At 41.1% G+C, this 128076-nt stretch overlaps 3 protein-coding genes across 3 annotated transcripts; all 3 read left to right on the forward strand.

The window, feature by feature from the left end:
- Nucleotides 1–3538: 3538 nt before the first annotated feature.
- LOC119736748 (receptor-type tyrosine-protein phosphatase kappa-like) lies at nt 3539–39309 on the forward strand. Its single transcript, XM_038210759.1, has 34 exons — nt 3539–3647; nt 13961–14074; nt 16844–16863; nt 21870–21942; nt 22450–22683; nt 23302–23625; nt 23850–24110; nt 24207–24341; nt 24454–24609; nt 25048–25143; nt 25389–25430; nt 25720–26028; nt 27203–27493; nt 27584–27871; nt 28017–28234; nt 28500–28569; nt 28827–28932; nt 29256–29335; nt 29797–30029; nt 30372–30459; nt 30784–30860; nt 31148–31184; nt 31411–31508; nt 31797–31916; nt 32241–32392; nt 33031–33166; nt 33445–33594; nt 33922–34021; nt 34325–34401; nt 34758–34892; nt 35560–35688; nt 37152–37300; nt 38017–38152; nt 39208–39309. Exons 1-34 carry the CDS (start codon nt 3539–3541, stop codon nt 39307–39309), a joined length of 4845 nt encoding a protein of 1614 aa, XP_038066687.1.
- Nucleotides 39310–46287: 6978 nt separating this feature from the next.
- On the forward strand, nt 46288–78626 carry LOC119736749 (receptor-type tyrosine-protein phosphatase T-like). Its single transcript, XM_038210760.1, has 33 exons — nt 46288–46369; nt 52945–53058; nt 55803–55822; nt 60787–60859; nt 61367–61605; nt 62226–62541; nt 62766–63026; nt 63123–63257; nt 63370–63525; nt 63963–64058; nt 64304–64345; nt 64635–64940; nt 66114–66404; nt 66495–66782; nt 66921–67138; nt 67406–67475; nt 67733–67838; nt 68697–68934; nt 69278–69365; nt 69745–69821; nt 70108–70144; nt 70440–70537; nt 72022–72141; nt 72464–72615; nt 73004–73139; nt 73400–73549; nt 73880–73979; nt 74283–74359; nt 74662–74796; nt 75438–75566; nt 76096–76244; nt 77339–77474; nt 78525–78626. Exons 1-33 carry the CDS (start codon nt 46288–46290, stop codon nt 78624–78626), a joined length of 4737 nt encoding a protein of 1578 aa, XP_038066688.1.
- A 7919-nt stretch (nt 78627–86545) lies between these two features.
- Nucleotides 86546–117573, forward strand: LOC119736750 (tyrosine-protein phosphatase 99A-like). Its single transcript, XM_038210762.1, has 33 exons — nt 86546–86627; nt 93192–93305; nt 96038–96057; nt 100995–101067; nt 101575–101813; nt 102434–102749; nt 102974–103234; nt 103331–103465; nt 103578–103733; nt 104171–104266; nt 104512–104553; nt 104843–105148; nt 106320–106610; nt 106701–106988; nt 107127–107344; nt 107611–107680; nt 107938–108043; nt 108903–109140; nt 109442–109529; nt 109863–109939; nt 110240–110276; nt 110571–110668; nt 110957–111076; nt 111401–111552; nt 111950–112085; nt 112344–112493; nt 112821–112920; nt 113225–113301; nt 113604–113738; nt 114376–114504; nt 115039–115187; nt 115904–116039; nt 117089–117573. Exons 1-33 carry the CDS (start codon nt 86546–86548, stop codon nt 117188–117190), a joined length of 4737 nt encoding a protein of 1578 aa, XP_038066690.1. The 3' UTR covers nt 117191–117573.
- The last annotated feature ends 10503 nt before the right edge of the window (nt 117574–128076 follow it).

The following is a 128076-nucleotide window of genomic DNA, read 5'->3' on the forward strand; positions in this document are numbered from 1 at the left end:
TTATAAAGGGTGGGGCATTGGTGCATTGGCGAATATGAAGTAGGCTATAAACCTTTTGCGTAGCAGCCATCTTAAAGGGCAATACCTTTGTTTTGTTGGGATACGTTTGAGTGAATTGTATGTCATTGTGTACTCATTGTTGCTGAATTAAAATTAAAAAATAGCATCTAAAATGTCCGCTATGTATCAGGTCTATTGGTTACAAACGAACAAGATATATGTCATCAGGGTTGTATTAGTGATAATTTTAATACCTAAAACATATACCACAGTATTTTACTACCCACAGCTACTTTAAAACTAAACATAATTTACGCGAGACAGGTTTTTTTTCTGCATTTTAGTTATCTAGTCTGATATGCCGATATTAACATGTGTATTCCAGAATACTATACATGTAATGTTATTTCAGAATAAACAAAATCCTTTTTTGAAAAAAATTAAAGGGAAAATTAGTATGGCATGCATGAAAACTGACACCGATGTAGTCTCGCTTTTAGCAATACAAATTAGGCAATAATTCCCCAACCCACCAACTTTGAACAAAGTCGGCTATTCATCAGAATTTGTTTTAACAGCTTTCATTTCGAATGAAACTGTTCTTTTGGGCATGGAATATACATTATTGATTCAATTCATAATTAGTGCTACAAGCAGGTGAATGATCTTCACTAATTATGAGATAATTCCTCCGCAGACTTGAAGAACTGTAGTTGCCTTTTTCAGCCTGGCTGTGTGACAGAATTGGAACTTAGGCTAAAGTTAGTCGGTCTCTGGTCAGACCGAAGTTCCGGAATTGATGCGGCGACGCGGTTTTTTGTTTTTTGTTTTGTTTTGTTTTTGGTGGCTTTTTTTTTCAAGCTTGAATTGAACAGACAAGGGGTACTATTTTGCTTTTTTGGTGTCCTCATTATACATTGGTGTCCTCCATAATTTGCCTTGGTGCCCTTTATCATTTGCCTTGGTGCAATTTCCCCATTCCTTGGTGCTCCTTGGTACAAAAATTTGAGGAGGTGCGGCAATAGAGGGCGCTGTTGTAGCTTCCGTGTTAATTTGAAGGAGAAAAAAAGGTTGACGTGCATGATTAAAATCGACGCGCGCGCTGACCAGAGACCAAGTATTTTGGGGGGGGGGCCTTACTTAAAGATAATACCCCGTCCTCTTAAAAAAAGTTGATATAATTTCTCTCCTAACAAATTTTCAATTGGTATTTTTTTATTACTCTCTAATATAGTATATCTCTGAAATATGGATTTCATTTTTTTTCCACAAGTAACCCGCACGGCGAGAGCCGAAATATTCTCTCGCAACCAATAACTCGAATTTTGTGAAGAAATTATTTTTTTGTTCAGCGACTCATTCAAAAAAGCAAGTAACTTTTATATTGCAATTGAAAATAAATTATATTTTTTCGAAGTGAAATTAAACTTGAAAATAGCACAGGGAATGCTTAACTAATACTTACTGCTTGTCTGAGATAATTTCCAGAACTGTTTGCAGTCAACTGTTTTTAACGAACTAGTGCTACTTGGGGTTTTTGTACACAACAGACACGTGTGTTAAGGCAGAGGGCAGCGGTTTCGTATCGCCTGAAAAGGCGTGAGTAAACCAGTTGAGCATTTATTGTTCCTAAAATATAACAAGAATGAGCACTCTCTGAGACACATTCAACGGATAAGGTGTATTGGGACAGGCCTGCTTCAAAGAGCACTGTAAACAAAATCACGACCCATGTAGTGGTAAGATATGATTGAATTAATAATGAAGAACTTTCAATAAAATGCTGGCAAAATTAAGGGAATTTGTTGTTCAGACTTTTTTGTCGTTGACTTTTTTGCATTTTTTATTAATATATTTTACTGTGATATTTCTGTTTAGCACTGAATCGAATGCATAACACAATGTCATGATGCTGAATGCCCGATCCCTTGTACTCTGAATAGTCTTTATAAAGCTATAACTATCGATGTACTCCATCCAACCATCGTAGATGTGACTGTTACTTTATCATAGCGCCCTCTATAAGTTTGATAGCGTCATGCATTATCAACACAGGCACACAAAGTACACGTGACAAGTAAAATGCCGTTTTGAAGCTGATAATTTTCCAAATCTCCGTCGAGATCCCCCTCCCCCTCCCTCACAAAATGACAAAACGAAAGCAAAGGGATGAATTATGAATTTGCTGCAATATTTTCTATTTGTTTTGGCAAGGTCCAATTTTTTTAATTAAAAAATGTCTTGAGGACTGTAAAAATTACACTAATTCTCAGGATTTTCCTCACGAAAACTATGTCCTTTTAGCATCCCCCAATCGCCAATATAGGAGAAATAAACATCTGCCACCTCCCCCTCCCCAGTCCAGTCTAACCCTGCCACCAAAACAAAAAGAATAAAGCAACTTTACTTAGTCAATCCAATAGCTATCTCCCTGTACATTGTATTATCAATCAAGACTTCAATTTAGCAAATTTCTTTCCACTTTATTATTGCTCAAATCAATGTAAACATCCGTCACAGTCATGTTGAAATTATTTCAAATTACAAGCCTCCTATAGGTTTTGCTTCTATGCAATGTATGAAGAGACTTGGAATGGATCTTGACATCGGATGTTTAAATGGTGTTCTACTGCATGTATTTCTACAGAGTTCCGAAACAGCTTTTGTTTTTGTTCAGGTTTTTTATTTCTTCTTTTCCCCCTTCTATCCCAAGTCCTATAGACGTAATGAACATGTTGTATGCACTACAGGACTTGTTGGCATAAAACATTGCTATATCCCTTTTGAGACTTCACAGGTTGCACACTATCTCACTGTTACGCGCAGCGCCCCCATGCGACGATTTTCACAATTTATATAATATTGATGCTGGCCCTTTTCTCTCCGCGTATTTGCGCCATGTTCGTAGGAAAGGAACCGCAAGTCATTAGATATGATCGGCTCACACTGAAATACCGCCCTCCTCAAAGTCTTATCTTCTATCTTTGTTTTCTTTTGAAATCCATCGTATACTGGCTCAGTATTGACCACTGTGAGTAAAGCCATTAAAACGCCGCGGACTGCCTTCACGGGGCCCCCACTAGTTCCATAGGAAAGTGCACATGTGACGTCATCAGTACAGAGGCTTATTACTGGTCCGGAACCTCATGTGGACCAATTGAATTGGTGACTTGGGTTAGGGTCAACCATTCCATGTCCACATAGAGTGCGTTCGATTACTTCCCCGAGCTTACTCGCGCCTGGCTCCTCGCGTGATGACAGACATGCGCAGTGGCGCTAAATAAACGAACGGTTTCGGGTAAAGTTTCGTGCAAGACCTGGAAACATGGGCGTCGCCAGGATTTGTTCTAGAGGGGGGGAAACATATTTTCCTGCATTTCTCAACATATTCTCGATTTATCAGTTTTAGAGGGGGGCAGGGACATTTTGCCCCTTTTTTTCTTCTTTTTGTTTTCTTTTTGTTTTTCGTTTTACTTTTTCGGGGGGGGGGGGGCTGCGCCACCGTTGCCCCCCTTCGCCAACACCCATGGCCGGAAAAATGAATTTTGACATAACACAGGCTGCATCCGAATCAGTAAACTGTCTAGAGCACGTCCACGCCCAGAGAAAATACGCGGGGACGTACGCGCTGACAGTGATTCGTAGAGGTAGCTCCGTGCATAGAGCTACATGGGTTTTGTAGCTCTGGGCTCCGTTGAAGGGTGGGTTATCCGTGGAAGGGTATCCAATTCGTTAGTAAGGCCCAAAAAAAAGTTTGCGGTTTCTTGTAAGCGCGCGTCGCCGTAGCCATGCGCGTCGGCAAAATGAAATTTTCAATAAAAGATGATGTCTCAAAACCGCCAAACTCACTGGTTTGACTGGAATCCTGCTGCTGCAGGGGGTTATGATCGAGAATAAGCTGTATGTGGCCTCTCTGGACTCCCATTTGAACTGAGTTTAGTCGGGCACCATTTGCAGTCATCAGCCGACATTTGAAGCATAAAAAAAACAGGTAAAAAAAAAAAAACGCGTCGCCGCACCACTTTTTGGGCAAGCTCCATACCAGAAACCGGAGACTTTTTTGGCCTAAAAGCGTCATACACGCACGCACACCACTGATAACTAGCGCCCATTGGATAAACGCTCGAGGTGCGTTAGCTTCCGGTTCCGTTCGTGCTATGCTACGCATGATTGAATTGAAATGACGTCACACTAACATGCAGGGGTGGATCAAAGTTTGGATCAAGGGGGGGGGGTAGCTGCCAAATGGGGGTTTGGCAAGCATTTGCTGTGTTTTATTACCGGATTGTCCTATTTTTGGGCGGCCCAAGAGGGGAGTTTAGACGCCCTTCCTAACCAGAGTAGATCCGCCACAGGCATTTAAACCGCAACCGCGGTGACCCTGCAAGGGCATGTATTAAAGGATCCTCATCCTCGCTCTTTATTCGTGTTTCGCTCGTACCCGTCCCATATTGAATCTAGAAACAAACTCCCGCAGGCGCAGTTCTAGAGCCATTTTTTTTGGGGGGGGGGAGGCTTGCAGGGTGGATCCAGAAATTGTTTTAGGGAGGCGTGCTGAAATGTAGACCAGTTATTTTTTCCGGACACTTAGGCCTCCGAAAATCATTACGGGGCGGGGAGGGGGCGGTCCTGCCATATTTTCAATGGCGAGCGCTGATAAAAACCTTCAATCGGGCACACAATATTAACTAAAAGTGTACAAATGCACCCTTCTCACGACTATTTATTGAGGGGGAGACCGTTCGCATGTACGTCACATTCATACATATTGCTAGCGCATTTTTTATGGAATTTTTGGGGTTTTTTTGGGGGGGGGCTAGACAAATTAGGCTAAAGCCCCCGCCCCCCCCCCCCCCCCCCCCCGCAGAACCGCCACTGAACTCTCGTACACAATAGCATCCATTCATCACAGTGTTATTTCCTCGTTTTGATATTGTGCATTTGAAGAGATGCGTGTAATTATAGTTATCGTGTTAATCATACATACACATTGTGTAAACTAAAAACAAGACCAAGAACAACAGGAAGATAACTTAAGCTTGAACAACCCGACGAAATAGAAACTTTAGAGTAAAGTAAACTTTCGGTTTGTTTTGCATTTACATAGGGAGTTGAAGCATTAATAATACTGCAATGCGGAAACGTTGATTTCAAAGCCGCTTATGCAGAAGCCTTATCGCGGGACAATGTTCAAGACCACTTTTATACGAATTTAGTTAGCTATGTGCGGTTTCCCTGAATCGTTAATACATTTCAGATTTTATGTCTTTCCACTATATATAAGATCCACCCATGAAGACCAAATTAAAACAATAACAAATTTATAACAAAATCATGAGCAACATGAAAATAAAGGCCTGCCCGCAATGCATGTACACTGTTTAAAGGACTCATTACATTCCATATGGTTTTACAATCTGATAATAATAGTATGCAACATAGAACACCGCACCTGTACTATATCCCTGATTCTATATTCAAGATTTTGTGAATGTTTTGTGACTCAAGTGCAACAGCCGTCGCAAGGCCCCCGCAAAATAGAAACAATTACTGTTCCTATTCAAAAGTCTCCTTACCTTAAAAGCATTGGTTCATTCCTGTGTTATATATAGCTTCGTTTAATGGCAAAGACCCACCCCAGTCCCATCCCCATCCTGGCATCCTAGATCCGACGACGATTTCATGTGCATGTATTAAGTATAGAACATTCGGGATAAGCATCGATCTTCAAGGCAAGGTTCTTTGTCGTACTTTCTAAAATTAATTTCGGTTGGTGCCATGTATGTACATTTTTAACCAAAAGTAAGCAGCGACCTTTATTACATGTACGTCATCAGTCATGTCATGTCTGTCTTTACACTGTTATTTCGGTTGTGTACTATATGAACCTAGCAACCAGTTGTGTAAAAAGAAAATGAACAACTTGTGTAATATTTTACGCAAGTTGTATAAACAACTGTTTACGCATCTGGTTGCAAGGTTCATATAGTACACAACCGTTTGATTTTTACACAACCGAAATAACAGTGTACCCCGCAGAGTCGTGACCTTTGACGTGAACCTCTAAGTCGCGCGGGGTACTACCGAAGTGGTTAATTAAATGTAGACGGTTTCATGCCCAATCAACTATCACACAAATATCTAGAATTGCATTTTGAAGCAGGTGCAAGGGACTTTACGAACTACGTACTGCAGAAAACGGGTCCGTTTTTTGTGAACCGAGGCCTAGGTTCCTATTCTGTCGGTTACACTGAAAGAAAGGAACCCTTTGTTATAATAGAGCCTCGTGTCAAATACAAACGTATAATCATTTAGGCCAAAAAAAAGTCTCCGGTTTCTGGTATGGAGAGCTTGCCCAAAAAGTGGTGCGGCGACACGGCTTCTTCTTTTTTTTTACCTGTTTTTTTTTTGCTTCAAATGTCGGCTGATGACTGCAAAAGGTGCCCGACTAAACTTAGTGCAAATATATGGGAGTCTAGAGAGGCCACATAAAGCTTATTCTCGATCATAACCCCATCTAAAAACACGTTAAAACTGTGCAGCAGCAGGATTTCAGTCAAACCAGTGAGTTTGGCGGTTTTGAGACATCATGGCTACGGCGACGCGCGCGCATACCAGAAACCGGAGACTTTTTGGGGGGGCCTTAAGTTAGTAACTTAAGAATTATTTCAACCAGGAAATAACTAAGTGGAGCTACATATTAATTCTACACGAACAACTATGGTGGCCCTGAAGGGACATCGCATATCGCAAACGTGTGCGCATACGTATGCGATGTCGCGAAATTTATCGCGAATGTGTGCGCACACGTATGCGATGTCGCAAAATTTATCGCGAATATGTGCGCACACGTATGCGATGTCGCGAAATTTATCGCGAATATATGCGCACACGTATGCGATGTCGTGAAATTAATCGCGAATATGTGCGCACACGTATGCGATGTCGCAAAATTTATTGCGAATATGTGCGCACACGTATGCGATGTCGCGAAATTTATCGCGAATATGTGCGCACACGTATGCGATGTCGCGAAATTTATCGCGAATATGTGCGCACACGTATGCGATGTCGTGAAACAATTCGCGAATATGTGCGCACACGTATGCGAATGTGATTGCAATGTCGTGAATTTTATTGCATACCTTGTCGCATACCTTTCAGTAAAATTCCTAATGAACTGGGGAGTTGTAGCAGCTAGTCTGGAATCTAGACGTTCTGTTAGATATAAATAGGGTCTGACTAATAAACCTTCGCGCGCACGCTGTTCCTCGTGCAATCGTTACTACTAGTACTGTCGAGCGCAAACTTGCTACTTGCGCAACTTTGAAATTTGCGCGCGCAAGTTTGAAATTTCAAAGTTGCGGAAGTAGCAAGTTTGCACTCGACAGTACTAGTACTAGTAGTAACGATTGCACGAGGAACAGCGTGCGCGCGAAGGTTTATTAGTCAGACCCTATTTATATCTAACAGAACGTCTAGATTCCAGACTAGCTGCTACAACTCCCCAGTTCATTAGGAATTTTACTGAAAGGTATGCGACAAGGTATGCAATAAAATTCACGACATTGCAAACAAATTTGCATACGTGTGCGCACATATTCGCGAATTGTTTCACGACATCGCATACGTGTGCGCACATATTCGCGATAAATTTCGCGACATCGCATACGTGTGCGCACATATTCGCGATAAATTTTGCGACATTGCATACGTGTGCGCACACATTCGCGATAAATTTCGCGACATCGCATACGTATGCGCACACGTTTGCGATATGCGATGTCCCTTTAGGGCCACCATAAACAACCGCTTTGTTGTAAGGGTACATGATAACTGTACAACACGGTACAAAGGTTCCGTAAATAAACTATACTGCCGTATACGCAGTTACATTGTTTCTTGCACAAGATAGTGAACACGGGTGACACATAAGGATCGTCGAATTTTCTGGTTTCCTTCTGAAGCACTGATCACAACAATTGTCCATGAGAAAAGGAAACATTCACTTGTAGATGAGGACATGGCGTCATTGTGCCTTTGCCGCCTAAGAGACGTCGTGCTGCCGGCCTTGTTCTTGTGTGCTGTCTTACTCCCCAATAAAGGTAGGATTTTGAGTGAATTTAGTCTTATCTCTCACAATGGCTAACCGGATATAACATTTTAATATTTCATTATTATCATTAAACCCTAAGAGAACTGTACAACTGCTCAGAATTCTCGCTTGGCCCTAAATTGCGAATGTATTTGTGGGTTTTCGGGAGCGGTTGTAGCTTCTTCAGTTTTTCCGTATAATCATGAATTTGTGAATTATTCAAGTGTTGCGCTCCACTTTTAATGCACCAATTAGTTTGTGATTTATGATGCAACCTATGTAACATTCAAAAATATGCTGGAAATTTTGATATTGAAGTTTATATTTTTGTACTTCACATTAGCCCTGCTGAACAGTTTTTAAGGCCAAGTTATACATTTTTTTAAAGAACCATAAAATCGAACATTGTAACTTGATAGAGATTTTTGCCGCGTCTAGTGTGGAAACTCTATATTTATGAACCATTCTCTTAAAATCTCATTGTTAACCATTTGGGTTGCCATTATCCAGTGGCGTAGGGCCTATCCAGACGGGGGGCAGGGGGCACCTTTCCCCCGGCGGATTTTTTTGAAAGATATTTTTTGAGTAACTATTTCCATAAAAGATTATAGAGTTCTTATAATGAACAAAACAAAAACAAGCTCCATTAGAATGTGCTGTGAAAATGGGCATATATTTGCCAGTATGCATAATAATGGTCAGATTCGAAGAGTGTCGCCTTTTGGAAGACGGGTACCAGCCCCCCCCCCCCCCTCTCTTGCTTTTTGATTTTGGAGGCCAAGTGTCTGGGGGAAAAAAACACATGTCTACATTTCGATGCGGAATGGCGAGTGCGGTCCCCCCCCCCACCCCACACACACACCCACACACATCAAAAGCTGGATACACACTATTGATTCATTATCATGTTTTACAAAATATTTCGATTTGCCGTCATCTATCAAAGCGCGGTCGCTGTTAGTTCAGTACATTGTATTATACAAATAATGAATGTTTGTGATTGCAATGGTAAGAATAATTTCGTGAGGTGAAGATGATATGTTCCATTCCATGAGGCGAGGCCGAGTGGAATGGAACATTTTATCTGTTACAATTTATCTGTTCCATTGCACGAACGTGAAACATTCTTTATTTGTTTTATATAACACCTGAATAAATCCTTGTCATCTGATTGGTTGACTTTTAATAGCCAATTTATTCGGGTAAAAAACTGTTGAAAAGTTCGACAAGTTTATCATATTTAATTTATGCAAACTGTTCCACAGGTTGAGAACAATCATATTCAATTTATCTCGATTTGAAACAGCGCCACCACCACACCAGCGGCAGTGACACTGTGCAATGGAAGTTCTATTCAGCGTGCAATAGACTTCCATTGCACTGTGCGCTGTGCGCCAAATAATTGCGGGACAAATAATTCAATGACATGTGATCAACGATCCACCAATCAGATGACTGGGATTAATGCAGGTGTTGTATAAAATATAAACACATACATTTGACTTTTAAAAAATCACGAACTTGCACCTTGCCGATTACTGCTTAGATCAGCTTTATAGAGTGTACAAGCTGGTTTACCAGATCATAGATCGGGTAGGGCGTAGTGTTGGGGATGAAAATGTGGGGAGTTAAATGTAAATGGGGGATATAGTTGGTGAGACATGCAGTTAAAGAATAGCAATTTCTGTGGTGTGATCTGAGGCAATTTCTGATCACTAAAACCAATTTGAGCGAAAGATCATCTGTGAAAGTTTTGAGTTTTGAGTAATTGAATCAGCTACATGTATTCTGAGCATTAGAATCATTATTGTAGGCTACAATATTTTTATTCGGGGAAGAAAAAGTGTGGGGGGGACCAAACAATGTCCCCCCTCAAAGTGTGTGTGTGTGGGGGGGTCCCCTGTCCCCCGTCGATTTACGCACATGATAATTATGTACCATGGCAACTGTCTGTAAATGTTGCCGTTCGTCTGTTAAATTGGCTTTTTGTGAGGCAGTCGCATTTGGAAAACGTAGTGAAAAGGTTACTGTAGTACACAGGCGAAGGCTGGTTGTACAGTTTGACAATAAATCATAATGCAATAAAAAGTGAAGGTGTCATTTAAAATGAAAATGTTGAGTGTTACCAAAAAATTACAAACGGTCTGAATCATGGAGGAAGGTCATAATTAAGTTTCAGTATTGGACTCTTCAACAAACGTAAACTTGAACTTCTTACAATTTGCGAGACCGTCTGCGATTCAACTTTTATTCAAGTTGGTTCAACCATCTATATATAAGAGCAAGTTTTACTCGGCCTCCGAGAAATGTTTGCTTCTGAAAGGATCCGAGACCGCGGCGATCCTTCGTTGACCTAAAACAGACCCCCGAAATTATAACACGACACTGAATTATACCATGGAGGAATTCTTATTCCTCCATGATTATACGTGGCGGGCAGCGAACTCACAACGCTCAGCCTTGGTGGTGGAAGCATGGAGCTGTAAACACATTATGGAAGCAACAGCACTCTACACGTCACATGCTTGCGCTTCAAATAGCGAGCACCGTAGACCCAACCTCGTTTCCAGGGTGTGGAGCAGGCTGCAGTACGCGTTGCCATCGACAGTTTTGCATAGCCCGGAAATACTACGCAGTGTAGACTTTCGATTGGTCAGACCGCGCAAGGCATACTTAATGTGTAGTCCTTCTGAGTATTCGTTGCACTCGGCGCAGGGGCGGCAAGCGAAGCATATGAAAGAATAGGAGCACTTGGTGGCCACGCACCATGGAGAAAAAATATTTTACCAAGGTCACCCCATCCACAATTTGGTGAACGCTTTTGCAGAATGGCCGAGTAGAACACGTAAACGCAACCCCTACGTTGACCTCGCTGACCTCGCACAGTCTAGACACGCAGAAAAAGCCAGAACAGGGGGCGGCCAGGCAGTCAACGTGAAAGCGCACACGACGGCAAATTCCTGCGCAAAACGCAGTCACGAAAAATCGACTAAACGGATCGCCGGTCCGTACGGGAAAATCAGGACGACCCGAAGCGTCCGACCCGGCGGAAGACACCCTCCGCATTTTTCCACGGACGTGGAGCGATTTTGGCGCCGCGGGAGCCCGCGGGAGCCCGCGGGAGCCCGCGGTCTCGGATCCTTTCATGAGCAAACATCGTCTCGGAGGCCGAGTTAAACTCTCTCTTATATATATAGATAAACATGTATACATGTAGGGAAAACAAAAAATACAAATAATAGCTCCTATTGTGTTTAATAACAACTTATATACTCTTAAAGAATGATTATTTATCAACACAATGCTGTTTTCTCTATTTCATTCGGACACCTACATTTAGAGATATGGACAGGGGATGATATGTCAATGTGGTCCAATTTGCAGTAAAGTGGATGAAAGGAGATTAACATGACAGCAATCTCTCTGTTGGCCAACTTACCTATTGTTCTTTGCCAATCAATAGTTAATTGGAACCTATGATTCATTGATTATGCAACTCGTTTACATAATCATTGGAGAATAAGTTTAGGCTGTTCCAAATCAATACTCAATCATTCTTGAAGCGTAAATAAAGTTATTATTAAAGAAAATAGGAGCTAGTATTTTTTTAAAAATTCTCTAAATGTATATTTAAAAAAATCATACACACTGTAGTTGCAAGTTTGTCTGTTTGCTAGCGTGTTCTCAGAGTGTGGTAAACCCGTTATCACGCGTGCTTATGACACATGATAAGACTTGTTAGACCGGCTGTGTAAGAACCTAGTACATCAACTTCGTCCCCAGGGTGTCAAGCAGAACGCGCCAGCTACTACCTGCTCTCTCACCCTGGTATTGGATCATTTGCATGTGCAAGATTTTTGAACACGTATGTAAATGAGAATAGTCTGGTGCCTGCCTGTGCGTTGCATTTTTGTTTGTTTTTGTATGCGGCGTCTGGGGTATAAACAGAATCAATTCGTTACAGCGCGAGCATGGCGTGAGTTACGAAAACACGATTTTTGAAATCAAACTGTTACGATCTTAACGAGACAACATGCAGTATCACATTTCATATTAATATGAACAAGTTGAAAAAGAAATGCATATTTTCGAGAAGGCGTGGACGAATAATCGCGAAAATACGTACTGCACGTTGTGAATAACAACACCAAGTGCACCATATAAATCCATTTGTAGCCAATTGCGGTATCGAATCAAGATACATGCAAGAAGAAAGTTTGCTATCCAGTGCTTACTATTGGGAACGAGGCTGGAAACAAAGAAGCACTGGGGACGAGGTTGCCTATTACATGTATGTGACTGTAACGGGCCAAGCAGGGCGGGGCGTGGGGTCAAGCAGGGCGGGGCGTGGGGTCAAGCAGGGCGGGGCGTGGGGCCACGAACGACCAAAAGAATAACAACCAGCAAGCACTCGGCAGACTTCAGGGGTGCCTCCCGGATTTACTTTTGTTTTAATACACAATAAATCAAATAACTATTTACACACATTTATAAAGAGCAAACTATCAAAAGCAACTAAATTATAGGTTTGAATGACACTTACAAGTTCTAAGACCCAATACGCGCACCAGTACCTGCAATGTACACCCGACCAGAAAGGCATCAAAGGAATTCAACAAAATGTATGAAGCGCAAATCCTGAGCTGCACGCGGCGAACGGATACCTGTCTTTGTTACATGACTATACAAAATGAAAGACTGTGATTCAGATTATAGGTTTTTTTATGTCACACATGAAATTGAAAGTGCAAAACATATTTCCGTAGGCTTTGCGCATAACTCTTTACATGCGGGTCACGAAATGTATCATTGATAACTGGAAATTATCAATGATTTGCCTGGAAAGTTTACTTTACAGTTGAAATAAAATTGGTAGACAACGACTGTTACCACTTGTTCTTTTGTTTATGCTAAGTGGGGGAAACTGAAGTTACCACACAGCCATGGGCGTCGCAAGGGGGAGGCAAGGGGGCACTCCCCCCCCCCCCCGAAAACAAAACCAAAAAAAGAGGGGAAAAAAGGAACAAGAGGTGCGGAGCCATATTGATGTTAATTTGATGGGGGGTGGGGGTAGCGCAAATGCTCCCCTGCTCACGCTCGGAAAAATTATGAATAAAGAATATAACGAAAAAGTTAAGGATTTTTTTTGGAAAAAAAAATTTGCCCCCCGGAAAAAATCCGGTGACTCCCATGCACACAGCCCTATAATTCAAGATTAATTGAAAATTTCATGGAACTAAAATAGCTATTTTGATACATATTATTGTACCCAAGGGCCCCAAGTAAGTGTTAACATTAGCAAATAGGGTTTCCACGTTGTAAACGTTGAAAAGGTTTCCTTTTGTAGTCTCCCCACAAGGCGGACTCGAGACAAAATGATTTGACAATAATCTTCACATTCCTGGGAAAAACAATTAGAGCGATTTGTACGAAAGTAGCAGATACTTGTTTGAAATGCACCTGTCATCATTCTAAAGCGAATCTTAAACAAAGCAATACAATTTGTTTTTGATATATTTCGTGTATACAGCCGTCTTGATGCTGTCCCAAGAATGAGAATGAGGCTTTACGAAATCGCCTTCGTGTGGGTATACCAAGCGCGATATGAGACAAAGGGGTACCCCCCCCCAAAAAAAAAAATCTCCCTATACCCTATGTAAACCCTAGACAATTGTTACCTAACACACCACCTATATATATCTCAAAAGAATTCCTGAGATTCTGGTAACACAATAACCAACACAAAGGAGAAGAGTCCCTCCGTCTCATATCGCGCTACATATGTGTGTGGCAGAATTTCAAATGCATTCTTATATGAACTGAAAGTATGGACACTGTTTACTTTAATCATATCCTTTAACACAGGTCTGGCCCTCAATCTGCGGGACAAGCCGACTAATCAGAGTACAACTACTGATTCAGCTGATTCGCTTCCGGAGAATGCAGTAGATGGCAATTTATACACCATTTCATACACAAGTAAACGTTATTTCTTTTAAAAATGGGAATCATGCATTGTTATATACTGGTAATAATGGGCGCCGATCAGGTATTCAGGTGGGGACGGGGGTGTTGACATCCCCACATATACACACGCACCCAGCTCGTTTCTACTATACACATGAGGACCTGCCCCTTTCCTTCTTTTGTTCCCTTTTGTTTGTACTGCAACTTTTTCTCAACAGCTCCCAAGGTTACTACACGTTAAGGTTAGCACACGAAAATCTCCCGAGGACCTGGGTCCTCGAGCCCATTGAAATCGCTCACATCCCATTGTCCCATGTCCTCAGTCTGAATGGATAACCAACCTACCCATATATGTTTACGTTACATACCTGGTGTGGACATTTCTCTGTTTCGTGTAGTTAAGAAAAACCTGTGGGAAAAAAATCATTTTACGCACACTGTGAAAAATCTTTCAACTCATTTTTTTTTACTATGATACCCTTGAGTGTTCCTCTTCATTTTGCGACTAATAACCCAAAATGCCTCTAAACCTGTTTTCCAGAGAGGGGGAAACACTGTGTGGACGTGGGCAAGTCCACACAACGTCGCTGCTACCTGGATTATGTGGACCTCTTTTGTTCGGAAGTCCACACAGTGAATGTAATGCTTGTTAACTTTATGCAGAAGTGATCTACGCCCATGCTGGCAGTGTGACATACAAGGTTGCCTTTCCACCATATATTTTTCATTACTTCTCAGTTCTTAGGATAGAAGCTCAAGTTTTAGATGCGGGATTTTAATATAAAAACTTCAAAATGTGTCAGATAGAATTTTCCATTCCACGAGTCGAAGTGAAATGGAATCCCCCAAATCAAAGGTGATTTGTGAGTCCACGAGGGGACGATACTTACCTGTTAAACCTTACATTTGCATATTTCTCTAGCCTAAGGCTCCCAATCGCTAGCGTTTTATGCCACAGTAAATAGCGCCATCAGCGCCCAGGCCCTCTGTACCCGCATCAGTCTGGTACCCTCGCCTCTTTATCTCTATCGCGAGCACTTAGTAATCCCTGCCAGCTGAGCCCCAAGTGGGGAAAGGAGGGTGGGAGGTAAGTATCAGGTAAGTATCGTCCCCTCATGGACTCACAAATCACCTTTGATTTTGGGGAGTCCACTTCTGGGACTCTCTTACCTGTTAAACCTTACATTTGCATAGATTAGCACCGTCTATAGGAGGAGGGCTAGGGCGAGGCTGCCATAGGTACTACTGTTCTAAGCACTACCAGGATTAGATTGGTATGTCCCCTCGTGTCCTCACAAAAATTGATAGGTAGATATTACCAAAGTATGTGGAAAAGAACTCACCTACTACAGGTATATGGAGTTCCAGTCGACTAGGTGTTGGAGGCAGTCAACCTGTCCTGACGGTTGGTATGAGATGCCATGACAGCCGAGCTACTCGTCCCGTTTGACCTTCTGAGACTAGAACGTCCTTCAGGTAGCACGAGGCGAAGGTTGATGGCGTTTTCCAAGCAGCTGCCTGTAGAATGTTTGGTAGTGGAACGCCTTTCAAAAATGCCCATGATGTCGTTAATGCTCTTGTGTCATGAGCATTGGCAGTGTTCTCTGAATGTGTAGGCCAATCTGGTACAGAAGGGTCAATTGTCCTAACTATCCATCGGGAGATCGTGTCCCGTGATGCCCCTGAATAAGGCTGAGTTGTCGTAATGAACAGCAGGGTGGTCTCACCCCTGAGAGGCTTAGTTCGGGAGCAATACCACTTGAGGGCCCGAACCGGACACCAGCGTTTGTCATCTCGGATTGAGGTTTCATCTCCGGAATAAAAATATCAGATGGTTGGAAAGTTGATGACTGATTCTTTGTCAGGAACATTTTATGAGGAATCAGTCGAACTCCATGTGGTTCCCATCGTACATGACCCTGTTCTATGGTAAGGGCATGCAACTCACTGCGTCTCCTGGCTGTAGCTGCTGCTATCAGGAAAACTGTTTTTAACGTCAAGTTTAGCAGAGAGGCGTTAGCAAGGTGCTCATTTAATTATGACGGCTTCGTCAATGCCGACAGAACTGACCCCAAGTCCCAAGAAGGTATCGTTGTCGCGGAGGGCGACTGACAAACATACCCCGGTGCAGATGTTTTAAGAGGATGCTGTTTGAAACTGGTGATCCGTCAGAAAAACCTGTATGAACTGCCGCTATTGCGGAACGGTAGCCTCGAACTGTGGAAACAGAGAGGCCTTGCGTAAACCGTTCCATGAGGAAATCACTGATTTGTCCTACAGATGCTGTGGATGGATCAACAGACTTATCTCTGCACCATGTATAATAATGTCGTAGTGGGCTGTTATATGACTGTCGTGTTGAGGCCCTACGACTTTGGGCAGCAATGGTGGAAGCATTTGCCGAAAGTCCTGCTGCTCGGATAGACTGCTCGACAATAGCCAACACGTCACGTGAAGTGTCTCTGGCTCTGGCGGTAGGATTTTAGAGCGGGGTTGAGCCAGAAGATCTACTCTCCGAGGCAGTATTATTGGTGTGTGAATCAGAAGATTGACTATCTTCTGAAACCAAGGCTGACGGGGCCAGAATAGGGCGATGAGGATTATTTTGCAATGTTCCGACTCTATCTTCCTCAGGACCTTCGGAAGGAGAGAGATTGGTGGAAATGCGTATCCGAACATGTTTGTCCAGCTTATGGAAAGGGCGTCCATTGCCCACGCATGGGGATCGGGACTTTGTGCGCAGTATACCGGCAGATGGTTGTTGGAGGCCGACGCAAACAGATCTGTGTGCGGGCGATCGAGCCTTTGGAAAGAATGTTCTGGACTAAAGTTGGATGTAGTGTCAATTCTGTCGGGATTATTTTCCCTCTGGAGAGAGAATCTGCAATGAAGTTCAGCTTGCCAGCAATGTGAAGTGCCGTCAACGTTATGTCGTTCGTGATGCACCACATTAGGAGATCCCAAGTGTGTAGACAAAGCTGAGGGGACCGTGTGCCTCCTTGACGGTTTATGTAGGAGACAACGGTGGAGTTGTCGGACTTTACTAGCACTGCGTGCCCTTTTATCTTGCGCTGGAAGTGCATCAGTGCTTTTCTGACAGCCAGTAGCTCGAGGACGTTGATATGGAGGATCCTCTTGTCTGGGTTCCAATTCCACGCAACTGATTCTGTGCCGATGCCGAGATGCCCCCCCCCCAGCCGTGGTCGGAAGCATCCGTCATTCAGGTCATTTTCGGTTTGGTTGTTCAAAAGAAAGACAGACCTATGTTGAGGTTGGATGGATTCAGCCACCAACGTAGATGTGGTTGAATATCTTGAACGACTGGTACGAGATGAGTTATTGAATGCAGTTTTGGCCGATAGTGGGCAAGGAGATGGAGCTGAATGGGTCGCAGCCTTAGTCAGCACCACGGAACTATGTCCACCATACTGGCCATGAGCCCCAGAAGACGTAACCATGCTATGGCCGGGGCTATTTTGGCAGGCAGGAAAAGTGTTACTCACTCTATTAGGTTGTGAATTCTTTCCTGTGTAGGCACAGCAACGCCCTGCAGGAGATCCAACTCGGCACCTAAATAGACTGGCCGTTCCAGATGAGACTTTTTCTGATTTATCAGAAAGCCCAACCGGACTGCTAGATCTTGCGTTAGACTGATTGCCCTTAGAGTCTCGTCTCTGGTTGAGCCCACGACGAGCCAATCGTCGAGGTAAACAAAAATCTGAATGTTCCTTTTCCGCAGAATTGATGCAACAGTTTTTGCTATTCTTGTAAACACCTTTGGGGCTGTTGAAAGACCAAACGGAAGGCAACTGAACTCGTAAGTTTTCCCGTCGTACCGAAACCGCAGGAAATGAACATGGTCCTTTGAAATTGGAACGTGTAGGTATGCATCCTGTAACTAGTGAGGATGCCCAAGCTGATACCTTTAGAGCATCGAGGACTGTACGCAGCGTCTCTATCCTGAATCTTTTGGGCCGTATATACTTGTTTAAGGGTTTCAGATTCAGTGTGGGACGCCACTCGCCGGGGTTCTTCTTTGGTGTTAGGAAGAATGACGAGTGGAATCCGTGCCTGGTATCTCCCCGTTGAACCAGGTGAATTGCCTGTTATGGAGTAGGGTCTGAATTTCGTTTTCTAGTGCAAGGCGTTTTTGCTTGTCTGTTGGAATAGGAGTTGGATGTGGAGTAAAGCCCGATGGGGTGTGCTTGTAAATTCTAATGCATACCCCTGCCTTACGGTGTCCTGTACCCACTTGTCTTGACAGAAAACGGCTCAAATCCTTGCGAAATGTCTGAGACGGCCTCCTACTGGCCCGGTGTAGTAGGCCGTAGTAGTTGAATAGTCATTTACGCAAGGATCCCCGGCGGTAGCCTCCATAACTTGATTTAGGCTAGGGAGTGTATGAGGGTCGAAAGGTGCGCTCTCGCGACCCGGTGGTGGATGAACTGGATGGATTTAATTTATCCGGATCCTGTGGACTAGGTTTGGATGTGAAGGCACGGCCACGCCCACGAAAGGGCTTCAAAGGCTTACGGGGAAACCGCTGGCTACCAGTACTAGCAGGTTGTTTATTCCCCCTAACAGATGTGGTGCTTGCGCTTGTAGGCTTTCGCAGATTTATTTTGTCTGTAGCCTCCAAACGTTTGGCCTCGGCCCCCATGGCCTCTTGAAACTCCCCATTGAACAAATCTGTTCCCAAAAGGGGAAGTGATTCAAGGCGTGCCCTTGCTCCCTCGGATGGGAGAAAAATGGCATCCAGAACATTGGCACTACGAGCTGTAGTAGCACACATGGACACTCGGACAAACTGGTCGATGCAAATATGGAGACAATCGTCCAAGCAACGAAATGCTGGTTCTGTTGTCTCAGGAGATACCGGAGAGTCTGCTTCACAAGAATAGACAAGAAACTCAGACAAAAGCTGCAGAATACAAGACACTCGCAACCCTGCTCGGGATGCTGTGTCAACTTTTGCAAGAGTGTCCTCCATTTTATTTCTTTCACGGCTGACAAATGGAGATTTACGTGACGTACGGCCAGTAGAATCAGCCGCGATTTTATCTTTGACCTTATCTGACATAGCCGGGACTGAAAGAAATTCCTCAAAATCAGACCGCGGTACCCGAAACGGCCGTGTATCCTTCGTCGCTTACCGCCGCTAATGTCTTGATCCGATTGGCACAAGATCGATCAATCGGAAAGACCGGGAAATCCTGAGTCCGGGAGTCAGCCGGGCCCGTACGTTTTTTGTAGGATCGGCGGCCACTTTCATCTGGCGTCGGTTCGTCGGCCGATGATATGTTGAGCACTCTGACCATGTCTTTCATCAATACCCGTAATCTTTGGTCAGAAGCGGAAAGAGGTAACGAAATGGCAGACTCGTCGTTGGACGAGACGACCGTGGGAATTTTAGGCATTTCGCCCTCCCCCCCGGCACTCGGGCTCAGCGGATTGATCTTTGTGACCCTCAGCTGAAGCCGATTGTTTGTCTACGGCTGCACGGGGACGTGGACGGTTGTCAGAATCCGAAGATAAATTATCGGAGGGAAAAACTGACATCTGATCACCTGACTCATGATCCTTTGAAAGGCTAACAGTAATAGGTTCGTTGACCGAAGTTTGCCCAGTCGGTTTAGGAACAAACGATGTTATCGTGGCCGATAACTGCTGCAACCCTGTAACAACATATGTTTTATGCTGTTAGATCGAGAGCTCCGGCGACGCGAGCGTCGGGAGCCCGAAGAATAGCTCGAGACGGACTCCACCGAAGAGGAACTGGAGCTATAATAACGGCGCCGGGGTTTCTTGTGATGGCGATGCTTACCCTTCGAAACAGTATTTCTCCGGCTCCGGTGAGTCCCGGGCGACCTGGTTTCCATCCTGGTCGGATCTGTATCCCGGAAATTATCCGGATCATCTCGGTCCAGCGTGATATTTCCGGCACTGGGGGCTAAGTGCGCGGAGGACGTCTGCTCGTCCCCGATTCGGCCCACTTTCTTACCGCACGCTTTGCCGGAAGTCGGGACTAGGGGTCCGGAAGGAGCCACCATGTTATCCCTCTCCGGGGCACCGGTGCTAGAGGCCCGGAAGGCATAGCTCCGGACCCGGCGGCGTGGTCCGATTTTTTGCTTTTTTTCACCGGGAGTAGGGGCTAGAGGCACGGCAGGTGTAGCCCTATTCCCTGCGCCCGGTGTACCGGAGGCTAGAGGCCCGGAAAGCGTGTTTCCGGTACATGGGTGGCTTGGTCGGCTGCTGTCTGAAGTACGCATGGGGACTGGAGGCCCGGAAGGCGCACCCCCAGCGTGTTTGGTATTCTTATCGTGGGCCAGAGGCCCGGAAAGCGTGTCCCCGGTAAACGACTTAGGTGTTTCCGATTTTTTTTTCTTGGTCGATCGTTTGCGTTGTGATGACCCGGGAGAATTACTCACTGCCGAGTCCACCGATGGCGACCGTGAATTAAGCCAAGCCGAAACTGCGTCCCATTCGTCTTCTCCCAGAGTATGGCATACCTCGCATGTATGTTCTGGGGTGCATGAACGGCAACGTGGGCATAAATCATGAGCGTCCACACGTGCCCGGAGTTTAATGCAGCGACAAGCGCCGCACATAACAAAATTAGGTGGAGTAATGACGTGCTTAGCCTCGCGTGACTCTGCCATGATTCTACAACGAACCGATGGAACTGGTGATTTTCCAGTAACGAAAACAGCAAAAATATATCCAAGGAGTGGTATTTTTCTTCACAAAAAAATGAAAAGACGACACACACTTTGGGTACAACTAATTTTAATGTTACTTTAATCGATACTTAGCAATATACGGAAGGAAAAGGCAAATTCTTCGGGAGCTTGAGAAAACTACGTCTCACTCGTGTGAGCGCTAGAGAAAAAGAGGACGAGGGTACCAGACTGATGAGGGTACAGAGGGCCTGGGCGCTGAAAGCGCTATTTACTGTGGTATAAAACGCTAGCGATTGGGAGCCTTGGGCGAGAAATATGCAAATGTAAGGCTTAACAGGTAAGAGAGTCCCAGAAGTGGACTTGAATGGTACATTACACCATCAGTCACTGAATAAAATTACTATTTCCACTGCATGAATATAAAACATTCATTATTTGTTTTATAAAAAAAAACCTGAATGAATCCAAAAGGGTGACGTCAAAAGTGTGACCGTGCAATGGAACTTCTATTTACCGTGGAATGGATCTTCTATTTTTGCCGTGCGGCCGGGCCGTGGGTTGGGACAAATACTTCAATGACACGTGATCAACGACACACCAATGACGGGGATTAATTCAGGTGTTGCATAACAGATATTATTTAGGCTATTTCGGAAAGGGGTTATTGTAATTTGTATCAATTGCAATAGAAAATTGCACAAAATAATCATTTATTGTCCTTTATTCCAGCAGAGATGTTGTATTATATAAGCTTCTGAATTTGGTTCTTTCCGTCATTCATCCCTTTTGCTGAGGGCCACATTGTCCGAACACATCAAAACGAATAACCGAAAAATGTCTCACTAAAAACGCCCCGCATAATGAATTTACAGGGGTTACACAATATCTCACATTCGATTAATTTCATAATTACGGATGATTTTGACGTAATGAATTGATGTCCACTGTGATTGTGCAAGCCAACAAATATGGATGTCGTGTACATTTCGAATTTGACGATTGTCTGGGTTTTGCCGTATGGTCATCCACAGTCCCCCACTCGCCGACACAGATTCACGCCATTGGGACGAGGTAATTATGTACTGTGCACGGATATATTATTTGTTATAGATGATGCCCCGAATCAGTGGTGGAGAGTAGATCTTGAAGCTATCTACTGCTTGAAGAAAATTACAATAATCAACAGAGTCGATGGCTATGGTAAGTTTTCTATACATGTCTTCCAAGCCACGCTCGTCGATTGGAAAACAAAATTCTCCATTTTGGCGTTCGCCTTCAGCATTATCCATCCAATTTTTATCGCAGTGTATATACGAACAATCCATTTCCTTTCCAGATATGGGGCTATTTCGATGTGCAGTTCAGTCAGAATTTATGTTAAACATAAAAGTGATGCGTTTTGTCATTAATTCAATTTAACCAAACTAACTCAGGTGTGCATTTACATCCGAGGGTAAATGTTTTTAGTCGGAAATCGGTTGTGCACAATACGAGATTCGAAATAAATTTTTCGAGAAATACATTTTAAAACGTCTAAAAACACAAAACTGTTGATTAAAGCTTTTTACCAACAAAAAATAAATATTAAAACAAATCTAACTTTATAGAGTCCATTATTGGGGTTCTTGAATAACCAGGAACGTGCAAAGCCCGTGGGTCCAAATAATTCCCATTACTTTACGGCGTTACAAAATTAATTACTTGCAGGTAAAAGATTGGCAGGTGCTGTAGTGCGGGCTGGTTTGGATCCATCAGATTTCTCACAGAACACACAGATAGGAGATGCAGTCAGAAGAACTCAGGCAACTAACGGAGCAACGATTGATTTCATCGCGGATCCCATCGTCTCCGCTAGATACGTCAGTGTGCAAAAAACGAATGGTATTCTGAGCCTGGCCGAAGTCATGGTGGTGGAAATCCAAGACACTTCTACTGTTGAAGGTAAGACGAATGCAAATGTTTGCAAGCAAAGACAGAATAATAATTTGTTTTGACGATTCGTCTTATAGTTACGAGGAAAATGACATCGTGGTTCACGATATATTTAATATCTTCAACATTTTGCATAATGAAAATTTGCCGGGGAAATAAAAATATATAACTTTCAACAACAGATTCCAAACTTCAAATATGATGAAATATTTAGCATTTTTAGCTACTATGAATCTTTAACGGATTACCAAGAGTATCAAATTCCCAAGAGTGTTGCATTTTGGAATATTTTATTGATGGAATATATATTTTTCGTTACATTCCTGTATTGGATTTGAATAATTCATTATAGCATTTTGATGAGAACGTTGAAACGGCTTAAAATAATTGTAAAATACATTTAAGTGCCACAACCTCAAATGTAGTATATTAAACTAAAGAGGACATTTTATTTGAGTGGTGCGCTTACTATGTGAAACATTGCAAGCAATATCCCTTGATATGTTTTGTTTTCCGAGAAAAATCCTTTAAAGATTTTTGATGAGAATTTTATTTGTCCCACTCGAGCAGACCTAGGCAGCAACGGCAGTATATTTAAACATTTTTTGTATCAATTTAACTCCCCAGATATCGGTGTAGATTTTACTCTGGTTGCTAACCCCGCTCGTATTGGCCAGACTGGAGACGACGCTGCAGTCATCCAAGCTTACAAGGGTCCTAACTATGCCTCCGCTGGGATAATCTTCGGCAGACAACTGACCACAGGAGGTAGCAATGTCGAACTACCAGCAGGATCGATGGTTGTGGATGATCCACAGACGATATGTGCAGTTACACTGTCCAGTACGTTACCTGAATCAGCGGGGATTGACCGAACGGGTGTGTTCTACGCTCAAGCTGTCCAAAATGAAAATGTGACCAGGATACAGACAATCATATTAAACAAAGATGGTAAGCTGATATGACGGCAAGGAAACGTTGCAGTCGGATATCAAGCACTGCCTATTATTTCAAATATACATCCATCTATTGTCTTTGCTCTTCTTCGCTCACTGGTTTTATTTAGTTGTATTTACAGATTATGGAGCTGGGGAAGTTTTCCTCACAAAAGATTGTAACAGGTGAGTTTTCATGGTCATTACTCATTATTGCGATGTTTTGTGATTTCATTGCAGACGGCACAGTCCATACACGACCTACACAGCGAACACAGATTGCTAATATCGGAGAGTCGGTGGCACTACAGATGGAGAATGTGAATTCATCTGCTAACAGCAACTACAGATGGAAGCATAATGGCGATGACACAGCACGGAACAGCGAGCTAAGTGTGAATATCAGTAACGCTGCTGTAGATGATGGAGGAATATACAGCTGCTTCGTCTCTGGCCAAGAAAGTCAACAACAACATGGATTCATGAGACTTATTGTGAGAGGTATTTCTTTAGCATTTCTGCCTATAACTGCCTCAAAGTATAAGATTTTGTTTTCTAAATATCATTATTGCGATCATTCTACACATGTATATACAGGTTGTGCCGCAGGAATGTGGGGCCAGGATTCATGTCAGAACACATGTCGTCGATGCTACAATGGAGGTATCTGTGATGACAAGACGGGAACGTGTATCTGCGCTCCAGGATTCAGCGGAGAATATTGCCAGCAAGGTAACAATAAACATATGATATTGATATTAAGTTTTCTTCTTGTGTAACAAATATTTTGTTTCCGTTTAACCTTTTAATTTTAATTCTGGTGATGTCGTTCTCTGACATTCAGTTCACGGGCGTCACATCTTTGGCCAGAATGCTAGTCATACCTGTTCTGATAGCGCTGATCCACACAACGACGCTTGCCGGGGTCGTTTGTTTTGTCTTCCTGATCCTTACGGATGCTCCTGTGCTGCTGGGTATATGGGACTAGACTGTATGCAAGGTATTATGGAATTATCAAAAACTTGTCCACTATTTCGTGTTGGGTACTCGTTGATATTTATATTCAGTCCAAGAATCTGCAGATTGCCAACAAACTAACTACTTTTTTTCTAATTTGGCTTTTTCTTCAGTTGATATTGATAATATCAGAGATGTTCTTTCCAATTAGTCTCTGTTGAGCCTTGCTGTTTCTTGACGAGTATTGTTTTCTATAGGTCTATTGTTGTTCACTATTTTTTTTAATTTAAGACCAAGGGTTTCCAAATTGCCAACAAATGACATGAAACTCCTATTATTGCATGAAATGACCATTTTGCTGTGAGCGGATACTTTCCATATCAGAAATGTTCTTGTCCAACGGTCTTGACATAGGGCAAGCACTATCTCATGTCCCAAGTTGCCACCTTGATTCACTCGAGTTTTTTTTTATCAAAATTAGAATGTACTGAAGGGAAGTATGGAGCCGACTGTAAGCAGACATGTCACTGTCCATCTGGCGATTCCTGCGAAAAGGATACGGGAGAATGTACTGGAAGTAAGAGAACACAGACTTGTATCGCAACAAGCTTGTTGAAGGATTATATTTTACTATGACAATCAGAAGCGACAGTTGAAGTATTCGAATTATTTGTTTTTCAAAGTAAACTTAAGTTGTAAGGACACACTTGGGTAATAGGGAGAAGCCCAAAGAATGTTTACACATTTAAACAAGTGTATAGATACGTTATACCATGGAAAAACTAATATACTAAAATGTACAGTGTATGTCTTTCATTCCAGATTGCATACCACTCTATTTCGGAAGTAACTGCCAGTGTTCTAGTAAGATGATTACATTTCTTTCATTTACACAAAGTATGATTATGACCCGTTATCTAAACTTAATCAAAACAGACATTATGACATTGCACCCTCTCGAGGAAGGAGATGAGCTTACAGATAAAACAGGGGGAAAAGAGGGAATGAGGCCACAGACTACACTGGATGAACATGTACAATGCTATTTTTTCAGTAACACTGCTTCAACTGTTGTACATTGTATTATCATTATAACTTTGTCGGATCATTTTATCTGGTCACTGTCATTGCTGCACCCGTCTTTCCATTGTAGCTGACAATGGCGTTCTAGGACTAAAAGTGATGCCAATCGATCGATATCAACTACAAGTTTCCTGGCAACCAGATCCATGTGTCTCTGGCTACATACTGGAGTATGCATTGACAAACAGGGGCCAATGTGAAGAGATTGAATCTCCACAGCGGTCCAGGTCACTTCCAGGTCCAATCGATGGTCCAACTACCAGTCGTGTCATCACTGGTTTGATATCTAATTCAACCTATATGGTTTACATTCGCCCTCTGTACAATGGTACGCAAGGACTTGAAGCGTCGACATCAGGAACCACGCTTAAACAAGAGAGTGAGTAGAAAGAGCCACTTTTCTGAAATCAATAACTAAGTGTTACCAGTGTTGGCGTACTCGTACAACTCGAGTACCAATAAGTACTTGGCCCGTACTCGATCATAAGTACTCGAAAAAACAAGAACTCGGCACGAACTCGTAATTTTGTACTCGGACTCGTCCCTTATCTCGACAAATTGTACTCGGTGAACTCGATCACAGTCGCGCAGTACTCGAAAGAAAATTCGGATTTTTTCGATACTAATTTTTCGATTCTAAACTTTGACCAAAATTTCACAGAGTGTATATGAAAATGATGAAAGTATTAATTCTTTATCGACTCTAAATCGAGCATATGTGAATGGGTATTGGCAGCGCTCGCAGTATCGCTGGTGCACATTTTTTACTGTCCTATTCCTACTGAATACTACAAGAATACCAGCGAAATAAATCGCAACCTTCTTTCCATGGGCTGCATGTGCGTTCATCACATTCTAACTAACAAGGTGCGGAAAGATCGTATCCGTGGGGAGGAGGTTGTGCACACCACTCTTTGTTGGAAACGCGAGACATTTTCGAGTTCGATCCAGACGTAGACATGTTTTTTTGTCAGAAATTATATCTTGGGGGTTTAGAGATCACAAGGAATATTTCGCTAACGGACAGAAGCAGCACAGCGCAGTAAGCAAGTCATGTGGGCTGCAGATTTCGGAGAAGTCTGGAACAACTTCCAACTTCAATAAGCACCTTTGACTCTTGTCCTAACCTTCAGAATGAGGAAAATCGTCAATAAATCAAGAATTCCAAGCAAAAACAACACTTTTTAATATGTGTACGTGTTAATTTCTTGGAATACTGGGTAATTACTTTACATATCACATGTAAGTAACGGTGCTAATTTCCATAATGCTTTAGTTTAAAAATGTACTCGGGATGTACTCGATATCTTTGTACTCGAACTCGGACTCTGAAAAACTCGAACTCTGATTTTTGGCCCAGGACTCAACTAAAAGTGCTCGGACTCGACCCGTACTCGGCACTGTGTGTACTCGGAAAACTTGGTACTCGCCTACAACACTGAGTGTTACCAGTTTGATAGTTATCAGCTGTGGGCATTCAATGATGATAATTAGTACAACTTGCGAATAAACGCTCCATGGGTTATATTTGTGTGTGTGTGTGTGTGTGTCAGATCCTTCCGTTTCCCCTGTGATGGTGACTTCTTACGATTCTGCCAGTGTCACACTCAGCTGGCGTGAGGTGTACTGTGCCAACTACTCCGTGCAATATGCGCTGGAAAACAAAGAGGGTTGCCAATCCATCAACCCGCCTACCTTCATCCAGCACTGTCTTTGTTCTGGAACTACTTCGACAAAGATACCTGGTCTGTTCGCCAACTCGATGTACGAGATACAAATTTTCGCCAAAGTGAATGAAAGCTCCGGAGAAACAGTTACAACAAGTGTTCATACCAGCACCAAAGGTAACACCTTTTTCCAGTTATAAACCTACAATTTTGCGCATACGGATCAGCTCAATTCAATCTGATCCATCTTAAACTATTTTCCTTTAGCGCCATCTGCACCACCACAGCAAGTTACCGTCACTTCAACATCAAAAAATAGCCTGACTTTCTCCTGGAGTCAGCCAGCGTGTGGAAGCCGAGGTGGCATAATCACAGGCTACACGTACAAGCTGAGTGGACCAGGGTCACGACTCATCTTCAATGTATTCACAGCCGAACAAGTTGAGATAAATGGTTTAATCCCCTTCACTAACTACAGTTTTCAAGTTGCTGCAAACACCAGTGCTGGGGCAGGGCCATACAGTGACGTTGTCGATCAGAGAACTAATGAAGCAGGTACGTGCTGTTTGAAAATACCATTACTTAAAACTTTGACCAAAAGTTCTTGTTAATGGCTGCCTTTTTTAATAGCCATCATTTACTAACGCTTGCATATGCCTTCTTAAACTTCACCCTGATTGCTTGATCGTTGGTCACACAGAGCCCACAGTACCCTTAGATGTTGCAATTCAGAACGTTGATTACGTATCCATCACTCTCCAGTGGTCAGAACCCGACCCTCCACAAGGAATTATCATCCATTACACCGTTAGGTACTGGATGAGTGGACAGTCAGGAACCAAAACGCTGATCAACAATGTGGTGCAATTAATGTATGAGATAACGGGCCTTGAAACGAATGAGACACACTTCTTGCAGGTAAATACTTTGTCATTTCTAAACAGAATTATCAAAATCTGGAGACGTTTGATTTCAAAAGCCCGTATGTCCTAGCAACTTTTTGTGGCATAAATTGTATTTTCTTTTACGGGTGCTGTTTAACATGATGAGTAAATAATTCATAACTTGCATGCAGGCTATTTAAAAAAAAAAAAACGACCGATTTTACTGCATGCGAGAACAGGATAAAATCACACTCTTCGCGATTTTTTATAATGATACTCTTTTATTCAAATGTCATAAGGTGCAAGCTGAAACGTCTGTTGGCGCAGGTCCGTGGAGTGAAAAAGTATTTGCGACCACCCTAATCGAAGGTATGGTAATGCTTCTTGTCGCAATCTTTGATTTTTAGTGTTTTGGTCATTTTATATTTCTCTAGTAATTAAGATATTTTATTTCCTTGAGTTTTGTTGACAAATTGCAAAGTGATGGCGTTCACCGTCAATAGTTTTAAAGTGCAGTCTAGACAGACTGAACGATGAAATGAAACACTTTGATTGCTGAAAGATTCCATATATGTAGTATCTATATTTCATGACTAACCTTGTGTTTGTCGATCTTTGTTTCGCAGCAAAGAAATTCGAAGTCCCTTCGCAAGTTGCCGTGATAGTACCTGTCGCGGTCGTCGTTGTCATCCTCGCTTTGGGTCTTGTCGTTGCTTTTGTAGTCTACAAGAGGTAACCATCAAAAACGAAACTTGATTAGAAATTGTCACAGATCTAAACTAGCTACTAACTGACACCTAACCTGTGTATCATGCTCCAAAACAGTAAATCAACAAGCTTGTTATCTTTTGTCACGTATAACTTTGCAACAGTTCTTCTTTGACAAAAAGAAAAGTTGTCAAGCTTTGATCCTCCTCCAAGAATCCCTTTTCCACTTTAGAATACTTTAGACAATAATATATTTCATGCAATAAAGGTACAGATGTTTTAGGCTATATCAATCCATTCAATCAATTTGGTTCATTTGCCTGTCTTGATTGGTGTTTCTTTCGAAGGAGGAGAGCCAGACAGGGAAAACAACACAGTGATGAATCTGACATTCCACTGAACGCAAAGGCTCCAACTTTGACTCGCGGTAAACCTTCAATTTCTTAGCAAATTTATTTTCTTCATCAGTGACAGCACAATTGCAAAACCGAAAACAGTCATTTCTGCTCGTCTTAACATGTATTTTTCTGTTCGTGCATTTTGAAAAACATTTATGTTATATCAAGTTTTTGAACTGAATATATAATAGGTGCAACATTATCCAGTATACTCCAGGTTGAGCCACTTGGAAAATGATATCAGTCAACCCGACAAGTACAAACACATATTTTGACTTCATGTAAATATTTCGCATAAAAATAACTTAAGTATTTAAGTATTTGAATGTGGCGTCTCATATCTTATGTTGTCGCGTCAAGTTTAATAGCTATTTTTTAAATGATCTTCAATCTGCAATCACTTTCCAGAAAGTTATTTTGAAGACATATGGTGACTCTCAAGAATCACAGCGGTAATTCAGTCTTTGTTTTACTGATAAAAAATCTTCAGTTAACAGTAATGTCAACGATGGAGCAGCAGTCAGCGATAAACCCCACCGCCATAAATCCAAGTCCCCTCGTAAACCACGCCAGAAGCAGGCCGGGCCAGAGCAATCAGCAGAAGAAGGGGGCAATGAACAGCTGGAATTCGTACCACCACCTTCCGTCCGGAAGGAAGAGCTTGCTGAATACATCCGCCAGAAGGAGGCGATGGGTGATAACGGATTCCTAGCAGACTACAAGGTAAATACGCCTTATAAAACCACGCACAACTTGCCTCTTACGAAGTACCCCGATTGAACAATTTTTCGATCCGATCAAGAGAAAGGAGTCACTTGTCTAGCACTTTATGTCAGCTGAAAGCCATCTGTATAAGACGCAGTGTTTACAATGTAAAGTATCGTGTCTCTATTTTCATCCATTTTGGGGTATAGCTATTTCAATTTCATTACTGATACATTTCTTTCCTAAAGTACTTAGTTTTGTTGTGGTAAATTCACACAATATGCACACTGGACTAAACGTGGAAAACCAACTATAACATTAATAAAATAATGAAACATAATTTGTTTTTGTATACATCAGTCGCTTCCCGATGGTCAACTTTATCCATGGACAGTGGCAGCGAAACCAGAGAACAGGGCCAAGAACCGATACGTCAATGTCATTGCATGTGTGTATTTCTGTTTATTTTGGTATACATTTGATAGCACTGTTTATATTAATGCAGCATTGTTCAAATTGTTACAACAATGTTCATTGCAATAAAAGTTTACAGTTTAACCATGCAGTCAATTTGGAGGTTTGTAAAGGTTGCGAAAATAAGTACATTTAAAGTGGCAATTAATGTAAGCTTGTAAGATAAGGATCATCTCCATTTTCCGGATACAATATGATGTAAAAAAAAATATGTCACATTTTTTTAGAAGCATCGTTTGAAGTGGAGTCATTGTTTTAGTTTTGTTTTGTTCAACTTTGTTCCATGTTTTGTACGCAGATGACCATTCCCGTGTTGTACTTGACCCCTTGGAGGGTGATCCCCATTCAGACTACATCAATGCCTGCTATATCAATGTAAGCCGTTATCTGATGATGAATTCGTTTGAGCTAAGTTAAACACCGATGAGGTATTCCAGCTGACGCAGGTTCAAATCCAGACTTAGTCAGACGTATTTGTTCAAACGAAAATTAAATGTCAAATGAAATTATTTCCATCACCTGTTTGAACACAAGATATGAATTAGTACATTTTGCTGCAAAGATTCTTTGACAAATTGTTATCAAATCAATTATCTTGTGGGATGTTAGTTTGAGCCAAATTAAAATAAATCAATACGTTTTTAATTGCCTTTGCTTTGCAGGGATACAAGACGAAGAACAAGTACGTCGCCAGCCAAGGTAAATGCAGTCGCAAATGTGACGTAATTTTGTCTGGTAGATTGATTTCGGCGTGCATAAAATCGAGTAATGCGACCATCGAATTATCTAACAACTGTTATTGACAGAGTACACTGTTTAATTACCAAACTGTTTCTTTTCAGAACCACATAAATGAACAAACAGATGTGACTATACATGGTGCTACTGCAATGTATTAACTAACCCATTGTTATTTACTTTGAAGGAGCCAACAAGGCGTCTATCAAAGACATCTGGAGAATGGTCTGGCAGTTGGGCATCGATAAGATTGTCATGCTCACAAATCCGGTTGAGAACGGCAAGGTAGTGTTGATTTTTATTTTTATTTTATTTTGGTGATTTCGTTATTGAAAATTAAAATTATGCTTAATTTTATTAACAAATAGAAAGATATTGGAAAAGGTAATCTCTAGAAAGATTAAAGCAACCCAAAGGCATTAATCTTGGAAACAAAATAACACAAGAACTACGACAAAGCAAGAAACAACACGTTGTATTTCTCTAATGATTTGATTTCTAAATTCATCTAAACAAAGGTATCCTTTTATCTAACATGGTCAAGCCATTTTATATATTTGTTTCTGTATTCAGAGGAAGTGCCTTCAATACTGGGCTGATACCGGATCTACCACCATCTCAGGCATCGTGGTAACTACAGACAAAGAGGATGTCTTCCTGGATTACACCATTCGCAATTTCAGCATTCACCAGGTAATCTCCAGACCTATTTGGGTCAGGGAGGCTTGGTTCATTTTTGGATTTATCATAATATTTACTTGATGCCGGCGTGGCACAAAGCGTGATCTAAATTATACTTAAGTGTTGTTTTGGGGGCGGGGAATTTTAATTGGGTTGTTTATTTTGACAAACATAAGCAACAACCATGTCATTATACCAGTAAAGTGACACAGTAATGCATTTCAAAAAAAAATACCAAGACTTTATTTAAAAAGGCTGGATTAATGTTTTAGAAAATCTGAGCGCTGAGTTTGTTGAGAAGCATGAATATTAAATGCAAACTGACTATTCATACAGGTTGGCTGTGAAGAAAGTAACAGATCGTTGAAGCAATTCCACTACACCACCTGGCCCGACATGCAGCCGCCAGAGTACCCAGCACCATTGCTCAACTTCCTGCGATTGGTCAATGGACATCATAACCCTGGACGCACGATGGTGCATTGCAGGTAAAGTCGAATGTATCAGTAATTACAATGGAACAGCGCCCCCACACTGTTGGCTTGGATGTCATGACCTCTGCCCTGTTCAAAATGCAGGTCATGACATCCGGGGTTTTGTGTTCTATCGGTTAAGCTTTGTACACTGGTGATGAATGCGTGATGGTACAGGATATGGCATTTCATTAAAGTTATTTCAAATGTTAATCTTTAATGTTCAGTGTTTTGCTGTTCCATGAGTAATGTATGTTTGCTTAAAACCAATCATATTAATGTACATTTAACATATTCCCACCCACCCCCAAAAAAGGATATCGCAAAATTAACTCATAGTAGCAGGGAGAAAAGTCACATTCAGAATTAGAGAATTTGCAGTTTAGGAGATAGTATATTGTTAACATAATTCTGTAAAACTCCGCAACGCTAAAACGCAGAACAATATTTGGTTACATGTTTTATCTAAACGTGTATTGGTATTAGTATAAACCTTCCTATAATACTTTTGTTCGTCAATATAAATAAACTGTGGATCTCGGCAGATATTTTGATAAACTTATCTATCCAATTGTGGTATTATCTGATGAAATACGCAAAAACACATTTTCTTGCCATTTTTTTGAATTGATGTTTACACCTATATAATCCAGTGCCGGAGTGGGACGCACTGGTACATACATCGCCCTTGATTCAATGCAGCTACAAATGGCGCAGGAAGGACAAGTTGATGTTCTTGGCTTCATCTACCAAATGAGACAGAATCGAATCAAGATGGTGCAGACACCGGTAAGTTACCAATATACTTTTGAACAATCAAACAATAAGCGAAGTGCATGTAGAAATTAGGAGAAACTGTTGTGACTTTTGTTTTGGTATACAGTATCGATGGCATGTAGTCTAAAGCACCGAAGTTAGAACCTAGACAGAAGATAGAAGTGCTCGTTTCATTAACCAACTTGTTAATGCAGTTTAATCTTGTCATCTTTTAGATCGTGCCATTTATTCTGCTAAATACAATTCTAGAAAACAATTCATCAATTGTAAAATGCATCTTTTGTATTCAGGAGCAATACAAGTTCATCTTTGACGCTCTTCTGGCTGCCTCTGTGACAGGAGACACGACCTACAGCGTTGCAGACTTCCGCCAGAAACTGACGGCTCTGAAAAAGAAGGACAAAGGGGTGAAGGAAACAGGCCTTCAGAAACAGTTCGCGGTAAGCTAGAAGCCATTTTGGATGTTATGTTTGAGACAATGGGAGGGCGCTCTCTTGAGTCGATAAACTCTTCTGTACTTAACCAAATGTACCCATTCCAAATACACCTGTGTACAACTTATCTCAAAGAGGCTATTATCATACTGTTTTAACTATATATGTGCACCTTTTGATTCCTTCTGCTTGATTTCTGTTTTCAATCAGTAGGCACGTAGGTCCCTTTGTCTCCCCTTATAATGCAAATCAATCAAGTGAAAATCACAATTTGCCAAGAAATCATTTTCTCACCCAGCATTTTCTTTTACAATTCAATTGGTTTTTTTTCAGACTTTGATCCAGCTGAGTGACAGGCGAGGTAAAGTCGAAAATATGTCAGGACAGCTCCCTGAGAACAAGGACAAGAACAGATATCCGGATTTTATACCAAGTGAGTCCAGACAATAATTTGAGCGTCTATGCATTTATATCTTTCTGTATCATGAATGTCGCGACAGGCCTACTATTAGCGATCAAGTGCTGTCGAAATGACATTGGTGAACAAACCCGTATGACCAACCCTTAATGGCGCAACACCTGATGCTTCTCATCATTTAAGTGAATCACTTATTTTGGCATTATTACATTTTCCAATGCATCATTGCCACCATCAAAATGACCTATTTGTCACTTCGGGAAGATTTTATCCGTGTTCTTTGAACTAATTATTTCATCATGATTGATTGCTTTTCAGGTGACCGCTCAAGACCATATCTGTTTACCAGTGTCCAAGAAGATGAAACCAACTACATCAACGCAACCTTTTTGCCAGTAAGTATCTGATTATTTCAGTTAGCACTGAGTACCACAATTATTCACGACTTCCAATTTTCGACTACTACAATTATAGGAATTTGTATTTTGTTTCAGGGTGTTTTTTTTTCAAGAACCGGTGAAATAGAAAACATTGCAATGTTTCGCGGTGAAGCTCAGAAAAAAACTTCAACAAATTCAATTGTCGGTAGTTTTAATGTAGTATTAGTCATGTACAGAAATGACAATATTATGTTTTAACAAAATGACATCCCTGTTGAGTTGCGCAAAATGGTAAGATTTAACACATTGTTTTTAAATGTCTACACAATATTACTTATTTAAAAAGATTTTCAAATTTCTCTTTCCAAAAGGGCTACCGTAAAAAGAGCATGTACATCGGTACGCAGATGCCCATGCCCAACACTGTCACTGATTTCTGGCGCTTGATGTACGACCACAAAGCGACCAGCATTGTGATGCTGAACACCTTTGATGCCAACGATAAGGTATGAAGACAGCTCATGTCAATCTCATTTCCAAAAGTTACGATGGTTTCTTATCATGAAATATTAATATGGATTATACGAGTAAATATCCCCTTGCATGATCGACTGATATTTAACGATATTTCAGTACGCAGACGGCTTATTAGGGAGACACTTTTTGCTTATAGGGAGACAAAAAGGTATAATCCAAGTCCTATTTCTGGACATATGTTTAATGTCGCAAATAGAGCCTAAATCGAATCCTCAGTATGCAAAACCCACATTTATTTAGTGTAGGTTAGGGTTAAGTGTCATAACATTTCAGAATTGTTTCTGCACACGTTCATGCAATGTCTCCCAATTAAATTATAATATTTACTAACTTACCAATTCGCTGGTACGTGATACTTCAGGAGGGTTTTGTATACTTTGGGTGCATATCTTTCTTAGGAGATGCAGAAGATTCGTGTGCTCTTGAATGAAATCTCCCTGTTCATTTTGAAAACAAAATATTCTCATTTTAGAAATCAAAGACAGGGCTGTTCTCTTTTCATTTAGAAACTATTAGGTGATACATTTCTTATTAAGTCATAACCTTTTTTCAGAAATTGCTTTAAGAGAACGTCTGTGAACAAAAGAATACCAAGGATTTTAGTATTAAAATAACTCGTTTGTCTTGTGATTATAGACCATGTGTCGCTACTGGCCGGAGGAGGGAACCATCAACTTTGGCAAGCTGTCTATCGAACTCATCCAGACCAAGCAATCCGACAGTGTGACACGATGCACCTTCACGCTAAGGAACACCAATAACGCGGTATATTACACAAAACTTTAACTGCATACATGATCATTTGCATTTATCCCAAAAGTAACATACCGAATTATTAAGCTTCCTTGGATATGAAAGATCCTATATTGTTCTTAAAACACATCGTGAAATTATTCCGTCTGGTTTACTGTTATTGGGAAGAAATTAAGAAATGTTGGTGAATTCCAACCGTCAGTCAATTGAATGATTTTTGTTTCGAAACAAAGATATTAATAGACAAAATCGTGTTTCGTGATCAAAAGGTCGTGCATGGGTTTATACCGTTTTCTTTGGAAGTGTAATATCCACTGAGCTTAAACTTCCACAGGTTAGGTTTTGAATATTCTTGTTTGGATTTTGAGTGGTGTTATTGGAAACGAACAAAATGTATGACAAGCAAACGTTCCTATATGCCTTAAATGATATCTGAACTGGTTTTGCATGAATGTAGCCTTGACCAATGCTGTCCTGTCAAGCCAAGCTTTTTCCTTGAACTGTCCGGCAGTCGTTGCTACTGTCACGGCAACGTACGCCGCTCGCAGCCCCCGGCCCCTGGCTAGCTAGCTCCGCTTGCGAATTGCCTGTACTGCGCGCGCGATGTGCTCCTAACACAAATCCGCACACGGACGTACGTACACGTACATGTACAGTACATGTACATGACTTGTACAGTATACAGTAACCATGCCGTGGGAGTCACACGGAAGTCTTTCGCCTCGACTGCGACTGCGTATTGGTTACTGCATGGGGTGCACGTAGTACGTACGTACGTAGGTACTGTATACGTACCGGCAAAGCGCGCGGCGTACGTGTGCCGTGACAAGTACAGTACAGGCAAGCGGAGCTAGCCAGGGGGCTGCTAGCGGCGTACGTTGCCGTGACAAGTAGGGTAAAACGGCTGCCGGACAGTTCAGGGAAAAAGCTTGGCTTGACAGCATTGGTCAAGGCTAGCATGAATGTTATGTTCCCAGTCCCAAAGCTTGCTAAACATGTTTTAATGCTCTCGGAGAGCACTGAGCATTAACTATTCTAATATTATTTGGTTAGGTCAGACCAACCCCTAATTAGCACTTTGGAGATTGTATCTCTAGTGCAAAGGCAGATTCCTTTCCCATCAAGCCCTTGAAAAACGCCTGTTCATAAAATGTGGTGATGTAAGGAGGCTAATAAATTGCACTTAGTGGGCAAATTGTTGGTGCTAAGCAAATTTCACGCTATAATGTGATACCCTAGTTGCAAAATTCAAAAAAAAATTGATAAATACATTACCTCAGTCCAGATGCCAATTACATCGATTTGCTTAGTAGAAAATATAGCAAAGTAACTTGCCGAGCAAGAATCACCAGAGAAAATTATTACACGCCGAACACATCGCCTGGCCTTTTGGTGGATATTTAGGTTTTACTAGTCAAAGCCTTGCAGCTAATGCTTGTGCATTAGCTGCAAAACTGAGTTTACATCTTTTACAGTCTGAGAAAGCACGCACCATCATCCAATTCCAATACCACAACTGGCCCTCCGACCAGGAGATACCGAATTCCGTGCCAGGAATGCTGACTCTCATGGATCTCGCTCGAAAGTGGAACGGAGACAAAGGACCTATTGTTGTCCACTGCATGTAAGTCGAATGGGGAATTCTAGATGTGTGAGGAGTATTGTTAAAAAGTATTACATTATGTCTGGGCCGCTGGGTCCGGGTTCGACTTGGATAGTTCTACATTTATTGATTTTAATCTGTTTCTGTCAGGTACCAAAACAGAAGAATTTTGCCAAACAAAGCCTATTCAGGTATTTAAACCTACTGGCTCAAAACTTAGATAGAAGCCAAGCATTCGATATCCCTCGCGGAATTTGGCAACTGTAACGAAAAAAAAATTAAAGAACGTCTGAATAGTGAGAAAAAGGTGAAAGAAAAAGTTTGTAGATATGAAGACATTTTAATATTGAATATTATTGAAGAGGACTTTTGTCTTCAGTACTTGCTTGAATGTGTACAACCAATTAACTCTGAGGTGCATGTCGCCGTAAGTAAATCTTATATTAATCCCTTTTATTGTTTCTTTTAAGGAAATTCCAACCTTGTGTTTTATATTCTTGTCTAGAATTTATACCTTGTGATAGTATTTTTCTTAAATTATTTCAGATCCTTGTTAAGAGATTATTCTGATTCAAGTTTTCAAGTTATCTGGTTCAAGAGTTATTTGACATCTTTAGAATGTTAACAGTTACTCAAGATGACCATCATATAATGAAAACGTATGTATTGGTTGTTGTTATGAATTCAATTTGATTGAGTTTCATTGTTATTTTCATATTTTCTTTTTGCCTTTCTAGGGATGGTCTTGGTAGTACTTCTGTGTACTGCACGTTGATGACGCTGTTGGAACAGTTCAATGTCGAGAAAGTCGTGGACGTGTTCCAAGCAGCTCATCGTCTGCGCATGGTAAACCAAAACATGATGAACTCGCTGGTAAGTATTGTGTCGTGCTCACACTCTCTCTCTCTCTCCAAGGAAGTTACTCTTGATTTACTTTTATTTATGATGTCATACCCACCATCTTACATCATACTTTTAAACATTTATCTGGCAGATGTAAGACATATCTTTTGCAGATATAGAGGTACAATTGTTAGCTGTACACAAAGTTGTTGGGTATCATTAACTATTTCGACATATTTTTCTTTGAAAAAAAAGGCAGAACACTGCGTTTTTCCTCACTATGTAGTTGTAGTAGACGGCCATTGTGGTACTCGTATTGGGCCTACTCTAGCATTAATATTCTTCACTTTTACACTTCTCTCATTTGCACACGTAATATTTCTCGCGGCCTTGGACGGTGGATAGCATTAAGTAGTTGCCTGTTGAGGCTTTCTGCAATTGACCAGGTTGCCGGTTTTTATTGAGGCAGCCTGTGTAACTAGCTTGACCGCGTTGCCCATTCCGCGTTATACATTTATTAACGTATACAAGTTTAAGATCTGTACATATTCCCCTATGGTCGATAATTTCTTGCCGTATTTGTAGCTGTCAGCATTACATTTTGTCATCTGTCTTCCGTTGCTGTGTACAAACGTTCAGAAAAAGACGAAACTTACACGCCAAAAACTGACAATAGTACATAAGACGAAATGAGAGATAGGCACGTGCAGCCGTTAACGACCTCCTTTGTTATGGTGGGCTACATGCGCATGCGTGAAAATTTTACGATCTAATCACGTCGCGTTTTCGATGATCACATCATGTTCCCTCGTATTCCCCGCCCTGCAAACAGGACGCTGGGAAGAGCTAATCTCGTTGAGCTCTCATTGGATAGATTTCGAGTGAACATTTTGCCCCAACGACTAAAACTAGGACCAGAAAATTTAGGGTGAATTTCAATTGAGTGTATTAAATCTAATTGAGTCCCCTTTTTTCAGCGAACTTAATCATTAAATAGAGTGATTTTACTCTAAATCGGCTAGTCCTTAGTTTTGCTCTCATTCAGAGAGCAGCTGATGAATTTTACCATTTGTTCGTTTTACCAGGACCAATACGCACTGTGTTACGATGTGATTCAGGCCATGCTGGACTCTACTAGAATCTATGAGCCCATAACACCCTCAGCTGGACTGGACTCTATCGCGTAAGGTAGAACGCCAAGGATATCACATTTTTGAAATGTGACTTGTCTCAGTTAGGGCCTACACAAAAATGACCATAGTGTACCCACAGAAACTTTAGATAAATTGGGAGATCGTCAGCATTAGTTCTGCATAGCTCAGTCAATACAGCGTTAGCATCTTATTCTAGAGACCACCGGTTCAAAATCCCCTTGGATTCTCCGCACATGGTGTATCAAATCTGGTGAAATGGAAGATTTTTAAAAAGTACAGTGTTTATCTCTCCAAAATGTACTGTTCTCGACAGAAACATTAGAAACTAGATTGAGCTTTTTGGTTGTCAATTCCCCTCCCATGACTGGGAGTACATTTTGTATGTATTTAACTAAGTGTAACCCGTTTTAGCCTATAATATTTTACCCAGAGCTATATATTTTTGTTTTCTCTGTTGCAACACAAGCTATAATTTTTGCTAATGCAAGTTGTTAAAGCTATATTCTTGATACAAGTATTAAACAGTTTATTTTGGGGATAATTAACGTTATACAGTTTGTTTTCAGGGTCTCTATTTTTGTAACTATTTGATCACGTATTTGGATATAATAATATACGCTGTCATCATATATTTTGTATAAAAATGCTTGGCTGAAATATTGCATTGTCGAAAATGAGGCTGATAGACTTTTGGATTAGCACTTTTATATGCATCTTGAAAGTTTGATATGTATTTTTTCGCTGAATTCGATATCTTCTCATATTAAACTTTATGTAACAATTTGTATATTAGGGGATGAGGCTTTTTAATTTAAATCCATAATATTTCGCAACGTAAGCCTAAAAAAAAAAAGTATAAAAGTATTTTTAAAAAAAGGGTGTGATCAGACTTTTTAGGACGATTTAAGATTTATATTTCACGGCTTTTTTGTCTAAATGACGGGAATAGATTGTCAGAAACTGACACCCTTGTAAAACATTCACGAGAAAATGTAGAAAAGGTCGCCTTTAGAGGATATTTTGTTTTCATTTGCTTTTTTGTTTTTTTGTGCATCGATGCTTGTGCACCAAAGGCGAAACTGCTTAACAGACACGAAACGGACTACAAAAAAATGCATTAATGGAAAGGCAGCTGAGCTTTTATTAAAATAAACAAACTTGCGGAGTAGAATATTGAGCTATTTACCCAGGGTAACTCCAAAAAGGCACCTAATCATCTTCGCTCGATTTCACGACTAATCTGGTTTCAGAATGTTATATGTAGTATTTACACAAACCTATCCGCAAAACTTCGCGTTTCCTGTACAAAAAGATGTACGACGCCCAAGCCTTATAAAGGGTGGGGCATAGGTGCATTGGCGAATATGGAGTAGGCTATAACCCTTTTGCGTAGCAGCCATCTTAGAGGGCAATGCTTTTGTTTTGCTTGGATATGCTTGACTGAATTGTATGTCATTGGGTACTCATTGTTACTGAATTAAAATTAAAAAAATAGCATCTAAAATGTCCGCTATGCATAAGGTCTATTGGTTACAAACGAACAAGATATGTCATCAGGGTTGTATTTGTGATAATTTTAATACCTAAAACATATACCACAGTATTTTACTACCCACAGCTACTTTAAAACTAAAAATAATTTACGCGAGACAGGTTTTTTTTCTGCATTTTAGTTATCTAGTCTGATATTCCCAAGCTCTCAAAATAAACATGTGTATTTCAGAATAATATACCTGTACATGTAATTTTACAATAATGAAAGTAATGAAATAATCAGTAATGAAAAGAATTAAAGGGAAAATTAGTATGGCATGCATGAAAACTGACCCCGATGTAGTCTCGTTTTAAGCCTGACTAAAATAGGACATAATTTCCCAACAAACCAATTTTGCCCAGCTTTGATCAAAGTCGGCTATTCGGTACGCTTCATCAGTACTGGTTTTAACAGCTTTCATTTCGAATGAAACTGTTCTTTTTGGCATGGAATATACATTATTGATTCGAGCCTTAATTGGTGCTAGAAACAGGTGAAGGATCTTCACTAATGAGATAATTCCTCCGCAGACTGGAAGAACTGTAGTTGCCCTTTTAAGCCTGGCTGTGTAACAGAATTGCAACTTATTTAAAGATCATACCCTTTCCTCTTAAAAATTGATATTATTTCCCTCCTAACAAATTTTTTATTGGTATTTTTTAATTACTCTCTAATATAGTATATCTCTGAAATATGGATTTCATTTTTTTTTCCACAAGTAACCCACACGGCGAGAGCCGAAATATTCTCTCACAACCAATAACTCGAATTTTGTGAAGAAATTATTTTTTTGTTCAGCGTCTCTTTCAAAAAAGCAATTAACTTTTATATTGCAATTGAAAATAAATTCAATTTTTTTCGAAGTGAAATTAAACTTGAAAATAGCACAGGGAATGCTTAACTAATACTTATTGCTTCTCTGAGATAATTTCCAGTACTGTTTGCAGTCAACTGTTTTTAATGAACTAGTGCTACTTGGTGTTTTTGTACACAATAGATCTCGTGCGTTAAGGCAGAGGGCAACGGTTTCGTATCGCCTGGAAAGGCGTGAGTAAACCAGTTGAGCATTTATTGTTCCTAAAATACATGTATAATAAGAATGAGCACTCTCTGAGAAACATCCAACGGTTAAGGTATATAGGGACAGGCCTGCTTCAAAGAGCATTGTAAACAAAATCACGACCCATGTAGTGGTAAGATATGATTGAATTAATAATGAAGAGCTTTCAATAAAATGCTGGCAAAATTACGGGAATTTGTTGTTCAGACTTTTTGTCGTTGACTTTTTGGCTTTTTTTATTAATATATTTCACTGTGATATTTCTGTTTAGCACTGAATCGAATGCATATCACAATGTCATGATGTTGAATGCCCGATCCCTCGTACTCTGAATAGTCTTTATAAAGCTATAATTATCGATGTACTCTATCCAACCATCGTGGATGTGACTGTTAATTTATCATAGCGCCCTCTATAAGTTTGATAGCGTCATGCATAATCAACACAGGCACACAAAGAACACTTGACAAATAAAAAGGCCGTTTTGTAGCTGATAATTTTCCAAATCTCCGTCGAGATCCTCCTCCCCCTCCTTCACAAAATGACAGAACGAAAGCAAAGGGATGAATTATGAATTTGCTGCAATATTTTCAATTTGTTTTGGCAAGCTGCAATTTTTTTAATTAAAAAAATGTCTTGAGGACTGTAAAAATTACACTAATTCTCAGGATTTTCCCCACGAAAACTATGCCCTTTTAGCATCCCCCAATCGCCAATATAGGAGAAATAAACATCTGCCACCTCTCCCTCCCCAGTCCAGTCTAACCCTATTATCAATCAAGACTTCAATTTAGCAAATTTCTGTCCACTTTATTATTGCTCCATTCAATTTAAACATCCGTCACAGTCATGTTGAAATTATTTCAAATTACAAGCCTCCTATAGGTTTTGCTTCAACGCAATGTATGAAGAGACTTGGAATGGATCTTGACATCGGATGTTTCAATGGTGTTCTACTGCCTGTATTTTCACAGAGTTCCGAAACAGCTTTTGTTTTTGTTCAGGTTTTTTATTTCTTCTTTTCCCCCTTCTATCCCAAGTCCTATAGACGTAATGTACATGTATTCACTACAGCACTTTTTGGCATAAAACATTGCCATATCCCTTTGAGACTTCACAGGTTGCACACTATCTCACTGTTACGCGCAGCGCCCCCATGCGACGATTTTCACAATGTATATAATATTGATGCTGACCCTTTTCTCTCCGCGTATTTGCGCCATGTTCGTAGGGAAGGATCGGCAAGTCATTAGATATTATCGGCTCACACTGAAATACCGCCCTCCTCAAAGTCTTATCTTCTATCTTTGATTTCTTTTGAAATCCATCGTATACTGGCTCAATATTGACCACTGTGAGTAAAGCCATTAAAACGCCGCGGACTGCCTTCACGGGGCCCCCACTGGTTCCATAGGAAAGTGCACATGTGACGTCATCAGTACAGAGGCTTATTACTGGTCCGGAACCTCCTGTGGACCAATTGAATTGGTGACTTGGGTTAGGGTCAACCATTCCATGTCCACATAGAGTGCGTTCGATTACTTCCCCCAGCTTACTCGCGCCTGGCTCCTCGCGTGATGACAGACATGCGCAGTGGCGCTAAATAAACGATTTATCAGTTTTATCAGTTTTGGGCTTTTTTTGGGGGGGGGTTAGACAAATAAGGCTAAAGCCCCCCCCCCCCCCCCCCTGCAGAACCGCCACTGAACTCTCGTACACATTAGCATCCATTCATCACAGTGTTATTTCCTCGTTTTGATATTGTGCATTTGAAGAGATGCGTATAATTATAGTTATCGTGTTAATCATGCATGTACATTGTGTAAACTAAAAAAGACCAAGAACAAAAGGAAGATAACTTAAGCTTGAACAACCCGACGAAATAGAAACTTTAGAGTAAAGTAAACTTTCGGTTTGTTTTGCATTTACATAGGGAGTTGAAGCATTAATAATACTGCAATGCGGAAACGGTGATTCAAAGCCGCTTATGCACAAGCCTTATCGCGGGACAATGTTCAAGACCACTCTTATACGAATTTAGTTAACTGTGTACGGTCTTTCTAAATCTTTTTAAAATACATTTTAGATTTTATGTTATTCCACTTTATTTTAAAAGCACCCGTGCAGACAAAAATTAAGGGGTAAACAATAACAAATTTATAACAAAATCATGAGCACCAAGAAAATAAAGGCCTGCGCGCGACGCATGTACACTGTTTAAAGGACTCATTACATTCCATATGGTTTTACAATCTGATAATAGTATGCAACATAGAACACGTCGCCTGTATTATATCCCTGATTCTATATCCAAGATTTTGTGAATGTTTATGACTCAAGTTCAACAGCCGTCGCAAGGACCCCGCAAAATAGATACAATTACTGTGCGTTTTCAAAAGTCTCCTTACCTTAAAAGCAATGGTTCATTCCTGTGTTATATATAGCTTCGTTCAATGGCAAAGACCCGCCCCAGTCCCATCCCCATCCTGGCATCCTAGATCCGACGACGATTTCATGTGCATGTATTAAGTATAGAACTTTTGGGATAAGCATCGATATTCAAGGCAAGGTTCTTTGTCGTACTTTCTAAAATTAATTTCTGTTGGTGCCATGTATGTACATTTTTAGCCAAAAGTGAGCAGCGACCTTTACATGTACGTCATCAGTCATGTCATGTCTGTCTTTACACTGTTATTTCGGGTTGTGTACTATATGAACCTAGCAACCAGTTGTGTAAAAAGAAAGTGAACAACTTGTGTAATATTTTACGCAAGTTGTGTAAACAACTGTTTACGCATCTGGTTGCAAGGTTCATATAGTACACAACCGTTTGATTTTTACACAACCGAAATAACAGTGTACCCCGCAGAGTCGTGACCTTTGACGTGAACCTCTAAGTCGCGCGGGGTACTACCGAAGTGGTTAATTAAATGTAGACGGTTTCATGCCCAATCAACTATCACACAAATATCTAGAATTGCATTTTGAAGCAGGTGCAAGGGACTTTACGAACTACGTACTGCAGAAAACGGGTCCGTTTTTTGTGAACCGAGGCCTAGGTTCCTATTCTGTCGGTTACACTGAAAGAAAGGAACCCTTTGTTATAATAGAGCCTCGTGTCAAATACAAACGTATAATCATTTAGGCCAAAAAAAAAGTCTCCAGTTTCTGGTATGGAGAGCTTGCCCAAAAAGTGGTGCGGCGACACGGCTTCTTCTTTTTTTTTACCTGTTTTTTTTTTGCTTCAAATGTCGGCTGATGACTGCAAAAGGTGCCCGACTAAACTTAGTGCAAATATATGGGAGTCTAGAGAGGCCACATAAAGCTTATTCTCGATCATAATCCCATCTAAAAACACGTTAAAACTGTGCAGCAGCAGGATTTCAGTCAAACCAGTGAGTTTGGCGGTTTTGAGACATCATGGCTACGGCGACGCGCGCGCATACCAGAAACCGGAGACTTTTTTGGGGGGCCTTAAGTTAGTAACTTAAGAATTATTTCAACCAGGAAATAACTAAGTGGAGCTACATATTAATTCTACACGAACAACTATGGTGGCCCTGAAGGGACATCGCATATCGCAAACGTGTGCGCATACGTATGCGATGTCGCGAAATTTATCGCGAATGTGTGCGCACACGTATGCGATGTTGCAAAATTTATCGCGAATATGTGCGCACACGTATGCGATGTCGCGAAATTTATCGCGAATATATGCGCACACGTATGCGATGTCGTGAAATTAATCGCGAATATGTGCGCACACGTATGCGATGTCGCAAAATTTATTGCGAATATGTGCGCACACGTATGCGATGTCGCGAAGGTTTATTAGTCAGACCCTATTTATATCTAACAGAACGTCTAGATTCCAGACTAGCTGCTACAACTCCCCAGTTCATTAGGAATTTTACTGAAAGGTATGCGACAAGGTATGCAATAAAATTCACGACATTGCAAACAAATTAGCATACGTGTGCGCACATATTCGCGAATTGTTTCACGACATCGCATACGTGTGCGCACATATTCGCGATAAATTTCGCGACATCGCATACGTGTGCGCACATATTCGCGATAAATTTTGCGACATTGCATACGTGTGCGCACACATTCGCGATAAATTTCGCGACATCGCATACGTATGCGCACACGTTTGCGATATGCGATGTCCCTTTAGGGCCACCATAAACAACCGCTTTGTTGTAAGGGTATATGATAACTGTACAACACGGTACAAAGGTTCCGTAAATAAACTTGAACTCTATACTGCCGTATACGCAGTTACATTGTTTCTTGCACAAGATAGTGAACACGGGTGACACATAAGGATCGTCGAATTTTCTGGTTTCCTTCTGAAGCACTGATCACAACAATTGTCCATGAGAAAAGGAAACATCCACTTGTAGATGAGGACATGGCGTCATTGTGCCTTTGCCGCCTAAGAGACGTCGTGCTGCCGGCCTTGTTCTTGTGTGCTGTCTTACTCCCCAATAAAGGTAGGATTTTGAGTGAATTTAGTCTTATCTCTCACAATGGCTAACCGGATGTAACATTTTAATATTTCATTATTATCATTAAACCCTAAGAGAACTGTACAACTGCTCAGAATTCTCGCTTGGCCCTAAATTGCGAATGTATTTGTGGGTTTTCGGGAGCGGTTGTAGCTTCTTCAGTTTTTCCGTATAATCATGAATTTGTGAATTATTCAAGTGTTGCGCTCCACTTTAATGCACCAATTAGTTTGTGATTTATGATGCAACCTATGTAACATTCAAAAATATGCTGGAAATTTTGATATTGAAGTTTATATTTTTGTACTTCACATTAGCCCTGCTGAACAGTTTTAAGGCCAAGTTATACATTTTTTTAAAGAACCATAAAATCGAACATTGTAACTTGATAGAGATTTTTGCCGCGTCTAGTGTGGAAACTCTATATTTATGAACCATTCTCTTAAAATCTCATCGTTTACCATTTAGGTTGTCATTATCCAGTGGCGTAGGGCCTATCCAGACGGGGGGCAGGGGGCACCTTTCCCCCGGCGGATTTTTTTGAAAGATATTTTTTGAGTAACTATTTCCATAAAAGATTATAGAGTTCTTATAATGAACAAAACAAAAACAAACTCCATTAGAATGTGCTGTGAAAATGGGCATATATTTGCCAGTATGCATAATAATGGTCAGATTCGAAGAGTGTCGCCTTTTGGAAGACGGGTACCAGCCCCCCCCCCCCCCCCCCCCCCTCTTGCTTTTTGATTTTGGAGGCCAAGTGTCTGGGGAAAAAAACACATGTCTACATTTCGATGCGGAATGGCGAGTGCGGTCCCCCCCCCCCCCACCCCACACACACACCCACACACATCAAAAGCTGGATACACACTATTGATTCATTATCATGTTTTACAAAATATTTCGATTTGCCGTCATCTATCAAAGCGCGGTCGCTATTAGTTCAGTACATTGTATTATACAAATAATGAATGTTTGTGATTGCAATGGTAAGAATAATTTCGTGAGGTGAAGATGATATGTTCCATTCCATGAGGCGAGGCCGAGTGGAATGGAACATTTTATCTGTTACAATTTATCTGTTCCATTGCACGAACGTGAAACATTCTTTATTTGTTTTATATAACACCTGAATAAATCCTTGTCATCTGATTGGTTGACTTTTAATAGCCAATTTATTCGGGTAAAAAACTGTTGAAAAGTTCGACAAGTTTGTCATATTTAATTTATGCAAACTGTTCCACAGGTTGAGAACAATCATATTCAATTTATCTCGATTTGAAACAGCGCCACCACCACACCAGCGGCAGTGACACTGTGCAATGGAAGTTCTATTCAGCGTGCATTAGACTTCCATTGCACTGTGCGCTGTGCGCCAAATAATTGCGGGACAAATAATTCAATGACATGTGATCAACGATCCACCAATCAGATGACTGGGATTAATGCAGGTGTTGTATAAAATATAAACACATACATTTGACTTTTAAAAAATCACGAACTTGCACCTTGCCGATTACTGCTAAGATCAGCTTTATAGAGTGTACAAGCTGGTTTACCCGATCATAGATCGGGTAGGGCGTAGTGTTGGGGATGAAAATGTGGGGAGTTAAATGTAAATGGGGGATATAGTTGGTGAGACATGCAGTTAAAGAATAGCAATTTCTGTGGTGTGATCTGAGGCAATTTCTGATCACTAAAACCAATTTGAGCGAAAGATCATCTGTGAAAGTTTTAAGTTTTGAGTAATTGAATCAGCTACATGTATTCTGAGCAATAGAATCATTATTGTAGGCTACAATATTTTTATTCGGGGAAGAAAAAGTGTGGGGGGGGGGGAGACCAAACAATGTCCCCCCTCAAAATGTGTGTGTGTGTGGGGGGGGGGGTCCCCTGTCCCCCGTCGATTTACGCACATGATAATTATGTACCATGGCAACTGTCTGTAAATGTTGCCGTTGGTCTGTTAAATTTGCTTTTTGTGAGGCAGTCGCATTTTGAAAACGTAGTGAAAAGGTTACTGTAGTACACAGGCGAAGGCTGGTTGTACAGTTTGACAATAAATCGTAATGCAATAAAACGTGAAGGTGTCATTTAAAATGAAAATGTTGAGTGTTATCAAAAAGTTACAAACGGTCTGAATCATGGAGGAAGGTCATAATTAAGTTTCAGTATTGGACTCTTCAACAAACGTAAGATTGAAATTCTTACAATTTGCGAGACCGTCTGCGATTCAACTTTTATTCAAGTTGGTTCAACCATCTATATATAAGAGCAAGTTTTACTCGGCCTCCGAGAAATGTTTGCTTCTGAAAGGATCCGAGACCGCGGCGATCCTTCGTTGACCCAAAACAGGCCCCCGAAATTATAACACGACACTGAATTATACCATGGAGGAATTCTTATTCTAGTCTGGTTCCCCGACCTGACAATTTCCCCCGACGTCTACACGTCTAAATTGTAGGTCAGGCAGCCTCCGTGGCTAAAAATAAACATGACGACATTGACGGCCCTTTTTCAAAGCTCGGCTTCGTTTCCGAATTCACTTAATCACATAAAGCTTTTAATGTTCCGATCATTTTTTTAAAAATAAGTCACTTGCTTCATATATCATACAGTTACGATATACAGTTTAATACTTCTGTAAGAAAACATTGACTAATTTTGACCTGGAATCTTCAAAGTTAGACACCCAAACAGCACTGTAAGCAGGCGGAGCCAAATTGAGACCACGCCGAGTTTTGAAAAATGCCGGTAACGGTCGTCAAATTCAAACTAGTGCATGACGCAGCAAAAAGTTCGCCCCTCGTATACGATCCGAGTGCAAATTCGTCGTTGAATTTCAAGTTTTCTAAATAAAAGCAATGGATATTAATTATCAACTAGTTTTTTAAAGTTTTTAATAAGCAATTAGCAGTTAATAAAACCTATATTATACTCGGAAATACTCGGACACTATCCGATAGTCGACGAAATGAATTCGGCAAACTTCGGACATTTTCGGAAAAAGGAGGAATTCCTCCCGTTTTAGTCACGTGATGTAAATTGTAATACATTGTATTACCGGAGGCTACCTGACCTAAGATTCATCAGGAATAGTCGGAATCTTTTGGTCTGGGAACCAGACTATTCTTATTCCTCCATGATTATACGTGGCGGGCAGCGAACTCACAACGCTCAGCCTTGGTGGTGGAAGCATGGAGCTGTAAACACATTATGGAAGCAACTACACGTCACATGCTTGCGCTTCAAATAGCGAGCACCGTAGACCCAACCTCGTTTACAGGGTGTGGAGCAGGCTGCAGTACGCGTTGCCATTGACAGTTTTGCATAGCCCGGAAATACTACGCAGTGTAGACTTTCGATTGGTCAGACCGCGCAAGGCATACTTAATGTGTAGTCCTTCTGAGTATTCGTTGCACTCGGCGCAGGGGCGGCAAGCGAAGCATATGAAAGAATAGGAGCACTTGGTGGCCACGCACCATGGAGAAAAAATATTTTACCAAGGTCACCCCATCCACAATTTGGTGAACGCTTTTGCAGAATGCTCGAGTAGAACACGTAAACGCAACCCCTACGTTGACGTCGCTGACCTCGCACAGTCTAGACACGCAGAAAAAGCCAGGACAGGGGGCGGCCACGCAGTCAACGTGAAAGCGCACACGACGGCAAATTCCTGCTCAAAACGCAGTCACGAAAAATCGACTAAACGGATCGCCGGTCCGTACGGGAAAATAAGGACGACCCGAAGCGTCCGACCCGGCGGAAGACACCCTCCGCATTTTTCCACGGACGTGGAGCGATTTTGGCGCCGCGGGAGCCCGCGGTCTCGGATCCTTTCATGAGCAAACATCGTCTCGGAGGCCGAGTTAAACTCTCTCTTATATATATAGATAAACATGTATACATGTAGGGAAAACAAAAAATACAAATAATAGCTCCTATTTTGTTTAATAACAACTTATATACTCTTAAAGAATGATTATTTATCAACACAATGCTGTTTTCTCTATTTCATTCGGACACCTACATTTAGAGATATAGACAGGGGATGATATGTCAATGTGGTCCAATTTGCAGCAAAGTGGATGAAAGGAGATTAACATGACAGCAATCTCTCTGTTGGCCAACTTACCTATTGTTCTTTGCCAATCAATAGTTAATTGGAACCTATGATTCATTGATTATGCAACTCGTTTACATAATCATTGGAGAATAAGTTTAGGCTGTTCCAAATCAATACTCAATCATTCTTGAAGCGTAAATAAAGTTATTATTAAAGAAAATAGGAGCTAGTATTTTTTAAAAAATTCTCTAAATGTATATTTAAAAAAATCATACACACTGTAGTTGCAAGTTTGTCTGTTTGCTAGCGTGTTCTCAGAGTGTGGTAAACCCGTTATCACGCGTGCTTATGACACATGATAAGACTTGTTAGACCGGCTGTGTAAGAACCTAGTACATCAACTTCGTCCCCAGGGTGTCAAGCAGAACGCGCCAGCTACTACCTGCTCTCCCAGCCTGGTATTGGATCATTTGCATGTGCAAGATTTTTGAACACGTATGCAAATGAGAATAGTCTGGTGCCTGCCTGTGCGTTGCATTTTTGTTTGTTTTTGTATGCGGCGTCTGGGGTATAAACAGAATCAATTCGTTACAGCGCGAGCATGGCGTGAGTTACGAAAACACGATTTTTGAAATCAAACTGTTACGATCTTAACGAGACAACATGCAGTATCACATTTCATATTAATATGAACAAGTTGAAAAAGAAATGCATATTTTCGAGAAGGCGTGGACGAATAATCGCGAAAATACGTACTGCACGTTGTGAATAACAACACCAAGTGCACCATATAAATCCATTTGTAGCCAATTGCGGTATCGAATCAAGATACATGCAAGAAGAAAGTTTGCTATCCAGTGCTTACTATTGGGAACGAGGCTGGAAACAAAGTAAGCACTGGGGACGAGGTTGCCTATTACATGTATGTGACTGTAACGGGCCAAGCAGGGCGGGGCGTGGGGTCAAGCAGGGCGGGGCGTGGGGTCAAGCAGGGCGGGGCGTGGGGCCACGAACGACCAAAAGAATAACAACCAGCAAGCACTCGGCAGACTTCAGGGGCGCCTCCCGGATTTACTTTTGTTTCAATACACAATAAATCAAATAACTATTTACAGACATTTATAAAGAGCAAATTATTAAAAGCAACTAAATTATAGGTTTGAATGACACTTACAAGTTCTAAGACCCAATACGCGCATCAGTACCTGCAATGTGCACCCGACCAGAAAGGCATCAAAGGAATTAAACAAAATGTATGAAGGGCAAATCCTGGGCTGCACGCGGTGAACCGATACCTGTCTTTGTTACATGACTATACAAAATGAAAGACTGTGATTCAGATTATAGGTTTTTTTTATGTCACACATGAAATTGAAAGTGCAAAACATATTTCCGTAGGCTTTGCGCATAACTCTTTACATGCGGGTCACGAAATGTATCATTGATAACTGGAAATTATCAATGATTTGCCTGGAAAGTTTACTTTACAGTTGAAATAAAATTGGTAGACAACGACTGTTACCACTTGTTCTTTTGCTTATGCTAAGTGGGGGAAACTGAAGTTACCACACAGCCATGGGCGTCGCAAGGGGGAGGCAAGGGGGCACTACCCCCCCCCCCAAACAAAACCAAAAAAAGAGGGGGAAAAAGGAACAAGAGGTGCGGAGCCATATTGATGTTAATTTGATGGGGGGTGGGGGTAGCGCAAATGCTCCCCTGCTCACGCTCGGAAAAATTATGAATAAAGAATATAACGAAAAAGTTAAGGATTTTTTTTGGAAAAAAAAATTTGCCCCCCGGAAAAAATCCTGGTGACTCCCATGCACACAGCCCTATAATTCAAGATTAATTGAAAATTTCATGGAACTAAAATAGCTATTTTGATACATATCATTGTACCCAAGGGCCCCAAGTAAGTGTTAACATTAGCAAATAGGGTTTCCACGTTGTAAACGTTGAAAAGGTTTCCTTTTGTAGTCTCCCCACAAGGCGGACTCGAGACAAAATGATTTGACAATAATCTTCACATTCCTGGGAAAAACAATTAGAGCGATTTGTACGAAAGTAGCAGATACTTGTTTGAAATACACCTGTCATCATTCTAAAGCGAATCTTAAACAAAGCAATACAATTTGTTTTTGATATATTTCGTGTATACAGCCGTCTTGATGCTGTCCCAAGAATGAGAATGAGGCTTTACGAAATCGCCTTCGTGTGGCTATACCAAGCGCGATATGAGACAAAGGGGTACCCCCCCCCCCAAAAAAAATCTCCCTATACCCTATGTAAACCCTAGACAATTGTTACCTAACACACCACCTATATATATCTCAAAAGAATTCCTGAGATTCTGGTAACACAATAACCAACACAAAGGAGAAGAGTCCCTCCGTCTCATATCGCGCTACATATGTGTGTGGCAGAATTTCAAATGCATTCTTATATGAACTGAAAGTATGGACACTGTTTACTTTAATAATATCCTTTAACACAGGTCTGGCCCTCAATCTGCGGGACAAGCCGACTAATCAGAGTACAACTACTGATCCAGCTGATTCGCTTCCGGAGAATGCAGTAGATGGCAATTTATACACCATTTCATACACAAGTAAACGTTATTTCTTTTAAAAATGGGAATCATGCATTGTTATATACTGGTAATAATGGGCGCCGATCAGGTATTCAGGTGGGGACGGGGGTGTTGACATCCCCACATATACACACGCACCCAGCTCGTTTCTACTATACACATGAGGACCTGCCCCTTTCCTTCTTTTGTTCCCTTTTGTTTGTACTGCAACTTTTTCTCAACAGCTCCCAAGGTTACTACACGTTAAGGTTAGCACACGAAAATCTCCCGAGGACCTGGGTCCTCGAGCCCATTGAAATCGCTCACATCCCATTGTCCCATGTCCTCAGTCTGAATGGATAACCAACCTACACATATATGTTTACGTTACATACCTGGTGTGGACATTTCTCTGTTTCGTGTAGTTAAGAAAAACCTGTGGGAAAAAAATCATTTTACGCACACTGTGAAAAATCTTTCAACTCATTTATTTTTACTATGATACCCTTAAGTGTTCCTCTTCATTTTGCGACAAATAACCCAAAATGCCTCTAAACCTGTTTTCCAGAGAGGGGGAAACACTGTGTGGACGTGGGCAAGTCCACACAACGTCGCTGCTACCTGGATTATGTGGACCTCTTTTGTTCGGAAGTCCACACAGTGAATGTAATGCTTGTTAACTTTATGCGTTGTGACATACAAGGTTGCCTTTCCACCATATATTTTTCATTACTTCTCAGTTCTTAGGATAGAAGCTCAAGTTTTAGATGCGGGATTTTAATATAAAAACTTCAAAATGTGTCAGATAGAATTTTCCATTCCACGAGTCGAAGTGAAATGGAATCCCCCAAATCAAAGGTGATTTGTGAGTCCACGAGGGGACGATACTTACCTGTTAAACCTTACATTTGCATATTTCTCTAGCCTAAGGCTCCCAATCGCTAGCGTTTTATGCCACAGTAAATAGCGCCATCAGCGCCCAGGCCCTCTGTACCCGCATCAGTCTGGTACCCTCGCCTCTTTATCTCTATCGCGAGCACTTAGTAATCCCTGCCAGCTGAGCCCCAAGTGGGGAAAGGAGGGTGGGAGGTAAGTATCAGGTAAGTATCGTCCCCTCATGGACTCACAAATCACCTTTGATTTTGGGGAGTCCACTTCTGGGACTCTCTTACCTGTTAAACCTTACATTTGCATAGATTAGCACCGTCTATAGGAGGAGGGCTAGGGCGAGGCTGCCATAGGTACTACTGTTCTAAGCACTACCATGATTAGATTGGTATGTCCCCTCGTGTCCTCACAAAAATTGATAGGTAGACATTACCAAAGTATGTGGAAAAGAACTCACCTACTACAGGTATATGGAGTTCCAGTCGACTAGGTGTTGGAGGCAGTCAACCTGTCCTGACGGTTGGTATGAGATGCCATGACAGCCGAGCTACTCGTCCCGTTTGACCCTCTGAGCCTAGAACGTCCTTCAGGTAGCACGAGGCGAAGGTTGATGGCGTTTTCCAAGCAGCTGCCTGTAGAATGTTTGGTAGTGGAACGCCTTTCAAAAATGCCCATGATGTCGTTAATGCTCTTGTGTCATGAGCATTGGCAGTGTTCTCTGAATGTGTAGGCCAATCTGGTACAGAAGGGTCAATTGTCCTAACTATCCATCGGGAGATCGTGTCCCGTGATGCCCCTGAATAAGGCTGAGTTGTCGTAATGAACAGCAGGGTGGTCTCACCCCTGAGAGGCTTAGTTCGGGAGCAATACCACTTGAGGGCCCGAACCGGACACCAGCGTTTGTCATCTCGGATTGAGGTTTTATCTCCGGAATAAAAATATCAGATGGTTGGAAAGTTGATGACTGATTCTTTGTCAGGAACATTTTATGAGGAATCAGTCGAACTCCATGTGGTTCCCATCGTACATGACCCTGTTCTATGGTAAGGGCATGCAACTCACTGCGTCTCCTGGCTGTAGCTGCTGCTATCAGGAAAACTGTTTTTAACGTCAAGTTTAGCAGAGAGGCGTTAGCAAGGTGCTCATTTAATTATGACGGCTTCGTCAATGCAGACAGAACTGACCCCAAGTCCCAAGAAGGTATCGTTGTCGCGGAGGGCGACTGACAAACATACCCCGGTGCAGATGTTTTAAGAGGATGCTGTTTGAAACTGGTGATCCGTCAGAAAAACCTGTATGAACTGCCGCTATTGCGGAACGGTAGCCTCGAACTGTGGAAACAGAGAGGCCTTGCGTAAACCGTTCCATGAGGAAATCACTGATTTGTCCTACAGATGCTGTGGATGGATCAACAGACTTATCTCTGCACCATGTATAATAATGTCGTAGTGGGCTGTTATATGACTGTCGTGTTGAGGCCCTACGACTTTGGGCAGCAATGGTGGAAGCATTTGCCGAAAGTCCTGCTGCTCGGATAGACTGCTCGACAATAGCCAACACGTCACGTGAAGTGTCTCTGGCTCTGGCGGTAGGATTTTAGAGCGGGGTTGAGCCAGAAGATCTACTCTCCGAGGCAGTATTATTGGTGTGTGAATCAGAAGATTGACTATCTTCTGAAACCAAGGCTGACGGGGCCAGAATAGGGCGATGAGGATTATTTTGCAATGTTCCGACTCTATCTTCCTCAGGACCTTCGGAAGGAGAGAGATTGGTGGAAATGCGTATCCGAACATGTTTGTCCAGCTTATGGAAAGGGCGTCCATTGCCCACGCATGGGGATCGGGACTTCGTGCGCAGTATACCGGCAGATGGTTGTTGGAGGCCGACGCAAACAGATCTATGTGCGGGCGATCGAGCCTTTGGAAAGAATGTTCTGGACTAAAGTTGGATGTAGTGTCAATTCTGTCGGGAGTATTTTCCCTCTGGAGAGAGAATCTGCCATGAAGTTCAGCTTGCCAGCAATGTGAAGTGCCGTCAACGTTATGTCGTTCGTGATGCACCACATTAGGAGATCCCAAGTGTGTAGACAAAGCTGAGGGGACCGTGTGCCTCCTTGACGGTTTATGTAGGAGACAACGGTGGAGTTGTCGGACTTTACTAGCACTGCGTGCCCTTTTATCTTGCGCTGGAAGTGCATCAGTGCTTTTCTGACAGCCAGTAGCTCGAGGACGTTGATATGGAGGATCCTCTTGTCTGGGTTCCAATTCCACGCAACTGATTCTGTGCCGATGCCGAGATGCGCCCCCAGCCGTGGTCGGAAGCATCCGTCATTCAGGTCATTTTCGGTTTGGTTGTTCAAAAGAAAGACAGACCTATGTTGAGGTTGGATGGATTCAGCCACCAACGTAGATGTGGTTGAATATCTTGAACGACTGGTACGAGATGAGTTATTGAATGCAGTTTTGGCCGATAGTGGGCAAGGAGATGGAGCTGAATGGGTCGCAGCCTTAGTCAGCACCACGGAACTATGTCCACCATACTGGCCATGAGCCCCAGAAGACGTAACCATGCTATGGCCGGGGCTATTTTGGCAGGCAGGAAAAGTGTTACTCACTCTATTAGGTTGTGAATTCTTTCCTGTGTAGGCACAGCAACGCCCTGCAGGAGATCCAACTCGGCACCTAAATAGACTGGCCGTTCCAGATGAGACTTTTTCTGATTTATCAGAAAGCCCAACCGGACTGCTAGATCTTGCGTTAGACTGATTGCCCTTAGAGTCTCGTCTCTGGTTGAGCCCACGACGAGCCAATCGTCGAGGTAAACAAAAATCTGAATGTTCCTTTTCCGCAGAATTGATGCAACAGTTTTTGCTATTCTGGTAAACACCTTTGGGGCTGTTGAAAGACCAAACGGAAGGCAACTGAACTCGTAAGTTTTCCCGTCGTACCGAAACCGCAGGAAATGAACATGGTCCTTTGAAATTGGAACGTGTAGGTATGCATCCTGTAAATCTAGTGAGGATGCCCAAGCTGATACCTTTAGAGCATCGAGGACTGTACGCAGCGTCTCTATCCTGAATCTTTTGGGCCGTATATACTTGTTTAAGGGTTTCAGATTCAGTGTGGGACGCCACTCGCCGGGGTTCTTCTTTGGTGTTAGGAAGAATGACGAGTGGAATCCGTGCCTGGTATCTCCCCGTTGAACCAGGTGAATTGCCTGTTATGGAGTAGGGTCTGAATTTCGTTTTCTAGTGCAAGGCGTTTTTGCTTGTCTGTTGGAATAGGAGTTGGATGTGGAGTAAAGCCCGATGGGGTGTGCTTGTAAATTCTAATGCATACCCCTGCCTTACGGTGTCCTGTACCCACTTGTCTTGACAGAAAACGGCTCAAATCCTTGCGAAATGTCTGAGACGGCCTCCTACTGGCCCGGTGTAGTAGGCCGTAGTAGTTGAATAGTCATTTACGCAAGGATCCCCGGCGGTAGCCTCCATAACTTGATTTAGGCCAGGGAGTGTATGAGGGTCGAAAGGTGCGCTCTCGCGACCCGGTGGTGGATGAACTGGATGGATTTAATTTATCCGGATCCTGTGGACTAGGTTTGGATGTGAAGGCACGGCCACGCCCACGAAAGGGCTTCAAAGGCTTACGGGGAAACCGCTGGCTACCAGTACTAGCAGGTTGTTTATTCCCCCTAACAGATGTGGTGCTTGCGCTTGTAGGCTTTCGCAGATTTATTTTGTCTGTAGCCTCCAAACGTTTGGCCTTGGCCCCCATGGCCTCTTGAAACTCCCCATTGAACAAATCTGTTCCCAAAAGGGGAAGTGATTCAAGGCGTGCCCTTGCTCCCTCGGATGGGAGAAAAATGGCATCCAGAACATTGGCACTACGAGCTGTAGTAGCACACATGGACACTCGGACAAACTGGTCGATGCAAATATGGAGACAATCGTCCAAGCAACGAAATGCTGGTTCTGTTGTCTCAGGAGATACCGGAGAGTCTGCTTCACAAGAACAGACAAGAAACTCAGACAAAAGCTGCAGAATACAAGACACTCGCAACCCTGCTCGGGATGCTGTGTCAACTTTTGCAAGAGTGTCCTCCATTTTATTTCTTTCACGGCTGACAAATGGAGATTTACGTGACGTACGGCCAGTAGAATCGGCCGCGATTTTATCTTTGACCTTATCTGACATAGCCGGGACTGAAAGAAATTCCTCAAAATCAGACCGCGGTACCCGAAACGGCCGTGTATCCTTCGTCGCTTACCGCCGCTAATGTCTTGATCCTGAGTCCGGGAGTCAGCCGGGCCCGTACGTTTTTTGTAGGATCGGCGGCCACTTTCATCTGGCGTCGGTTCGTCGGCCGATGATATGTTGAGCACTCTGACTATGTCTTTCATCAATACCCGTAATCTTTGGTCAGAAGCGGAAAGAGGTAACGAAATGGCAGACTCGTCGTTGGACGAGACGACCGTGGAAAAATTTTAGGCATTTCGCCCTCCCCCCGGCACTCGGGCTCAGCGGATTGATCTTTGTGACCCTCAGCTGAAGCCGATTGTTTGTCTACGGCTGCACGGGGACGTGGACGGTTGTCAGAATCCGAAGATAAATTATCGGAGGGAAAAACTGACATCTGATCACCTGACTCATGATCCTTTGAAAGGCTAACAGTAATAGGTTCGTTGACCGAAGTTTGCCCAGTCGGTTTAGGAACAAACGATGTTATCGTGGCCGATAACTGCTGGAAACCCTGAAACAACATATGTTTTATGCTGTTAGATCGAGAGCTCCGGCGACGCGAGCGTCGGGAGCCCGAAGAATAGCTCGAGACGGACTCCACCGAAGAGGAACTGGAGCTATAATAACGGTGCCGGGGTTTCTTGTGATGGCGATGCTTACCCTTCGAAACAGTATCTCTCCGGCTCCGGTGAGTCCCGGGCGACCTGGTTTCCATCCTGGTCGGATCTGTATCCCGGAAATTATCCGGATCATCTCGGTCCAGCGTGATATTTCCGGCACTGGGGGCTAAGGGCGCGGAGGACGTCTGCTCGTCCCCGATTCGGCCCACTTTCTTACCGCACGCTTTGCCGGAAGTCGGGACTAGGGGTCCGGAAGGAGCCACCCTGTTATCCCTCTCCGGGGCACCGGTGCTAGAGGCCCGGAAGGCATAGCTCCGGACCCGGCGGCGTGGTCCGATTTTTTTATTTTTTTTCACCGGGAGTAGGGGCTAGAGGCACGGCAGGTGTAGCCCTATTCCCTGCGCCCGGTGTACCGGAGGCTAGAGGCCCGGAAAGCGTGTTTCCGGTACATGGGTGGCTTGGTCGGTTGCTGTCTGAAGTACGCATGGGGACTGGAGGCCCGGAAGGCGCACCCCCAGCGTGTTTGGTATTCTTACCGGGGGCCAGAGGCCCGGAAAGCGTGTCCCCGGTAAACGACTTAGGTGTTTCCGATTTTTTTCTTGGTCGATCGTTTGCGTTGTGATGACCCGGGAGAATTACTCACTGCCGAGTCCACCGATGGCGACCGTGAATTAAGCCAAGCCGAAACTGCGTCCCATTCGTCTTCTCCCAGAGTATGGCATACCTCGCATGTATGTTCTGGGGTGCATGAACGGCAACGTGGGCATAAATCATGAGCGTCCACACGTGCCCGGAGTTTAATGCAGCGACAAGCGCCGCACATAACAAAATTAGGTGGAGTAATGACGTGCTTAGCCTCGCGTGACTCTGCCATGATTCTACAACGAACCGATGGAACTGGTGATTTTCCAGTAACGAAAACAGCAAAAATATATCCAAGGAGTGGTATTTTTCTTCACAAAAAAATGAAAAGACGACACACACTTTGGGTACAACTAATTTTAATGTTACTTTAATCGATACTTAGCAATATACGGAAGGAAAAGGCAAATTCTTCGGGAGCTTGAGAAAACTACGTCTCACTCGTGTGAGCGCTAGAGAAAAAGAGGACGAGGGTACCAGACTGATGAGGGTACAGAGGGCCTGGGCGCTGAAAGCGCTATTTACTGTGGTATAAAACGCTAGCGATTGGGAGCCTTGGGCGAGAAATATGCAAATGTAAGGCTTAACAGGTAAGAGAGTCCCAGAAGTGGACTTGAATGGTACATTACACATCAGTCACCGAATAAAATTACTATTTCCACTGCATGAATATAAAACATTCATTATTTGTTTTATAAAAAAAAACCTGAATGAATCCAAAAGGGTGACGTCAAAAGTGTGACCGCGCAATGGAACTTCTATTTACCGTGGAATGGATCTTCTATTTTTGCCGTGCGGCCGGGCCGTGGGTTGGGACAAATACTTCAATGACACGTGATCAACGACACACCAATGACGGGGATTAATTCAGGTGTTGCATAACAGATAGTATTTAGGCTATTTCGGAAAGGGGTTATTGTAATTTGTATCAATTGCAATAGAAAATTGCACAAAATAATCATTTATTGTCCTTTATTCCAGCAGAGATGTTGTATTATATAAGCTTCTGAATTTGGTTCTTTTCGTCATTCATCCCTTTTGCTGAGGGCCACATTGTCCGAACACATCAAAACGAATAACCGAAAAATGTCTCACTAAAAACGCCCCGCATAATGAATTTACAGGGGTTACACAATATCTCACATTCGATTAATTTCATAATTACGGATGATTTTGACGTAATGAATTGATGTCCACTGTGATTGTGCAAGCCAACAAATATGGATGTCGTGTACATTTCGAATTTGACGATTGTCTGGGTTTTGCCGTATGGTCATCCACAGTCCCCCACTCGCCGACACAGATTTACGCCATTGGGACGAGGTAATTATGTACTGTGCACGGATATATTATTTGTTATAGATGATGCCCCGAATCAGTGGTGGAGAGTAGATCTTGAAGCTATCTACTGCTTGAAGAAAATTACAATAATCAACAGAGTCGATGGCTATGGTAAGTTTTCTATACATGTCTTCCAAGCCACGCTCGTCGATTGGAAAACAAAATTCTCCATTTTGGCGTTCGCCTTCAGCATTATCCATCCAATTTTTATCGCAGTGTATATACGAACAATCCATTTCCTTTCCAGATATGGGGCTATTTCGATGTGCAGTTCAGTCAGAATTTATGTTAAACATAAAAGTGATGCGTTTTGTCATTAATTCAATTTAACCAAACTAACTCAGGTGTGCATTTACATCCGAGGGTAAATGTTTTTAGTCGGAAATCGGTTGTGCACAATACGAGATTCGAAATAAATTTTTCGAGAAATAAATTTTAAAACGTCTAAAAACACAAAACTGTTGATTAAAGCTTTTTACCAACAAAAAATAAATATTAAAACAAATCTAACTTTATAGAGTCCATTATTGGGGTTCTTGAATAACCAGGAACGTGCAAAGCCCGTGGGTCCAAATAATTCCCATTACTTTACGGCGTTACAAAATGAATTACTTGCAGGTAAAAGATTGGCAGGTGCTGTAGTGCGGGCTGGTTTGGATCCATCAGATTTCTCAGAGAACACACAGATAGGAGATGCAGTCAGAAGTTCTCAGGCAACTAACGGAGCAACGATTGATTTCATCGCGGATCCCATCGTCTCCGCTAGATACGTCAGTGTGCAAAAAACGAATGGTATTCTGAGCCTGGCCGAAGTCATGGTGGTGGAAATCCAAGACACTTCTACTGTTGAAGGTAAGACGAATGCAAATGTTTGCAAGCAAAGACAGAATAATAATGTCTTGACGATTCATCTTATAGTTACGAGGAAAATGACATCGTGGTTCACGATATATTTAATATCTTCAACATTTTGCATAATGAAAATTTGCCGGGGAAATAAAAAATATATAACTTTCAACAACAGATTCCAAACTTCAAATATGATGAAATATTTAGCATTTTTAGCTACTATGAATCTTTAACGGATTACCAAGAGTATCAAATTCCCAAGAGTGTTGCATTTTGGAATATTTTATTGATGGAATATATATTTTTCGTTACATTCCTGTATCGGATTTGAATAATTCATTATGGCATTTTGATGAGAACGTTGAAACGGCTTAAAATAATTGTAAAATACATTAAAGTGCCACAACCTCAAATGTAGTATAGTAAACTAAAGAGGACATTTTATTTGAGTGGTGCGCTTACTATGTGAAACATTGCAAGCAATATCCCTTGATATGTTTTGTCTTCTGAGAAAAATCCTTTAAAGATTTTTGATGAGAATTTTATTTGTCCCACTCGAGCAGACCTAGGCAGCAACGGCAGTATATTTAAACATTTTTTGTATCAATTTAACTCCCCATATATCGGTGTAGATTTTACTCTGGTTGCTAACCCCGCTCGTATTGGCCAGACTGGAGACGACGCTGCAGTCATCCAAGCTTACAAGGGTCCTAACTATGCCTCCGCTGGGATAATCTTCGGCAGACAACTGACCACAGGAGGTAGCAATGTCGAATTACCAACAGGATCGATGGTTGTGGATGATCCACAGACGATATGTGCAGTTACACTGTCCAGTACGTTACCTGAATCAGCGGGGATTGACCGAACGGGTGTTTTCTACGCTCAAGCTGTCCAAAATGAAAATGTGACCAGGATACAGACAATCATATTAAACAAAGATGGTAAGCTGATATGACGGCAAGGAAACGTTGCAGTCTGATATCAAGCACTGCCTATTATTTCAAATATACATCCATCTATTGTCTTTGCTCTTCTTCGCTCCCTGGTTTTATTTAGTTGTATTTACAGATTATGGAGCTGGGGAGGTTTTCCTCACAAAAGATTGTAACAGGTGAGTTTTCATGGTCATTACTCATTATTGCAATGTTTTGTGATTTCATTGCAGACGGCACAGTCCATACACGACCTACACAGCGAACACAGATTGCCAATATCGGAGAGTCGGTGGTACTACAGATGGAGAATGTGAATTCATCTGCTAACAGCAACTACAGATGGAAGCATAATGGCGATGACACAGCACGGAACAGCCAGCTAAGTGTGAATATCAGTAACGCTGCTGTAGATGATGGAGGAATATACAGCTGCTTCGTCTCTGGCCAAGAAAGTCAACAACAACATGGATTCATGAGACTTATTGTGAGAGGTATTTCTTTAGCATTTCTGCCTATAACTGCCTCAAAGTATAAGTTTTTGTTTTCTAAATATCATTATTGCGATCATTCTACACATGTATATACAGGTTGTGCCGCAGGAATGTGGGGCCAGGATTCATGTCAGAACACCTGTCGTCGATGCTACAATGGAGGTATCTGTGATGACAAGACGGGAACGTGTATCTGCGCTCCGGGATTCAGCGGAGAATATTGCCAGCAAGGTAACAATAAACATATGATATTGATATTAAGTTTTCTTCTTGTGTAACAAATATTTTGTTTCCGTTTAACCTTTTAATTTTAATTCTGGTGATGTCGTTCTCTGACATTCAGTTCACGGGCGTCACATCTTTGGCCAGAATGCTAGTCATACCTGTTCTGATAGCACTGATCCACACAACGACGCTTGCCGGGGTCGTTTGTTTTGTCTTCCTGATCCTTACGGATGCTCCTGTGCTGCTGGGTATATGGGACTAGACTGTATGCAAGGTATTATGGAATTATCAAAATCTTGTCCACTATTTCGTGTTGGGTACTCGTTGATATTTATATTCAGTCCAAGAATCTGCAGATTGCCAACAAACACTACTTTTTTTTTCTAATTTGGCTTTTTCTTCAGTTGATATTGATAATATCAGAGATGTTCTTTCCAATTAGTCTCTGTTGAGCCTTGCTGATTCTTGACGAGTATTGTTTTCTATAGGTCTATTGTTGTTCACTATTTTTTTTAATTTAAGACCAAGGGTTTCCAAATTGCCAACAAATGACATGAAACTCCTATTATTGCATGAAATGACCTTTTTGCTGTGAGCGGATACTTTCCATATCAGAAATGTTCTTGTCCAACGGTCTTGACATAGGGCAAGCACTATCTCATGTCCCAAGTTGCAACCTTGATTCACTCGAGTTTTTTTTATCAAAATTAGAATGTAGTGAAGGGAAGTATGGAGCCGACTGTAGACAGACATGTCACTGTTCATCTGGCGATTCCTGCGAGAAGGATACGGGAGAATGTACTGGAAGTAAGAGAACGCAGACTTGTATCGCAACAAGCTTGTTGAAGGATTATATTTTACTATGACAATCAGAAGCGACAGTTGAAGTATTCGAATTATTTGTTTTTCAAAGTAAACTTAAGTTGTAAGGACACACTTGGGTAATAGGGAGAAGCCCAAAGAATGTTTACACATTTAAACAAGTGTATAGATACGTTATACCATGGAAAAACTAATATACTAAAATGTACAGTGTATGTCTTTCATTCCAGATTGCATACCACTCTATTTCGGAAGTAACTGCCAGTGTTCTAGTAAGTTGATTACATTTCTTTCATTTACACAAAGTATGATTATGACCCGTTATCTAAACTTAATCAAAACAGACATTATGACATTGCACCCTCTCGAGGAAGGAGATGAGCTTACAGATAAAACAGGGAAAAAAGAGGGAATGAGGCCACAGACTACACTGGATGAACATGTACAATGCTATTTTTTCAGTAACACTGCTTCAACTGTTGTACATTGTATTATCATTATAACTTTGTCGGATCATTTTATCTGGTCACTGTCATTGCTGCACCCGTCTTTCCATTGTAGCTGACAATGGCGTTCTAGGACTAAAAGTGATGCCAATCGATCGATATCAACTACAAGTTTCCTGGCAACCAGATCCATGTGTCTCTGGCTACATACTGGAGTATGCATTGACAAACAGGGGCCAATGTGAAGAGATTGAATCTCCACAGTGGGTATCACTTCCAGGTCCACTCGATGGTCAAACTACCAGTCATGTCATCACTGGTTTGATATCTAGTTCAACCTATATGGTTTACATTCGCCCTCTGTACAATGGTACGCAAGGACTTGAAGCGTCGACATCAGGAACCACGCTTAAACAAGAGAGTGAGTAGAAAGAGCCACTTTTCTGAAATCAATAACTAAGTGTTACCAGTGTTGGAGTACTCGTACAACTCGATTACCAATAAGTACTTGGCCCGTAGTCGATCATAAGTACTCAAAAAACCAAGAACTCGGCACGAACTCGTAATTTTGTACTCGGACTCGTCCCTTATCTCGACAAATTGTACTCGGTGAACTCGATCCGAGTCGCGCAGTTCTCGAAAGAAAATTCGGATTTTTTCGATACTAATTTTTCGATTCTAAACTTTGACCAAAATTTCACAGAGTGTATATGAAAATGATGAAAGTATTAATTCGTTATCGACTCTAAATCGAGCATATGTGAATGGGTATTGGCAGCGCTCGCAGTATCGCTGGTGCACATTTTTTACTGTCCTATTCCTACTGAATACTACAAGAATACCAGCGAAATAAATCGCAACCTTCTTTCCATGGGCTGCATGCTTCATCACATTCTAACTAACAAGGCGCGGAAAGATCGTATCCGTGGGGAGGAGGTTGCGCACACCACTCTTTGTTGGAAACGCGAGACATTTTCGAGTTCGATCCAGACGTAGACATGTCTTTTTTGTCAGAAATTATATCTTGGGGGTTTAGAGATCACAAGGAATATTTCGCTAACGGACAGAAGCAGCACGGCGCAGTATGCAAGTCATGTGGGCTGCAGATTTCGGAGAAGTCTGGAACAACTTCCAACTTCAATAAGCACCTTTGACTCTTGTCCTAACCTTCAGAATGAGGAAGATCGTCAATAAATCAAGAATTCCAAGCAAAAACAACACTTTTTAATAACGTGTACTTGTTAATTTCTTGGAATACTGGGTAATTACTTTACATATCACATGTAAGTAACGGTGCTAATTTCCATAATGCTTTAGTTTAAAAATGTACTCGGGATGTACTCGATATCTTTGTACTCGAACTCGGACTCTGAAAAACTCGAACTCTGATTTTTGGCCCAGGACTCAACTAAAAGTGCTCGGACTCGACCCGTACTCGGCACTGTGTGTACTCGGAAAACTTGGTACTCGACTACAACACTGAGTGTTACCAGTTTGATAGTTATCAGCTGTGGGCATTCAATGATGATAATTAGTACAACTTGCGAATAAACGCTCCATGGGTTATATTTGTGTGTGTGTGTGTGTGTGTCAGATCCTTCCGTTTCCCCTGTGGTGGTGACTTCTTACGATTCTGCCAGAGTCACACTCAGCTGGCGTGAGGTGTACTGTGCCAACTACTTCGTCCAATATGCACTGCAAAACAAAGAGGGTTGCCTACCCATCAACCCGCCTACCTTCATCCAGCACTGTCTTTGTTCTGGAACTACTTCGACAAAGATACCTGGTCTGTTCGCCAACTCGATGTACGAGATACAAATTTTCGCCAAGGTGAATGAAAGCTCCGGAGAAACAGTTACAACAAGTGTTCATACCAGCACCAAAGGTAACACCTTTTTCCAGTTATAAACCTACAATTTTGCGCATACGGATCAGCTCAATTCAATCTGATCCATCTTAAACTATTTTCCTTTAGCGCCATCTGCACCACCACAGCAAGTTACCGTCACTTCAACATCAAAACGTAGCCTGACTTTCTCCTGGAGTCAGCCAGCGTGTGGAAGCCGAGGTGGCATAATCACAGGCTACACGTACAAGCTGAGTGGACCAGGGTCACGACTCATCTTCAATGTATTCACAGCCGAACAAGTTGAGATAAATGGTTTAATCCCCTTCACTAACTACAGTTTTCAAGTTGCTGCAAACACCAGTGCTGGGGCAGGGCCATACAGTGACGTTGTCAATCAGAGAACTAATGAAGCAGGTACGTGCTGTTTGAAAATACCATTACTTAAAACTTTGACCAAAAGTCTGTGTTAATGGCTGCCTTAGCCATCATTTACTAACGCTTGCATATGCCTTCTTAAACTTCACCCTGATTGCTTGATCGTTGGTCACACAGAGCCCACAGTACCCTTAGATGTTGCCATTCAGAACGTTGATTACGTATCCATCACTCTCCAGTGGTCAGAGCCCGACCCTCCACAAGGAATCATCATCCATTACACCGTTAGGTACTGGAGGAGTGGACAGTCAGGAAAACTAACGCTGATCAACAATGTGGTGCAATTAATGTATGAGATAACGGGCCTTGAAACGAATGAGACACACTTCTTGCAGGTAAATACTTTGTCATTTCTAAACAGAATTATCAAAATCTGGAGAGACGTTTGATTTCAAAAGCCCGTATGTCCTGGCAACTTTTTGTGGCATAAATTGTATTTTCTTTTACGGGTGCTGTTTAACATGATGAGTAAATAATTCATAACTTGCATGCAGGCTATTATAAAAAAAAAAACGACTGATATTACTGCATGCGAGAACAGGATAAAATCACATTCTTCGCGATTTTTTTATAATGATACTCTTTTATTCAAATGTCATAAGGTGCAAGCTGAAACGTCTGTTGGCGCAGGTCCGTGGAGTGAAAAAGTATTTGCGACCACCCTAATCGAAGGTATGGTAATGCTTCTTGTCGCAATCTTTGATTTTTAGTGTTTTGGTCATTTTATATTTCTCTAGTAATTAAGATATTTTGTTTCCTTGAGTTTTGTTCACAAATTGCAAAGTGATGGCGTTCACCGTCAATAGTTTTAAAGTGCAGTCTAGACAGACTGAACGATGAAATGAAACACTTTGATTGCTGAAAGAGTCCATAAATGTAGTATCTATATTTCATGACTAACCTTGTGTTTGTCGATCTTTGTTTCGCAGCAAAGAAATTCGAAGTGCCTTCGCAATTTGCCGTGATAGTACCTGTCGTGGTCGTCGTTGTCATCCTCGCTTTGGGTCTTGTCGTTGCTTTTGTAGTCTACAAGAGGTAACCATCAAAAACGAAACTTGATTAGAAATATGTCAACAGATCTAAACTAGCTACTAACTGACACCTAACCTGTGTATCATGCTCTATAACAGCAAATCAACGAGCTTGTTATCTTTTGTCACGTATAATTTTGCAACAGTTCTTCTTTAACAAGAAGAAAAGTTGTCAAGCTTTGATCCTCCTCCAAGAATCCCTTTTCCTCTTTGGAATACTTTAGATAATAATATATTTTATGCAATAAAGATACAGGTGGTTTAGGCTATCAATCCATTCAATCAATTTGTTTCATTTGCCTGTCTTTATTGGTGTTTCTTTCGAAGAAGGAGAGCCAGTCGGGAAAAACAACACAGTGATGAATCTGACATTCCACTGAACGCAAAGGCTCCAACTTTGACTCGCGGTAAACCTTCAATTTTTGAGGAGATTTATTTTCTTCATCACTGACAGCACAATTGCAAAACCAAAAATAGTCATTTCTGCTCGTCTTAACATGTATTTTTCTCTACGTGCCTTTTGAAAAACATTTATGTTATATCAAGTTTTTGAACAGGATATATAATAGGTGCAACATAATCCAGTATACTCCAGGTTGAGCTACGTTGAAAATGATATCAGTCAACCCAACAAGTACAAATACATATTTTGACTTCATGTAAATATTTCGCATCAAAATAACTAAAGTATTTAAGAATTTGAATGTGGCGTCTCATATCTTATGTTATCGCATCAAGTTTGATAGCTATTTTTTAAATGATCTTCAATCTGCAATCACTTTCCAGAAAGGTTTTTGAAGACATAAGGTGACTCTCAAGAATCACAACGGTAATTCACTCATTGTTTTACTGATAAAAAATCTTCAGTTAACAGTAATGTCAACGATGGAGCAGCAGTCAGCGATAAACCCCACCGCCATAAATCCAAGTCCCCTCGTAAACCACGCCAGAAGCAGGCCGGGCCAGAGCAATCAGCAGAAGAAGGGGGCAATGAACAGCTGGAATTCGTACCACCACCTTCCGTCCGGAAGGAAGAGCTTGCTGAATACATCCGCCAGAAGGAGGCGATGGGTGATAACGGATTCCTAGCAGACTACAAGGTAAATACGCCCTATAAAACCACGCACAACTTGCCTTTTACGAAGTATCCCGATTGAACACTTTTTTCGATCCGATCAAGAGAAAGGAGTCACTTGTCTAGCACTTTATGTCAGCTGAAAGCCATCTGTATAAGACGCAGTTTTTACAATGTAAAGTATCGTGTCTCTATTTTTATCCATTTTGGGGTATAGCTATTTCAATTTCATTACTGATACATTTCTTTCCTAAAGCACTTAGTTTTGTTGTGGTAAATTCACACAATTTGCACACTGGACTAAACGTGGAAAACCAACTATAACATTAATAAAATAATGAAACATAATTTGTTTTTGTATACTTCAGTCGCTTCCCGATGGTCAACTATATCTATGGACAGTGGCAGCGAAACCAGAGAACAGGGCGAAGAACCGATACGTCAATGTCATTGCATGTGTGTATTTCCGTTTATTTTGGTATACATTTGATAGCACTGTTTTATGCAGCATTGTTCAAATTGTTACAACAATGTTCATTGCAATAAAAGTTTACAGTTTAACCATGCAGACAATTTGGAGGTTTGTAAAGTTTGCAAAAATACGTACATTTAAAGTGGCAATTAATGTAAGCTTGTAAGATAAGGATCATCTCCATCAGATACGATATAAAAACAAATATATCATAGTTTCGAGAAGCATCGTAGGAAGTGGAGTCAAAGTTTCAGTTCAACATCAATATTGATTTATTCTTTTTCGTTTGCAGATGACCATTCCCGTGTTGTACTTGACCCTTTGGAAGGTGATCCCCATTGATTCATTCTTTTTCGTTCGCAGATGACCATTCCCGTGTTGTACTTGACCCCTTGGAGGGTGATCCCCATTCAGACTACATCAATGCCTGCTATATCAATGTAAGCCGTTATCTCATGATGAACTCATTTGAGTTTAGTGAAACGCCGATGAGGTATTCCAGCTGACGCAGGTTCAAATCCAGACTTAGTCAGACGTATTTGTTCAAACGAAAATTAAATGTCAAATGAAATTATTTCCATCACCTGTTTGAACACAAGATATGGATTAGTACATTTTGCTGCAAAGATTCTTTGACAAATTGTTATCAAATCAATTATCTTGTGGGATATGAGTTTGAGCCAAATTAAAATAAATCAATACGTTTAAATTGCCTTTGCTTTGCAGGGATACAAGACGAAGAACAAGTACGTCGCCAGCCAAGGTAAATGCAGTCGCAAATGTGACGTAATTTTGTCTTGTAGATTGATTTCGGCGTGCATAAAATCGAATGATGCAACCATCGAATTATCTACCAAATTATGTAATTCCCGTAATGAAATGATAATAAGCTTGCACATTATAGTCACAACTGTTGAAAAAGCAACAACTGTTATTGACAGAGTACACTGTTTTATTACCAAACTGTTTCTTTTCAGAACCCCATAAATGAACAAACAAATGTAACTACACGGTGCTACTGCGATGTATTAACGAACTAATTGTAATTCACTTTGCAGGAGCCAACAAGGCGTCTATCAAAGACATCTGGAGAATGGTCTGGCAGTTGGGCATCGATAAGATTGTCATGCTCACCAATCCGGTTGAGAACGGCAAGGTAGTGCTGATTTTTATTAGGTGTTGGGCCTTGAGCCAACACCTATTGTCATTGTAAGAATTTACTGTTTTAGTTCTCCTCAGCATATTCTCAGCAAATCTTTCTCCAGAACTGTTTGGAAAAATGGAAACATATATGAACTTCATTGGCCAATACATGAATGACCAATCCACCGCAGATGTGTTTTGTTGCAATTACGTCATCATGACGTCATCATGAGTCACGTGACGTCACTTAAAAGTTTAATAAATTTAATCTTTGAAATTCCATATAAAATCAACCGTGAGAGACCGGAACCTGAAATTTGCGGGGTTTCGACATGGTAATACATGATCTTTATTTTACCTTGCGCGCGTAAAATAACGTGACCCTTCCTTCCGGTCGAAACCGGAAGTGCCTTATAATTTAAAAGTGGAAAAAGATATGAACTTGCTTTTAACGATTTAAGTGTCTGCCTGGATTGACCTTTCAAAAAAAATAATGGGTGACGCCATGAAGTGTTGGAGCGCCCTCTAGGGGCAGGTTAAAAAAAGTCAAAAACGCATTTTCACTTGATGTCTGTGGCGAAGTTTGCGGTAATCGCTTCAAAATTAATGTACATGATGACCATAATGCAGACAACACCTGTGCACGATAAAAAAAATTGATTACGTCATCAGACCGGAAGTTACAATAAAAACACTTTTAAACCTTCAAAAATTGCTAAAAAATCAACCGTGATAGATATAATCGAGATTTGGCTAAATATAACACAGTTAAAATTGCTCTTGCACTTTCTGGTAATGACGTCACAATGACGTCATCAAGTATCATATTACAAGCGATCAAAGATTTCTAGATTTAATCTTTGAAAATCAATGTAAAATCAACTGCTACAGCTTTGATTTTGTTTTTATGGCAATCGATACAATATTGCAGGGTCTTAATTTTTGGTATTAAGTGCGAAATCACTTGACCCTTCCTTCTGGCCGAAACCGGAAGTGCCTTATTATTTGAAATTGGCAGAAGATGCGAACTCACGATGTCAGTATCTGCCTAGGCAGTACTATACAATATTTTTACAGGTGACGTCATCAAATGTTACAGCGCTCTCTGGCGGCATGTTGAAAAATTCAAACATGGATTTAAACATGCATATTTTGAGTTGATGTGTGAGGCAAAAGTCTGCGATAACCCATGGCCCAACACCGTGTGGTTGTTCCTACAACCTGTAGTTTTTATTTTATTTTGGTGATTTCGGTATGAACAAATTTAAATTTAATTTTATTATTAAACATAGAAAGATATTGGAAAAGGTTATCTCTAGAAAGATTAAAGCAACCCAAAGGCATTAATCTTGGGAAAAAAATAACACAAGAACTACGACAAAGCAAGAAACAACACGTTGTATTTCTCCAGTGATTTGATTTCTAAATTCATCTAAACAAAGGTATCCTTTTATCTAACATGGTCAAGCCATTTTATATATTTGTTTCTGTATTCAGAGGAAGTGCTTGCAATACTGGGCTGATACCGGATCTACCACCATCTCAGGCATCGTGGTGACTACAGACAAAGAGGATGTCTTCCTGGATTACACCATTCGCAACTTCAGTATTTATCAGGTAATCTCCAGACTTATTTGGGTCAGGGAGACTTGGTTCATTTTTGGATTTATCATAATATTTACTTAATGCCGGCGTGGCACAAAGCGTGATCTAAATTAAACTTAGGTGTTTTTTTGGGAGGGGAATTTTAATTTGGTTGTTTATTTTGACAAACATAAACAACACCCATGTCATTATACCCGTAAAGTGACACAGTAATGAATTTCAAAAAAAAATTCCAAGACTTAATTTAAAAAGGCTGGATTAATGTTTTAAAAAATCTGAGCGCTGAGTTTGTTGAGAAGCATGAGTGTTTAATGCAAACTGACTATTCATACAGGTTGGCTGTGCAGAAAGTAACAGATCGGTGAAGCAATTTCACTACACCACCTGGCCCGACATGCAGCCGCCAGAGTACCCAGCACCGTTGCTCAACTTCCTGCGATTGGTCAATGGACACCATAACCCGGGACGCACAATGGTGCATTGCAGGTACAGTCGAGTGTATCCAATCATATCAAAGTACATTAAACATCCCCCCCCCAAAAAAAATCGCAAAATTAACTCATAGTAGCAGGGAGATAAGTCATATTCCGAATTAGCGAATTTGCAATTTAGGAGATATTTAGTATATTGTTAACATACTTCAGTAAAACACCTCAACGCTAAAACGCAGAACAATATTTGGTTACATGTTTTATCTAAACGTGTATTGGTATTGGTATAAGCCTTCCCATAATACTTTTGTTCGTCAATATAAATAAACTGTGGATCTAAGCAGATGTTTTGATAAACTTATCTATCCAATTGTGGTTTTATCTGATGAAATACGTAAAAACACATTTTTTTTTGACATTTTTAAATTGATGTCATAATCTAGTGCCGGAGTTGGACGCACTGGTACATTCATCGCCCTAGATGCGATGCAGCAACAAATGGCGCAGGAAGGACAAGTTGATGTTCTTGGCTTCATCTACCAAATGAGACAAAATCGCATCAAGATGGTACAGACACCGGTAAGTTAAAATATAATACTTTTGAACAAACAAACAGTAACCGAAGTGCATGTAGAAATTAGGAGAAACTGCTGTGATTTGTTTTGGTATACAGCATCGATGGCATGAAGTCTACAGCACCGAAGTTAAAACCTAGACAGAAGATAGAAGTGCTCGTTTCATGAACCAACTTGTTATTGCAGTTTCATCTTGTCATCTAAAACATCGTGCTATTTATTCTGCTCAATACATAAATTGTGAAATGCATCTTTTGTATTCAGGAGCAATATAAGTTCATCTTTGACGCTCTTCTGGCTGCCTCGGTGACAGGAGACACGACCTACAGTGTTGCAGACTTCCGTCAGAAACTGACGGCTCTGAAAAAGAAGGACAAGGGTGCGAAGGAAACAGGCCTTCAGAAGCAGTTCGCGGTAAGCTAGAAGCTATTTTGGATGTTATGTTTGAGACAATGGGAGGGCGCTCTCTTGAGTCCATAAACTCTTCTGTACTTAACCAAATGTACCCATTCCAAACGCACCTGTGTACAACTTATCTCAAAGAGGCTATTATACTGTTTTAACTATATACGTGCATCCCTTGATTCCTTCTGCTTGATTTCTGGGGTTTTTTTTCAATCAGTAAGCACGTAGGTCCCTTTGCCTCCCCTTATAATGCAAATCAATTAAGTGAAAATCATAATTTGCCAAGAAATCATTTTCTCACCCAGTATTTTCTTTTTCAATTTTATTCGGGTTTTTCAGACTTTGATCCAGCTGAGTGACAGGCGAGGTAAAGTCGAAAATATGTCAGGACAGCTCCCTGAGAACAAGGACAAGAACAGATATCCGGATTTTATACCAAGTGAGTCCAGACAATAATTTGAGCGTCTATGCATTTATATCTTTCTGTATCATGAATGTCGCGACAGGCCTACCATTAGCGAACAAGTGCTGTCGAAATGGTATTGGTTAACAAACCCGTATGACCAACCCTTAGTGGCGCAACACCTGATGCTTCTCATAATTTAAATGAATCACTTATTTTGGCATTATTACATTTTCCAATGCGTCATTGCCACCATCAAAATGACCTATTTGTCACTTCGGGAAGATTGTTTCCGTATTCTTTGAACTAATTATTTCATCATGATTGATTGCTTTTCAGGTGACCGCTCAAGACCATATCTGTTTACCAGTGTCCAAGAAGATGAAACCAACTACATCAACGCAACCTTCTTGCCAGTAAGTATCTGATTATTTCAGTTAGCACTGAGTACCAAAATTATTCACGACTTCCAATTTTCAACTACTACAATTATAGGAATTTGTATTTTGTTTTAGGTTTGGTTTTCTTTCAAGAACCGGTTAAATTACACAGTGGCAAAATAAAACACATTGCAATGTTTCGCGGTGAAGCTCAGAAAAAAGACTTCATCAAATTCAATTTTCGGTAGTTTCAATGTAGTATTAGTCATGTACAGAAATGACAATATTATGTTTTAACAAAATGAAATTTTTTATACTCAAATTTCTCTTTCCAAAAGGGCTACCGTAAAAAGAGCATGTACATCGGTACGCAGATGCCCATGCCCAACACTGTCACTGATTTCTGGCGCTTGATGTACGACCACAAAGCGACCAGCATTGTGATGCTGAACACCTTTGATGCCAACGACAAGGTATGAAGACAGCTCATATCAATCTCATTTCCAAAAGTTACGATGGTTTGTTATCATGAAATGGTAATATGGATTATACGACTAAATATTCCCTTGCATGATCGACTGATATTTAACGATATTTCAGTACGCAGACGGCCTATTAGGGAGACACTTTTTTGCATATAAGGAGACAAAAGGTATATTAGGGTGATATCCAAGTACAAATTTTTAATGTCGGAAATATAGCCTAAATCGAGTCCTCAGTATGCAAAACCCACATTTATTTAGTTTAGGTTAGGGTTAAGTGTCATGACATTTCAGAATTGTTTCTGCACACGTTTAGCAATGTCTCCCAATTAAATTATAATATTTACTCACTTACCAATTCGCTGGTACGTGATACTTCAGGAGGGTTTTGTATACTTTGGGTGCATATCTGTCTTAGGCGATGCAGAAGATTCGTGTGCTCTTGAATGAAATCTCCCTGTACATTTTGATAACAAAATATTCTCATTTTAGAAATCGAAGACAGGGCTGTTTTCTTTTAATTTAGAAACTATTAGGTGATACGTTGGTTTATCAAGTCATAACCTATTTTCAGAAAAGGCTTTTAAAAAACGCTTGAAGATTTAAATGACTCGTTTGTCTTCTGATTATAGACCATGTGTCGCTACTGGCCGGAAGAGGGAACCATCAACTTTGGCAAGCTGTCTATCGAACTTATCCAGACCAAGCGATCCGACAGTGTGACACGATGCACCTTCACGCTAAGGAACACCGATAACGCGGTATATTACACAAAACTTTTATCTGCATACATGATCATTTGCATTTATCCCAAAAGTAACATACCGAATTATGATCAAAAGCTTCCTTGGATATGGAAGATCGTATATTGTACTTAAAACACATCGTGAAATTATTCCGTCTGGCTCTAGTGCAAAGGCAGATTCCCTTTCCCATCCAGCCCTTGAAAAACGCCTGTTCATAAAATGTGGTGATGTAAGGAGGCTAATAAATTGCACTTAGTGGGCAAATTGTTGGTGCTCAGCAAATTTCACGCTATAATGTGATGCCCTAGTTGCAAAATTCAACATTGTTTTTGATAAATACGTTACCTCAGTCCAGATGCCAATTACATGGATTTGCTTAGCAACAAATATAGCAAAGTAACTTGCCAAGAATCACCAGAGAAAATTATCACACGCAGAACACATCGCCTGGCCTTTTGGTGGATATTTAGGTTTTACTAGTCAAAGCCTTTCTGCAGCTAATTCTTGTGCACATAACAAAACTGTGTGTTCATCTTTTTTTCAGTCGGAGGAAGCACGCACCATCACCCAGTTCCAATACCACGACTGGCCCTCCGACCAGGAGATACCGAATTTCGTGCCAGGAATGCTCAGCCTCATGGATCTCGCTCGAAAGTGGAACGGAGACAAAGGACCTATTGTGGTCCACTGCATGTAAGTCGAACGGGGAATTCTAGATGTGTGAAGAGTATTGTTAAAAAGTATAACATTATGTCAGGGTCGCTGGGTCCGGGTTCGACTACATTTATTGATTTTAATCTGTTTGAGTCACGTACCAACACGGAAGAATTCTGTCAAACGAAGCCTATCCGGGTATTTTTAGATCAACCTACTGGCTTAAGACTGGGATAGAAGCCAAGCATTCGATATCCCTCGCGGAATTTGGCAACTGTAACGAAAAAAAAAATTGAAGAACGTCTGAATAGTGAGAAAAAGGTGAAATAAAAAGTGTGTAGATATGAAGACATCTTAATATTGAATATTATTGAAGAGGACTTTTGTCTTCAGTACTTGCTTGAATGTGTACAACCAATAAACACCGAGGTGCATGTCGCCGTAAGTCAATCTTATGTTCATCCCTTTTAGTGTTTCTTTTAAGGAAATTCCAACCTTGTGTTTTATATTCTGTCTAGAATTTATACCTTTTGATAGTATTTTTCTTGAATTATTTCAGATCCTTGTTAAGAGATTATTCTGATTCAAGTTTTTAAGTTATCTGATTTAAGAGTTATTTGACATCTTTAGAATGTTAACAGTTACTCAAGATAACCATCATATAATGAAAATGTATGTATTGGTTGTTGTTATGAATTCAATTTGATTGAGTTTTTGTTACGCCAAAAAAAAATACTCGATCTCTGGTCAGCGAGCGCGTCGATTTTTAATCATGCGCGTCAACCTTTTTTTCTTCAAATTAACACGGAAGCTACAACAGCGCCCTCTATTGCCGCACCTCCTCAAATAATTTTTGTACCAAGGAGCACCAAGGAATGGGGAAATTAAATCAAGGCAAATGATAAAGGGCACCAAGGCAAATGATGGAGGACACCAATGTATAATGAGGACACAAACAAGCAAAATAGTACCCACCTTGTCTGTACAATTGAAGCTTGAAAAAAAAAACCACCCCCCCCCAAAAAAAAAAAAAAACGCGTCGCCGTATCAATTCCGGAACTTCGGTCTGACCAGAGACCGATTATTTCTGGGGGGGGGGGCCTTATTTTCAGATTTTCTTTTTGCCTTTGTAGGGATGGTCTGGGTAGTACTTCTGTGTACTGCACGTTGATGGCGCTGTTGGAACAGTTCAATGTCGAGAAAGCCGTGGACGTGTTCCAAGCAGCTCATCGTCTGCGCATGGTAAACCAAAACATGATGAACTCGCTGGTAAGTATTGTGTCGTGCTCACACTCTCTCTCCAAGGAAGTTACTCTTGATTTACTATTATTTATGATGTCATACCCACCATCTTACTGGACATACTTTTAAACATTTATCTGGCAGATGTAAGTCATATCTTTTGCAGATATAGAGGTACAATTGTTAGCTGTACACAAAGTTGTGGGGTATCATTAAGTAATTCGACATATTTTTCTTTGAAAAAAGGCAGAATACTGCGTTTTTCCTCACTATGTAGTTGTAGTAGACGGCCATTGTGGTACTCGTATCGGGCCTACTCTAGCATTTAATATTCTTCACTTTTACACTTCTCTCATTTGTACACATAATATTTCTCGCGGCCTTGGACGGTGGATAGCATTAAGTAGTTGCCTGTTGAGGCTTTCTGCAGTTGACCATGTTGCCGGTTTTTATTGAAGCAGCCTGTGTAACTAGCTTGACCGCGTTGCCCATTCCGCGTTATACATTTATTAACGTATACAAGTTTAAGATCTGTACATATTCCCCTATGGTCGATAATTTCTTGCCGTATTTGTAGCTGTCAGCATTACATTTTGTCATCTGTCTTCCGTTGCTGTGTACAAACGTTCAGAAAAAGACGAAACTTACACGCCAAAAACTGACAATAGTACATAAGACGAAATGAGAGATAGGCACGTGCAGCCGTTAACGACCTCCTTTGTTATGGTGGGCTACATGCGCATGCGTGAAAATTGTACGATCTAATCACGTCGCGTTTTCGATGATCACAGCATGTTCCCTCGTATTCCCCGCCCTGCAAACAGGACGCTGGGAAGAGCTAATCTCGTTGAGCTCTCATTGGATAGATTTCGAGTGAACATTTTGCCCCAACGACTAAAACTAGGACCAGAAAATTTAGGGTGAATTTCAATTGAGTGTATTAAATCTAATTGAGTCCCCTTTTTTCAGCGAACTTAATCATTAAATAGAGTGATTTTACTCTAAATCGGCTAGTCCTTAGTTTTGCTCTCATTCAGAGAGCAGCTGATGAATTTTACCATTTGTTCGTTTTACCAGGACCAATACGCACTGTGTTACGATGTGATTCAGGCCATGCTGGACTCTACTGGAATCTATGAGCCCATAACACCCTCAGCTGGACTGGACTCTATCGCGTAAGGTAGAACGCCAAGGATATCACATTTTTGAAATGTGACTTGTCTCAGTTAGGGCCTACACAAAAATGACCATAGTGTACCCACAGAAACTTTAGATAAATTGGGAGATCGTCAGCATTAGTTCTGCATAGCTCAGTCAATACAGCGTTAGCATCTTATTCTAGAGACCACCGGTTCAAAATCCCCTTGGATTCTCCGCACATGGTGTATCAAATCTGGTGAAATGGAAGATTTTTAAAAAGTACAGTGTTTATCTCTCCAAAATGTACTGTTCTCGACAGAAACATTAGAAACTAGATTGAGCTTTTTGGTTGTCAATTCCCCTCCCATGACTGGGAGTACATTTTGTATGTATTTAACTAAGTGTAACCCGTTTTAGCCTATAATATTTTACCCAGAGCTATATATTTTTGTTTTCTCTGTTGCAACACAAGCTATAATTTTTGCTAATGCAAGTTGTTAAAGCTATATTCTTGATACAAGTATTAAACAGTTTATTTTGGGGATAATTAACGTTATACAGTTTGTTTTCAGGGTCTCTATTTTTGTAACTATTTGATCACGTATTTGGATATAATAATATACGCTGTCATCATATATTTTGTATAAAAATGCTTGGCTGAAATATTGCATTGTCGAAAATGAGGCTGATAGACTTTTGTATTAGCACTTTTATATGCATCTTGAAAGTTTGATATGTATATTTTTCGCTGAATTCGATATCTTCTCATATTAAACTTTATGTAACAATTTGTATATTAGGGGATGAGGCTTTTTAATTTAAATCCATAATATTTCGCAACGTAAGCCTAAAAAAAAAAAGTATAAAAGTATTTAAAAAAAAAGGGTGTGATCAGACTTTTTAGGACGATTTAAGATTTATATTTCACGGCTTTTTTGTCTAAATGACGGGAATAGATTGTCAGAAACTGACACCCTTGTAAAACATTCACGAGAAAATGTAGAAAAGGTCGCCTTTAGAGGATATTTTGTTTTCATTTGCTTTTTTGTTTTTTTGTGCATCGATGCTTGTGCACCAAAGGCGAAACTGCTTAACAGACACGAAACGGACTACAAAAATGCATTAATGGAAAGGCAGCTGAGCTTTTATTAAAATAAACAAACTTGCGGAGTAGAATATTGAGCTATTTACCCAGGGTAACTCCAAAAAGGCACCTAATCATCTTCGCTCGATTTCACGACTAATCTGGTTTCAGAATGTTATATGTAGTATTTACACAAACCTATCCGCAAAACCTCGCGTTTCCTGTACAAAAAGATGTACGACGCCCAAGCCTTATAAAGGGTGGGGCATAGGTGCTTTGGCGAATATGGAGTAGGCTATAACCCTTTTGCGTAGCAGCCATCTTAGAGGGCAATGCTTTTGTTTTGCTTGGATATGCTTGACTGAATTGTATGTCATTGGGTACTCATTGTTACTGAATTAAAATTAAAAAAATAGCATCTAAAATGTCCGCTATGCATATGGTCTATTGGTTACAAACGAACAAGATATGTCATCAGGGTTGTATTTGTGATAATTTTAATACCTAAAACATATACCACAGTATTTTACTACCCACAGCTATTTTAAAACTAAAAATAATTTACGCGAGACAGGTTTTTTTTCTGCATTTTAGTTATCTAGTCTGATATTCCCAAGCTCTCAAAATAAACATGTGTATTTCAGAATAATATACCTGTACATGTAATTTTACAATAATGAAAGTAATGAAATAATCAGTAATGAAAAGAAATTAAAGGGAAAATTAGTATGGCATGCATGAAAACTGACCCCGATGTAGTCTCGTTTTAAGCCTGACTAAAATAGGACATAATTTCCCAACAAACCAATTTTGCCCAGCTTTGATCAAAGTCGGCTATTCGGTACGCTTCATCAGTACTGGTTTTAACAGCTTTCATTTCGAATGAAACTGTTCTTTTTGGCATGGAATATACATTATTGATTCGAGCCTTAATTGGTGCTAGAAACAGGTGAAGGATCTTCACTAATGAGATAATTCCTCCGCAGACTGGAAGAACTGTAGTTGCCTTTTTCAGCCTGGCTGTGTAACAGAATTGCAACTTATTTAAAGATCATACCCTTTCCTCTTAAAAATTGATATTATTTCCCTCCTAACAAATTTTTTATTGGTATTTTTTAATTACTCTCTAATATAGTATATCTCTGAAATATGGATTTCATTTTTTTTTCCACAAGTAACCCACACGGCGAGAGCCGAAATATTCTCTCACAACCAATAACTCGAATTTTGTGAAGAAATTATTTTTTTGTTCAGCGTCTCTTTCAAAAAAGCAATTAACTTTTATATTGCAATTGAAAATAAATTCTATTTTTTTCGAAGTGAAATTAAACTTGAAAATAGCACAGGGAATGCTTAACTAATACTTATTGCTTCTCTGAGATAATTTCCAGTACTGTTTGCAGTCAACTGTTTTTAATGAACTAGTGCTACTTGGTGTTTTTGTACACAATAGATCTCGTGCGTTAAGGCAGAGGGCAACGGTTTCGTATCGCCTGGAAAGGCGTGAGTAAACCAGTTGAGCATTTATTGTTCCTAAAATACATGTATAATAAGAATGAGCACTCTCTGAGAAACATCCAACGGTTAAGGTATATAGGGACAGGCCTGCTTCAAAGAGCATTGTAAACAAAATCACGACCCATGTAGTGGTAAGATATGATTGAATTAATAATGAAGAGCTTTCAATAAAATGCTGGCAAAATTACGGGAATTTGTTGTTCAGACTTTTTGTCGTTGACTTTTTGGCTTTTTTTATTAATATATTTCACTGTGATATTTCTGTTTAGCACTGAATCGAATGCATATCACAATGTCATGATGTTGAATGCCCGATCCCTCGTACTCTGAATAGTCTTTATAAAGCTATAATTATCGATGTACTCTATCCAACCATCGTGGATGTGACTGTTAATTTATCATAGCGCCCTCTATAAGTTTGATAGCGTCATGCATAATCAACACAGGCACACAAAGAACACTTGACAAATAAAAAGGCCGTTTTGTAGCTGATAATTTTCCAAATCTCCGTCGAGATCCTCCTCCCCCTCCTTCACAAAATGACAGAACGAAAGCAAAGGGATGAATTATGAATTTGCTGCAATATTTTCAATTTGTTTTGGCAAGCTGCAATTTTTTTAATTAAAAAAATGTCTTGAGGACTGTAAAAATTACACTAATTCTCAGGATTTTCCCCACGAAAACTATGCCCTTTTAGCATCCCCCAATCGCCAATATAGGAGAAATAAACATCTGCCACCTCTCCCTCCCCAGTCCAGTCTAACCCTATTATCAATCAAGACTTCAATTTAGCAAATTTCTGTCCACTTTATTATTGCTCCATTCAATTTAAACATCCGTCACAGTCATGTTGAAATTATTTCAAATTACAAGCCTCCTATAGGTTTTGCTTCAACGCAATGTATGAAGAGACTTGGAATGGATCTTGACATCGGATGTTTCAATGGTGTTCTACTGCCTGTATTTTCACAGAGTTCCGAAACAGCTTTTGTTTTTGTTCAGGTTTTTTATTTCTTCTTTTCCCCCTTCTATCCCAAGTCCTATAGACGTAATGTACATGTATTCACTACAGCACTTTTTGGCATAAAACATTGCCATATCCCTTTGAGACTTCACAGGTTGCACACTATCTCACTGTTACGCGCAGCGCCCCCATGCGACGATTTTCACAATGTATATAATATTGATGCTGACCCTTTTCTCTCCGCGTATTTGCGCCATGTTCGTAGGGAAGGATCGGCAAGTCATTAGATATTATCGGCTCACACTGAAATACCGCCCTCCTCAAAGTCTTATCTTCTATCTTTGATTTCTTTTGAAATCCATCGTATACTGGCTCAATATTGACCACTGTGAGTAAAGCCATTAAAACGCCGCGGACTGCCTTCACGGGGCCCCCACTGGTTCCATAGGAAAGTGCACATGTGACGTCATCAGTACAGAGGCTTATTACTGGTCCGGAACCTCCTGTGGACCAATTGAATTGGTGACTTGGGTTAGGGTCAACCATTCCATGTCCACATAGAGTGCGTTCGATTACTTCCCCCAGCTTACTCGCGCCTGGCTCCTCGCGTGATGACAGACATGCGCAGTGGCGCTAAATAAACGATTTATCAGTTTTAGAGGGGGCAAGGACATTTTGCCCCTTTTTTCTTCTTTTTTGTTTTCGTTTTGTTTTTCGTTTTACTTTTCACAGCAAGCATTTGCTGTGTTTTATTACCGGACTGTCCTATTTTTGGGCGGCCCAACAGGGGAGTTTAGACGCCCCTCCTAACCCCAGTAGGTCCTCCACAGACATTTAAACCGCAACCGCGGTGACCCTGCAAGGGAATGTATTAGAGGATCCTCATCTTCGCTCTTTATTCGTGTTTCGCTCGTACCCGTCCCATATTGAATCTAGAAACAAACTCTGGCAGGCGCAGTTCTAGAGCCATTTTTTTTTTGGGGGGGGGCTTGCAGGATAGATCCAGAAATTGTTTTAGGGAGGCGTGCTGAAATGTAGACCAGTTATTTTTTCCGGACACTTAGGCCTCCGAAAATCATTACGGGGCGGGGAGGGGGGCGGTCCTGCCATATTTTCAATGGCGAGCGCTGATAAAATCCTTCAATCGGGCACACAATATCAACTAAAAGTGTACAAATGCACCCTTCTCACGACTATTTATTGAGGGGGAGACCGTTCGCATGTACGTCACATTCATACATATTGCTAGCGCATTTTTTATGGAATTTTTGGGCTTTTTTTGGGGGGGTTAGACAAATTAGGCTAAAGCCCCCCCCCCCCCCCCCCCCCCGCAGAACCGCCACTGAACTCTCGTACACATTAGCATCCATTCATCACAGTGTTATTTCCTCGTTTTGATATTGTGCATTTGAAGAGATGCGTATAATTATAGTTATCGTGTTAATCATGCATGTACATTGTGTAAACTAAAAAAGACCAAGAACAAAAGGAAGATAACTTAAGCTTGAACAACCCGACGAAATAGAAACTTTAGAGTAAAGTAAACTTTCGGTTTGTTTTGCATTTACATGGTGAGTTGAAGCATTAATAATACTGCAATGCGGAAACGTTGAATTCAAAGCCGCTTATGCACAAGCCTTATTGCGGGACAATGTTCAAGACCACTCTTATACGAATTTAGTTAACTGTGTACGGTCTTTCTAAATCTTTTTAAAATACATTTAAGATTTTATGTTATTCCACTTTATTTTAAAAGCACCCGTGCAGACAAAAATTAAGGGGTAAACAATAACAAATTTATAACAAAATCATGAGCACCAAGAAAATAAAGGCCTGCGCGCGACGCATGTACACTGTTTAAAGGACTCATTACATTCCATATGGTTTTACAATCTGATAATAGTATGCAACATAGAACACGTCGCCTGTATTATATCCCTGATTCTATATCCAAGATTTTGTGAATGTTTATGACTCAAGTTCAACAGCCGTCGCAAGGACCCCGCAAAATAGATCGTCGTGTGCCCGGCAGAAGGGCATAAGTGTGCATATGCCCTTATGCAATGTAGCGTAATGACCAAAATGTTCCCAGCAAAAGGGCATATGCAGAAAACTGCCTCCATTTTAGTGAAATTATAACATTTTCGTCAGAAATTAATACACGTTGTTCCTAAACTTATGATTCATACGTGTGACAAATTTCAAATTCGTACGATTTATATTATGCGTGGGAGAACATTGGATACATAATGCGCGCGAGGGAACAATGGAACCTTTCAATGCAATTTTCTTGAAAATGATTTTTGCGTCAGAACGCACATATGCCCTTCTGCCGGGCACCCGACGAGATACAATTACTGTGCGTTTTCAAAAGTCTCCTTACCTTAAAAGCAATGGTTCATTCCTGTGTTATATATAGCTTCGTTCAATGGCAAAGACCCGCCCCAGTCCCATCCCCATCCTGGCATCCTAGATCCGACGACGATTTCATGTGCATGTATTAAGTATAGAACTTTTGGGATAAGCATCGATATTCAAGGCAAGGTTCTTTGTCGTACTTTCTAAAATTAATTTCTGTTGGTGCCATGTATGTACATTTTTAGCCAAAAGTGAGCAGCGACCTTTACATGTACGTCATCAGTCATGTCATGTCTGTCTTTACACTGTTATTTCGGGTTGTGTACTATATGAACCTAGCAACCAGTTGTGTAAAAAGAAAGTGAACAACTTGTGTAATATTTTACGCAAGTTGTGTAAACAACTGTTTACGCATCTGGTTGCAAGGTTCATATAGTACACAACCGTTTGATTTTTACACAACCGAAATAACAGTGTACCCCGCAGAGTCGTGACCTTTGACGTGAACCTCTAAGTCGCGCGGGGTACTACCGAAGTGGTTAATTAAATGTAGACGGTTTCATGCCCAATCAACTATCACACAAATATCTAGAATTGCATTTTGAAGCAGGTGCAAGGGACTTTACGAACTACGTACTGCAGAAAACGGGTCCGTTTTTTGTGAACCGAGGCCTAGGTTCCTATTCTGTCGGTTACACTGAAAGAAAGGAACCCTTTGTTATAATAGAGCCTCGTGTCAAATACAAACGTATAATCATTTAGGCCAAAAAAAAAGTCTCCGGTTTCTGGTATGGAGAGCTTGCCCAAAAAGTGGTGCGGCGACACGGCTTCTTCTTTTTTTTTACCTGTTTTTTTTTTGCTTCAAATGTCGGCTGATGACTGCAAAAGGTGCCCGACTAAACTTAGTGCAAATATATGGGAGTCTAGAGAGGCCACATAAAGCTTATTCTCGATCATAACCCCATCTAAAAACATGTTAAAACTGTGCAGCAGCAGGATTTCAGTCAAACCAGTGAGTTTGGCGGTTTTGAGACATCATGGCTACGGCGACGCGCGCGCATACCAGAAACCGGAGACTTTTTTGGGGGGCCTTAAGTTAGTAACTTAAGAATTATTTCAACCAGGAAATAACTAAGTGGAGCTACATATTAATTCTACACGAACAACTATGGTGGCCCTGAAGGGACATCGCATATCGCAAACGTGTGCGCATACGTATGCGATGTCGCGAAATTTATCGCGAATGTGTGCGCACACGTATGCGATGTTGCAAAATTTATCGCGAATATGTGCGCACACGTATGCGATGTCGCGAAATTTATCGCGAATATATGCGCACACGTATGCGATGTCGTGAAATTAATCGCGAATATGTGCGCACACGTATGCGATGTCGCAAAATTTATTGCGAATATGTGCGCACACGTATGCGATGTCGCGAAGGTTTATTAGTCAGACCCTATTTATATCTAACAGAACGTCTAGATTCCAGACTAGCTGCTACAACTCCCCAGTTCATTAGGAATTTTACTGAAAGGTATGCGACAAGGTATGCAATAAAATTCACGACATTGCAAACAAATTAGCATACGTGTGCGCACATATTCGCGAATTGTTTCACGACATCGCATACGTGTGCGCACATATTCGCGATAAATTTCGCGACATCGCATACGTGTGCGCACATATTCGCGATAAATTTTGCGACATTGCATACGTGTGCGCACACATTCGCGATAAATTTCGCGACATCGCATACGTATGCGCACACGTTTGCGATATGCGATGTCCCTTTAGGGCCACCATAAACAACCGCTTTGTTGTAAGGGTACATGATAACTGTACAACACGGTACAAAGGTTCCGTAAATAAACTTGAACTCTATACTGCCGTATATGCAGTTACATTGTTTCTTGCACAAGATAGTGAACACGGGTGACAAATAAGGATCGTCGAATTTTCTGGTTTCCTTCTGAAGCACTGATCACAACAATTGTCCATGAGAAAAGGAAACATCCACTTGTAGATGAGGACATGGCGTCATTGTGCCTTTGCCGCCTAAGAGACGTCGTGCTGCCGGCCTTGTTCTTGTGTGCTGTCTTACTCCCCAATAAAGGTAGGATTTTGAGTGAATTTAGTCTTATCTCTCACAATGGCTAACCGGATGTAACATTTTAATATTTCATTATTATCATTAAACCCTAAGAGAACTGTACAACTGCTCAGAATTCTCGCTTGGCCCTAAATTGCGAATGTATTTGTGGGTTTTCGGGAGCGGTTGTAGCTTCTTCAGTTTTTCCGTATAATCATGAATTTGTGAATTATTCAAGTGTTGCGCTCCACTTTAATGCACCAATTAGTTTGTGGTTTATGATGCAACCTATGTAACTTCAAAAATATGCTGGAAATTTTGATATTGAAGTTTATATTTTTGTACTTCACATTAGCCCTGCTGAACAGTTTTAAGGCCAAGTTATACATTTTTTTAAAGAACCATAAAATCGAACATTGTAACTTGATTTTTGCTGCGTCTAGTGTGGAAACTCTATATTTATGAACCATTCTCTTAAAATCTCATCGTTTACCATTTAGGTTGTCATTATCCAGTGGCGTAGGGCCTATCCAGACGGGGGGCAGGGGGCACCTTTCCCCCGGCGGATTTTTTTGAAAGATATTTTTTGAGTAACTATTTCCATAAAAGATTATAGAGTTCTTATAATGAACAAAACAAAAACAAACTCCATTAGAATGTGCTGTGAAAATGGGCATATATTTGCCAGTATGCATAATAATGGTCAGATTCGAAGAGTGTCGCCTTTTGGAAGACGGGTACCAGCCCCCCCCCCCCCCCCCCCCTCTTGCTTTTTGATTTTGGAGGCCAAGTGTCTGGGGAAAAAAACACATGTCTACATTTCGATGCGGAATGGCGAGTGCGGTCCCCCCCCCCCACCCCACACACACACCCACACACATCAAAAGCTGGATACACACTATTGATTCATTATCATGTTTTACAAAATATTTCGATTTGCCGTCATCTATCAAAGCGCGGTCGCTATTAGTTCAGTACATTGTATTATACAAATAATGAATGTTTGTGATTGCAATGGTAAGAATAATTTCGTGAGGTGAAGATGATATGTTCCATTCCATGAGGCGAGGCCGAGTGGAATGGAACATTTTATCTGTTACAATTTATCTGTTCCATTGCACGAACGTGAAACATTCTTTATTTGTTTTATATAACACCTGAATAAATCCTTGTCATCTGATTGGTTGACTTTTAATAGCCAATTTATTCGGGTAAAAAACTGTTGAAAAGTTCGACAAGTTTGTCATATTTAATTTATGCAAACTGTTCCACAGGTTGAGAACAATCATATTCAATTTATCTCGATTTGAAACAGCGCCACCACCACACCAGCGGCAGTGACACTGTGCAATGGAAGTTCTATTCAGCGTGCATTAGACTTCCATTGCACTGTGCGCTGTGCGCCAAATAATTGCGGGACAAATAATTCAATGACATGTGATCAACGATCCACCAATCAGATGACTGGGATTAATGCAGGTGTTGTATAAAATATAAACACATACATTTGACTTTTAAAAAATCACGAACTTGCACCTTGCCGATTACTGCTAAGATCAGCTTTATAGAGTGTACAAGCTGGTTTACCCGATCATAGATCGGGTAGGGCGTAGTGTTGGGGATGAAAATGTGGGGAGTTAAATGTAAATGGGGGATATAGTTGGTGAGACATGCAGTTAAAGAATAGCAATTTCTGTGGTGTGATCTGAGGCAATTTCTGATCACTAAAACCAATTTGAGCGAAAGATCATCTGTGAAAGTTTTAAGTTTTGAGTAATTGAATCAGCTACATGTATTCTGAGCAATAGAATCATTATTGTAGGCTACAATATTTTTATTCGGGGAAGAAAAAGTGTGGGGGGGGGGAGACCAAACAATGTCCCCCCTCAAAATGTGTGTGTGTGTGTGGGGGGGGGGTCCCCTGTCCCCCGTCGATTTACGCACATGATAATTATGTACCATGGCAACTGTCTGTAAATGTTGCCGTTGGTCTGTTAAATTTGCTTTTTGTGAGGCAGTCGCATTTTGAAAACGTAGTGAAAAGGTTACTGTAGTACACAGGCGAAGGCTGGTTGTACAGTTTGACAATAAATCGTAATGCAATAAAACGTGAAGGTGTCATTTAAAATGAAAATGTTGAGTGTTATCAAAAAGTTACAAACGGTCTGAATCATGGAGGAAGGTCATAATTAAGTTTCAGTATTGGACTCTTCAACAAACGTAAGATTGAAATTCTTACAATTTGCGAGACCGTCTGCGATTCAACTTTTATTCAAGTTGGTTCAACCATCTATATATAAGAGCAAGTTTTACTCGGCCTCCGAGAAATGTTTGCTTCTGAAAGGATCCGAGACCGCGGCGATCCTTCGTTGACCCAAAACAGGCCCCCGAAATTATAACACGACACTGAATTATACCATGGAGGAATTCTTATTCTAGTCTGGTTCCCCGACCTGACAATTTCCCCCGACGTCTACACGTCTAAATTGTAGGTCAGGCAGCCTCCGTGGCTAAAAATAAACATGACGACATTGACGGCCCTTTTTCAAAGCTCGGCTTCGTTTCCGAATTCACTTAATCACATAAAGCTTTTAATGTTCCGATCATTTTTTTAAAAATAAGTCACTTGCTTCATATATCATACAGTTACGATATACAGTTTAATACTTCTGTAAGAAAACATTGACTAATTTTGACCTGGAATCTTCAAAGTTAGACACCCAAACAGCACTGTAAGCAGGCGGAGCCAAATTGAGACCACGCCGAGTTTTGAAAAATGCCGGTAACGGTCGTCAAATTCAAACTAGTGCATGACGCAGCAAAAAGTTCGCCCCTCGTATACGATCCGAGTGCAAATTCGTCGTTGAATTTCAAGTTTTCTAAATAAAAGCAATGGATATTAATTATCAACTAGTTTTTTAAAGTTTTTAATAAGCAATTAGCAGTTAATAAAACCTATATTATACTCGGAAATACTCGGACACTATCCGATAGTCGACGAAATGAATTCGGCAAACTTCGGACATTTTCGGAAAAAGGAGGAATTCCTCCCGTTTTAGTCACGTGATGTAAATTGTAATACATTGTATTACCGGAGGCTATCTGACCTAAGATTCATCAGGAATAGTCGGAATCTTTTGGTCTGGGAACCAGACTATTCTTATTCCTCCATGATTATACGTGGCGGGCAGCGAACTCACAACGCTCAGCCTTGGTGGTGGAAGCATGGAGCTGTAAACACATTATGGAAGCAACTACACGTCACATGCTTGCGCTTCAAATAGCGAGCACCGTAGACCCAACCTCGTTTACAGGGTGTGGAGCAGGCTGCAGTACGCGTTGCCATTGACAGTTTTGCATAGCCCGGAAATACTACGCAGTGTAGACTTTCGATTGGTCAGACCGCGCAAGGCATACTTAATGTGTAGTCCTTCTGAGTATTCGTTGCACTCGGCGCAGGGGCGGCAAGCGAAGCATATGAAAGAATAGGAGCACTTGGTGGCCACGCACCATGGAGAAAAAATATTTTACCAAGGTCACCCCATCCACAATTTGGTGAACGCTTTTGCAGAATGCTCGAGTAGAACACGTAAACGCAACCCCTACGTTGACGTCGCTGACCTCGCACAGTCTAGACACGCAGAAAAAGCCAGGACAGGGGGCGGCCACGCAGTCAACGTGAAAGCGCACACGACGGCAAATTCCTGCTCAAAACGCAGTCACGAAAAATCGACTAAACGGATCGCCGGTCCGTACGGGAAAATCAGGACGACCCGAAGCGTCCGACCCGGCGGAAGACACCCTCCGCATTTTTCCACGGACGTGGAGCGATTTTGGCGCCGCGGGAGCCCGCGGTCTCGGATCCTTTCATGAGCAAACATCGTCTCGGAGGCCGAGTTAAACTCTCTCTTATATATATAGATAAACATGTATACATGTAGGGAAAACAAAAAATACAAATAATAGCTCCTATTGTGTTTAATAACAACTTATATACTCTTAAAGAATGATTATTTATCAACACAATGCTGTTTTCTCTATTTCATTCGGACACCTACATTTAGAGATATAGACAGGGGATGATATGTCAATGTGGTCCAATTTGCAGCAAAGTGGATGAAAGGAGATTAACATGACAGCAATCTCTCTGTTGGCCAACTTACCTATTGTTCTTTGCCAATCAATAGTTAATTGGAACCTATGATTCATTGATTATGCAACTCGTTTACATAATCATTGGAGAATAAGTTTAGGCTGTTCCAAATCAATACTCAATCATTCTTGAAGCGTAAATAAAGTTATTATTAAAGAAAATAGGAGCTAGTATTTTTTAAAAATTCTCTAAATGTATATTTAAAAAAATCATACACACTGTAGTTGCAAGTTTGTCTGTTTGCTAGCGTGTTCTCAGAGTGTGGTAAACCCGTTATCACGCGTGCTTATGACACATGATAAGACTTGTTAGACCGGCTGTGTAAGAACCTAGTACATCAACTTCGTCCCCAGGGTGTCAAGCAGAACGCGCCAGCTACTACCTGCTCTCCCAGCCTGGTATTGGATCATTTGCATGTGCAAGATTTTTGAACACGTATGCAAATGAGAATAGTCTGGTGCCTGCCTGTGCGTTGCATTTTTGTTTGTTTTTGTATGCGGCGTCTGGGGTATAAACAGAATCAATTCGTTACAGCGCGAGCATGGCGTGAGTTACGAAAACACGATTTTTGAAATCAAACTGTTACGATCTTAACGAGACAACATGCAGTATCACATTTCATATTAATATGAACAAGTTGAAAAAGAAATGCATATTTTCGAGAAGGCGTGGACGAATAATCGCGAAAATACGTACTGCACGTTGTGAATAACAACACCAAGTGCACCATATAAATCCATTTGTAGCCAATTGCGGTATCGAATCAAGATACATGCAAGAAGAAAGTTTGCTATCCAGTGCTTACTATTGGGAACGAGGCTGGAAACAAAGTAAGCACTGGGGACGAGGTTGCCTATTACATGTATGTGACTGTAACGGGCCAAGCAGGGCGGGGCGTGGGGTCAAGCAGGGCGGGGCGTGGGGTCAAGCAGGGCGGGGCGTGGGGCCACGAACGACCAAAAGAATAACAACCAGCAAGCACTCGGCAGACTTCAGGGGCGCCTCCCGGATTTACTTTTGTTTCAATACACAATAAATCAAATAACTATTTACAGACATTTATAAAGAGCAAATTATTAAAAGCAACTAAATTATAGGTTTGAATGACACTTACAAGTTCTAAGACCCAATACGCGCATCAGTACCTGCAATGTGCACCCGACCAGAAAGGCATCAAAGGAATTAAACAAAATGTATGAAGGGCAAATCCTGGGCTGCACGCGGTGAACCGATACCTGTCTTTGTTACATGACTATACAAAATGAAAGACTGTGATTCAGATTATAGGTTTTTTTTATGTCACACATGAAATTGAAAGTGCAAAACATATTTCCGTAGGCTTTGCGCATAACTCTTTACATGCGGGTCACGAAATGTATCATTGATAACTGGAAATTATCAATGATTTGCCTGGAAAGTTTACTTTACAGTTGAAATAAAATTGGTAGACAACGACTGTTACCACTTGTTCTTTTGCTTATGCTAAGTGGGGGAAACTGAAGTTACCACACAGCCATGGGCGTCGCAAGGGGGAGGCAAGGGGGCACTACCCCCCCCCCCAAACAAAACCAAAAAAAGAGGGGGAAAAAGGAACAAGAGGTGCGGAGCCATATTGATGTTAATTTGATGGGGGGTGGGGGTAGCGCAAATGCTCCCCTGCTCACGCTCGGAAAAATTATGAATAAAGAATATAACGAAAAAGTTAAGGATTTTTTTTGGAAAAAAAAATTTGCCCCCCGGAAAAAATCCTGGTGACTCCCATGCACACAGCCCTATAATTCAAGATTAATTGAAAATTTCATGGAACTAAAATAGCTATTTTGATACATATCATTGTACCCAAGGGCCCCAAGTAAGTGTTAACATTAGCAAATAGGGTTTCCACGTTGTAAACGTTGAAAAGGTTTCCTTTTGTAGTCTCCCCACAAGGCGGACTCGAGACAAAATGATTTGACAATAATCTTCACATTCCTGGGAAAAACAATTAGAGCGATTTGTACGAAAGTAGCAGATACTTGTTTGAAATACACCTGTCATCATTCTAAAGCGAATCTTAAACAAAGCAATACAATTTGTTTTTGATATATTTCGTGTATACAGCCGTCTTGATGCTGTCCCAAGAATGAGAATGAGGCTTTACGAAATCGCCTTCGTGTGGCTATACCAAGCGCGATATGAGACAAAGGGGTACCCCCCCCCCCAAAAAAAAATCTCCCTATACCCTATGTAAACCCTAGACAATTGTTACCTAACACACCACCTATATATATCTCAAAAGAATTCCTGAGATTCTGGTAACACAATAACCAACACAAAGGAGAAGAGTCCCTCCGTCTCATATCGCGCTACATATGTGTGTGGCAGAATTTCAAATGCATTCTTATATGAACTGAAAGTATGGACACTGTTTACTTTAATAATATCCTTTAACACAGGTCTGGCCCTCAATCTGCGGGACAAGCCGACTAATCAGAGTACAACTACTGATCCAGCTGATTCGCTTCCGGAGAATGCAGTAGATGGCAATTTATACACCATTTCATACACAAGTAAACGTTATTTCTTTTAAAAATGGGAATCATGCATTGTTATATACTGGTAATAATGGGCGCCGATCAGGTATTCAGGTGGGGACGGGGGTGTTGACATCCCCACATATACACACGCACCCAGCTCGTTTCTACTATACACATGAGGACCTGCCCCTTTCCTTCTTTTGTTCCCTTTTGTTTGTACTGCAACTTTTTCTCAACAGCTCCCAAGGTTACTACACGTTAAGGTTAGCACACGAAAATCTCCCGAGGACCTGGGTCCTCGAGCCCATTGAAATCGCTCACATCCCATTGTCCCATGTCCTCAGTCTGAATGGATAACCAACCTACACATATATGTTTACGTTACATACCTGGTGTGGACATTTCTCTGTTTCGTGTAGTTAAGAAAAACCTGTGGGAAAAAAATCATTTTACGCACACTGTGAAAAATCTTTCAACTCATTTATTTTTACTATGATACCCTTAAGTGTTCCTCTTCATTTTGCGACAAATAACCCAAAATGCCTCTAAACCTGTTTTCCAGAGAGGGGGAAACACTGTGTGGACGTGGGCAAGTCCACACAACGTCGCTGCTACCTGGATTATGTGGACCTCTTTTGTTCGGAAGTCCACACAGTGAATGTAATGCTTGTTAACTTTATGCGTTGTGACATACAAGGTTGCCTTTCCACCATATATTTTTCATTACTTCTCAGTTCTTAGGATAGAAGCTCTAGTTTTAGATGCGGGATTTTAATATAAAAACTTCAAAATGTGTCAGATAGAATTGTCCATTCCACGAGTCGAAGTGAAATGGAATCCCCCAAATCAAAGGTGATTTGTGAGTCCACGAGGGGACGATACTTACCTGTTAAACCTTACATTTGCATATTTCTCTAGCCTAAGGCTCCCAATCGCTAGCGTTTTATGCCACAGTAAATAGCGCCATCAGCGCCCAGGCCCTCTGTACCCGCATCAGTCTGGTACCCTCGCCTCTTTATCTCTATCGCGAGCACTTAGTAATCCCTGCCAGCTGAGCCCCAAGTGGGGAAAGGAGGGTGGGAGGTAAGTATCAGGTAAGTATCGTCCCCTCATGGACTCACAAATCACCTTTGATTTTGGGGAGTCCACTTCTGGGACTCTCTTACCTGTTAAACCTTACATTTGCATAGATTAGCACCGTCTATAGGAGCAGGGCTAGGGCGAGGCTGCCATAGGTACTACTGTTCTAAGCACTACCATGATTAGATTGGTATGTCCCCTCGTGTCCTCACAAAAATTGATAGGTAGACATTACCAAAGTATGTGGAAAAGAACTCACCTACTACAGGTATATGGAGTTCCAGTCGACTAGGTGTTGGAGGCAGTCAACCTGTCCTGACGGTTGGTATGAGATGCCATGACAGCCGAGCTACTCGTCCCGTTTGACCCTCTGAGCCTAGAACGTCCTTCAGGTAGCACGAGGCGAAGGTTGATGGCGTTTTCCAAGCAGCTGCCTGTAGAATGTTTGGTAGTGGAACGCCTTTCAAAAATGCCCATGATGTCGTTAATGCTCTTGTGTCATGAGCATTGGCAGTGTTCTCTGAATGTGTAGGCCAATCTGGTACAGAAGGGTCAATTGTCCTAACTATCCATCGGGAGATCGTGTCCCGTGATGCCCCTGAATAAGGCTGAGTTGTCGTAATGAACAGCAGGGTGGTCTCACCCCTGAGAGGCTTAGTTCGGGAGCAATACCACTTGAGGGCCCGAACCGGACACCAGCGTTTGTCATCTCGGATTGAGGTTTTATCTCCGGAATAAAAATATCAGATGGTTGGAAAGTTGATGACTGATTCTTTGTCAGGAACATTTTATGAGGAATCAGTCGAACTCCATGTGGTTCCCATCGTACATGACCCTGTTCTATGGTAAGGGCATGCAACTCACTGCGTCTCCTGGCTGTAGCTGCTGCTATCAGGAAAACTGTTTTTAACGTCAAGTTTAGCAGAGAGGCGTTAGCAAGGTGCTCATTTAATTATGACGGCTTCGTCAATGCAGACAGAACTGACCCCAAGTCCCAAGAAGGTATCGTTGTCGCGGAGGGCGACTGACAAACATACCCCGGTGCAGATGTTTTAAGAGGATGCTGTTTGAAACTGGTGATCCGTCAGAAAAACCTGTATGAACTGCCGCTATTGCGGAACGGTAGCCTCGAACTGTGGAAACAGAGAGGCCTTGCGTAAACCGTTCCATGAGGAAATCACTGATTTGTCCTACAGATGCTGTGGATGGATCAACAGACTTATCTCTGCACCATGTATAATAATGTCGTAGTGGGCTGTTATATGACTGTCGTGTTGAGGCCCTACGACTTTGGGCAGCAATGGTGGAAGCATTTGCCGAAAGTCCTGCTGCTCGGATAGACTGCTCGACAATAGCCAACACGTCACGTGAAGTGTCTCTGGCTCTGGCGGTAGGATTTTAGAGCGGGGTTGAGCCAGAAGATCTACTCTCCGAGGCAGTATTATTGTTGTGTGAATCAGAAGATTGACTATCTTCTGAAACCAAGGCTGACGGGGCCAGAATAGAATTTTGCAATGTTCCGACTCTATCTTCCTCAGGACCTTCGGAAGGAGAGCGATTGGTGGAAATGCGTATCCGAACATGTTTGTCCAGCTTATGGAAAGGGCGTCCATTGCCCACGCATGGGGATCGGGACTTCGTGCGCAGTATACCGGCAGATGGTTGTTGGAGGCCGACGCAAACAGATCTATGTGCGGGCGATCGAGCCTTTGGAAAGAATGTGCTGGACTAAAGTTGGATGTAGTGTCAATTCTGTCGGGAGTATTTTCCCTCTGGAGAGAGAATCTGCCATGAAGTTCAGCTTGCCAGCAATGTGAAGTGCCGTCAACGTTATGTCGTTCGTGATGCACCACATTAGGAGATCCCAAGTGTGTAGACAAAGCTGAGGGGACCGTGTGCCTCCTTGACGGTTTATGTAGGAGACAACGGTGGAGTTGTCGGACTTCACTAGCACTGCGTGCCCTTTTATCTTGCGCTGGAAGTGCATCAGTGCTTTTCTGACAGCCAGTAGCTCGAGGACGTTGATATGGAGGATCCTCTTGTCTGGGTTCCAATTCCACGCAACTGATTCTGTGCCGATGCCGAGATGCGCCCCCAGCCGTGGTCGGAAGCATCCGTCATTCAGGTCATTTTCGGTTTGGTTGTTCAAAAGAAAGACAGACCTATGTTGAGGTTGGATGGATTCAGCCACCAACGTAGATGTGGTTGAATATCTTGAACGACTGGTACGAGATGAGTTATTGAATGCAGTTTTGGCCGATAGTGGGCAAGGAGATGGAGCTGAATGGGTCGCAGCCTTAGTCAGCACCACGGAACTATGTCCACCATACTGGCCATGAGCCCCAGAAGACGTAACCATGCTATGGCCGGGGCTATTTTGGCAGGCAGGAAAAGTGTTACTCACTCTATTAGGTTGTGAATTCTTTCCTGTGTAGGCACAGCAACGCCCTGCAGGAGATCCAACTCGGCACCTAAATAGACTGGCCGTTCCAGATGAGACTTTTTCTGATTTATCAGAAAGCCCAACCGGACTGCTAGATCTTGCGTTAGACTGATTGCCCTTAGAGTCTCGTCTCTGGTTGAGCCCACGACGAGCCAATCGTCGAGGTAAACAAAAATCTGAATGTTCCTTTTCCGCAGAATTGATGCAACAGTTTTTGCTATTCTGGTAAACACCTTTGGGGCTGTTGAAAGACCAAACGGAAGGCAACTGAACTCGTAAGTTTTCCCGTCGTACCGAAACCGCAGGAAATGAACATGGTCCTTTGAAATTGGAACGTGTAGGTATGCATCCTGTAAATCTAGTGAGGATGCCCAAGCTGATACCTTTAGAGCATCGAGGACTGTACGCAGCGTCTCTATCCTGAATCTTTTGGGCCGTATATACTTGTTTAAGGGTTTCAGATTCAGTGTGGGACGCCACTCGCCGGGGTTCTTCTTTGGTGTTAGGAAGAATGACGAGTGGAATCCGTGCCTGGTATCTCCCCGTTGAACCAGGTGAATTGCCTGTTATGGAGTAGGGTCTGAATTTCGTTTTCTAGTGCAAGGCGTTTTTGCTTGTCTGTTGGAATAGGAGTTGGATGTGGAGTAAAGCCCGATGGGGTGTGCTTGTAAATTCTAATGCATACCCCTGCCTTACGGTGTCCTGTACCCACTTGTCTTGACAGAAAACGGCTCAAATCCTTGCGAAATGTCTGAGACGGCCTCCTACTGGCCCGGTGTAGTAGGCCGTAGTAGTTGAATAGTCATTTACGCAAGGATCCCCGGCGGTAGCCTCCATAACTTGATTTAGGCCAGGGAGTGTATGAGGGTCGAAAGGTGCGCTCTCGCGACCCGGTGGTGGATGAACTGGATGGATTTAATTTATCCGGATCCTGTGGACTAGGTTTGGATGTGAAGGCACGGCCACGCCCACGAAAGGGCTTCAAAGGCTTACGGGGAAACCGCTGGCTACCAGTACTAGCAGGTTGTTTATTCCCCCTAACAGATGTGGTGCTTGCGCTTGTAGGCTTTCGCAGATTTATTTTGTCTGTAGCCTCCAAACGTTTGGCCTTGGCCCCCATGGCCTCTTGAAACTCCCCATTGAACAAATCTGTTCCCAAAAGGGGAAGTGATTCAAGGCGTGCCCTTGCTCCCTCGGATGGGAGAAAAATGGCATCCAGAACATTGGCACTACGAGCTGTAGTAGCACACATGGACACTCGGACAAACTGGTCGATGCAAATATGGAGACAATCGTCCAAGCAACGAAATGCTGGTTCTGTTGTCTCAGGAGATACCGGAGAGTCTGCTTCACAAGAACAGACAAGAAACTCAGACAAAAGCTGCAGAATACAAGACACTCGCAACCCTGCTCGGGATGCTGTGTCAACTTTTGCAAGAGTGTCCTCCATTTTATTTCTTTCACGGCTGACAAATGGAGATTTACGTGACGTACGGCCAGTAGAATCGGCCGCGATTTTATCTTTGACCTTATCTGACATAGCCGGGACTGAAAGAAATTCCTCAAAATCAGACCGCGGTACCCGAAACGGCCGTGTATCCTTCGTCGCTTACCGCCGCTAATGTCTTGATCCTGAGTCCGGGAGTCAGCCGGGCCCGTACGTTTTTTGTAGGATCGGCGGCCACTTTCATCTGGCGTCGGTTCGTCGGCCGATGATATGTTGAGCACTCTGACTATGTCTTTCATCAATACCCGTAATCTTTGGTCAGAAGCGGAAAGAGGTAACGAAATGGCAGACTCGTCGTTGGACGAGACGACCGTGGAAAAATTTTAGGCATTTCGCCCTCCCCCCGGCACTCGGGCTCAGCGGATTGATCTTTGTGACCCTCAGCTGAAGCCGATTGTTTGTCTACGGCTGCACGGGGACGTGGACGGTTGTCAGAATCCGAAGATAAATTATCGGAGGGAAAAACTGACATCTGATCACCTGACTCATGATCCTTTGAAAGGCTAACAGTAATAGGTTCGTTGACCGAAGTTTGCCCAGTCGGTTTAGGAACAAACGATGTTATCGTGGCCGATAACTGCTGGAAACCCTGAAACAACATATGTTTTATGCTGTTAGATCGAGAGCTCCGGCGACGCGAGCGTCGGGAGCCCGAAGAATAGCTCGAGACGGACTCCACCGAAGAGGAACTGGAGCTATAATAACGGTGCCGGGGTTTCTTGTGATGGCGATGCTTACCCTTCGAAACAGTATCTCTCCGGCTCCGGTGAGTCCCGGGCGACCTGGTTTCCATCCTGGTCGGATCTGTATCCCGGAAATTATCCGGATCATCTCGGTCCAGCGTGATATTTCCGGCACTGGGGGCTAAGGGCGCGGAGGACGTCTGCTCGTCCCCGATTCGGCCCACTTTCTTACCGCACGCTTTGCCGGAAGTCGGGACTAGGGGTCCGGAAGGAGCCACCCTGTTATCCCTCTCCGGGGCACCGGTGCTAGAGGCCCGGAAGGCATAGCTCCGGACCCGGCGGCGTGGTCCGATTTTTTTATTTTTTTTCACCGGGAGTAGGGGCTAGAGGCACGGCAGGTGTAGCCCTATTCCCTGCGCCCGGTGTACCGGAGGCTAGAGGCCCGGAAAGCGTGTTTCCGGTACATGGGTGGCTTGGTCGGTTGCTGTCTGAAGTACGCATGGGGACTGGAGGCCCGGAAGGCGCACCCCCAGCGTGTTTGGTATTCTTACCGGGGGCCAGAGGCCCGGAAAGCGTGTCCCCGGTAAACGACTTAGGTGTTTCCGATTTTTTTCTTGGTCGATCGTTTGCGTTGTGATGACCCGGGAGAATTACTCACTGCCGAGTCCACCGATGGCGACCGTGAATTAAGCCAAGCCGAAACTGCGTCCCATTCGTCTTCTCCCAGAGTATGGCATACCTCGCATGTATGTTCTGGGGTGCATGAACGGCAACGTGGGCATAAATCATGAGCGTCCACACGTGCCCGGAGTTTAATGCAGCGACAAGCGCCGCACATAACAAAATTAGGTGGAGTAATGACGTGCTTAGCCTCGCGTGACTCTGCCATGATTCTACAACGAACCGATGGAACTGGTGATTTTCCAGTAACGAAAACAGCAAAAATATATCCAAGGAGTGGTATTTTTCTTCACAAAAAAATGAAAAGACGACACACACTTTGGGTACAACTAATTTTAATGTTACTTTAATCGATACTTAGCAATATACGGAAGGAAAAGGCAAATTCTTCGGGAGCTTGAGAAAACTACGTCTCACTCGTGTGAGCGCTAGAGAAAAAGAGGACGAGGGTACCAGACTGATGAGGGTACAGAGGGCCTGGGCGCTGAAAGCGCTATTTACTGTGGTATAAAACGCTAGCGATTGGGAGCCTTGGGCGAGAAATATGCAAATGTAAGGCTTAACAGGTAAGAGAGTCCCAGAAGTGGACTTGAATGGTACATTACACATCAGTCATGAATATAAAACATTCATTATTTGTTTTATAAAAAAAAACCTGAATGAATCCAAAAGGGTGACGTCAAAAGTGTGACCGCGCAATGGAACTTCTATTTACCGTGGAATGGATCTTCTATTTTTGCCGTGCGGCCGGGCCGTGGGTTGGGACAAATACTTCAATGACACGTGATCAACGACACACCAATGACGGGGATTAATTCAGGTGTTGCATAACAGATAGTATTTAGGCTATTTCGGAAAGGGGTTATTGTAATTTGTATCAATTGCAATAGAAAATTGCACAAAATAATCATTTATTGTCCTTTATTCCAGCAGAGATGTTGTATTATATAAGCTTCTGAATTTGGTTCTTTTCGTCATTCATCCCTTTTGCTGAGGGCCACATTGTCCGAACACATCAAAACGAATAACCGAAAAATGTCTCACTAAAAACGCCCCGCATAATGAATTTACAGGGGTTACACAATATCTCACATTCGATTAATTTCATAATTACGGATGATTTTGACGTAATGAATTGATGTCCACTGTGATTGTGCAAGCCAACAAATATGGATGTCGTGTACATTTCGAATTTGACGATTGTCTGGGTTTTGCCGTATGGTCATCCACAGTCCCCCACTCGCCGACACAGATTTACGCCATTGGGACGAGGTAATTATGTACTGTGCACGGATATATTATTTGTTATAGATGATGCCCCGAATCAGTGGTGGAGAGTAGATCTTGAAGCTATCTACTGCTTGAAGAAAATTACAATAATCAACAGAGTCGATGGCTATGGTAAGTTTTCTATACATGTCTTCCAAGCCACGCTCGTCGATTGGAAAACAAAATTCTCCATTTTGGCGTTCGCCTTCAGCATTATCCATCCAATTTTTATCGCAGTGTATATACGAACAATCCATTTCCTTTCCAGATATGGGGCTATTTCGATGTGCAGTTCAGTCAGAATTTATGTTAAACATAAAAGTGATGCGTTTTGTCATTAATTCAATTTAACCAAACTAACTCAGGTGTGCATTTACATCCGAGGGTAAATGTTTTTAGTCGGAAATCGGTTGTGCACAATACGAGATTCGAAATAAATTTTTCGAGAAATAAATTTTAAAACGTCTAAAAACACAAAACTGTTGATTAAAGCTTTTTACCAACAAAAAATAAATATTAAAACAAATCTAACTTTATAGAGTCCATTATTGGGGTTCTTGAATAACCAGGAACGTGCAAAGCCCGTGGGTCCAAATAATTCCCATTACTTTACGGCGTTACAAAATGAATTACTTGCAGGTAAAAGATTGGCAGGTGCTGTAGTGCGGGCTGGTTTGGATCCATCAGATTTCTCAGAGAACACACAGATAGGAGATGCAGTCAGAAGTTCTCAGGCAACTAACGGAGCAACGATTGATTTCATCGCGGATCCCATCGTCTCCGCTAGATACGTCAGTGTGCAAAAAACGAATGGTATTCTGAGCCTGGCCGAAGTCATGGTGGTGGAAATCCAAGACACTTCTACTGTTGAAGGTAAGACGAATGCAAATGTTTGCAAGCAAAGACAGAATAATAATGTCTTGACGATTCATCTTATAGTTACGAGGAAAATGACATCGTGGTTCACGATATATTTAATATCTTCAACATTTTGCATAATGAAAATTTGCCGGGGAAATAAAAAATATATAACTTTCAACAACAGATTCCAAACTTCAAATATGATGAAATATTTAGCATTTTTAGCTACTATGAATCTTTAACGGATTACCAAGAGTATCAAATTCCCAAGAGTGTTGCATTTTGGAATATTTTATTGATGGAATATATATTTTTCGTTACATTCCTGTATCGGATTTGAATAATTCATTATGGCATTTTGATGAGAACGTTGAAACGGCTTAAAATAATTGTAAAATACATTAAAGTGCCACAACCTCAAATGTAGTATAGTAAACTAAAGAGGACATTTTATTTGAGTGGTGCGCTTACTATGTGAAACATTGCAAGCAATATCCCTTGATATGTTTTGTCTTCTGAGAAAAATCCTTTAAAGATTTTTGATGAGAATTTTATTTGTCCCACTCGAGCAGACCTAGGCAGCAACGGCAGTATATTTAAACATTTTTTGTATCAATTTAACTCCCCATATATCGGTGTAGATTTTACTCTGGTTGCTAACCCCGCTCGTATTGGCCAGACTGGAGACGACACTGCAGTCATCCAAGCTTACAAGGGTCCTAACTATGCCTCCGCTGGGATAATCTTCGGCAGACAACTGACCACAGGAGGTAGCAATGTCGAATTACCAACAGGATCGATGGTTGTGGATGATCCACAGACGATATGTGCAGTTACACTGTCCAGTACGTTACCTGAATCAGCGGGGATTGACCGAACGGGTGTTTTCTACGCTCAAGCTGTCCAAAATGAAAATGTGACCAGGATACAGACAATCATATTAAACAAAGATGGTAAGCTGATATGACGGCAAGGAAACGTTGCAGTCTGATATCAAGCACTGCCTATTATTTCAAATATACATCCATCTATTGTCTTTGCTCTTCTTCGCTCCCTGGTTTTATTTAGTTGTATTTACAGATTATGGAGCTGGGGAGGTTTTCCTCACAAAAGATTGTAACAGGTGAGTTTTCATGGTCATTACTCATTATTGCAATGTTTTGTGATTTCATTGCAGACGGCACAGTCCATACACGACCTACACAGCGAACACAGATTGCCAATATCGGAGAGTCGGTGGTACTACAGATGGAGAATGTGAATTCATCTGCTAACAGCAACTACAGATGGAAGCATAATGGCGATGACACAGCACGGAACAGCCAGCTAAGTGTGAATATCAGTAACGCTGCTGTAGATGATGGAGGAATATACAGCTGCTTCGTCTCTGGCCAAGAAAGTCAACAACAACATGGATTCATGAGACTTATTGTGAGAGGTATTTCTTTAGCATTTCTGCCTATAACTGCCTCAAAGTATAAGTTTTTGTTTTCTAAATATCATTATTGCGATCATTCTACACATGTATATACAGGTTGTGCCGCAGGAATGTGGGGCCAGGATTCATGTCAGAACACCTGTCGTCGATGCTACAATGGAGGTATCTGTGATGACAAGACGGGAACGTGTATCTGCGCTCCGGGATTCAGCGGAGAATATTGCCAGCAAGGTAACAATAAACATATGATATTGATATTAAGTTTTCTTCTTGTGTAACAAATATTCTGTTTCCGTTTAACCTTTTAATTTTAATTCTGGTGATGTCGTTCTCTGACATTCAGTTCACGGGCGTCACATCTTTGGCCAGAATGCTAGTCATACCTGTTCTGATAGCACTGATCCACACAACGACGCTTGCCGGGGTCGTTTGTTTTGTCTTCCTGATCCTTACGGATGCTCCTGTGCTGCTGGGTATATGGGACTAGACTGTATGCAAGGTATTATGGAATTATCAAAATCTTGTCCACTATTTCGTGTTGGGTACTCGTTGATATTTATATTCAGTCCAAGAATCTGCAGATTGCCAACAAACACTACTTTTTTTTCTAATTTGGCTTTTTCTTCAGTTGATATTGATAATATCAGAGATGTTCTTTCCAATTAGTCTCTGTTGAGCCTTGCTGATTCTTGACGAGTATTGTTTTCTATAGGTCTATTGTTGTTCACTATTTTTTTTAATTTAAGACCAAGGGTTTCCAAATTGCCAACAAATGACATGAAACTCCTATTATTGCATGAAATGACCTTTTTGCTGTGAGCGGATACTTTCCATATCAGAAATGTTCTTGTCCAACGGTCTTGACATAGGGCAAGCACTATCTCATGTCCCAAGTTGCAACCTTGATTCACTCGAGTTTTTTTTTATCAAAATTAGAATGTAGTGAAGGGAAGTATGGAGCCGACTGTAGACAGACATGTCACTGTTCATCTGGCGATTCCTGCGAGAAGGATACGGGAGAATGTACTGGAAGTAAGAGAACGCAGACTTGTATCGCAACAAGCTTGTTGAAGGATTATATTTTACTATGACAATCAGAAGCGACAGTTGAAGTATTCGAATTATTTGTTTTTCAAAGTAAACTTAAGTTGTAAGGACACACTTGGGTAATAGGGAGAAGCCCAAAGAATGTTTACACATTTAAACAAGTGTATAGATACGTTATACCATGGAAAAACTAATATACTAAAATGTACAGTGTATGTCTTTCATTCCAGATTGCATACCACTCTATTTCGGAAGTAACTGCCAGTGTTCTAGTAAGTTGATTACATTTCTTTCATTTACACAAAGTATGATTATGACCCGTTATCTAAACTTAATCAAAACAGACATTATGACATTGCACCCTCTCGAGGAAGGAGATGAGCTTACAGATAAAACAGGGAAAAAAGAGGGAATGAGGCCACAGACTACACTGGATGAACATGTACAATGCTATTTTTTCAGTAACACTGCTTCAACTGTTGTACATTGTATTATCATTTTAACTTTGTCGGATCATTTTATCTGGTCACTGTCATTGCTGCACCCGTCTTTCCATTGTAGCTGACAATGGCGTTCTAGGACTAAAAGTGATGCCAATCGATCGATATCAACTACAAGTTTCCTGGCAACCAGATCCATGTGTCTCTGGCTACATACTGGAGTATGCATTGACAAACAGGGGCCAATGTGAAGAGATTGAATCTCCACAGTGGGTATCACTTCCAGGTCCACTCGATGGTCAAACTACCAGTCATGTCATCACTGGTTTGATATCTAGTTCAACCTATATGGTTTACATTCGCCCTCTGTACAATGGTACGCAAGGACTTGAAGCGTCGACATCAGGAACCACGCTTAGACAAGAGAGTGAGTAGAAAGAGCCACTTTTCTGAAATCAATAACTAAGTGTTACCAGTGTTGGAGTACTCGTACAACTCGATTACCAATAAGTACTTGGCCCGTAGTCGATCATAAGTACTCAAAAAACCAAGAACTCGGCACGAACTCGTAATTTTGTACTCGGACTCGTCCCTTATCTCGACAAATTGTACTCGGTGAACTCGATCCGAGTCGCGCAGTTCTCGAAAGAAAATTCGGATTTTTTCGATACTAATTTTTCGATTCTAAACTTTGACCAAAATTTCACAGAGTGTATATGAAAATGATGAAAGTATTAATTCGTTATCGACTCTAAATCGAGCATATGTGAATGGGTATTGGCAGCGCTCGCAGTATCGCTGGTGCACATTTTTTACTGTCCTATTCCTACTGAATACTACAAGAATACCAGCGAAATAAATCGCAACCTTCTTTCCTTGGGCTGCATGCTTCATCACATTCTAACTAACAAGGCGCGGAAAGATCGTATCCGTGGGGAGGAGGTTGCGCACACCACTCTTTGTTGGAAACGCGAGACATTTTCGAGTTCGATCCAGACGTAGACATGTCTTTTTTGTCAGAAATTATATCTTGGGGGTTTAGAGATCACAAGGAATATTTCGCTAACGGACAGAAGCAGCACGGCGCAGTATGCAAGTCATGTGGGCTGCAGATTTCGGAGAAGTCTGGAACAACTTCCAACTTCAATAAGCACCTTTGACTCTTGTCCTAACCTTCAGAATGAGGAAGATCGTCAATAAATCAAGAATTCCAAGCAAAAACAACACTTTTTAATAACGTGTACTTGTTAATTTCTTGGAATACTGGGTAATTACTTTACATATCACATGTAAGTAACGGTGCTAATTTCCATAATGCTTTAGTTTAAAAATGTACTCGGGATGTACTCGATATCTTTGTACTCGAACTCGGACTCTGAAAAACTCGAACTCTGATTTTTGGCCCAGGACTCAACTAAAAGTGCTCGGACTCGACCCGTACTCGGCACTGTGTGTACTCGGAAAACTTGGTACTCGACTACAACACTGAGTGTTACCAGTTTGATAGTTATCAGCTGTGGGCATTCAATGATGATAATTAGTACAACTTGCGAATAAACGCTCCATGGGTTATATTTGTGTGTGTGTGTGTGTGTCAGATCCTTCCGTTTCCCCTGTGGTGGTGACTTCTTACGATTCTGCCAGAGTCACACTCAGCTGGCGTGAGGTGTACTGTGCCAACTACTTCGTCCAATATGCACTGCAAAACAAAGAGGGTTGCCTACCCATCAACCCGCCTACCTTCATCCAGCACTGTCTTTGTTCTGGAACTACTTCGACAAAGATACCTGGTCTGTTCGCCAACTCGATGTACGAGATACAAATTTTCGCCAAGGTGAATGAAAGCTCCGGAGAAACAGTTACAACAAGTGTTCATACCAGCACCAAAGGTAACACCTTTTTCCAGTTATAAACCTACAATTTTGCGCATACGGATCAGCTCAATTCAATCTGATCCATCTTAAACTATTTTCCTTTAGCGCCATCTGCACCACCACAGCAAGTTACCGTCACTTCAACATCAAAACGTAGCCTGACTTTCTCCTGGAGTCAGCCAGCGTGTGGAAGCCGAGGTGGCATAATCACAGGCTACACGTACAAGCTGAGTGGACCAGGGTCACGACTCATCTTCAATGTATTCACAGCCGAACAAGTTGAGATAAATGGTTTAATCCCCTTCACTAACTACAGTTTTCAAGTTGCTGCAAACACCAGTGCTGGGGCAGGGCCATACAGTGACGTTGTCAATCAGAGAACTAATGAAGCAGGTACGTGCTGTTTGAAAATACCATTACTTAAAACTTTGACCAAAAGTCTGTGTTAATGGCTGCCTTAGCCATCATTTACTAACGCTTGCATATGCCTTCTTAAACTTCACCCTGATTGCTTGATCGTTGGTCACACAGAGCCCACAGTACCCTTAGATGTTGCCATTCAGAACGTTGATTACGTATCCATCACTCTCCAGTGGTCAGAGCCCGACCCTCCACAAGGAATCATCATCCATTACACCGTTAGGTACTGGAGGAGTGGACAGTCAGGAAAACTAACGCTGATCAACAATGTGGTGCAATTAATGTATGAGATAACGGGCCTTGAAACGAATGAGACACACTTCTTGCAGGTAAATACTTTGTCATTTCTAAACAGAATTATCAAAATCTGGAGAGACGTTTGATTTCAAAAGCCCGTATGTCCTGGCAACTTTTTGTGGCATAAATTGTATTTTCTTTTACTGGTGCTGTTTAACATGATGAGTAAATAATTCATAACTTGCATGCAGGCTATTATAAAAAAAAAACGACTGATATTACTGCATGCGAGAACAGGATAAAATCACATTCTTCGCGATTTTTTTATAATGATACTCTTTTATTCAAATGTCATAAGGTGCAAGCTGAAACGTCTGTTGGCGCAGGTCCGTGGAGTGAAAAAGTATTTGCGACCACCCTAATCGAAGGTATGGTAATGCTTCTTGTCGCAATCTTTGATTTTTAGTGTTTTGGTCATTTTATATTTCTCTAGTAATTAAGATATTTTATTTCCTTGAGTTTTGTTCACAAATTGCAAAGTGATGGCGTTCACCGTCAATAGTTTTAAAGTGCAGTCTAGACAGACTGAACGATGAAATGAAACACTTTGATTGCTGAAAGAGTCCATAAATGTAGTATCTATATTTCATGACTAACCTTGTGTTTGTCGATCTTTGTTTCGCAGCAAAGAAATTCGAAGTGCCTTCGCAATTTGCCGTGATAGTACCTGTCGCGGTCGTCGTTGTCATCCTCGCTTTAGGATTTGTCGTTGCTTTTGTAGTCTACAAGAGGTAACCATCAAAAACGAAACTTGATTAGAAATTGTCACAGATCTAAACTAGCTACTAACTGACACCTAACCTGTGTATCATGCTCTATAACAGCAAATCAACAAGCTTGTTATGTTTTGTCACGTATAACTTTGCAACAGTTTCTTCTTTGACAAAAAGAAAAGTTGTCAAGCTTTGATCCTCCTCCAAGAATCCCTTTTCCTCTTTGGAATACTTTAGATAATAATATATTTGATGCAATAAAGATACAGGTGGTTTAGGCTATCAATCCATTCAATCAATTTGTTTTATTTGCCTGTCTTTATTGGTGTTTTATTTCGAAGAAGGAGAGCCAGTCAGGAAAAACAACACAGTGATGAATCTGACATTCCACTGAACGCAAAGGCTCCAACTTTGACTCGCGGTAAACCTTCAATTTTTGAGGAGATTTATTTTCTTCATCCTTGACAGCACAATTGCAAAACCAAAAATAGTCATTTCTGCTCGTCTTAACATGTATTTTTCTCTACGTGCCTTTTGAAAAACATTTATGTTATATCAAGTTTTGGAACAGGATATATAATAGGTGCAACATAATCCAGTATACTCCAGGTTGAGCTACGTTGAAAATGATATCAGTCAACCCGACAAGTACAAATACATATTTTGACTTCATGTAAATATTTCGCATAAAAATAACTAAAGTATTTAAGAATTTGAATGTGGCGTCTCATATCTTATGTTATCGCATTAAGTTTAATAGCTATTTTTTAAATGATCTTCAATCTGCAATCACTTTCCAGTGAGTTATTTTGAAGACATAAGGTGACTCTCAAGAATCACAACGGTAATTCACTCTTTGTTTTACTGATGAAAAATCTTCAGTTAACAGTAATGTCAACGATGGAGCAGCAGTCAACGATACACCCCACCGCCATAAATCCAAGTCCCCTCGTAAACCATGCAAGAAGCAGGCCGGGCCAGAACCACCAGCAGAAGAAGAGGGCAAGGAACAGCTGGAATTCGTACCACCACCTCCCGTCCGGAGGGAAGAGCTTGCTGAATACATCCGCCAGAAGGAGGCGGTGGGTGATAATGGATTCCAGGCAGACTACAAGGTAAATACGCCTTATAAAACCACGCACAACTTGCCTCTTACGAAGTATCCCGATTGAACACTTTTTTCGATCCGATCAAGAGAAAGGAGGCACTCGTCTAGCACTTTATGTCAGCTGAAAGCCATCTGTATAAGACGCAGTGTTTACAATGTAAAGTATCGTGTCTCTATTTTTATCCATTTCCTAAAGTAGTTAGCTTTGTTGTGGTAAATTCACACAATTCGCACACTGGACTAATCATGGAAAACCAACTATAACATTAATAAAATAATGAAACATAATTTGTTTTTGTGTACTTCAGTCGCTTCCCGACGGTCAACTATATCCATGGACAGTGGCAGCGAAACCAGAGAACAGGGCGAAGAACCGATACGTCAATGTCATTGCATGTGTGTATTTCCGTTTATTTTGGTATACATTTGATAGCACTGTTTAAATTAATGCAGCATTGTTCAAATTGTTACAACAATGTTCATTGCAATAAAAGTTTACAGTTTAACCATGCAGTCAATTTGGAGGTTTGTAAAGGTTGCGAAAATAAGTACATTTAAAGTGGCAATTAATGTAAGCTTGTAAGATAAGGATCATCTCCATTTTCCGGATACAATATGATGTAAAAAAAAAAAAAAAAAATATGTCACAGTTTCTTAGAAGCATCGTTTGAAGTGGAGTCATTGTTTTGGTTTTGTTTTGTTCAACTTTGTTCAATGTTTTGTACGCAGATGACCATTCCCGTGTTGTACTTGACCCCTTGGAGGGTGATCCCCATTCAGACTACATCAATGCCTGCTATATCAATGTAAGCCGTTATCTAATGCTGAACTCGTTTGAGCTGAGTTAAACGCCGTTTTCCAGCGTTTTCGAGGTTTTCAGGCTGACGCAGGTTCAAATTCAGACTTAGTCAGACATATTTGTTCAAAAGAAAATTAAATGTCAAATGAAATTATTTCCATCACATGTTCGAACACAAGATATGAATTAGTACATTTGGCTGCAAATATTCTTTGATAAATTGTTATCAAATCAATTATCTTGTGGGATGTGAGTTTGTGCCAAATTAAAATAAATCAATACGTTTTAAATTACCTTTGCTTTGCAGGGATACAAGACGAAGAACAAGTATGTCGCCAGCCAAGGTAAATGCAGTCGCAAATGTGACGTAATTTTGTCTTGTAGATTGGTTTCGGCGTAGATAAAATCGAGTGATGCAACCATCGAATTATCTACCTAATTATGTAATTCCCGTAATGAAATGATAATAAGCTTGCACGTAGTCACAGCTGTTGAAATACCAACAACTGTTATTGACATAGTACACTGTTTTATTACCAAACTGTTTCTTTTCAGAACCACATAAATGAACAAACAGATGTGACTATACACGGTGCTACTGCGATGTATTAACTAACCCATTGTTATTTACTTTGCAGGAGCCAACAAGGCGTCCATCAAGGACATCTGGCGAATGGTCTGGCAGTTGGGCATCGATAAGATTGTCATGCTCACCAATCCGTTTGAGAACGGCAAGGTAGTGTTGATTTTTATTTTTATTTTATTTTGGTGATTTCGTTATTAAAAATTAAAATTATGCTTAATTTTATTAACAAATAGAAAGATATTGGAAAAGGTAATCTCTAGAAAGATTAAAGCAACCCAAAGGCATTAATCTTGGAAACAAAATAACACAAGAACTACGACAAAGCAAGAAACAACACGCTGTATTTCTCTAGTGATTTGATTTCTAAATTCATCTAAACAAAGGTATCCTTTTATCTAACATGGTCAAGCCATTTTATATATTTGTTTCTGTATTCAGAGGAAGTGCCTTCAGTACTGGGCTGATACAGGATCTACCACCATCTCAGGCATCGTGGTAACTACAGACAAAGAGGATGTCTTCCTGGATTACACCATTCGCAATTTCAGCATTCACCAGGTAATCTCCAGACCTATTTGGGTCAGGGAGGCTTGGTTCATTTTTGGATTTATCATAATATTTACTTGATGCCGGCGTGGCACAAAGCGTGATCTAAATTATACTTAAGTGTTGTTTTGGGGGCGGGGAATTTTAATTGGGTTGTTTATTTTGACAAACATAAGCAACAACCATGTCATTATACCAGTAAAGTGACACAGTAATGCATTTCAAAAAAAAATACCAAGACTTAATTTAAAAAGGCTGGATTAATGTTTTAGAAAATCTGAGCGCTGAGTTTGTTGAGAAGCATGAATATTAAATGCAAACTGACTATTCATACAGGTTGGCTGTGAAGAAAGTAACAGACTGGTGAAGCAATTTCACTACACCACCTGGCCCGACATGCAGCCGCCAGAGTACCCAGCACCATTGCTCAACTTCATGCGATTGGTCAACGGACACCATAACCCGGGACGCACATTGGTGCATTGCAGGTAAAGTCGAATGTATCCAATCATATTAATATACATTTAACATATCCCCCCCCCCCCCAAAAAAAAGATATCGCAAAATTAACTCATAGTATCAGGGAGATAAGTCATATTCCGAATTAGCGAATTTGCAATTTAGGAGATATTTAGTATATTGTTAACATACTTCAGCAAAATACCTCAACGCTAAAACGCAGAACAATATTTGGTTACCTGTTTTATCTAAACGTGTATTGGTATTGGTTATAGGCCTTCCTATAATACTTTTGTTCGTCAATATAAATAAACTGTGGATCTCAGCAGATGATTTGATAAACTTATCTATCCAATTGTGGTTTTATCTGATGAAATACGTAAAAACACATTTTTTTGACATTTTTAAATTGATGTTATAATCTAGTGCCGGAGTTGGACGCACTGGTACATTCATCGCCCTAGATGCGATGCAGCAACAAATGGCGCGGGAAGGACAAGTTGATGTTCTTGGCTTCATCTACCAAATGAGACAAAATCGCATCAAGATGGTCCAGACACCGGTGAGTTACCAATATACTTTTGAACTATCAAACAATAACCGAAGTGCATGTAGAAATTAGGAGAAACTGTTGTGATTTGTTTTGGTATACAGCATCGATGGCATGTAGTCTACAGCACCGAAGTTAGAACCTAGACAGAAGATAGAAGTGCTCGTTTCATGAACCAACTTGTTATTGCAGTTTCATCTTGTCATCTAAAACATCGTGCTATTTATTCTGCTAAATACATAAATTGTGAAATGCATCTTTTGTATTCAGGAGCAATACAAGTTCATCTTTGACGCTCTTCTGGCTGCCTCTGTGACAGGAGACACGACCTACAGTGTTGCAGACTTCCGCCAGAAACTGACGGCTCTGAAAAAGAAGGACAAAGGGGCGAAGGAAACAGGCCTTCAGAAGCAGTTCGCGGTAAGCTAGAAGCAATTTTGGATATTATGTTTGAGACAATGGGAGGGCGCCTTCTGGAGTTGATGAACTCTTCTGTACTTAACCAAATGTACCTATTTCAAACACACCTGTGTACAACTTATCTCAAAGAGGCTATTATCATACTGTTTTAACTATATACGTGCACACCTTGATTCCTTATGGTTGATTTCTGTTTTTCAATCAGTAGGCAGGTAGGTCCCTTTGCCTCCTTTTATAATGCAAATCAATAAAGTGAAAATCATAATTTGCCAAGAAATCATTTTCTCACCAAGCATTTTCTTGTTCAATTATATTGGGCTTTTCCAGACTTTGATGCAGCTGAGTGAGAGGCGAGGTAAAGTCAAAAATATGTCAGGACAGCTCCCTGAGAACAATGACAAGAACAGATATCCGGATTTCATACCAAGTGAGTCCAGACAATAATTTGAACGTCTATGCGTTTGTAATATCTTTCTGTATCATAAATGTCGCGACAGGCCAACAATTTGCGATCAAGTGCTGTCGAAATGGCATCGGTTAACGAACCCGTATGACCAACCCTTAATGGCGCAACACCCGATGCTTCTCATCATTTAAATGAATCACTTATTTGGCATTATTACATTTTTTAATGCATCATTGCCACCATCAAAATGACTTATTTGTCACTTTGGGAAGATTTATCCGTATTCTTTGAACTAATTATTTCATCATGATTGATTGCTTTACAGGTGACCGCTCTCGACCATATCTGTTTACCAGTGTCCAAGAAGATGAAACCAACTACATCAACGCAACCTTCTTGCCAGTAAGTATCTGATTATTTCAGTTAGCACCGAGTATCAAAATTATTCACGACTTCCAATTTTCGACTACTACAATTATAGGAATTTGTATTTTGTTTTAGGTTTGGTTTTTTTTCAAGAACCGGTTAAATTACACAGTGGCAAAATAAAACACATTGCAATGTTTCGCGGTGAAGCTCAGAAAAAAGACTTCATCAAATTCAATTGTCGGTAGTTTCAAAGTAGTATTAGTCATGTACAGAAATGACAATATTATGTTTTAACAAAATGAAATTTTTTATACTCAAATTTCTCTTTCCAAAAGGGCTACCGTAAAAAGAGCATGTACATCGGTACGCAGATGCCCATGCCCAACACTGTCACTGATTTCTGGCGCTTGATGTACGACCACAAAGCGACCAGCATTGTGATGCTGAACACCTTTGATGCCAACGACAAGGTATGAAGACAGCTCATGTCAATCTCATTTCCAAAAGTTACGATGGTTTGTTATCATGAAATGGTAATATGGATTATACGACTAAATATTCCCTTGCATGATCGACTGATATTTAACGATATTTCAGTACGCAGACGGCCTATTAGGGAGACACTTTTTTGCATATAAGGAGACATAAAGGTATATTAGGGTGATATCCAAGTACAAATTTTTAATGTCGGATATATAGCCTAAATCGAGTCCTCAGTATGCAAAACCCACATTTATTTAGTTTAGGTTAGGGTTTAGTGTCATGACATTTCAGAATTATTTCTGCACACGTTTAGCAATGTCTCCCAATTAAATTATAATATTTACTCACTTACCAATTCGCTGGTACGTGATACTTCAGGAGGGTTTTGTATACTTTGGGTGCATATCTGTCTTAGGCGATGCAGAAGATTCGTGTGCTCTTGAATGAAATCTCCCTGTACATTTTGATAAATATTCTCATTTTAGAAATCGAAGACAGGGCTGTTTTCTTTAATTTAGAAACTATTAGGTGATACGTTGGTTTATCAAGTCATAACCTATTTTCAGAAAAGGCTTTTAAAAAACGCCTGAAGATTTAAATGACTCGTTTGTCTTCTGATTATAGACCATGTGTCGCTACTGGCCGGAGGAGGGAACCATTAACTTTGGCAAACTGTCTGTCGAACTCATCCAGACCAAGCGATCCGACAGTGTGACACGATGCACCTTCACGCTAAGGAACACCGATAACGCGGTATATTACACAAAACTTTTATCTGCATACATGATCATTTGCATTTATCCCAAAAGTAACATACCGAATTATGATCAAAAGCTTCCTTGGATATGGAAGATCGTATATTGTACTTAAAACACATCGTGAAATTATTCCGTCTGGCTCTAGTGCAAAGGCAGATTCCCTTTCCCATCCAGCCCTTGAAAAACGCCTGTTCATAAAATGTGGTGATGTAAGGAGGCTAATAAATTGCACTTAGTGGGCAAATTGTTGGTGCTCAGCAAATTTCACGCTGTAATGTGATGCCCTAGTTGCAAAATTCAACATTGTTTTTGATAAATACGTTACCTCAGTCCAGATGCCAATTACATGGATTTGCTTAGCAACAAATATAGCAAAGTAACTTGCCGAGCAAGAATCACCAGAGAAAATTATCACACGCAGAACACATCGCCTGGCCTTTTGGTGGATATTTAGGTTTTACTAGTCAAAGCCTTTCTGCAGCTAATTCTTGTGCACATAACAAAACTGTGTGTTCATCTTTTTTTTCAGTCGGAGGAAGCACGCACCATCACCCAGTTCCAATACCACGACTGGCCCTCCGACCAGGAGATACCGAATTTCGTGCCAGGAATGCTCAGCCTCATGGATCTCGCTCGAAAGTGGAACGGAGACAAAGGACCTATTGTTGTCCACTGCATGTAAGTCGAATGGGGAATTCTAGATGTGTGAAGAGTATTGTTAAAAAGTATTACATTATGTCTGGGTCGCTGGGTCCGGGTTCGACTTGGCCAGTTCTACATTAATTGATTTTAATCTGTTTCTGTTATGTACCAACCCAGAAGAATTTTGCCAACAAAGCCTATCCGGGTATTTTTAGTTCAACCTACTGGCTTAAGACTTAGATAGAAGCCAAGCATTCGATATCCCTCGCGGAATTTGGCAACTGTAACGAAAAAAAAAATTAAAGAACGTCTGAATAGTGAGAAAAAGGTGAAATACAAAGTTTGTAGATATGAAGATATTTTAATATTGAATGTTATTGAAGAGGACTTTTGTCTTCAGTACTTGCTTGAATATGTACAACCAATTAACTCCGAGGTGCATGTCGCCGTAAGTAAATCTTATGTTTCCCTTTTAGTGTTTCTTTTAAGAAAATTCCAACCTTGAGTTTTATATTCTGTCTAAAATTTATACCTTTTGATAGTATTTTTCTTGAATTATTTCAGATTCTTGTTAAGAGATTATTCCGATTCAAGTTTTCAAGTTATCTGATTCAAGAGTTATTTGACATCTTTAGAATGTTAACAGTTACTCAAGATGACCATCATATAATGAAAATGTATGTATTGGTTGTTGTTATGAATTCAATCTGATTGAGTTTTTTTATTTTCATATTTTCTTTTTGCTTTTGTAGGGATGGTCTGGGTAGTACTTCTGTGTACTGCACGTTGATGGCGCTGTTGGACCAGTTCAATGTCGAGAAAGCCGTGGACGTGTTCCAAGCAGCTCATCGTCTGCGCATGGTAAACCAAAACATGATGAACTCGCTGGTAAGTATTGTGTCGTGCTCACACTCTCTCTCTCCAAGGAAGTTACTCTTGATTTACTTTTATTTATGATGTCATACCCACCATCTTACATCATACTTTTAAACATTTATCTGGCAGATGTAAGACATTTCTTTTGCAGATATAGAGGTACAATTGTTAGCTGTACACAAAGTTGTTGGGTATCATTAACTATTTCGACATATTTTTCTTTGAAAAAAGGCAGAACACTGCGTTTTTCCTCACTATGTAGTTGTAGTAGACGGCCATTGTGGTACTCGTATCGGGCCTACTCTAGCATTTAATATTCTTCACTTTTACACTTCTCTCATTTGCACACCTAATATTTCTCGCGGCCTTGGACGGTGGATAGCATTAAGTAGTTGCCTGTTGAGGCTTTCTGCAGTTGACCATGTTGCCGGTTTTTATTGAAGCAGCCTGTGTAACTAGCTTGACCGCGTTGCCCATTCCGCGTTATACATTAACGTATACAAGTTTAAGATCTGTACATATTCCCCTATGGTAGAGAATCTCTTACCGTATTTGAAGCTGTCAGCATCACATTTTGTCGTCCGTTGCTGTGTACAAACGTTCAGAAAAAGACGAAACTGACACGTCAAAAACTGACAATAGTACATAAGACGAAATGAGAGATAGGCACGTGAAGCCGTTAACGACCTCCTTTGTTATGGTGGGCTACATGGGCATGCGTGAAATTCGGGAAAATTGTACGATCTAATCACGTCGCGTTTTCGATGATCACAGCATGTTCTCTCGCATCCCCCGCCCTGCAAACAGGACGCTGGGAAGAGCTAATCTCGTTGAGCTCTCATTGGATAGATTTCGAGTGAACATTTTGTCCCAACGACTAAAACTAGGACCAGAAAATTTAGGGTGAATTTCAATTGAGTGTATTAAATTTAATTGAGTCCCTTTTTTTCAGCGTACTTAATCATTAAATAGGGTGATTTTTACTCTAAATCGACTAGTCCTTAGTTTCGCTCTCATTCAGAGAGCAGCTGATGAATGTTACCATTTGTTCGTCTTACCAGGACCAATACGCACTGTGTTACGATGTGATTCAGGCCATGCTGGATTCCACTAGCATCTACGAGAACGTCACACCCTCAGCTGGACTGGACTCTACCGCGTAAGGTAGAACGCCAATGATATCACATTTTTGAAATGTGACTTGTCTCAGTTAGGGCCTACACAAAAATGACCATAGTGTACCCACAGAAACTTTAGATAAATTGGGAGATCGTCAGCATTAGGTCTGCATAGCTCAGTCAATACAGCGTTAGCATCTTATTCTAGAGACCACCGGTTCAAAATCCCCTTGGATTCTCCAAAGATGGTGTATCAAATCTGGTGAAATGGAAGATTTTTAAAAAGTACAGTGTTTATCTCTCCAAAATGTACTGTTCTCGATTTTCAAAAAGGAAATCACCCACAGAAACATTAGAAACCAGATTGAGCTATTTGGTTGTCAATTCCCCTTCCATGACTGAGAGTACATTTTGTATGTAACTAAGTGTAACCCGTTTTAGCATGTAATATTTTACCCAGAGCTATATATTTTTGTTTTCTCTGTTGCAACACAAGCTATAATTTTTGCTAATGCAAATTGTTAAAGCTATATTCTTGATACAAGTATTAAACAGTTTATTTTGGGATAATTAACGTTATACAGGTTGTTTTGAGGGTCTCTATTTTTGTAACTATTTGATCACGTATTTGGATATAATATTATACGCTGTCATCATATATTTTGTATAAAAATGCTTGGCTGAAATATTGCATTGTCGAAAATGAGGCTGATAGACTTTTGTATTGCAACTTTTATATGCATCTTGAAAGTTTGATATGTATATTTTTCGCTGAATTCGATATCTTCTCATATTAAAATTTATGTAACAATTTGTATATAAGGGGATGAGGCTTTTTAATTTAAATCCATAATATTTCGCAACGTAAGCCAAAAAAAACATAAGTATAAAAGTATAGAAGTATAAAAAAAAAGTGTGTGATCAGACTTTTTAGGACGATTTAGGATTTATATTTAACGACTTTTTTGTCTAAATGATGGGAATAGATTGTCAGAAACTGACACCCTTGTAAAAAAAAATCACGAGAAAATGTAGAAAAGGTCGCCTTTTGAGGATATTTGTTTTCATTTGTTGTTTTTTTCCATCGATGCTTGTGCACCAAAGGCGAAACTGCTTAACAGACACGAAACGGACTACAAAAAAATGCATTAATGGAAGGGCAGCTTAGCTTTTATTAAAATAAACAAACTTGCGAAGTAGAATATTGAGCTATTTACCCAGGGTAACACCAAAAAGGCACCTAATCATCTTCGCTCGATTTCACGACTTATCTGGTTTCAGAATGTTATATGTAGTATTTACACAAACCTATCCGCAACACTTCGCGTTTTCTGTACAGAAAGATGTACGTCGCCCAAGCCTTATAAAGGGTGGGGCATTGGTGCATTGGCGAATATGGAGTAGGCTATAAACCTTTTGCGTAGCAGCCATCTTAGAGGGCAATGACTTTGTTTTGCTGGGATATGTTTGAGTGAATTGTATGTCATTGTGTACTCATTGTTACTGAATTAAAATGAAAAAAATAGCATCTAAAATGTCCGCTATGCATAAGGTCTATTAGTTACAAACGAACAAGATATATGTCATCAGGGTTGTATTAGTGATAATTTTAATACCTAAAACATATACCACAGTATTTTACTACCCACAGCTACTTTAAAACTAAAAATAATTTACGCGAGACAGGTTTTTTTCTGCATTTTAGTTATCTAGTCTGATATTCCCATGCTCTCAAAATAAACATGTGTATTTCAGAATATTATACATGTAATGTTATTTCAGAATAAACGAAATCCTTTTTTGAAAAAAATTAAAGGGAAATTAGTATGCCATGCATGAAAACTGACACCGATGTAGTCTCGTTTTTAGCAATATAAAAATTGGAAATAATTCCCCAACCCACCAATTTTGCCCAACTTTGAACAAAGTTGGCTATTCATCAGAACTTGTTTTAACAGCTTTCATTTTGAATGAAACTGTTCTTTTGGGCATGGAATATACATTATTGATTCAATTCATAATTGGTGCTTCAAGCAGGTGAATGATCTTCACTAATTATGAGATAATTCCTCCGCAGACTTGAAGAACTGTAGTTGTCTTTTTCAGCCTGGCTGTGTGACAGAACACGGCCTTTTTCAGCCTGGCTGTGTGACAGAACACGGCCAGGCTGAATTGTAACTTACTTAAAGATCAATACCCCGTCCTCTTAAAAAAGTTGATGTAATTTCTCTCCTAACAAATTTTCAATTGGCATTTTTTTTTATAACTCTCTCATACAGTAACTCTCTGAAATAGGGATTTCATTTTTGTCCACAAGTGACCCACACTGTTGCGAGAGCCGAATTATTGTCTAGCAACCAAAACTTGAACTTTGTGAAGAAATTAACTTTTTTGTTCCGCGTCTCATTCAAAGGTAAATAACTTCTATATTGCTATAGGAAAACACTTATTGAAAACAAATTCTATTTTTTCGAAGTGAAATTAAACTTGAAATAGCACAGGGAATGCTTAACTAATACTTATTGCTTGTCTGAGATAATTTCCAGTACTGTTTGCAGTCAACTGTTTTTAATGACCGAGTGCTACTTGGTGTTTTTGTACACAATAGATCTCGTGCGTTAAGGCAGAGGGCAACGGTTTCGTATCGCCTGGAAAGGCGTGAGTAAACCAGTTGAGCATTTATTGTTCCTAAAATACATGTATAATAAGAATGAGCACTCTCTGAGAAACATCCAACGGTTAAGGTATATCGGGACAGGCCTGCTTCAAAGAGCATTGTAAACAAAATCACGACCCATGTAGTGGTAAGATATGATTGAATTAATAATGAAGAGCAATAAAATGCTGGCAAAATTACAGGAATTTGTTGTTCAGACTTTTTGTCGTTGACTTTTTGGCTTTTTTTATTAATACATGTATATCTCACTGTGATATTTCTGTTTAGCACTGAATCGAATGCATAACACAATGTCATGATGTTGAATGCCCGACCCCTCGTAATCTGAATAGTCTTATAAAGCTATAACTATCGTTGTACTCCATCCAACCATGGTAGATGTGACTGTTATTTTATCATAGCGCCCTCTATAAGTTTGATAGCGTCATGCATAATCAACACAGGCACACAAAGAACACTTGACAAATAAAAAGGCCGCTTTGTAGCTGATAATTTTCCAAATCTCCAACGAGATCCCCCTCCCCCTCCCTCACAAAATGACAAAATGAAAGTAAAGGGATGAATTATGAATTTGCTGCAATATTTTCAATTTGTTTTGGCAAGCTGCAATTTTTTTAATAAAAAAATGTCTTGAGGACTGTAAAAATTACACTAATTCTCAGGATTTTCCCCACGAAAATTATGTCCTTTTAGCGTCCCCCAATCGCCAATATAGGAGAAATAAACATCTGCCACCTCCCCCTCCCAGGTCCAGTCTAACCCTGCCACCAAAACAAAAAGAATAAATCAACTTTACTTAGTCAATCCAATATCTATCTCCCTGTACATTGTATTATCAATCAAGACTTCAATTTAGCAAATTTCTTTCCGCTTTATTATTGCTCAAATCAATTAAAACATCCATCACAGTCATGTTGAAATTATTTCAAATTACAAGCCTCCTATAGGTTTTGCTTCTACGCAATGTATGAAGAGACTTGGAATGGATCTTGACATCGGATGTTTAATTGGTGTTCTACTGCATGTATTTTTACAGAGTTCTGAAACAGCGTTTGTTTTTGTTCAGGTTTTTTATTTCTTCTTTTCCCCCTTCTGTCCCAAGTCATATAGACGTAATGTACATGTTGTATTCACTACAGCACCTTCTGGCATAAAACATTGCTATATCCCTTTGAGACTTCACAGGTTGCACACTATCTCACTGTTGCACACTATCTCACGCGCAGCGCCCCCATGCGACGATTTTCACAATTTATATAATATTGATGCTGGCCCTTTTCTCTCCGCGTATTTGCGCCATGTTCGTAGGGAAGGAACGTCAAGTCATTAGATATTATCGGCTCACACTGAAATACCGCCCTCCTCAAAATCTTATCTTCTATCTTTTTTTTTTTTAAATCCATCGTATACTGGCTCAATATTGACCACTGTGAGTAAAGCCATTAAAACGCTGCGAACTGCCTTCACGGGGCTTCCACTGGTTCCATAGGAAAGTGCACATGTGACGTCATCAGTACAGAGGCTTATTACTGGTCCGGAACCTCCTGTGGACCAATTGAATTGGTGACTTGGGTTAGGGTCAACCATTCCATGTCCACATAGAGTGCGTTCGATTACTTTCCCCAGCTTACTCGCGCCTGGCTCCTCGCGTGATGACAGACATGCCCAGTGGCGCTAAATAAACGAACGGTTTTGGGTAAAGTTTCGTGCAAGACCTGGAAACATGGGCGTCGCCAGGATTTGTTCTAGAGGGGGGGAAACATATTTTCCTGCATTTCTCAACATATTCTCGATTTATCAGTTTTAGAGGGGGGCAGGGACATTTTGCCCCTTTTTTTCTTCTTTTTTTGTTTTCTTTTTGTTTTTCGTTTACTTTTTCGGGAGGGGGGGGGCTGGGCCACCGTTGCCCCCCTTGCCAACACCCATGGCCGGAAAGTTGAATTTTGACATAACACAGGCTGCATCCGAATCAGTAAACTGTCTAGAGCACGTCCACGCCCAGTAAAAATACGCGGGGACGTACGCGCTGACAGTTTTTCGTAGAGGTAGCTCCGTGCATAGAGCTACATGGGTTTTGTAGCTCTGTGCACCGTGGAAGGGTGGGCTATCCGTGGAAGGGTATCCGGTTCGTTAGTTAGGCCAAAAAAAAAATGTTTCCCGTTTCTGGTATGCGCGCGTGTCGCCGTAGCCATGCGCGTCGGCAAAATGAAATTTTCAATAAAAGATGATGTCTCAAAACCGCCAAACTCACTGGTTTGACTGGAATCCTGCTGCTGCAGCTGCTGCTGCACAATTTTAACGGTTTTTTTGAAGGGGTTATGATCGAGAATAAGCTGTATGTGGCCTCTCTGGACTCCCATATATTTGAACTGAGTTTAGTCGGGCACCATTTGCAGTCAGGAGCCGACATTTGAAGCATAAAAAAAACAGGTAAAAAAAAAAAGCCGCGTCGCCGCACCACTTTTTGGGCAAGCTCCATACCAGAAACCGGATACTTTTTTGGCCTAAAAGCGTCATACACGCACGCGCACCACTGATAACTAGCGCCCATTGGATAAACGCTCGAGGTGCGTTAGCTTCCGGTTCCGTTCGTGCTATGCTACGCATGATTGAATTGAAATGACGTCACACTAACATGCAGGGGCGGATCCGAGTTTGGATCAAGGGGGGGTAGCTGCCAAATGGGGGTTTGGCAAGCATTTGCTGTGTTTTATTACCGGATAGTCCAATTTTTGGGCGGCCCAAGAGGGGAGTTTAGACGCCCCTCCTAACCAGAGTAGATCCACCACAGACATTTAAACCGCAACCGCTGTGACCCTGCAAGGGAATGTATTAGAGGATCCTCATCTTCGCTCTTTATTCGTGTTTCGCTCGTACCCGTCCCATATTGAATCTAGAAACAAACTCTCGCAGGCGCAGTTCTAGAGCCATTTTTGTTGGGGGGGGGGGCTTGCAGGGTGGATCCAGAAAATGTTTTAGGGAGGCGTGCTGAAATGTAGACCAGTTATTTTTTTCCGGACACCGGCCTCCGAAAATCATTACGGGGCGGGGAGGGGGGCGGTCCTGCCATATTTTCAATGGCGAGCGCTGAAAAAAAACCTTCAATCGGGCACACAATATTAACTAAAAGTGTACAAATGCACCCTTCTCACGACTATTTATTGAGGGGGAGACCGTTCGCATGTAAGTCACATTCATACATATTGCTAGCGCATTTTTTATGGAATTTTGGGGGTTTTTTGGGGGGGGGCTAGACAAATTAGGCTAAAGCCCCCCCCCCCCCCCCCCCCGCAGAACCGCCACTGAACTCTCGTACACAATAGCATCCATTCATCACAGTGTTATTTCCTCGTTTTGATATTGTGCATTTGAAGAGATGCGCGTAATTATAGTTATCGTGTTAATCATACATGTACATTGTGTACACTAAAAACAAGACCAAGAACAAAAGGAAGATATCTTAAGCTTGAACAACCCGACGAAATAGAAACTTTAGAGTAAACTTTCGGTTTGTTTTGCATTTACATAGGGAGTTGAAGCATTGATAATACTGCAATGCGGAAACGTTGAATTCAAAGCCGCTTATGCATAAGCCTTATCGCGGGACAATGTTCAAGACCACTCTTATACGAATTTAGTTAGCCATGTGCGGTTTTCCTGAATCGTACATGTCAGATTTCATGTCGTTCCACTATATATAAGATGCACCCATGAAGACAAAATTTTAGGGGTAAACAATTACAAATTTATAACAAAATTAATGAGCACCATGAAAGTAAAGGCCTGCGCACGATGCATGTTCAGTGTTTAAAGGACTCCTTACATTCCATATGGTTTTACAATCTGATAATAATAGTATGCAACATAGAACACCTCGCCTGTATTATATCCCTGATTCTATATCCAAGACATTGTGAATGTTTTGTGACTCAAGTTCAACAGAGCCGTCACAAGGGCCCCGCAAAATAGATACAATTATTCTTTTCAAACTTCCCTTGCCTGAAAAAAAAGGTTCATTCCTGTGTTATAAATATAGCCTTAACTAAATCGTTCTGTGGCAAAGACGTCAAGCCCCGCCCATCCCATCCCCATCGTGGCATCCTAGATCCGACGACGATTTCATGCAAGTTCCAACAAGCCAATTCGGTATTCGGACTGCACATTTGTTAAATATAGAACATTGGGGATAAATATAAGCATCGATCTTCAAGGCATGGTTCTTTGTCGTACTTTCTAAAATTAATTTCGGTTGGTGCCATGCACATTTTTAACCAAAAGTAAGCAGCGACCTTCATTACATGTACGTCATCAGTCATGTGATGTCTGTCTTTACCCCGCAGACTCGTGACCTTTGACGTGAACCTCTAAGTCTCGCGGGGTACTACCGAAGTGTTTATTAAATGTAGACGGTTTCATGCACAATCAACTATCACACAAAATATGTAGAATTGCATTATAAAACAAGTGCAAGGGGCTTCACGAACTACGTACTGCATAAAACGGATCAGTTTTTGTGAACCTTAGGTTACACTGAAAGAAACAACTTCAAGAAACTCATTGTTATAATAGTGCCTTGTGTCAAAATACAAATGTATAATCATTTAAGTGACTAGTAATATAAGAAGTATTATTTCAACCAGGAAATAAATAAGTGGAGCTACATATTAACCCTACACGAACAACCGCTTTGTTGTAAAGGTACATAATATAACCGCACAATACGGTACAAAGGTTTTGTAAATAAAGTTGAACTCTATGAACGTATACGCAGTTACACTGTTTCTTACACAAGACTAGTGGACACGGGTTTCACATAGGGATCGTCAAAACTTCCAGTATCCTTCTGAAGCACTGATCACAATAATTGCCCATGAGAAAAGAAAACATCCACTTGTAGATGAGGACATGGCGTCATCGTGCATTTGCCGCCTGAGAGGCGTCGTACTGCCGGCCTTGTTCTTGTGTGTCGTTTTACTTCCTAATAAAGGTAGGATTTTGAGTAAATGTAGTCTTATCTCTCACAATGGCTACCCGGATATAACATTGTAATATTGCAGTACTATTATCATTCAACCCTATAAGACAACTGTACCGCTGTTCGGAATTCTTGCTTGACCAAGTCGGAATTGTGAATGTATTTCTTGTTTCCAGGCGGTTCTGACTTTTGTTTTGTTTTCCCCCTTTTATTCATGATCATGGGCGTCGCGAGGGGGGGGGGGGGGGCAAGGGGGGGGGCACTTGCCCCCCCCCCCCCGGAAAAGCAAAAAAAAAAAAAAAGAAGAAGAAAAAAAAGAAAAGAAAAAGAGGCGCGAAGACAAAGTGGTGTAAATTTAATGATTGGGGGGGGGCAAAATGTCCCTGCCCCCCCTCTAAAACTGATAAATCGAGAATGTGTTGAGAAATACAAGCATTTTTTGGCAAAATAAACTTTTTGCCCCCCTCTAAAAAAAATCCTGGCGACGCCCATGTTCATGATTTCGTGAATTATTCAAGCACAGCGCCCCACTTTAAATGCACCGATTAACTTGGGATTCATGATGCAACCCGTAAAACCTTCAAAAAATATGTTCATTTACAATAAATCCCAGTCTGCTTCAATGAACAATTTCAAATTTGTAATTAAACATTCCCCAATGGTTAAAGCCATATTTAACCCCCAAAAATGACAGTAAAATATGGCTGAATTGTGCCTGCATAAATAGTCTGGCGCCATCCCATTACACAGTTAACAATTAATGAAATATATTCAGGGAACTCGACAAAAATGGCCAACTCGTGAAAAATGGCCCATGCGCAACCTCGTCCCCAGTGCTTATTTTATTTCCAACCTCGTTTCCAATAGTAAGCCCTGTTTAGGAAACTTTCTTCCTGTATCCTGATTCGATACCGCAATTTGCTAGTAATGGATTTATATCGTGTAGTTGGTGTTGTTATTTCCAACGTGCATTACGTGTTTTCACGTTAACTGTTATTATAACGTCCGCGCCTTCTCAAAAATACTCCTTTCTTTTCTACTTTGCTCATATTAATATGAAAAGTGATACTGCATAATATTGCGACAGATTGTAGCATTTTAACTTCCAAAAAAAATAGTGTTTACAAAACTCACGGCGCCACGAATTGATGCTGTTTTTACCCCAGACACCGCATGCAAAAACGCTGATGTAACGCACAGGTAGACACCAGACTACTCCTCAATTGCATACGTGTTCAAAAAATTTGCCTTGCAAGTGATCCAATACCAGGTTGAGAGAGCAGGTAGTGGTGGGCGCGTACTGCTCGACAATCTGGGGACCAGGTTGCCCCATGCGCGCATCAGTACCAGCAATGTGCATCCGACCAGAAAAGGAATCAAAGAAATTCAACAAATGTATGAAGTGCAATTCAAGAGCTGCACGCGACAAACCGCTTTGCTACGTGACTTTACAAAATAAAAGTCTCAGTGCCTCATACTATAGTTTTTCATGTCACACATGAAACTGAAAGTGCAAAAAATATTCACATATTAGGCTGCGCACACAACTCTTTGCATGCGGGTCATAGTCAACCCCTACATTTCACAACCAAATGTATCATTTGTAACTGGAAATTATCAACGATTTGCCTTGATAGTTTACTTTACACGGTTGAAATAAAATTAGCAGACGACAGTCACCAGTTTTCTTTTGCTTGTGCTCGATTTGTTCTCTCGACCAGTGGGAAAGAAGAGGTTACACAGGTCTACGATTCGCCATTAATTACAATTACAGGAACGGAAATAACCATTTAATATTAGTGTATCAGGGGCCCAGTCAGTGTTGTGATTTACATGCTAATAACACCCCGAGTAAGTCGAAGAAGCTAGCCAGAAAAGGGGAGCCAATTGTGTCAAAATTAGAAAATAGGTTTTCCACGTTGTAAACAATGAAAGAGGATTTCATGTTGTAGTCTCCCCACAAGGCGGACTTGAGAAAAAATGGTATGACAATAATCTTCACATTCCCGGGGAAGACAGTTCGATTGGAACGATAACAAAAGAAACTTGTTTGAAATACACCTGTCATCATCCAAAGCAAATGTTACAAAAAAATACAATTTGCCTTTAAAATCGTTCGTGTACAGCCTTGATATTGTCCCAAGAATGAGAATGAGGCTGATATGTACGACCTTCGTGCAGTAGGGTTTAAAATGCATTCTGATACATTGTATGAACTGGTAGTATTAGTCCAGGAGTTTCGGGGAGCTATTTATAGGAACCTATTTTTGCGATTGTCCCGACGTGCACGGAAGAAAACCAGGAAAGCGATATCCGAAACATGGTTGAAAGATGTTCAAGACCCCTTGGTTCAAATGAAATACTACTCACTTGAAGGTATATGTAGACAAGATAAAAGAGGTGGTGGTGTGGCTCTGTATATCAAGCATGATCTTGTTTATAAAATACGTCATGATATATGTGTTAACAACCAAGATATTGAGTCATTCTTCATAGAGCTAATCGGCATTAGTAATAGAAATATAATTGTCGGAGTTGTATACAGACCACCAAGTGCCTCTGTTGATAATTTTACTGATACCATGAATGAAATGTTAACAAGTCTTACAAATGAACACAAAAAATGTTATATTATGGGTGACTTTAATATTAACTTGCTACATTATAGCAGTGATAGCTCCGTACAGTATTTCATTGATATGTTATCTTCCCATTCGTTTTATCCAACTATTACTAAACCAACAAGAATTACTCCTCATAGTTCTACTTTAATAGACAATATCCTGACAAATGACTTCCAGAATCATACAGCTGGCATTTTAGTAACTGATGTAAGTGATCATTTACCTGTATTCTTGATTGCAGAAAAATCCAAACCCATTGAACGAAATGTAAACAAGCAATTTAAGCGTAACTTCGGTAGTGATGATATTTCCCAGTTTGTCAATGATGTAAATTCAACTGACTGGAGTTATTTATCATCTTCGGATGATTTAAATGATGTATACAACAGATTCCTACAAACTATAATTAAATTGTATGACAAGCATTTTCCATTACAAGAGGTTAAATGCCGATATGATAAGTGCAAGTCTCCCTGGCTTTCTAATGGTATCTACAACTCGATAAGGAGGAAAAACTTCTTGTATAAAAAATTCCTTAGAAATCCTAATCCTCATAATAAATCCATTTATACCTCATACAAAAATAGATTGAATACTTTGAAACGAAATGCGAAAAAAAATTATTTCTCAAAGAAATTCGGCCAGGAAAAGGGCA

This window comes from Patiria miniata, unplaced genomic scaffold, assembly GCF_015706575.1.
Source record: "Patiria miniata isolate m_02_andy unplaced genomic scaffold, ASM1570657v1 HiC_scaffold_3, whole genome shotgun sequence".
NCBI lineage: Eukaryota > Metazoa > Echinodermata > Asteroidea > Valvatida > Asterinidae > Patiria > Patiria miniata.

What these genes read in the sequence shown, in the direction of transcription:
- LOC119736750 (XM_038210762.1), top strand. Translation starts at nt 86,546, where the DNA reads ATGGCGTCATTGTGCCTTTGCCGCCTAAGAGACGTCGTGCTGCCGGCC. An exon ending in GCAATTTCAGCATTCACCAG is followed by an intron (nt 111,077 to 111,400) that starts GTAATCTCCAGA and finishes CTATTCATACAG; the next exon opens with GTTGGCTGTGAAGAAAGTAA. An exon ending in TCAAGATGGTCCAGACACCG is followed by an intron (nt 112,086 to 112,343) that starts GTGAGTTACCAA and finishes TTTTGTATTCAG; the next exon opens with GAGCAATACAAGTTCATCTT.
- LOC119736748 (XM_038210759.1), top strand. Translation starts at nt 3,539, where the DNA reads ATGAATTTTGACATAACACAGGCTGCATCCGAATCAGTAAACTGTCTA. An exon ending in CATGAGACTTATTGTGAGAG is followed by an intron (nt 24,111 to 24,206) that starts GTATTTCTTTAG and finishes ATGTATATACAG; the next exon opens with GTTGTGCCGCAGGAATGTGG. An exon ending in GGGACTAGACTGTATGCAAG is followed by an intron (nt 24,610 to 25,047) that starts GTATTATGGAAT and finishes TATCAAAATTAG; the next exon opens with AATGTACTGAAGGGAAGTAT.
- LOC119736749 (XM_038210760.1), top strand. Translation starts at nt 46,288, where the DNA reads ATGGCGTCATTGTGCCTTTGCCGCCTAAGAGACGTCGTGCTGCCGGCC. An exon ending in GATTCCTAGCAGACTACAAG is followed by an intron (nt 68,935 to 69,277) that starts GTAAATACGCCC and finishes TGTATACTTCAG; the next exon opens with TCGCTTCCCGATGGTCAACT. An exon ending in ATATCCGGATTTTATACCAA is followed by an intron (nt 73,980 to 74,282) that starts GTGAGTCCAGAC and finishes ATTGCTTTTCAG; the next exon opens with GTGACCGCTCAAGACCATAT.